The following is a 121896-nucleotide window of genomic DNA, read 5'->3' as shown; positions in this document are numbered from 1 at the left end:
GGTTTTTCACGCTCAACAGTTTCCCATGTGTATCAAGAATGGTCCACCACCCAAAAGATATCCAGCTGACTTAACACAACTGTTGGGAACCATTAAGAGTCAACATGGGCCAGCATCTCTGTGGAACGCTTTCAACACCTTGTAGTCCATGCCCCGACGAAATGAGGCTGTTCTGAGGGCAAAATGGGATGCAACTCAATATTAGGAAGGTGTGCATAATGTTTTGTACATTCAGTGTATAATACAGTGTACAGTACATAGCTTGTCAGTACATTTCAAATGTTATAATTATTTTTAGCTCTAAACATTTATTTAAATATTAGCCCTGTACAAATGTTCTTAGTTGTATTATATAGAAATATGGGGGTTTTGATGCGGTATGAATACTGTATGATGCATAAATTGTGTCATGAACTTGGGAAATACCTGATAATAATGATAATATATAATTTGAACTATGGGAACTGTGTCAGTTTTTTTCTCCAGTTGTGAATCACTCAATTTACAGTACAATTCACACCTTGTAATCGACGCAACCCTTTGATGCATTGAATATGCAGGCACTTACAAAAACATTTCAATACAGCAATTGTGGTTTGTGTGGAGGTGGTTAAAGACTGTTACTGCGATCAGGTGTAGGTGAGCAGGCAGAGGGTCAAAGTTAGACGCAAGGTTGTGGTTTGGGTGGAGGTGGTTAAGACTGTTACTGCGATCAGGTGTAGGTGAGCAGGCAGAGGGTCAAAGTTAGACGCAAGGTTGTGGTTTGTGCGGAGGTGGTTAAGACTGTTACTGAGATCAGGTGGAGGTGAGCAGGCAGAGGGTCAAAGTTGAAGACGGTCAAAGCAGTGATTCATTCTATTTTGCTCAGTTAACAAGATCATCCTTTATTTTTTTGAATAAATGGCTGAAAAATAAAAAGTCTAAAACAAATGATGGACATGTATGTCGGTGCAGTCTTGAACAGTGAACGGTGATCTTCTTTTTGACTTGAGGTTCTCAGGATATTGGAAGACATCAAAGCATCAGCACACAGAGGAGGAGTGGAGATGGCTAAGGGAGTCAAATAGAGACAAAACTTAGATTTCAACAAAATGAAGAAAAAAATACTTGAAGATACAGCATTTATTTAAGATTCACGTCTAGCAAAAAAAATATAAAATCAAAGAAAGGATTTAGAGACTCACCTTTCAAAAGTCTCCAGAGAAGCAATGGTTCTGCTGAGAAGTTATTTCAGCTTGAGATGAGACCGAGCTGTTTCATGGTGATTTGGGGCATCTTTCACTTCAAGTGAGTTTGTCCAGGTTATATTATGTTGGGATTGCCATCCTTAGAATGCTCTCTCCATAAGGTGCTTGACTGTATAAAGACTGCATAGTTTTAACTGATTGGTAGTCCATTGTATATTACAAGAAGGGGATAGGTAGAATCCAAACATTAGCAAAGTATTAGCGGCACTGTAGCCGAGATGAGAAAAGATCTTGAAGCTTGATTTTTGTTTAAGAATTTCTTCCAGTGTTATAATAAGTAATTGTCCCGTGACTCCTTATTCTACTCTGCAGATTGGATGCTTTCCTTTCTATATATTTGTAATGACAGACATCCGTTTAACAGCTTTTACATCTAATTTGTTTTTGCCATACAAAGGTATACTTTATAATAGATATTGTTCTTTCTTTGATGGAATTTAACAGAAATATATATATAAAAAAATCAAAATTACATTTTTACTCAAATGTCTGAAAATGTAACTATAGAAGTATAATGAATTAGAACTAATAACAAGCTGGCTTAAAAATGAAAAAAAATATGTCAATATGTCTAACACTGAAAACGTTATTATCAATATAATTGTAGTTGCTAAAAATACAGCTCTTCTGTATGTAAGCATATAAATAATGGCAACATTGCCAGACTACACAAAACAAAAGAGAGCAACCAAAAATGTACTTCAAAAAGATTTAACTGAATAAACTATGGACAAAATGTAAAGCCAGCAAAAAGATGTATAATATACTGCAGAAAAGCCCCATAATAATGACATGCAGAGCAGAATAAAGGTAGTCTATTTTTCTAAGAAGAATTAGGCAACTGGTGAGTAATTGGGTTGTATTATGGTGAATATTCTCTCTTCAGAACTGCAGTTCCTGCCCATTGCTGATGATGTCAGGGCCTGTGCTAGCTCATCCATGCAAAGTCCGCTTTGTAATCCTGCATTATATCTGCGCCCATAGCTCGTCGAGCTGAAGGAGGAGGGGGAAAAGTTAGTGGAGAAACCAGAGCCTGTGGCATCAAAGCTCCCTCGTCTGGAGCCTGACCTGGAGCCAGTTCTTGAGTCGGGCCGGGAACCGGATGCTGACCCAGAACCGCTAACACTGTAGGGACTGTAAAGGCCTTTACTTGATTGAGAAGAGGCTTCCAACAGACGCAGACCAGAACCCTCCTCAATCATGCTTCTATCCATGGCATCCTTGTATGAGATCTTAAGCTTTGTCTTTGGACAGGTGAGATATTTGGAGTATCCACTGACATCTCGTAGCTTTTGTGCAGTACGTGCATCTAGGGTGCCCTTGTTGACTGCAACGTCTAGTGGAACTCTGCCAGTGACCTCTGGTTCGATCAAACCACCAGTTAGATATTGTACTTCCAGGAATCTCTGACCCGCCTCATAGTACAACCACCCTTTTTTTAATGCTTGTGCAGCAGACATTTTCTTTTTGGTTCTGGGATCCTCAAATCCATTGAAGGCCTTCTGTGCCAGGTTGATTCGGTCAACCATGATCTTATCCACAAGTCCCATGTTCATTGCATCTGAAACTGAGAACTTCTCTCCAGTGTTTGGATCAATGATGCCACCAACGCAAGCCTGAGCCTCCAGCAATCTTTGACCTGTGATATTGTCCACAAGATTTCTGTGCATGGCTTCTGTGACAGACACCTTTTCCAATGTGTCAGTATCCAGTATTCCAGCCACAGGCACGGTTTCTTCTGTTGGGTCATTCCATATTGTTGCTGGGGGTTTGATAGAGGGAGCTGGGCTACTGGAGTAAGATGATGTGGACCCGAAAGAGGATGACCTGGATCTGGTGCCAGTTATGTTTCCGGACAACATGTCTGCAAACTCTGTGATGGACAGAGTTCCAGCACGGTATTGATCCAGAGCAGACTGGTCAATGAGGCCCTTTGTGATTGCATCATCAATGTCATACTGTCGGCCAGACCTCCTATCAATGATCATGGACTTCACAACACCATCAGATGAGGTTATAGTAATCTCCTCCCACTCACACTCTTGCTCTGCAAGCTCCATGTAGGTCTGTTGATCTATAAGTCCTTTGCGATATGCCTCATATACAGACATCTCTTTGCCTGTCTCTGGGTCAACAATGACTACCCTGCGTTTACGCACAGACGATTTAGAGGATGTCTTCCTCTCACGTTTCTTTTCTTTCAACAGCAAAAGTGCTAGTCCAGTTTCCGGGTCAATCATACATCGCTCCATCAGTTGCAGGTAAGTGAGGTTCTCCTCAGTGTTAGGGTCAAAGAAGCCTTTAGTGTCATCAGATGGGTCTGTAAGAATGCCATTCATCTCCTCATCAAACAGGCCACGTGTGTAGGCCATCTCGACTGGCAAGCGGTGACTCTCTTCTGGGTCAATGATCCCACCAGTGGCAATTTGGGCTTCCAATAGGCGAATGCCATGGTCTTTCAGAATGAGACCCTTTTTCATGGCCTGGAATAGAGAGATGATCTTGCCAGAGTACGGATCCCTGTAGCCTGTAACGGCACGCTCAGCAGAGATGAGCTTGTCTTTGAACTCTGGACCAACAACTCCCATTTTAACAGCTTCACCAACATTCAGCTTCAGGTTCTTTATTGGGTCAATTATATATCCTGTTGCTGCTTGAGCCTCAAGAAGTTCAAAGGCTGTCCCGGGTCTTATCATGTTCTTTTTCATTGCTTGGTAGATGGACAGACGGTCTTTGCTGGATTCTACATATACTCCGGCAATGCAGCTTGTACCCTCAAGGTACTTCTTCACTTCTCTGCTGACCTCCTCTACTGAGATAAGGCCTTCAGTGAGATCATTGTATGTCTTTTGGTCAATAATCTGTGAACGAAGCAGCTCATCTAAGGTGATTTGCTTTCTGAGACCCTTGAAAAGCAGCCTTCTGTCGGCCAGTGAAAGTAATCGCAGACCACTCTCTTTATCAGCTTTGCATCTCTTCAGCAGCTGGGCATAGGTCTGTCTCTCCTCTGTGGTTGGATCAACATAACCTTGTACATCACTGTTTGGATCAGTGATCCTGTCATGCGTTTCCTTATTGATGTATCCGCGTTGCATGGCAACATCTGTGGGAAGGTGAAAGTAGTATTCTGGATCCATAAGTCCCCCAGTGGAAGCCTGGGCTTCAAGGAGCCTCAGGGCATAGTCCTCAGGAACAAGGTCTTTTTTCATCGCTTGGAAGAGAGAGATTACTTTTCCACTGTAAGGATCCTTGTAGCCAGTGACTGCCCTCTCGGCAGAGAGAAGTTTGTCATGGATTTCAGGGCCGACTAGCCCTTTGCGCACAGCTTCGTCAACGGTTAGCAATTCTTCTTTCACAGGGTCAATGATGAATCCTGTTGCCGCTTGGGCCTCCAGGAGACTGATAGCAAAATCAGACTTAATGAGACCTCTCTTCATGGCCTGGTAAATACTAACCTTAGAGGGGGAGTCTGAGAGGATTCCAGCAATACTGCCTGTGCCAAACAAATACTGCTTTACAGATGGCATTTCCATTACCTCCCGGATAGTTTTCTTCTCTTGCTTCAACATGTTGTATGTTTGAAGGTCGATAATGCGAGAACTATAGAGCTCCTCAATAGTGACTCTTCGTCTGATCACATCACAGGACATGCTCTGCTCTCCTTTCAGTATCTCCCTTTGTTCAATGATTTCAATGACGATGATGATCATTCTCTCCTTTGTGATTTGCCCGAGGCGATACTGCTCCAGGAGCCTTAGCTTTTCCTCCTCAGGGAGAAGGTTTGACCCCATGACATCCCATAGGGTCATTACCTTCCCTGCATAGCTCTGATGAGGGATATCCACTTGAGTGTTAGTCAAGTCTGTCTGTGCCATTTCTTCAGTGTATACGTATGATTTTTCCACGGGACATTGAGCTTCAGCCTTTGATAGCGGCAGGAAGCACAGACCGGTATCTGCATCTCTTATGCATTTCTCTTGCAGTTGTTTGTAGGTGGAACTTTCATTATTGTTGGGATCAATGAAAGCTTTGATATCCCCTGAGGGGTCAGTGAAGGTATTAGCCATTTGCTTATTGAAATAGCCACGTTGGAAGGCCACATCATTTGGAACACAGTGGCTGCTGACTGGATCAATAATCCCTCCTGTGGCCACCTGAGCTTCCAACAGGGGAATAGCATGTTCTCGCAGCACAAGCTCCTTCTTCATGGCTTGGAAGAGGGAAATCGTGTTGCCCGTGTATGGATCTCTGTAGCCAGTCACTGCTTTCTCTGCTGACAGAAGTTTCTCGTGAACCTCAGGACCAACAACTCCTGCTTTCACAGCATCATCCACAGTGTACCTCTGGTTTTTGACAGGATCGATAATGAAACCAGTTGCTGCTTGTGCCATGAGCAACGAAAGACCTGTATTTTGTCTCAATATGTTCTTCTTCATTGCTTGATAAATGCTGACCCTTTCCTTTGATTCGCCCATATAGATGCCTACAATCTGTCCATCTGTTCCTTGCAAGTACTTTCTGACTGAGTCAATGTCACTGATTTCTTTGGGTTTCTTTTTACCCTGTTGGAGTTGATCATATGTATCTTTATCAATTATTTTGGATTCAAACAATGAGCTGGCAGTGACAGATGACCTAAGCCCTTCAAAGCTGGCCTGTTCCTTTTCCTGTTTCTTAGCCTCCTTTTCATCAACCACTGTGACAATGATTGTAATCATTCTTTCAATAGTCACTGTTCCAGTTCTGTACTGTCGAATCAACTCGATTCTTTGTTCCTCTGTAATATATTCAGAGTTTATGATCTCCCAAATAGTGACTTTCCTTCCTTTGAAAGGTTCATACGGCAGATCCATAGTTGCCTGGTTCAGGGCATCTTTGATCTGGACCTCAGTGTATTGATGTTCCTCTTTTGACTTATAAAGTCCCTCTTTTGACTTTTGAATTGCTTTCTCTGAGAGCGGAAGAAATGGAAAACCAGTCTCTTTGTCAGTGACACATTTTTTCATGAGTTGTACATAAGATGCATTCTCCCACATGTTAGGATCAAAGAAAACTTTAGTTTCATCAGTGTTGCTGCTCAAGGTCTTGTTTGTTTCATCGTTAAAATATCCACGTTTGCAGGCAACATCATGTGGGATGTGATAACTTTTAACTGGATCAATTATACCTCCAGTTGCAAGCTGAGCCTCTAGCAGACGGATACCCTGGTCTTTCTTAATGAGGTCTTTCAACATTGCCTCAAATAGGGATAGATTCTTTCCAGTGTAGGGATCTTTGTACCCATTAACAGCTCTCTCTGCAGACATAAGTATTTCATGCATCTCTGGGCCAACAAGACCTGATTTAACAGCCTCATCCACAGTGAGCTTCTGATTTTTGACAGGGTCAATTACAAATCCAGTCCCAGCTTGAGCTTCAAGAAGAGTCAATGCAGTCTCGGGAGAGAGCATCTGTTCCTTTACAGCTTGATAGAATGGTATTTTCTCATTTGTTGACTCAATGATCACTCCAGCAATGCTATGTGTACCCCTTAAGGCTTTCTTAACAGGCTCCATCTCAGAGATTTCTTTGACAGTTGTTTTACCATTATGCAATTTGTTGAACAGGTCTTTATTGAGGATCTTAGATTCTAGAAGTTCAGCTGCAGTGACAGGAATCCTCAGACCGTCAAACACAATTTCATTCCTCTTCTCTTTGTCTTCCACAACGCTAATTACAATTTTGATAATTTTTTCCACAGTAATTTTTCCGGTCTTGTACTGGCGAATCAGATCCTTCCTCTGTGCCTCTGTGAAATACTCTGAGTTAATGATTTCCCAAATGGTCACAGTCTTTCCTTGGAATCTTCCAAATGGTACAGAGATATTCGCTTTAGTGAGTACCTCTTTAGTTTCTTCAGTTGTGTAGGTCTTGTCACTTTGTGTAGCTTTCTCTGTGATTGGTAACATAAGTAGGCCTGTCTCTGCATCTGGGGTGCATTTCTCCAATAGTTGCTGATAAGTGAGGCTCTCCTGAGAGCTTGGGTCAATGAATAACTTTGAGTCATCAGTAGGGTTTGATAGAGTTTTGCTCATCTCAGCATCCAATTGGCCCTGCTTATAGGCTGTCTGGAGAGGCACACGGTGACTATTGACAGGGTCAATTATTCCACCAGTTGCAATCTGAGCATCCAGAAGTCTAACGGCCTGGTCTTGTTCAATCAGACCTTTTTTCATGGCCTCAAAGAGTGAGATTTTGTCTCCAGTGTAAGGATCTTTGTAACCAGTAGCTGCTTTTTCTGCAGAAAGCATTTTGTTATGGAGTTCTGGACCTATTAATTCCTCCTTTACAGCTTCATCCACAGTGAGCATTCTGTTTTTCACTGGATCGATGATGAACCCAGATGCTGCCTGAGCTTCAAGAAGCATTGTGGCAGCGCCAGGAGAAAGTTTATTCTCTTTCATGGCCTGATACACACTCATTTTTTGCTTGGCTGCAGTCAAGACTCCGCCAACACTATTCTTGCCTTTGAGACATGTTTTCACTTTCTCAGTCTTGCTCAGGTCTTTCACTGTGGTTTTGCCTTTTTTCAGCTTATCAAAGTCCTTCTTGTTCAGTATACCAATGTCATGGAGCCTGCTGGCAGGAACCTTCTCCCTAATCCCATCGAAAGAAAATGGTAATTCTTCGTTTTTCTTCTCACCATCAACTACTGCAGACCCATCGAATACTTTCTTTGTTGTTCCCACCATTGTCATTGCAATCAGCTGATCTTCAGGGACCTCATCTGTTTGCATCTCCATTTCTTTAGTGTGGGATTTTGCTGATGTTTTTAATGTAGAAAGTTGCTGCAGCTTCTCTCGGAGCTTTTCATTCTCCTCACCCAACAATTTCTCTTGTTCAAGCCTTTTCTTTTCAAGATCCTGCAACTCTTTCTGCTTGTTGCTCATTTCGTCCTCAGCATCCTTCTGCTTTTTAACAGCGGCATCCATTGTAGCGTGGAGTTTCTTCTTCTCCTGTTCCATCTGCTTCCTTTGACGATCCTGCTCATCTTTGAGATCTTTGGCCTTCTTAACCTCATCCTCAAACTGTTTCTCAAGCTTATTTTTCTCTTCTTCAATGAGCTTTTCTTTTTTCAACAACAATTGTTTTTCTGTCAGGAAAGTCTGCTCAAGAACGATCTTTTCCTTTTTAATTTGTTCCTGTTGGGCATTGGCCATCTAATTTGGAAAAGAAAAAAAGACACAATTAATACAACTCCAAACATATCTTCTTCACATGTTCTTAACATTCTATTACACTGATTATAACTGCTAAATAATATAATCAATATATGTATATATATAAATATAAATGGTATTGTATATACAGAATATAACTGTATTCTGTATTCTATGATTGGAAATTTATTTGAAATCGGTTTAATTTTGAAATGCAATTATAAACATTTGATAGAAAACATAATTGGATTTACAAAATGCAGCAACATTTGGTAATTCATGAGAAATTGCTGGACACTTAGTATTGTTGACAGTCTCTGCAATTCACATGAATAGTAACTTTGGACCTCCTTTATGTGTTAGTGTTTTTGAGAAGGTTATGGATATTTGCAAAGGGGTTTGCACTTTTTATTTCACAGGATTATTTCACATTCTGCAATACCTCTTTAGAATTGTTCTGTAGATCTGCAGCCTCTTTTTGTAATTTCTCATTTTCTTTCTGAAGGTCAGCTATGGCTTTGCGTAGGTCATCAGACTCTTTGCTGCTCTGTAATCTCTGCACCTCCAGTTTCTCTACAATTACTTTTTCTGAAGCATGTTGCTCTTTCTCTTGGAGACGAACCCTGATCTCATCTGCTTGTTTCTTGAATTTCTTGGCCTCCTCTTCTGCTTTAGACTGAGCATCACTAAGCTGTGTCACCCTAAGCTTCAGTTTTTCTGCCTCCACCGTAGCTTCATGCTGCCTCTTGCGCTCAGCCTCTAGGGATTTTTGGAAGCCCTCTGTCTCCTCCTCAAAACGTTGCTGCATCTGCTGCTTGTCCTCCAGCAGTTTTTGGGCCTGCTTCTGAGCCTTGTCCTTTTGTTTCTGGAGATTCTCTGCCTCAGCTTTCAGTTTAGCTGCTTCTTGGATAGCTTGCATTTTCTCCTTCAGCATTTTGTCAGCAAGAGCCCTCTGTTCTTCAAGCTCGGACTCTGTAATCTGTCTCTCTCGGGCTGCCTCCTGAGCTTCTAAGCTTAGCCTGGCAGCATCCTCCGCAAGCTTCTTCATGTTCTCAGCTTCCTCTTCCAGGAATTTCTGAGTATTATCTTTGTCTTTACTCATGAGACGCTGGTTTTCATTCTCAATTCTAAGCTTAAGTTTGACCAGCTCCTCCATCTGGACCTTGATCTTGAATAGCTCATCCTCCACTTGAGCTTTCTGCTTGACAGCATTGCTAACTTCATCTTTCTGGCGCTGAAGCTCTTCATCCAAAACAGATTTCTGCTTATCAGTCTCATCCAGTCGTAGTTTCACCTTTGTCAGCTCCTGCTCAACTTGTTTCTTCTGCTTCACTGTTTGTTCAGCTAGCTTTTTGTGCTTGGCCATCTCTGCATCTGCCTGCTGTTTCTGTTTCAGAGCAGCAGCCTCAGCTTCTGCTTGCTTTGCAGCCTCCTGCTCTGCTTCCATCCTCAGTCTCTCAGCATCCCCCTGAGCCTTGGCCTGTTTGGCAGCCTCAGCTTCAGCTGCTTTCTTCTGCTTCTCAGCATCCTCTGCTTTTTGACGGAGTAAAGCAGCCTCTTTCTCAGCTTTCTCTTTCGCCTTCTCAGCTTCTTGTACAAGATTCTTAGCCTTGTCAAACTCCTCTTTGAGCTTGCCCTGGAAAAGATTGTCCTCTTTCTGCTTGACCAGAACAGCCTGAGCTCTCTTTTCTGCAGCACTACATTTCTGTGCAGCCTCTTTGGCTAGACTAATCTGTTTCTCTGTTTCTTTGTCAGCATCCTCCTTTTGCTTGTTAGCATCAGCTGCAATCTTTTTAAGGCGCTCCACTTCTTTCTGAGCTGCCTGGCATTGACGCGCTGCCTCTTCCTCTGCTGCAGTGATCTTTTTTACTTTCTCTTCAGCTTGCTTCCTTTTGTTCTCCTCCTCTAAAGCATGCTTTCTGAGTTTCTCTGATTCTTCCTCCGCCTTGACTTTGTTCTTATGTGTCTCATCTGCAATGCCTTTAAGCTTGTTCAACTCCAACTCAAGATCCAACTTGCCTGTTGATGCCACCTCAAAGTTTAGTTTTAGTATGCGAATCTCCTCTTCGACCACCCTCCTCTGCTTAAGAGTTTCCTCTACAATCTTCTTCTGCCTCTCCAATTCAGAATCAGAAGTTTTCTTAAGCTGGGTGATCTTTTCATCAATGTCTTGCTTGTGCTGTTTTGCTTGGTCTTCCAGGACCTTTCTCTGATAAGCCTCATCTTCGGCTTTTCTCCTAAGTCGCTCATTTTCGGCCTCTTTATCCTTCAGGGCAATCTCAGCTTCAGTTTTCAGACAAGTTGCTTCATTAATGGCTGCCAGTTTTTCCTTGAGTATCTTCTCAGCCTCTCCTCTTTGCCGAGCTGCCTCATCCTCTGCTACCTGCCTCTGCTTCTTTGCGTCTTCAGCAATTGATCTCAGCTTAGTCGCCTCTTCAGCTAGTTGCCTCATTTTCGATGCCTCAGACTCAAGGAGATTTCTGCTTTTCTCTGTTGTAGACATGGTCTCCTTCTCAGCTTTGGACTTCATCTGAAGAAGAACTTCCATTTCACGTCTTACTTTGGCCAGTTCATCTTCTAGCTCTTTCCTTTGTTTTACAGCAGCATTCACCTCATTTTTCAGGCGCTGGAGCTCTTCATCCAATAGAGACCTCTGTTGCTTACCATGGTCAAAGTCAGCCCTTAGGCGAATTAGCTCTTGCTCTGCAGAGAGTTTCTGCTGGGCCATTCCCTCGGCCAATTCCCTCTGTTTCTCCAGCTCAGTCTCTGCCATTTCCTTTTGCTTAAGAGCAGCCTCTTCAGCCTTAGCCCTTTTCTTTGCCTCTCGCTGAGCGTTCTCTTTCTGCTTCTCTGCTTCCTCCTGAGCCTGGCTCTTCTTATGGGCATCTTCCTCAGCCTGGAGTCTCAAACGGAGTGCCTCGTTGGCTTTCTGCCTCCACTTCTCAAGTTCCTTCTCTGCTTCCTCCCTGGCTTTGTTGGCTTCCTCTTGTTGCTTCTTGAGGCGCTCTGCCTGTTCCTGCAACTGAATAACAGTGTCCTGTTCTTGTTTCAGTGATGCCTCGAGCTTTACTGCCTTCTCGTTAAAGGACATGCGTTTGGTTTGCAGCTCGGTGGCGGCACTCTTCTGTGCCACCTCCTCTGCAACCATGACCTGCCTCTGCTTCTCCTCCTCTGCCTGTTTCATGCGCCTCTCTGCCTCTTCAGCTTGCATCTTGAACTTCTGCACCTCATCCAGGGCCTTCTGCTTTTGCTTGGCAGCCTCTTGTTCTGCCTCCGCTTTGTGTTTCAGCTCCTCCTCCGCGTTGCGCTTTTTCTGAGTCTCTTCATTCACCTGCTTGCGAAGCTTCTCTGCCTCCTCCTGAGTAACTTTTCTCAGTCTCTCAGCCTCGACAGCCATGTCCCTGAGCTGCTGAACTTGGGCCTCAGCAGTGGCCTTCTGCTTTATGGTGGTCTCTAATTGGATTCTGATGATGTGGATCTCCTCTTCTATCTTGGTGTGACTGTACAGTGCCTCCTCAACCTGCTGGCTCTTGGATTGGATCTCTTGCTCTGACAGGTTCTTGAGTTCGTGCAGCTGCTGCTGTATGTTGTGCTTCTGTTTCTCAGAATCCACTTTCACAACCTCCCTCCTGCTGACCTCTTCTTTCATTTTCAACTTGAGCTCCTGGGCTTCTTGTTCCGCTTTAGCGATAGCTTTTGCGTGTGCCTCAGCTAACTGTCTTTGTTTGTCTAATTCAGCCTGCATCTCAGACAGCTTTTTTCTCTCCTCCTTCTTTAGTATTTCAGTAGCTTTCTGTATTAGTGGAAGCAAAAAGTAAAGGGAAAAACAATGTTAAGTATTATAGTGTTAGAATATAAATGTTTGAGTTGATTAAATTACTCAAAAAAAGTTAAATGTTTAAGTACATGTAGGTACACATACAGTGGGGTCCGAAATGATTGACACTCATTATAAAGAAGAGCAAAACTGACTTTAAAAAAGAAATAATTTTAAAAGTTCCAATGTTTTTGAACATACAATATAGCTCAGTATTTGAATGACGTATTTTATACAGTAATTTCTGCTCATCTTTATCAAGGGTGTCAATCATTTCGGATCCCATTTTGGAACAAAACGTCACTTCAAATGAAAAAACATTTGTTATCTCTGTTATCTAAACTTGAAAGGACAGAAGCTGAAAAATAATATAATTTGTAAAGAGTGTATTACCCATAGAGAATATGCTTAGTTTGAGTTAGGTTGGAAAATAAAGGGGCAAACAAAACTGGTCACTTGAAATAATCATTCTGAGGTGGTAGTTAGTCAGACTGCAGAGTATTAATCACCAGATCAGAGAGATCAATTTCAGAAGAAAAAAAGGCTGGGGTTGAATGGGGAGCCTGACGTTTGCTTCAGATTTGAGTGGATACTGTAGGAAAACTAACTTGCAAGTGTAATTTAAAGACTTATTCCACATCCATGAACCACAGTATAGGGAGAATGAGAGACAGATACTGTTAGTGACGTCTTAGGGATGTGCTGCAGCACCAGAATTTGAAATGACTCTTTTTTATTAGTCACCTTCCATACTGCGATGAGCTATACCAAAACTAATTCATTTCCTCATAGACCACATCAGCTAAAACATATTGAACCCTTTAATTAATACATTAAGAGAGTGTTTTATAGTAATTGTTGTTATCTCCTGGGTATTCAAGTCTGTTTGTGCCATCATGTCACTCCTTGACATGCCAAACATCTAAATAGTTGACATGGGCGCACAAACAGATCTCGGACCAGGCGATTGTTATTATGGTTGGTGGGTTTAATTCAAGTTGTCGGGAGCAGGGAGCTGCTGCCTGCCTTCAATGTGTCCCTCAATTACCTCCTCGTCCTCAAGGCGGCGCTGTGTCTCCGTGATAAACTTGATGTACTGGCTGGTCAGAGTCATTAGCTCACTGTAGCGGGTTCTCAGAGTCACATACTGAAAGACAATTTCAGATGTTTAGTAATCCCATTTAATTGTTATCAACTTTAAAGCTACTGTAGCTGTAAAAGCCTATTAAATAAATTCCCCATCGTGTCTATATGACCGACCTCTTGGATGATATTGTCAGATGCACACTCCATTTTGGTTTTCCTAAGGGGCGAAGCCAGGGGCTCCACCAGAGCTTTGTACGTCACCACCTGAAGCTCATAGTCCTGGGGAAAACACATGGACATAATAGAATCATTTTATTAATGCACCAAATCTCCATATGCATGATCTTGTTTTAAGGGATTTGCATACGCACCTTGACCGCATCAATATATGCCCTTGCGTGTTTTTGACACTCCTCAACCTTATCTTTGTTCTTCTCGATCTCTTCTAGGAGTTTCTACAATGATAAAAGATTGGAACACTGACTGTCATGATAATGTAACATTATATTCCATCATCGAGCAAAGAAGATTCATCTCCACTATTTGTAATGGAAGCCTCCTGCTACCTTGTCCTGGGTGCCTCACATTGGTGGTGGATGATGTGAGTTTCCCCTTTACTATGGAAAGCACTTTGAGCATCTAGGTAGAAAAGCACTATACAAATCCAATCAAATATTATTATTAGTCGTAGAGTACCTTCTCCTGTGCCAACTGTTGCATAAGGGCCTTGCTGTCGCCGATGGGCATGGCCTGGATCTTCTCCTGCCTTTGCTTGGCATCAACGAGCCATCTGATGAGCCAGTCATAGCTCTCGTGGTAGGCGCACATCTGCCTCCCCAGCAAGTCCAGTTCCTGTTGGCGCAGGTCTATCTGGGCAAACACGACCTGCCAGCGCTCCTCTAGCCCGGACACTAGTTGGCGGTAGTGTTCCAGCTCGGTGTTGTGCTCGCTGTGGACCAGCTTAATCCGCTCATTCACGGCCGCCGCCTTTTTCAGTTCCACCTGGAGATTGTCGAACGTCTTCTGGTCATCCTCTGCCTCGCCACGCATTGTCTACCAGAGTGAAAGAGGGAGAAAAAGAGAGAGAGAGAGAAAAAGAGAGAGGAAGAGCGAGAAAGAGAGAAGGAGAGAGAGAGAGATCGAGAAAGAAAGAGTGGGAGAGAGAGGAACATCACTACAAATGCATAGAAATCATTAAGTTACTGTCGGATAACCAGTCCATGTAAAAGCATTGTCTATTCACCAACGGATAGAATACAGTTCATTCTAACATAGACACTGTACCTTTAGCTGGGTGTGGTAGTTCTCCACCTCTTTTTCATCTGTTGGCATCTTGTTTACGTCTCGCAAACGGGCTTCATACTTTTTGAGGGTGTCCTCTGCTCCCTTTGTGCTGCGGATCACTATGTCGACGGTCTTCAGTCTGAACAAGGAATGGTGTATAGTGTTAGCTGTATATGTAACATGACTCAGATCTACTATTTAGATTGAAGATGTCACTTATTGGTCCTATGGTTTCGATATGCATGTCGTAACAATCAGAGTCAGGAGGAACTCACTTGTCCAGGTACACGGACGACAGGCTGTAGACGTGCTCCATCTTCTTCAGCGTAATATCCAGCTCAGAGCGCAGTACTGGGGTGGAGCCGGACTGCTGAGGAGATGCCAGCACCTCCTCTGTCTTCTCAGCCACATTGGTCAGGTCTTTCTTCAAGCCCTCCAACTCTGACTGGACTTTCTATGAGCAGAAAAGGGAATAATGGACCATAACTGGCTATTCCACCTGGGCATCCAAGCAGTCATGGAGTTGTTAACAAGCTAACCAGCAATGTACTGTAAAGTGAAATAGGGACACAAAGGTATTCTGAAACTTCTTACGATCAGAAACGAGCAGATGGAACATACTAAACAGCATGACTGATCTAAAAATGTTAGTTTGTCTCTTCTACTGTCTAACTTCATTTACTTGACAGACAAGAACTTTAAATAGCTTCCTGAACAATAACCCCATGTTAAATGCGACCTGGCTCTGTTTAAATAGCTTCCTAAACAATAACCCCATGTTGAATTTGGCCTGGGTCTGTTTCAAATAGCCATGTTATCTAATTTGGGCTCAAACTTCACTACAGATCTACCATTAACTCTGTTTGCTTTGGGATTGGATGTGTGATTTATAGCAACCATTTACCAGTGGCCTGGCTACCCCTGAGTCTAAATGACATAGATACTGATTTTTTTCTGTCTTGGTCGAGAAACAGCTACAACAGCAAATGTATCTTCCTCCATTGCCGTTAGACCCATAGTGAAGTGCCCTAAAACTCCCAAGGTGCCCCTATAATGTATTGTTGTATTGTCTTTGTGTTGTTCTTGTCTGTAACTGTTATGCACTGTGTCATCTATTTTGTGTGGGACCCCAGGAAGACTAGCTGCAGCATGTGCAACAGCTAATGGGGATCCTTATAAACTAAACAAAAAAAATGTCACTGAGGGGTGACGTCACTGCAGTACCTTCTGCTCAGCGGTCCTCTGGGCGCAAGCCTTGAGCGGTTCCTTGTCCACGGGCTGTCGCAGATGTGCGACGGTGCGAGTCTCACAGCCCTCCAGCTTCAGACACAGGTCCTTGATCTTGGTCAGGTAGCTTCGGCACTCAGATTCATCTTGCTCACCTGAACAGAACATAAAGAAGTTGAATTTACAGATCAATAGGACTAGAATTCTGGATCAGAAAATAGTGCTCTGTTCCCTGATTAATATTGAATGATACAAAGAGCATATAGCTATGTATTTGCTTAAAATTATTTGGCTACATGGGCTGCATCCCAAATGGTATCCTATTCCCTATACAGTGCATTACTTTTGACCAGGGCTCATAGGGATGTGGTCAAAAGTAACGCACTATGTAGGAAACAGGGTGCCATTTGGGATGCATCCACGGTTATGGTACAATAGCACAGTCAAAATAAAATAGAATAAAATATAAAATAGAATAAAATCACATTTGATTGGTTGCATACACATTTTTAGCAGATGTTATTGCTGGTGTAGTGAAATGCTTGTGTTCCTAGCTCCAACAATGCAGTAATAATCTAACAACACACAACAATGCACACAAATCTAAGGGTAAAATAATGGAATAAAAAAATAGAAATATTTGGACGAGCAATGTCAGAGTTTGGAGTATAAATATAGATATATATTTTTGTTGTGGCAGACGGCAGGGAGAGGTGAGGGGAGTGGTAATTGAGAGATATCTTGCAGGTAGCTTGCTCCATCCCCAAGCCTTATATGGACTTCCTGCCCCAACGAGGAAAAGCTGTGGGTCGTTAAGCCAGGGAGTGCTTGGGGATAAAGGAGGAAGCAGCCTGCACAAAGGGGGTAGAGGAGGTGAGAGACACGAGAGGTCCGAAGTGTGAGAGACACGAGAGGTCCGAAGAGTGAGAGACACGAGAGGTTTGAAGAATGAGAGACACGAAAGGTTTGAAGAATGAGAGACACGAAAGGTTTGAAGAATGAGAGACAAGAGAGGTACGAAGAGTGAGAGACAAGAAAGGTAAGAAGAGTGAGAGACAAGAGAGGTACGAAGAGTGAGAGACAAGAGAGGTACGAAGCGTGAGAGACAAGAGAGGTACGAAGAGTGAGAGGCACGAGAGGTCCGAAGAGTGAGAGGCACGAGAGGTCCGAAGAGTGAGAGGCACGAGAGGTCCGAAGAGTGAGAGGCACGAGAGGTCCGAAGAGTGAGAGGCACGAGAGGTCCGAAGAGTGAGAGGCACGAGAGGTCCGAAGAGTGAGAGACACGAGAGGTCCGAAGAGTGAGAGACACGAGAGGTCCGAAGAGTGAGAGACACGAGAGGTCCGAAGAGTGAGAGACACGAGAGGTCCGAAGAGTGAGAGACACGAGAGGTCCGAAGAGTGAGAGACACGAGAGGTCCGAAGAGTGAGAGACACGAGAGGTCCGAAGAGTGAGAGACAAGAGAGGTATGAAGGGTGAGAGACAAGAGAGGTACGGATATATATATAGCTGAAGAATATGTGGATAGTATATCTACAGCATTAGTTGAATAGAATGGACTGAATACAGTATACAGTGCCTTCGGAAAGTATTCAGACCCTTTGACTTTTTCCACATTTTGTGACGATTGTTATACCTCATAACGACAAAGCGAAAACAGTTTTTTTTTTAATTGTTGCAAATTTATGAAAAACAACACACAGAAAGACCTTATTTAGGTAAGTATTCAGACCCTTTACATTGAGTTCAGCTACATCCTGTTTCCATTGATCATCCTTGAGATTTTTCTACAACTTGGGAGTCCACCTGTGGTAAATTCAATTGATTGGACATGATTTGGAAAGGCACACACCCGTCTATATAAGGTCCCACAGTTGACAGTGCATGTCAGAGCAAAAACCAAGCCATGAGGTCAAAGGAATTGTCTGTAGAGCTCTGAGACAGGATTGCGTCAAGGCACTGATCTGGGTAATGGTTCCAAAAAACGTATGCAGCATTGAAGGTCCAAGAACACAGTGGCCTCCATCATTCTTAAATGGAAGAAGTTTGGAACCACCAAGATAATGCCTAGAGTTGGCCGCCCGGCCAAACTGAGCAATCGGGGGAGAAGGGCCTTGGTCAGGGAGGTGACCAAGAACCCGATGGTCACTCTGACAGAGCCCCAGAGTTCCTCTGTGGACATGGGAGAACCTTCCAGAAGGACAATCATCTCTGCAGCACTCCACCAATCAGGCCTTTATGGTAGAGTGGCCAGACGGAAGCCATTCCTCAGTAAAAGGCACATGAGAGCCCGCTTGGAGTTTGCGAAAAGACACCTAAAGACTCACAGACTATGAGAAACAAGATTCTCTGGTCTGATGAAACCCAGATTGAACTCTTTGGCCTGAATGTCAAATGTCACGTCTGGAGGAAACCTGGCACCATCCCTACGGTGAAGCATGGTGGTGGCAGCATTTGGCTGTGAGGATATTTTTCACCAGCAGGGACTGGGAGACTAGTCAGGATCAACGGAGCAATTTACAGAGATCCTTGATGAAAACCTGCTCCAGAGAGCTCGGTTCACCTTCAAACAAGACAATGACCCTAAGCACACAGCCAAGACAACACAGGAGTGGCTTTGGGACAAGTCTCAATGTCCGTGAGTGGCCCAGTCAGAGCCCGGACTTGAACCCGATAGAACAGCTCTGGAGAGACCTGAAAATAGCTTTGCAGCGACACTCCCCATCCAACCTGACAGAGCTTGAGAGGATCTGCAGAGAAGAATGGGAGAAACTCCCCAAATACTGGTGTGCCAAGCTTGTAGTGTCATTCCCAAGAAGACTCAAGGCTGTAATCGCTGCCAAAGGTGCTTCAAAAAAGTCTGAATACTTATGTAAAAGTAATATTGAAGTTTTTGATTTATTTACATCTTTTTAAACCTGTTTTGGTTGGTCATTATGGTGTATTGTGTGTAGATTGACGGGGGGAAATTATTTAATAAATTTTAGAATAAGGCTGTAACGTAACATAATGTGAAAAAAGTCAAGGGGTCTGAATACTTTCGGAATGCACTGTACATATGGAATGTGTAAAACAGCATGTAATCATGAAAGTGACCAGTGTTCCATGTTTCTATGTACAAAGTGCAGCAGCCTCTAAGGTGCAGGGATGATTAACCGGGTGGTAGTCGGCTAGTGCCAGTGAGTAAGTTCAGGGCAGGGTAATGGGTGGTAGCCCGCTAGTTCCAGTGAGTAAGTTCAGGGCAGGGTAATGGGTGGAAGCCGGCTTGTTCCAGTGAGTAAGTTCAGGGCAGGGTAATGGGTGGAAGCCGGCTTGTTCCAGTGAGTAAGTTCAGGGCAGGGTAATGGGTGGAAGCCGGCTTGTTCCAGTGAGTAAGTTCAGGGCAGGGTAATGGGTGGAAGCCGGCTTGTTCCAGTGAGTAAGTTCAGGGCAGGGTAATGGGTGGAAGCCGGCTTGTTCCAGTGAGTAAGTTCAGGGCAGGGTAATGGGTGGAAGCCGGCTTGTTCCAGTAAGTTCAGAGCAGGGTAATGGGTGGAAGCCGGCCTGTTCCAGTGAGTAAGTTCAGGGCAGGGTAATGGGTGTAAGCCGGCTAGTGCCAGTGAGTAAGTTCAGGGCAGGGCAGGGTAATGGGTGGTAGCCGGCTAGTGCCAGTGAGTAAGTTCAGGGCAGGGCAGGGTAATGGGTGGTAGCCGGTTAGTGCCAGTGAGTAAGTTCAGGGCAGGGTAATGGGTGGAAGCCGGCTAGTGCCCGTGAGTAAGTTCAGGGTAGGGTAATGGGTGGTAGCCGGCTAGTGCTAGTGAGTAAGTTCAGGGCAGGGTAATGGGTGGTAGCCGGCTAGTGCCAGTGAGTAAGTTCAGGGTAGGGTAATGGGTGGAAGCCGGGTAGTTCCAGTGAGTAAGTGTGTCAGTTCAGGGCAGGGTAATGGGTGGAAGCCGGGTAGTTCCAGTGAGTAAGTGTGTCAGTTCAGGGCAGGGTAATGGATGGTAGCCGGCTAGTGCCAGTGAGTAAGTTCAGGGCAGGGTAATGGGTGGTAGCTGGATAGTGCCAGTGAGTAAGTGTGTAAGTTCAGGGCAGGGTAATGGATGGTAGCCGGCTAGTGCCAGTGAGTAAGTTCAGGGCAGGGTAATGGGTGGTAGCCGGCTAGTGCCAGTGAGTAAGTTCAGGGCAGGGTAATGGGTGGTAGCCGGCTAGTTGTAGCTATTTAACAGTCTGATTTTGTTCTTGGTCATTTCGATCATGAATTCATTATTTATGCCCACATAAGTATTGTCATTTTCTGGAACTATATGTCTCATGAAATCCATATAATCACTCAAGCTTTTGCTCATCAACAAATAGTTTCAAAATCAAACTCAATCCACTGCCAGCTTCATGCAGGAGAAATGATTAAACAACATGATTATACAACACATGCAAACTCATGCGATTGGACAAGGTGGCTAATGCAATGAACAGAGAAGTTAGAGAAAATCTTGAATGATGGATAGGTTGAGTGAAGGTAATGGAGTGAAACGAATCAGAACTATCAGAGAAAAAGCTAAGCCAGTCAAGAAATGTGCTCAATCTGACACTGCAACTGGGACACCTTACCTCCAGAGGGTGACACATAGCCTGTAATGTGAATTTAACAGTTAACCACTATTTCTAGACAAATGGGCCTGTGATGAATTTCAACATTTACAACAACGAATATTGAAATCATGATGTTCATGAACGGAAAATGCGACGGCAACTCATAAGGTGTGCAGTGCAACAAAGTGTGAAATAAAATGTGCAACACTGATGTAATAAAAAATAAATAAACATGGTTTGATGCTACTTCGTGTACTATATAGACCCTCTACCTGCCCAGATGTCCAACACTCACCTTTCTCCAGAGAGTGCAGCAGTCCTTCGTAGTGCTGGCTAGCCTTGTTGTAGCTACTCTCCACCTGCATGCGGTCGTCTGCACCAAACAGCTGGGAGTCCTGGCTGTCTCTTAGGAACTCTTGGTAGTGGAGTTCCAGGTTCCTCAAAGCTAGCCTGTACTCCTCCACCCTCAGGGTCTTAAACTGTAGTGATGGGGAAGAAAGATAGGAAAGGTGAGTGTGGTTAGGAAGAGTGTTAGGTAAGGTAAGAATAAATCATTCTGTGGGCCTAATTCAATTCTACAACAAAGAATTGTTGTCTCCAAAAAGTATGTGTGCACATTCCAAATGGCATCCTATTCCCTGTGTAGTGCACTACCTTTGACCAGGCTGCACTACATATGGAATAGGGTTCCGTTTTGAGACACAGTCTGTGTGAAACTGAGCTCACCGCGGTGATGTTCCATGAGCTGATGAGGTGGATGTCTCTCGTCAGGTACTGCCAGGACATGAGGCTTTTCATGTCCACGTACAGCATCTGCCACAGGACCAGCAGGTTCTGGTGACTAGTGTCCAGACTGTGGGGGGAGGTTAGAGGTTAGTGAACCATACAGGTGCTGGGGTCAAACGCAAGAGCACAAAAAGATTTGGGACCAGGCTAATGTTGTTAATGGTAAGGCTAAATCAAAAGTTTTGTCCATTTTGTTTCATGGTAAGGCTGAATAAAAGGCTTTTGCCATGGTGTTTTATTGCAAGGAGATGATTGGTTGCCTCACCCTGAGACGCCGCTCACTGCGTCATTATTGGTGGGAGGAACCAGGAAACAGATGGAGGGCACGGTGGCCTTGCTGCCTTTGGGGTTCTGCACCTTCCACTTGTACGGCTGAGAATTGTCCAGCAGTACACACTCCTCCCCTCTGTGAACTGTGAGCTGGAAATAGGTACAAAATGGATGCCCACATTGTAATGTATTTGACCAGTTCTAATGACAAGCCTTCAAGCATGACTAATAAGATAGAGAGAAAAAACGAAAACATATACTACTGCTTTTCTACTTCTAAGTGTCTACGCTGAGTGTACAAAACATTAGGAACAACCTTCTGCCCTCGGAACAGCTTCAATTCGTCGGGGTATGGACTCTACAAGGTGTCGAAAGGATTCCATGTTGACTAAAATGCTTCCCGCAGTTGTGTCAAGTTGGCTGGATGTCCTTTGGGTGGTGGACCATTCTTGATACACACAGAAAACTGTTGAGCATGAAAAACACAACAGCATTGCAGTTCTTGACACGAACCGGTGCACCTGGCACCTACTACCATAACCAGTTCAAAGACACTTAAATATTCTTATCTTGCTTATTCACCCTTTGAATGGCACACATACACAATCCATGTTTCAATTGTCCCAAGGCTTACAAATATTGTTTTTTAACTGTCTCCTCCCCTTCATCTACACTGATTGAAGTGCATTTAACAAGTGACATCAATAAGGGATCACAGCTTTCACCTGTCACGTGGTCAGTCTGTATCATGGAAAGAGCAATGTTTTGTACACTCAGTGTATGTTTTAAATAAACACTATATTTCCACTGATTCTGATAGAATGTGCTTATAGACTGTAAAACCGGATAAGTCCTGGCTGCTCAAACATTTCTGAGGAAACCGATCACCTCAAGAAGTCAAGAAACTTAAATAGCTGAAATAAGCAGTACTACCTTCATATTAGTAATACAAATGCAGTTTTTTAAAGTAAGGTATACTTAAATTTAACAATCCCCACTAATCATTTCCCGTGTGCCTTGGCTCTTCAATTGAATTGTAGAGTTACCAACCATGACCGTATTTGTTAGTGACAGAGACATGGTTGATGAATTCATTAATTTTCAGTCAAGTGTCCTTCACCAAGTGAGTTCCTAGTCGAATATTATCACTATAATAAAACCATTACATATACGTAAGACCTTATACAGTAAGTAGGGTTGCAAAATTACAAACTTTCCCAAAATGAATTGTAAATAACATTATGCTGGCTTGCAAAGTGTTGTGTAATTCCTATTCCTGTTCCTATTCCGATCTAGCCAGCATTAGGCTATGCAAGAATTTACATTTGTATTCACCCGCATCACTTAGGAGACTACCTAAGCTTTTAAACTGGAACAATCATTTCAGTAACATATGTCATGATTGGATTCGCTTAGAAAAATGCTATTTATCTTTGTGTAGCATAACATTTAATCAATCAATCACTCAATGTAACTGCAACAACACTGATATAGTTGAAGTCGGGAAGTTTACATACACTTACAGTTGAAGTCGGAAGTTTACATACACCTTTTTTTTCACAATTCCTGACATTTAATCCGAGTAAAAATTCCCTGTTTTAGGATTAGCACTTTATTTTAACAATGTGAAATGTCAGAATAATAGTAGAGAATGATTTATTTCAGCTTTAATTTCATTCATCACATTCCCAGTGGGTCAGAAGTTTACATACAGTCAATTAGTATTTGGTAGCATCGCCTTTAAATTGTTCAACTTGGGTCAAGAGTTTCGGGTTGCCTTCCACAAGCTTCCCACAATAAGTTGGGTGAATTTTGTCCCATTCCTCCTGACAGAGCTAGTGTAACTGAGTCAGGTTTGTAGGCCTCCTTGCTCGCACACGCTTTTTCTTCAAAAAGTACGATCTTTGTTCCCATGTGCAGTTGCAAACCGTAGTCTGGATTTTTTTATGGCGGTTTTAGAGCATTGGCTTCTTCCTTGCTGAGCGGCCTGTCAAGGTTATGTCGATATAGGACTCGTTTTACTGTGGCTATAGATACTTTTGTACCTGTTTCCTCCAGCATCTTCACAAGGTCCGTTGCTGATGTTCTGGGTTTGATTTGCACTTTTCGCACCAAAGTACGTTCAGCTCTAGGAGACAGAACACATCTTTTGACCCGCTGGAATTGTGATACAGTGAATTATAAGTAATATAATCTGTCTGTAAACAATTGTTGGAAAAATGACTTGTGTCATGCACAAGAAGATGTCCTAACCAACTTTTTCAACCATTCCACACATTTCTTGTTAACAAACTATAGATTTGGCAAGTCAGTTAGGACATCTACTTTGTGCATGACACAAGTCATTATTCCAACAATTGTTTAAAAACAGACTATTTCACTTATAATGCACTGTATCAAAATTCCAGTGGGCCAGAAGTTTACATACAAGTTGACTGTGCCTTTAACAGCTTGGAAAATTCCAGAAAATGATGTCATGGCTTTAGAAGCTTCTGATAGGCTAATTGACATAATTTGAGTCAATTGGAGGTGTACCTGTGGATGTACACTGCTCAAAAAAATAAAGGGAACATGAAAATAACACATCCTAGATATGAATGAATGAAATATTCTTATTAAATACTTTTTTATTTACATAGTTGAATGTGCTGACAACAAAATCACACAAAAATTATGAATGAAAATCAAATTTATCAACCCATGGAGGTCTGGATTTGGAGTCAAAATTAAAGTGGAAACCACACTACAGGCTGATCCAACTTTGATGTAATGTCCTTAAAACAAGTCAAAATGAGGCTCAGTAGTGTGTGGCCTCCACGTGCCTGTATGACCTCCCTACAATGCTTGGGCATGCTCCTGATGAGGTGGCGGATGGTCTCCTGAGGGATCTCCTCCCAGACCTGGACTAAAGCATCCGCCAACTCCTGGACAGTCTGTGGTGCAACGTGGCGTTGGTGGATGGAGTGAGACATGATGTCACAGATGTGCTCAATTTGATTCAGGTCTGGGGAACGGGCGGGCCAGTCCATAGCATCAATGCCTTCCTCTTGCAGGAACTGCTGACACACTCCAGCCACATGAGGTCTAGCATTGTCTTGCATTAGGAGGAACCCAGGGCCAACCGCACCAGCATATGGTCTCACAAGGGGTCTGAGGATCTCATCTCGGTACCTAATGGCAGTCAGGCTACCTCTGGCGAGCACATGGAGGGCTGTGCGGCCCCCCAAAGAAATGCCACCCCACACCATGACTGACCCACTGCCAAACCGGTCATGCGGGAGGATGTTGCAGGTAGCAGAACGTTCTCCACGGCGTCTCCAGACTCTGTCACGTGCTCAGTGTGAACCTGCTTTTTTCTGTGAAGAGCACAGGGCGCCAGTGGCGAATTTGCCAATCTTGGTGTTCTCTGGCAAATGCCAAACGTCCTGCACGGTGTTGGGCTGTAAGCACAACCCCCACCGGTGGACGTCGGGCCCTCATACCACCCTCATGGAGTCTGTTTCTGACCGTTTGAGCAGACACATGCACATTTGTGGCCTGCTGGAGGTCATTTTGCAGGGCTCTGCCAGTGCTCCTCCTTGCACAAAGGCGGAGGTAGCAGTCCTGCTGCTGGGTTGTTGCCCTCCTACGGCCTCCTCCACGTCTCCTGATGTACTGGCCTGTCTCCTGGTAGCGCTTCCATGCTCTGGACACTACGCTGAAAAACCTTCTTGCCACAGCTCACATTGATGTGCCATCCTGGATGAACTGCACTACCTGAGCCACTTGTGTGGGTTGTAGACTTCGTCTCATGCTACCACTAGAGTGAAAGCACCGCCAGCATTCAAAAGTGACCAAAACATCAGCCAGGAAGCATAGGAACTGAGAAGTGGTCTGTGGTCCCCACCTGCAGAACCACTTCTTTATTGGGGGTGTCTTGCCTATAATTTCCACCCGTTGTCTATTCTATTTGCACAACAGCATGGGAAATTTATTGTCAATCAGTGTTGCTTCCTAAGTGGACAGTTTGATTTCACAGAAGTGTGATTGACTTGGAGTTACATTGTGTTGTTTAAGTGTTCCCTTTATTTTTTTGAGCAGTGTATTTCAAGGCCTACTTTCAAACTAGGCAGAGTTGCAAAGAAAAAGCCATATCTCAGACTGGCCAATAAAAACAAAAAGATTAAGATGGGAAAAAGAACACAGACACTTAACTTAGGAACTCTGCCTAGAAGGCCAGCATCCCGGGGTCGCTTCCTTGCTGTTGACATTGAGACTGGTGTTTTGCGGGTACTATTTAATGAAGCTGCCAGTTGAGGACTTGTGAGGCGTCTGTTTCTCAAACTAGACACTAATGTACTTGTCCTCTTGCTCAGTTGTGCACCGGGCCTCCCACTCCTCTTTCTATTCTGGTTATGCCAGTTTGCGCTGTTCTGTGAAGGGAGTAGTACACAGCGCTGTACCAGATCTTCAGTGTATTGGCAATTTCTTGCATGGAATAGCCTTCATTTCTCAGAACAAGAAGAGACTGACAAGTTTCAGAAGAAAGTTCTTTGTTTCTGGCCATTTTGAGCCTGTAATCAAATCCACAAATGCTGATGCTCCAGATACTCAACTAGTCTAAAGAAGGACAGTTTTATTGCTTCTTTAATCAGGACAACATTTTTCAGCTGTGCTAACATAATTGCAATTATTCTCATCAATTAGCCTTTTAAAATGATACATTTGGATTAGCTAACACAAAATGCCATTGGAACACAGGACTGATGGTTGCTGATAATGGGCATCTGTACGCCTATATAGATATTCCATTAACAATCAGCCGTTTCCAGCTACAATAGTCATTTACAATATTAACAATGTCTACACTGTATTTCTGATCAATTTGATGTTATTTTAATGGACAAAAAATGTGCATTTCTGTCAAAAACAAGGAGATTTCTAAGTGACCCCAAACTTTTGAACGGTAGTGTATATATATTTTTTTTAACCTGCAGTAGGGCATGCTGGGAAAATGTTAATTTGTTATCATAGCTTTAAAAAAACTGAGTTGGTGTGACTTCTCAATTAGTTTTGAGTCAGTACCACATAAACATTTTAAGTAATAACGACTTTTCATTGACTAAGTACAACTTACTAGATGTATTTGAGTTAGACTGTACTAAGTAGTAGCCTAAGAATGTTTGCTTCTCCACTGGAAAGCTGGTCACATGAACATTAATATCTCCTCACCTCCATCTGTTTGAAGTCGCAGACGGCCTGGACAGGCAATTTGCCCTTAACTGGTGTTGCTGGGTTACGTGGCTTCAGCTGGACAATGGTCTTGGCCCTCCGGTTCAGCCCATCCAAATGGGTCTTAAACTCTTTCAGTTGCTCCTTCTCATCCTATAGGAAATATCACATTGTATTTAATAAAAACAAACAATGACAGGTGCTGTTGCTATTGTAATGTCACTGAAGTAGAGTTGCTGAATTTCACTTCTTCTAGTAGAGTAAGTCAACCTACAGCCGCGTCCTGTAACAAGTCCTCAAGTCGTGTCACAGTGATGTTACGGTTGCATGTGTATTTTTTCTTCATTGTCTTCTGCATCTTTTTCATCGTCTCCTCTGCCTCTTTCACGTCGGAGAAAAACTACAATGGGTAGAAAAGGAGGAGCACAAGCCATTTTAAAGATAGGATGATGTATTTTAAGAAGTGTTTTTATGCTCATTGGACCATCTGAGGGGGATATATGAGTCGGCATACTTGGAAGTAGGCAGTGTTCTCTTTGAGGTGGGATTCGATGCAACAGCAGAGCTGCAGTATCCAGCTCCACTGGGTCTGCAGTGCTGCAGTGAAGGCCTTTGGTGTAGAGAGATAGAGATGGGTGTGAGACAACCATTGGCCTCTTTGAAAAAGCGCTTTAACAACCCACCGATCCTCATGTCCTCTGCTTTTTAGGCATGAAACACAAATCCCTGTTAAATAGATACTGTAATGCAGGGGTAGGCCACTAGATTTAGCCACAGGATGATTTTTGTCTGAGTATATGGTCAGGGGGCCAGAACATAATTTGAATAATTTGAACGCTGTAAATTAAACACAAGTAAGCCCAAAAAGAGATTGTATTTAAAGATAACATGCTAATTTCGTACCTTTAATACATTGAGACACAATCACAAATCTTTATTTTTATTCATGGGAATACTTGAACATAATTACTCAATTAATTTTAGCTGAATTCCTGGTGATATAAATGTATTTTTTTTCTGACCTCTACAGTAGTCTTGGCAGGGTGACCCTCCTTCAGTAGTTTGTCTCCTTGGACCTGGACACTGTTGACCCTCTTCTCCCTGTGCTCCAGCTCTTTCATCAACCCCTGAGATAAACCAAAGAAAACACAGGAGTTACGGCAAGAGGGGGGATATTACTAGATATGCAAGTGCATCCCTAATCATAATAAACAAATGACTAATTATTTTTTTCATTGGCAAGATTAGCAAACTAGGCATGACATGCCAGCAACAAACGCTGACACTACACCTCCTAGTATAACTGATCAAATTATGAAAGACAATCACTGTCATTTTGAATTCCGTTAAGTGAGTTTGGAAGATGTGAAAAAAGTATTGTTGTCTATAAACATTGACAAGCCACCGGGGTCTGACAACTTGAATGGAAAATTACTGAGGATAATAGTGGACGATATTGCTACACCTAGTTGCCATATCTTCAATCTAAGCCTACTAGAAGGTGTGTGCCCTCAGGTCTGGAGGGAAGCAATAGTTATTCCACTACTGAACAATAGCACAGCCCCCTTTATTGGCTCAAATAGCTAACCAATCCGCCTGATACCAACCCTAAGTAAACGTCTTGAAAAAATGGTGTTTGACCAGATACAATGCTATTTTACAGTAAACAAATTGACAACAGACTTTAAACACGCTTATAGGGAAGGACATTCAACAAGCACAGCACTTACACAAATGAGGGATGATTGGCTGAGAGAAATTGATGATAACAATATTGTGGGAGCTGTTTTGTTAGACTTCAGCACAGCTTTTGACATTATTGATCATTGCTCTTGCTGGAAAAATGTATGTGTTGTGGCTTTACACCCCTTTCAATATTGTGGATAAAGAGTTTCCTGCCTAACAGAACATAGAGGGTGATCTTTAATGGAATCCTCTCAAACATAATCTAGGTAGAATCAGGAATTCCCCAGGGTAGCTGTCTAGGCCCCTTGCTTTATAAATGTTTTTACTAATGACATGCCACTAGCTTTGGGTAAAACCAGTATGTTTATGTTGGCGGATGGCTCAACACTATACACGTCAGCTACTACAGCGAGTGAAATGACTGCAATACTTAACAAAGAGCTGCAGTTAGTTTCAGAATGGGTGGCAAGGAATAAATTAGTCCTAAATATTTCAAAACCTAAAAGCCTTGTATTTGGGACAAATCATTCACTAAACCCTAAACCTGAACTAAATTTTGTAATGAACAATGTGGAAATTGAGCAGGTTGAGGTTGAACTGTCATGGTCAAAACATGTTGATACAACAGTAGCTAAGATGGGGTGAAATCTGTCCTTAATAATATGTTACTCTGCCTTCTTAACAAAACTATTAACAAGGCAGGTTCTACAAGCCCTAGTTTTGTCGCACCTGGACTACTGTTCAGTCATGTGGTCAGGTGCCACAAAGAGCGATGTCAGAGAAATACATTTGGCTCAGAACAGGGCAGCACGGCTGGCCCTTAAATGTACACGGAGAGCTAACATTAATGATATGCGTGTAAATCTCTCATGGATCAAAGTGGAGGTGAGATTAACTTCATCACTACTTGGTTTGTAAGAAGTGTTGACATCCTGAATGTACTAAGGTGTCTGTTTAAACTACTAGCACACAGCTCGGACACCCATTCATACCCCACAAGACATGTCCCCAGAGGTCTGAGAGCGAGAGTTGCACCCCTTCTGAAAAAACCTACACTCGATCCCTCCGATGTTAACAACTACAGACCAGTATCCCTTCTTTCTTTTCTCTCCAAAACTCTTGAACGTGCCGTCCTTGGTCAGCTCTCCCGCTATCTCTCTCAGAATGACCTTCTTGATCCAAATCAGTCAGGTTTCAAGACTAGTCATTCAACTGAGACTGCTCTTCTCTGTATCACGGAGGCGCTCCGAACCGCTAAAGCTAACTCTCTCTCCTCTGCTCTCATCCTTCTAGACCTATCGGCTGCCTTCGATACTGTGAACCATCAGATCCTCCTCTCCACCCTCTCCGAGTTGGGCATCTCCGGCGCGGCCCACGCTTGGATTGCGTCCTACCTGACAGGTCGCTACTACCAGGTGGCGTGGCGAGAATCTGTCTCCTCACCACGCGCTCTCACCACTGGTGTCCCCCAGGGCTCTGTTCTAGGCCCTCTCCTATTCTCGCTATACACCAAGTCACTTGGCTCTGTCATAACCTCACATGGTCTCTCCTATCATTGCTATGCAGACGACACACAATTAATCTTCTCCTTTCCCCCTTCTGATGACCAGGTGGCGAATCGCATCTCTGCATGTCTGGCAGACATATCAGTGTGGATGACGGATCACCACCTCAAGCTGAACTTCGGCAAGACGGAGCTGCTCTTCCTCCCGGGGAAGGACTGCCCGTTCCATGATCTCGCCATCACGGTTGACAACTCCATTGTGTCCTCCTCCCAGAGCGCTAAGAACCTTGGCGTGATCCTGGACAACACCCTGTCGTTCTCAACTAACATCAAGGCGGTGGCCCGTTCCTGTAGGTTCATGCTCTACAACATCCGCAGAGTACGACCCTGCCTCACACAGGAAGCGACGCAGGTCCTAATCCAGGCACTTGTCATCTCCCGTCTGGATTACTGCAACTCGCTGTTGGCTGGGCTCCCTGCCTGTGCCATTAAACCCCTACAACTCATCCAGAACGCCGCAGCCCGTCTGGTGTTCAACCTTCCCAAGTTCTCTCACGTCACCCCGCTCTTCCGCTCTCTCCACTGGCTTCCAGTTGAAGCTCGCATCCGCTACAAGACCATGGTGCTTGCCTACGGAGCTGTGAGGGGAACGGCACCTCAGTACCTCCAGGCTCTGATCAGGCCCTACACCCAAATAAGGGCACTGCGTTCATCCACCTCTGGCCTGCTCGCCTCCCTACCACTGAGGAAGTACAGTTCCCGCTCAGCCCAGTCAAAACTGTTCGCTGCTCTGGCTCCCCAATGGTGGAACAAACTCCCTCACGACGCCAGGACAGCGGAGTCAATCACCACCTTCCGGAGACACCTGAAACCCCACCTCTTTAAGGAATACTTAGGATAGGATAAAGTAATCCTTCTCACCCCCTCCCCCCTTAAAATATTTAGATGCACTATTGTAAAGTGGCTGTTCCACTGGATGTCATAAGGTGAATGCACCAATTTGTAAGTCGCTCTGGATAAGAGCGTCTGCTAAATGACTTAAATGTAATGTAAATGTCTGTTTATACTACCGGCACACAGCTCAGACACCCATCCATACCCCACAAGACATGTCACCAGAGGTCTGTTTTACATGGAACTCTATTCCACATCAAGTAACTTACACTAGCAGTAGAATTAGATTGAAAAAACAAACAGATAAATACATACAGCAGGGACTGAAGAGACACACAGGAACAGACACACACATACGCTAGCACACACATTCTACACACACGTACATTATAATATAGTTGTATGGTGGTATTATACATATGTAGTGGAGTAATAATGTTATACATAATGTTATATGTAGCGTTTTCTCTTTTGATTGATGTGTTTTGACCCCAGGAAGAGTAGCTGCCTTGGAAGCAGCTAATGGGGACCCTTCATAAATACTTAAAAACTGTTTTTAACAGAATCTGATCAAAAGCTAATGAAAGATGGCATTTTACTGTTCTGTAAAGTGCAATAGCTTTTTACTTTACTCTACAAGGTACGGTACTATGCTTAACTCTTTTCATATTTAAATTAAGTTGAACTTTCCAGGTATGGTGAGGATTTTTTATTTTTTTAAATTTTATTTTACCTTTATTTTACTAGGCAAGTCAGTTAAGAACAAATTCTTATTTTCAATGACGGCCTAGGAACTGTGGGTTAACTGCCTGTTCAGGGGCAGAACGACAGATTTGTACCTTGTCAGCTCGGGGATTTGAACTTGCAACCTTCCGGTTACTAGTCCAATGCTCTAACCACTAGGCTACCCTGAGAACAGCCATACCGAGTAGTTGTCTTTCTTGGCTGTCATGTTGGTGTTGCGTTCGCTCCAGTCATAGTTAACCTCCTCCTCTTCCTTTTCATTCAGCCACATCAATTCCTTGGTGGCTGCAGTGACAAAGGCATGAAGCCCGTCCAGGCTGTGCAGACGAGCCTTGGAAGAACTCTGAGGAGAAAATAATATAAATGAGATTGGAGAAGACACATTAGATAAATGTCAGATAGTTGAAAAGTTGTAGTTGCACGTTAAGATCTTGAGTCCAGAACATACCAGAAGCTTGCCATAGTGCAACTCTAGCTTGGATAAGTTGTCTCTATAGGCACCTTTGCTGACAGGGGAGAGCTGACTCTGAAGGGGAATAGAAAAAGAGACTAAAGATTAGAGAAGAAGCAGGTTTAAAAAAGAAACAGCCAGACTACTTTGAGCATTAACCAAAGAGGATCAATGATGGTATGACTGAATCAGTCCAACTCCAATCCCATCCCAGGTAGTTTTTCCAAAGTACCTCGTCTGCATTTGCCCTGCCAATCTTAGCATGGAACTCCTCCACTGACTGGTGAAGGCCGCGGTGGCTGCCCAGCTGGGACTCCACGGTGGGCAGGTCCGAGCCCCATTCCCCCCGGTCCACCCGCCTCTGGTTCTCCTCCACCCAGGCCAGCAGGTCCTGGATGTAGCGCAGGGTCACCTCATCCAGCTCGGGACGCACCCTCATGGGTGCCTGCTGAAGGGTTTGCATCTGGGTGATGGTTACCCCGGACTTCAGGCGCAGATTGTACTCACTGCGCAGGTTCACCAGCCGCTCGTGGAGACGGTACACTCTGGAGGTAAAACAGGAGAAACAATGATGACTTGTTCAATCACAACAAACCAACTTGTCATAAATATGTAAAGACATAGTAATAATATAATAGTTACAATACAGTAAGAGGCTTAGGTGTCATCGCTTGATGCACAAGGCCTCACAATAACACAGTAATGCCCCGAGTGAATGACGTGGCGCTGAAATGGTTTTACTCCGTGGTTGTTCTGACCTGCGGTACATCTGTTCAGCTTGTAGGTGGCGTCCATCCTTCAGCAGCTGCACATCGTTGAAGAGGTACCGGATCATGCCCTCGGCCTTGTCCAGGTCTGTATCTATCTCTGCTGTGTGCTTAGCAGGCTTTCCTGAGTTCAGCAAACGGACATCCTAGAACATAGATTACAATATAAACACCATGACACCATGTGTTCCATCTTGAAAACAGCATCAGTAGGCATCAATCCATCAGCGTGGGAAAGCTTTTGAACATCAGAATCAGAATCCAATCTGCGGGGTATTAATTCACTGTATCATTGACTAGACTCAGTCTAGCATGGGCTTGTGGTTACAAATCTGTAGGGCCACAGACTGTACATTATACATATACATATATTATCTATATTGGCTAGTGACTGTCTGCCCCAGCAGGGTATGAGACTCACCATCTGTAGCAGGCCCTCAACCTGGTTGAGCTGCTCCTCACACACCCCAGACTCCATCTGGACCTTACTGACAATCCTCTGCAGCCGCTCCAGCCTGAGGGTCAAAGGTCAACACATCAGTTGAGACATGTTCCACAGTCTCTCATAACTCGGCTCTTAGGCTGAGGTATTGTCTAATGAGGTAACGATTTAACTCAATGATGGAACAGTAAATCATGACTGACAATACTCTACTGAAAGACAACAACGGCCCCTTGGCCAGATCCCCTGTGAAACAAGCATTTTGACCTCAATGGGACAACCTGGTTGAATAAAGATATAATATAAATAAATAATACAAATTTTAAAAATGATGTGGGTATGAATTCATTTCAATAGCTTCGATAAAATATCTGGAGAAAAAAAAAACATCCAACAATCTTCTCAGAAACGTTATGCAGGCATGGTAAAACACTCACTCCTTCTCGATCTTCTTCCGAAGTAAATACTCTAAACCATAGCTCTGACTGGCAAAGGCCATGATGGATTCACTGACAGCTTGTCCTCCCCAGTAGATATGATGACAGTCCACAGGATGTTGTAATGCGATAAGGTGTTAGGTGGTTGGCTGTTGCGTGACTCACAGACCACAGTAGCTTCTCCGACCGCTGCCCTGACTGCTTACTTCAAGACTGGAAGTCTTGTGATGAGAGACCAACCCTTACCAAAAACTACATACGCCCTGCTTGTGATTTGGAAAGGATCGTCTGATAATAACTTGCTTAGGACACAAATAATCACATTATTGAAAGGTTTTGAACTCTTTGCCATGGCAACGGCAGTGCATGGATCTTTCAGTGAGTCATAGTCGGGTTGTCTAGCTATCTTTATCTGACAATGTCTTCTCACATCTACCAAACTGGTTATAATACACATAGTTACAGCAACCACATAGTTACAGACGCCTTTGGGGTTTAAATGCTATTTTCTCCAATGTTTTATGTCTTGTTTAATTTATTACTTCTAGTAAACATTGAGTTTGCTTTAACAACTGAAACGCAACAGAAACACCATGTGACAGAGTCCCTAAATCCAGAATTTCTCTTGAGAACTGCATCTAACAAAAACACGTGCAACAGATTTCAGCCTCATCTCAAAGATGAAGGTATAATCTCAAACACCATAGGCCCTCCGACCACAGTTTTGTGTGTCTGTATAATGGCTGACCCACCTCTCAAATTCTGTCCTTAGAAGACGCTCTCTCTCCAATATGGCTACATGCAGACGACCCCACTCCTTCTCCACATCGATAGGGTGGTATCCAGGGGGCACCTTGACATGACCCACCTGAACTGCACCCTGCAAGGACAGACACAGACAGGCACAGTCAGGAAAACGTTAAAAAAAAGGTGCCAGCATCTATTTTATACAGTTAGTTGATTGAACTATTCACTCTGGGTGTTTCGGCTTCTCTTTTTAGAGGATTATTTCCGAACCTCAAATGACTTGTAGACATGTTTGGATCGATTCTTGTCAGCTTCCTTTGCCGGCAGCTCTGTCTCCTTGAACTTCAGAAACTGGCGCCAAAGAACCTGAATATTTAAAACGTTGCTGAATTAATTCAACATGACAACTGAACATAGTTCTTGCTTTATCACATCCCTCCGACAATTTTCAGAAATCAGAGACAAACAGTTAGAGTATTTCCTCATTAAGCGAGACATAAGGTATTATGGAGGCTAGTACCACTTCCATAACTGCTACTCCACAGTCGCCCCAATATGAAAAAAAAACATGTTTAATTCACTGTTACAACTGAACATAGCTTTTGTCATAAACAGCATAAAGTCTTTAAGACAATTATTATAGACAATTAAATAAACAGACAATTAAAAATATTCACTTACATGTATTAAGCAAAAGATTTCCCCAATAGGTGAGGAGACTTACCTCAATCTCCTCATAGCTGGTAGGGAACTTCCTCTCCTCAAACACGATGATGTGGTGTCTGATCCACTGCAGCAGCAGGGTCACCAGCTCATAGTACTCCTGCCAGCGCAGCTCCAGCTCCTGTGGGACACACAGGAGACAGGAGAAGGTTTATTAGAGAAAAGGTTAATGAAACTATATTGAACAAAAATATAAACGCAACATGTAAAGTGTTGGTACCAGAAGTTTTCCATATGCACAAAAAGCTAATTTCCCTCAAATGTTGTGGACAAATATGTTTACATCCCTGTTAGTGAGCATTTCTCTTTTGCCAAGATAATCCATCCACCTGACAGGTGTGGCATATCAAGAAGCTGATTAAACAGCATGATCATTACACCTTGTGCTGGAAACAATAAAAGGCCACTCTTTTGTCACACAGCACAATGCCAGAGATGTCTCTCGAGCCTGCAATTGGCATGCTAACTGCAGGAATGTCCACCTTGAGCTGTTGCCAGAGAGTTGAATGTCATTAGCTGGGCCTGGCTCCCAAGTGGGTGGGTTTATGCCCAACCATAGATTATGGCTTAATGAATTTATTTCAACTGACTGATTTCCTTCTAGTAACTGTAACTAACAAAAAATTATTGAAATTGTTACATGTTGCATTTATATTTTTTGTTCAGTATAAAACAAATCCGTGAGTCTCCATACCACTGCATTAAAAATCACTCCACTGGTCAAACATGGTGTTGGGTGAAGTTCCCTCTAGATGCTCATCTTGGTTCAGTTTTGCATTTCCCCCACTATTGGTTAATGTTAGAATTGGGGGAGGGGAAGCTGATCCTATACCTGTACATAAGGGAGAATTCCCTCTGGAGCGTCAAAGACATCTTAAAGTTTGGGAAGATGTGACCTCATAGGTGAGACCAGCAGGAAGCCCTTAGTGGTGATGACCTATACGGTTCCAAGAAGACAACACTCACATTGGCTTTCACCCCATCCTGGACGTCAGGTACACGGGGCATGACGTCATACAGGGAGGACACGTATGTGATGATGGACTTCTCGTCTGGGTGTGGCACATCCACATCTTAATAGAGGGGAGACAATGAACACCAGTTCAAAACTGATTTTAGAAAAAGATAAATGCAAGTATTCATACAAATACAGATACCTGAGAATAGTATTGACAGTCATGGAGAAAACAATACTGGCACGTTCCGTTACCTTCTGGGTCGAGCAGCCGAGTGACACCCAGGTCTCTCTCTGCCACACTGAAGGCCTGCTCCAGGTTCTCTACATGGGTCTGTCGGTACACCTTACTCATGTCAATCAGAGTAGGCCTGGGGACAGAGCATAGAGAAGACTGTTAAAACTATGAAACTGAATCTCAGACACTGTATTTTTTTATAGAATATAGTGCAAATGGATGTATTATATTCATCTTTGCAACCCCAAAACATTTAGGTAAAACCATTAAATAAGAGTTCCTTTTCTAAAATCCTTTTTTTTGGCAAATGGTCTGAAAACATGATTACAAATTGACCACAAGAAGTCCAAACAGATATAATATTTGACTAAAACATAACCATTTCAAACATGGCTTACATTAGTATATGATCACGCGTCTCTCTATGATGCGTGAGAACACAGATTTCCCAAATTAAAATCACTCGATTTCCTGGTGTTTGTAGTGTTTTATGTCCAACAATGATGAAGAACAAAATAAGTTGGGGAAATCTGCTGAAAGGAATTTTAATCATGATGGAATGACTGCATTAGATCCTGATCGACATGCCTCTCTCAGAGGAATGTGAATACAGACAGAAGGAGGGCAGGAAAAAACAAGAGCTCCTACCAACCAGTAATTTAGAAATTCCCCCACCGTTTCATGCCCAAAACATGCAAGTAATTCCATGTACACTGCCAATAAAGGTAATTGCAGTCAAATAACATGCAGATACAAGCTTTGACTGCTTGGAATGAGCACAGGGCATCTCATATTTGCCAAGGGATTTAGTCTGGCATGGTTAGACAAAATACAGGGGTTTTGTCAACAAATTAGAAAAAGGCATAAATTGCATAAATTGTTATATTCCCTATTAGAAAGGAACTAATGTCTAGAAGTAGAAAAAAAGGAAACGGCTATCAAAGTTAATCCCAACCACCACCTTAATGAAAAAAAAATCACATAAACCCTCCATACCCTTGCACAACTCTTTGCACATTGTAGTCTCCATGGCCAGTGGGCTGGTGCTCCATATCAGAGTGTCTGTAGGAGTGTCTGTCCCTGCTCAGGTGCACGATGCAAAGTTCTGACCCTGCCTCCTGCTCCCTGTTCTGGGAGCCTCGGCTGGAGGAGTACTTCCCCGGGCTCTGGGACCCCTGACCCGAGTCAAAGGAGCTGCTCTCAGCTGGGATGTCCTCACACAGCATGACCACCCGGTCCTCCAGGTCACTGACGGAACCCTGGGTGCTGCTGGAGGTGCTGTTCAACCGTCTCTTGGAGGAGCGGAACTTCTTCTTCAGACTGTGCATCATGGTGAGGGTGTGTGGTTGTCCTCAACTGCAACAGTGTCCAAACAGTGTTCAAATGCTCCCCTTGCAGTTTTTCCTTACAGTCTTACAAATCCATCCGCGTATAAGACTGTGACAGATGTTTTCAAGATTTTACAAGGTTTATGATGCATTCTCACCCTCCAGATACGAGTAAATATACATTCATACTGTAGCGGCAGTCACTCCCCCAAAACACAACTATCGTTCAAGCTTTCCAGTCCTTGTTCAGTTCAGAGTCTCATGTATCCACATTGCCTTTGATTAAGCATCCCCTTTCCACAGCTAGATAATGTGCAAGCCTTGAGCGTTGACGGTCATAGAATTGAGGTATTACTTTCTCATGCTTTTCCCAAATTCAATTTGTTGTGTGTGAGCCCAGACTACTTTGTTGATTTGTCGTTCTGCAGTGTGTTTCTGTCTTGCTCTTCGTCTGTGTGGAGTTTGTATGGCAGACACACCTAAGATACCTGGGCGTACCTGAGCTGTGCTGCTATCTGCTGACACTTCAAAGCACAGCCCTGTGGGCATCTTATTTTCAAATTCATGGGACATAAATGAAAAAAAACTAAATACTACCTCAAAGCTGCCTCGCCACCACCTGTGCCTTTCTCCTGAGTCGTGTGTGTGTGTATGTGTGAGCCTACAGGGTGTGTGTTTATACAGCATGTGCAAACATGAAAAGTCTGTTGTCAAAATTCTACCCTGACCTCTTATGGTAGTTGATACAGTGCCTTGCGAAAGTATTCGGCCCCCTTGAACTTTGCGACCCTTTGCCACATTTATTGGATATTTATTGGATATTTCTAACTTTTTTAACAAATCAAAAACTGAAAAATTGGGCGTGCAAAATTATCCAGCCCCCTTAAGTTAATACTTTGTAGCGCCACCTTTTTCTGCGATTACAGCTGTAAGTCGCTTGGGGTATGTCTCTATCAGTTTTGCACATTGAGAGACTGAAATTTTATCCCATTCCTCCCTGCAAAACAGCTCGAGCTCAGTGAGGTTGGATGGAGAGCATTTGTGAACAGCAGTTTTCAGTGCTTTCCACAGATTCTCGATTGGATTCAGGTCTGGACTTTGACTTGGCCATTCTAACACCTGGATATGTTTATTTTTGAACCATTCGATTGTAGATTTTGCTTTATGTTTTGGATCATTGTCTTGTTGGAAGACAAATCTCCATCCCAGTCTCAGGTCTTTTGCAGACTCCATCAGGTTTTCCTCTAGAATGGTCCTGTATTTGGCTCCATCCATCTTCCCATCAATTTTAACCATCCTCCCTGTCCCTGCTGAAGAAAAGCAGGCCCAAACCATGATGCTGCCACCACCATGTTTGACAGTGGGGATGGTGTGTTCAGGGTGATGAGCTTTGTTTCTTGTACGCCAAACATAACGTTTTGCATTGTTGCCAAAAAGTTCAATTTTGGTTTCATCTGACCAGAGCACCTTCTTCCACAGGTTTGGTGTGTCTCCCAGGTGGCTTGTGGCAAACTTTAAACGACACTTTTTATGGATATCTTTAAGAAATGGCTTTCTTCTTGCCACTCTTCCATAAAGGCCAGATTTGTGCAATATACGACTGATTGTTGTCCTATGGACAGAGTCTCCCACCTCAGCTGTAGATCTCTGCAGTTCATCCAGAGTGATCATGGGCCTCTTGGCTGCATCTCTGATCAGTCTTCTCCTTGTATGAGCTGAAAGTTTAGAGGGACGGCCAGGTCTTGGTAGATTTGCAGTGGTCTGATACTCCTTCCATTTCAATATTATCGCTTGCACATTTTTTTGTATCCAAATCCGGCTTTAAACTTCTTCACAACAGTATCTCGGACCTGCCTGGTGTGTTCCTTGTTCTTCATGATGCTCTCTGCGCTTTTAACGGACCTCTGAGACTATCACAGTGCAGGTGCATTTATACGGAGACTTGATTACACACAGGTGGATTGTATTTATCATCATTAGTCATTTTGGTCAACATTGGATCATTCAGAGATCCTCACTGAACTTCTGGAGAGAGTTTGCTGCACTGAAAGTAAAGGGGCTGAATAATTTTGCACGGCCAATTTTTCAGTTTTTGATTTGTTAAAAAGTTTGAAATATCCAATAAATGTCGTTCCACTTCATGATTGTGTCCCACTTGTTGTTGATTCTTCACAAAAAATACAGTTTTATATCTTTATGTTTGAAGCCTGAAATGTGGCAAAAGGTCGCAAAGTTCAAGGGGGCCGAATACTTTCGCAAGGCACTGTATGTCTATAGGCGTTTAGCTAACTCTTTCAGTGTTGAGTGACTGTTACTGATATGTGACCTGTTGGAGTTGGCCCTGCCTCTATGGATGACCGAGGAAGATCTTCCACCCAGAACCGTCAACAGGCTAACTGAAATGGTTTTGTTGTTTTAAGAGTCTGAGATTCTTGCTGTAATAAAAAGCGCTATACAAATTCAATCTATTATTATCATTATTATATTATTAAGAACACCTTCCTAATATTGAGTTGCACCCCCTTTTGCCCTCAGAACAGCCTCAATTAATCGGGCCATGGACTCTACAAGGTGTCGAAAGCATTCCACAGGGATGCTGGCCCATGTTGACTCCAATGCTCCCCACAGTTGTGTCAAGTTGGCTGGATGTCCATTGGGTGGTGGACCATTCTTGATACACACGGGAAACTGTTGAGTATGAAAACCCAACAGCATTGCAGTTCTTGACACGAACCGGTGTGCCTGGCACCTACTACCATACCCTCCCCGTTCAAAGGCACTTCAATCTTTCGTCTTGCCCAACCACCCTCTGAACAGCACACATACACAATCCATGTTCCAAGTGTCTCAAGGCTTAAAATTCCTTCTTTAACCTGTCTCTTCCCCTTCATCTACACTGATTGAAGTGGATTTAACAAGTGACATCAATAAGGGGGTAATTCACCTGGATTCACCTGGTCAGTCTATATCAGGGAAAGAGCAGGTGTTCATAATGTTTTGTACACTCAGTGTATTATTGCTATGTGCTTGAATGCTTACCTGGACATGCGGGAATGCTACAGCAAATAAAATGTTTTCACCAGTGAAACTGCTTCCAAATAAAATCATGAGAAGTACTTGTCATGTTTGACTGAATTTGATTGACGACTGAATGCATAACTATCTATCTGAAGAGGTCAGCCTTTCTGCAGCGTGACAGTGAATATGAAATTCACATTTCTGTCTTTGTATGTACAGTAACACATGTCAAATGTAACATGTAGGTGGAGCCTTACGAGGAGCACAGGGGTTCATTATGTCCCAAGGACATATATTATAGCAGGTCCAGGCAATCGCATGTATTCACAAAGTGGTTAGGCTTAAAAAAATGTGTTCTTGGATGTCCATGTATCCCCCTGGCACAACTTCCCCCCCTGTGACACCCAGGAGGTCCTCAAGTCCCAGTCAGATCACCTCAATCCTTCAAGGCTGCATCTCACCTGTGTTTGTGTATGACGGCGTTGAAGAGCTTGCCGTCCCTCCAGCTGGTGGTGAAGTTGTCGCAGCGCATCCCCTGGTATCCCTCCACCATGCGCTGGGACCACAGCAGCAGCTTCTCCTTGGCCGTCATGTCGTCTGACTGGCCATTCACCTGGATGTCGGAGATCTGGGGGCGGGGGGTATTGGTGAGGCAGGCTATAAAGTGTTCTTTAATCATGGTCCTGAGGATCCATAGGGTATACAGGCTTTTGTTTCATTCTAGTAGTACTAACACATCTTTATTTTTTTGTTGTTGAACCTTTATTTAACTAGGCAAGTCAGTCAAATTCGTATTTAAAATGACAACCTACCCCGGACAAACCTTAACTTGGACGGTGCTGGGCCAATTGTGCACCGCCTTATGGGACTCCCAATCACGGCGGCTGTGATACAGCCTGGAACTGATTTAACTAATTTGACGATTAGTTAATTATTTGAATCAGGTGTGTTAGAACTGGGCTTAAACAAAAGCTTGCACACCTTATAGGTCCCCAGGACTGAATAACAGTGTTATAGATGGTTCAAGGTGTGGTGGGTTGGAAAAAAGGCTGGAAAAAGGGGTTATGGGCTGTGTATAAAGGGAACATAATGGAAGAGAACTCTGCGTGCTTTGGTATAAACATAATGCATGGATTTCAAAGGCAGGGAAACCTTTTTCTAATAAGCAACTTGACTTGATCCAGGCTTAAGATGACTCACATTTTCAACCTCAAAAACCAACAGTCAGATGCAAAATTATTCTAAAATCCATTGCAGTTTGCTGCTGTGAAAACACCCCAAACAGCTTTATGTTCCTGGTTGCAGAATCCAAGTTGTGAGAGTAAAAACATCCATGGGGCACAGAATTGAATAAGGTGCAGTGAATTCCTGCAGCGAAGATAAAGCTATTAGTCACAGGTACAGCCTCGAGAATCTCTCAGCAGTCTATTTCCTTCTGGAGAGCGAGATGATAACTACTGCATCTACAGGAAGCTTCAACAATACTGAGGTAACTTAAGATAAATGGTGAAGCTGTGTTTACTTTAGTGTTTTGCTGCTGTTACTCGATGCTCAATACTATGTGTGCATTGCATACTGTGTTTGTTCAATGCATTGTTAAATAATGAATTTATTGCCTCCCCTCTCAACCACCAAAAATAAAACAACCAAATAAAAAATGGATGATCCATGGAGTAGTGGTTACTTTTAGTCATAAAAAGGGCACTTTATAGAGCCTTATTGGAACAAGAAAGATTGCTTTATGACCAATGTGACTTTCAATGTTTGGCCGGTGGTGGAACACTGTCAGTGGTTCTAATATCCCTTTCAGGCTTTTTTGAAGGAAAGGGTGGAGAGAGGAAAAATGTAGGCTTTACCATCCCTCTCCCTTCTTCTCTGTAGTGGGGGAACCACACTTCTATGTAGGTACTCATGATGTGACTCACACACACCACATGGAAACATCAATTTGCCTTTATGAGAATCTAGAGATTCCTGCTTCCTTCCACTTCATCAAGGCATCCAACCGTAAACAATAGGATAATCATGTTGTGCCTGTGGGCCTAAGTAGTGAACTACATAGGGAATAGGGTGCCATTTGGGACAGAGTCAGATTCCTCTCATCAAAAAAAAAGTATAGCCAATGGTGGGACTCATTGAAATGCTTATATCCGCTACCTGCCACACCCCAACTCTCTTTCTTGCCTCCCCACGGGAAACACTGAGTCACCCTGGAGTGGACGGAATTCCACATGATGGTAATCCCAGTATAACCAGTATATCCATTATAGAATCAAAGAATCTCCTTGCCCTTCTTTTTCCATATTTCAAAATACTCTCAACTGCTAAACAAATAACCAAATACTCCCAAGCATCTCCCATTTGGGGAGAAATCATTTCCATCCTTTATTGAGTTATATTGAGGATGGAAACGTCACATGGTATGAGAGTTTCAATATGTTTTTACGATGTTTAGTCTGAAATTCTTCAGACATATGGGAATAATGAGTAGCTGAGTTATGTATAGACAGCGGGTGCCAAATGCCAAAAGAGGCAGATTATTTTGAATAATTTAACTGGACCCATATCTGCTCTATCAACAGAAGCGGTGGGCTTGGAGTTGATTAGTTGGCCCAGAAAAGTCATAATGTACTATTGTAGCTTTCCCTACTACTGCAGGCAAGGATCAGAAATGATCCTTCCAGGTGAAATATACACTACATGGTCAAAAGTATGTGGACACCCCTTCAAATTAGTGGATTCCGCTATGTAAGCCACACTTGTTGCTGACTGGTGTATAGAATCGAGCACACATTAATGCAATCTCCATAGACAAACATTGACAGTAGAATAGCCTTACTGAAGAGCTCAGTGACTTTCAACGTGGCAATGTAATAGGATGCCACCTTTCCAAAAAGATAGTTCATCCAATTTCTGCCCTGCTAGAGCTGCCCAGGTCAACTGTAAGTGCTGCTATTGTGAAATGGAAATGTCTAGGAGTAACAACGGCTCAGCTGCGAAGTGGTAGGCCAAACAAGCTCACAGAATGGGACCGCCGAGTGCTGTAGCGCGTAGCACGCAAACATTGTCTGTCCTTGGTTGCAACACACACTACTGAGTTCCAAATAGCCTCAGGAAGCAGTGTCAGCACAAGAACTGTTCGTCAGGAGCTTTATGAAATAGGTTTCCATGGCCGAGCAGCCGCACACAAGCCTAAGATCACCATGCACAATGCCAAGTGACGGCTGGAGTGGTGTAAAGCTCCCGCCATTGGACTCTGGAGCAGTGGAAATACCTTGTCTGAAGTGATGAATCACGCTTCACCATCTGGCAGTCTTACGGACTGATATGGGTTTGGCGGATGCCAGGAGAACGCTGCCTGCCCGAATGCAGTGCAAACTGTAAAGTTTGGTGGAGGAGGAATAATGGTCTGGGGCTGTTTTTCATGATTCAGGCTGGGCCCCTTAGTTCCATTGAAGGGAAATATTAACACTACAGTATACAGCGCATTCGGAAAGTATTCAGACCCCTTGACTTTTTCCACATTTTGTTAAGTTACAGCCTTATTCTAAAACAGATTCAATTGTTTTCCCCCTCATCAATCTACACACAATACCCCATAATGACAAAGCAAAAACAGGTTTTTAGACATTTTTGCAAATTTAAAAGACATTTTAAAATGAAATACCTTACATAAGTATTCAGAGGACTCTGAATACTTTCCGAATGCACAATACAATGACATTCAAGACGATTCTGTGCTTCCAACTTTGTGGAAACAGTTTGGAGAAGCCCCTTTACTGTTTCAGCATGACAATGCCCCTGTGCACAAAGCAAGGTTCAAACAGAAAAGGTTTGACGAGTTTGACGTGGAAGAACTTGACTGGCCTGCACTGAGCCTCGACCACAACTCCATTGAACATCTTTGGGATGAATTTTCTATTTACATAACATTGCAAAAATCAAAAACGTTCTGTCCAATGATGCAGAAAAATGTATCCATGCTTTTGTCACCTCTAAACTCAGCAAAAAATAAATGTCTTCTCCACTGTCAACTGCGTTTATATTCAGGAAACTTAACATAAATATTTGTATGAACATAACAACATTCAAACTCTGAGACATAAACTGAACAAGTTCCACAAACATGTGACTAACAGAAATGGAATAATGTGCCCCTGAACAAAGGGGGGGGGGGTCAAAATCAAAAGTTACAGTCAGTCATCTGGTGTGGCCACCAGCTGCATTAAGTACTGCAGTGCATCTCCTCCTCATGGACTGCACCAGATTTGCCAGTTCTTGCTGTGATATGTGTTACCCCACACTTCCACTCTGTGTTACCCCACTCTTCCACCAAGGCACCTGCAAGTTCCAGGATATTTCTGGGGGAATGGCCCTAGCCCTCACCCTCCGATCCAACAGGTCCCAGACGTGCTCAATGGGATTGAGATCCGGGCTCTTCGCTGGCCATGGCAGAACACTGACATTCCTGTCTTGCAGGAAATCACGCACAGAACAAGCAGTACTGCTGGTGGCATTGTCATGCTGGAGTGTTATGTCAGGATGAGCCTGGAGGAAGGGTACCCACATGAGGGAGGAGGATGTCTTCCCTGCAACGCACAGTATTGAGATTCCCAGCAATGACAACAAGCTCAGTCTGATGATGCTGTGACACACCGCCCCAGAACATGACGGACCCTACACCTCCAAATTGATCCTGCTCCAGAGTACAAGCCTCGGTGTAATGCTCATTCCTTCGACAATAAAAGCGAATCCGACCATCACCCCTGGTGAGACAAAACCACGACTCATCAGTGAAGAGCACGTTTTGCCAGTCCTGTCTGGTCCAGCGACGGTAGGTTTGTGCCCATAGGCGACATTGTTGCCGGTGATGTCTGGTGAGGACCTGCCTTTACAACAGGCCTACAAGCCCTCAGTCCGGCCTCTCTCAGCCTATTGCGGACAGTCTGAGCACTGATGGAGGGATTGTGCATTCCTGGTGTACCTCGGGCAGTTGTTGTTGCCATCCTGTACCTGTCCTGCAGGTGTGATGTTCGGATGTGCCGATCCTGTGCAGGTGTTGTTACACGTGGTCTGCCACTGTGAGGATGAACAGCTGTCCGTCCTGTCTGCCTGTAGCGCTGTCTGTAGCGCTGTCTTATTGCCCTGGCCACATATGCAGTCCTCATGCCTCCTTGCAGCATTCCTAAGGCACATTCACGCAGATGAGCAGGGACCCTGGGCATCTTTCTTCTGATGTTTTCAGAGTCAGTAGAAAGTCCTCTTTATTGTCCTAAGTTTTCATAACAGTGACCTTAATTGCCTACTGTCTGTAAGCTGTTGGTGTATTAATGACCATTCCACAGGTGCATGTTCATTCATTGTTTATGATTCATTGAACAAGCATGGGAAACAGTGTTTAAACCCTCTACAATGAAGATCTGTGAAGTTATATGGATTTTTAAGAATTATCTTTGAAAGAAAGGGTCCTGACAAAGGGACGTTTCTATTTTTGCTGAATTTAGTTTAGACTTCTGCAATGCTCTACTTTCCGGCTACCTGGAAAAAGCACTTAATAAACTTCAGTTAGTGCTAAACATGGCTGCTAGAATCTTGGCTAGAATCCACAAATTTGATCATTTTGCTCCAGTGCTAGCCTCTCTACACTGGCTTCCTGGTTAGACTAGGGCTGATTTCAAGGTTTTACTGATAACCTACAAAGCATTACATGGGCTTGCTCCTACCCATCTTTCCGATTTGGTCCCGAAGTAGATACCTACATGTACACGGCCTCCTTACCTACACGGCCTCCTTATTGTCCCTAGAATTTCTAAGCAAACAGCTGGAGGCAGGGCTTTCTCCTTATAGAACTCAATTTTTATGGAATGTTCTGCCTGAGAGACCTTTAAGTCTTTATTGAAGACTCATCTCTTCAGTAAGTCCTATGATTGAGTGTATTCTGGCCCAGGGGTGTGAAGGTGAATGGAAAGGCACTGGAGTAACGCACCACCCTTGCTGTCTCTGCCTGGCCGGTTCCCCTCTCTCCACTGGGATTCTCTGCCTCTAACCCTATTACGGGGGCTGAGTCACTGTCCTACTAGTGCTCTTCCATGCTGTCCCTACGAGGGATGCGTCACTTGAGTGGGTTTAGTCCCTGACGTGATCTTCCTGTCCGGATTTGCGCCTCCCTCGGGTTTGTGCCGTGGGGGAGATCTTCGTGGGCTATACTCAACCTTGTCTCAGGGTAGTAAGTTGGTGGTTGAAGATATCCCTCTAGTGGTGTGGGGGCTGTGCTTGGCAAAGTGGGTGGGGTTATATCCTGCCTGTTGGCCCTGTCCGGGGGTATAGTCGGACGGGGCCACAGTGTCTCCCGACCCCTCCTGTTTCAGACTCCAGTAACTATGCTGCAATAGTTTGTGTCGGGGGGCATGGCTCGGTATGTTATATCTGGAGTAGTTCTCCTGTCTTATCCGGTGTCCTGTGTGCATTTAAGTATGCTCCCTCTAATTCTCTCTCTCTCTCTCTCTTTCTCTTCTCTCGGAGGACCTGAGCCCTAGGATCATGCCTCAGGACTACCTGGCCTGATGACTCCTTGCTGTCCCCAGTCCACCTGGTCGTGCTGCTGCTCCAGTTTCAACTGTTCTGCCTGTGGCTAGGGAACCCTGACCTGTTCACGGGACGTGCTACCTTGTCCCGGACCTGCTTTTTTCGACTCTCTCGCTCTACCGCACCTGCTGTCTCTAACTCTGAATGATCGGCTATGAAAAGCCAACTGGCATTTACTCCTGAGGTGCGCTGACTGCGAGCCAGGCCTAATCGCCCAACATCAGTGCCTGACCTCAGTGCCCGACCTCAGTAATGCTCTTGTGGCTGAATGGAAGCAAGTCCGCGCAGCAATGTTCCAACATCTAGTGGAAAGTCTTCCCATAAGAGTGGAGGCTATTATAGCAGCAAAAGGGGACCAACTCATTATTAATGCCCATGATATTGGAATGAGATGTTCGACGAGCAGGTGTCCACATACTTTGTAGTACTTTGTTACACCATGTTGTGTAACAAACTGGTTATAGGATGTTTTACCTAGATCGCCTCACCCTGGCCTAGACCTATCATTTGAATAATAATAAATATATTGGTTTGTTTTATATTATGAGTGAAGCATGACATACCTGGAAGTGAAGGATGATGGTCCATATCAGGCCGAGGGTCAGCTTGGGGTTTCCATCAGCGATGTCATCATTTCTGATGTTGACCAGTTTGACCTGTCACAAATGGGACACAAGTGTGTACAACTATCTTATGGCCCTCTAGATGAATTTATATCTAAATGGTTAGCTAATGAATTATAAGGCAGAGGTGTGGACTCGAGTCAGACTCGAGTCACAAATATGATGACTTGCAACTCGACTTTGACTTTAACACCAATGACTCGTGACTTGACTTGAATTTGAGACTTATGACTCGACCTGACTTCATACCCTCCCCAGGCCCAAATATAAAAAATTATGCTATTTAAAAACATGTGCAGCGCATAAACTCTTAATTTAACGGATTACAGTTTGAATCGGACAGCAGCCAATCACATTATGCCAGCTGAGAAAATGTTGTGCGTTGCAGTGCAGAGGAACGTCGGCGGGTGAATTCAGGTGGAGCCCTTGGATAGATGATCCCCAATATAAAGACGATGCTGTATCAACAAAAAACGGATTGCACCTTGCAAAACATGCGGGAAGAAAATTACAGACGGAGGCGCAACAATTTCCAACTTTGTTCGGCATTTGAAGCTGCACAAAGAACGGTAAGTCGTGGCTAATATAGATGACAGCTATATATGTTATTACTTTACTAGTGTATCATGTAGACTAACGTAACGTTAAAACAATGAGCTTCCACACAGTCAGTCAGTGCGGGAACGTGATCATTGCACCCGAGATTGCGCTACAACTGGCTAGGCAGTTGGTAGCCTAAATCCTGTCTGATGTTACTGCTGTTCCTAAAACCATTGACATACGTTAGCCTACTGTAACCACACAGAGTGTGTGTGTTAAGATTGGGCGATTATGTACAAGCCTACATCGCCCGATTGCGCCCCATAGCGATCCTCGATAGTTGATCCCTATTGGGGGAGGGGGGGGGGGTCTTTCCCATGGCTACCCATGTATTTCCATGGAAATATAATGTTTATTTGGAAAGTAATAAATATAGAGATATTTTTAAAAGCATTCATGATTTGTGTAAATGTAATATACTAACTATTACTCTTGTTAAAAATATGAAATGGTATTACATTTGGTGAAGAGCACATTATGACTTGTTTAGGACTCGAAACTCAAAGTTTAGGACTTGAGACTCAACGGTCTTGACATGAGCCTTGACTCAGACTTGCCTGTCTTGACTTGGGACTTGACTTAGAACTTGAGGGCTAAAACTTGAGACTTACTTGTGACTTGTAAAACAATGACTTGGTCCCACCTCTGTTATAAGGTATTGGGACTGTTAGATTACATTATAAGAATCAGTTCAAGTGAGAAGTTTTTTTAAACTTAAAAAACATAGATATATTGATCCATTTAATCATCACACTGTACCTGTCTGTGTTTGAGGAAGTCCAGTGCGATCTGTACATTCTGCAGTTTGTGGAAGCGCATGCGCCCCTTCTCCCTGGGCTGTGAGATGTGAGAAGAAATTTAACTTTAGAGGGAGATGAAAACACACATTCAGTACCAATAGGACAGGGAAGAGCAGGCCCCATGACTGGAGACAAGGTATTTCTGACTGAGAAAACATTTTATATGGATGACAAGCAGCAGTCTTGGTCCTATATACAGTATATTATTTTTTGTTGTTGTAGAGAAATGATACCTAAATGACATGATCACACTTTGATCTACAACACAATCCACTCTTACCAAGCAGATACCTGGAGCCAAGCAGCAGTGATTAGAGTCTTTATGATTCTCAATCTCGAGAGATAATGGTCAAGTGTTCAGGAGACATATCTGGTCAACCATTACATGCACAGGTGCAGCAAGTCACAAGCTCTCATCCAATCACAAGCTCATCTACCATACAGGTCGATCTCTTATTGGCTTGGTTTACAGTAAGTTGGGTCAAATGACCGGATGCCTGCATCTCTTTCTGAGACCTCAGACTAATATGCTAAGACTTGGATGGAACTAGCAGACACAGATGGAACTAGCAGACTGGCCATGAAATGATCTAGTGCTGAAACTGAAGGAAATATCCCAGCTTTATTCGTCATGTTTCTAATAAGTAACTAAAGATGACTGAATGCCTTCTAAAGCACCTACTCCAGTCATAGGTTATCAACACACAATGACTAGGCACTACCAGTAATTTACCACACAATATCCCCAAATCCATGGGAAAACACAAAAACGATCATCTTACATCTGCATTCCCTACTTAATGACCCAAATGGCACCCTATTCCCTATATAGTGTACTACTTATGAACATGGCCCATAGGGTTCTGGTTAAAAATAGTGCATTATGTAGGGAACAGGGTGCAATTTGGGACACATCCCAAGTCTCTGAACGCTCTTCAACAGATGGAGTAGGACGACGACGTTGCGGACACAGAGACAAGGAGGTGACATCAACATGCACAACCCGGCAGCCACCTGGGGGAGTGACAGATGCCACGCCCGAGGAGGCGCTATACAGTCCAGGCCCACTCACCAACCGCGAGTTCCTGACAACGTCACGCTCCCTCGGCTATCACAGCAAGACCATAGCAAGAGAAGAGGCAGAAGCAAAGGGGGCAAAGGTCAGGGCAAGAAAGGAATTAGAAAAGGAAAAACAGGGGTCAAACAAGTGCGAAAAGGTTAGAGAAGCAAATTATGAAATTTGTGTTAAATTAATGCTATGAGATATTACTTATACCAAAAACAACTTCAAATCAGTGCCATGGATAGGTTAAGTCAAATTGTGAGGCATTCTTAAGCATGTACTGTATTGTTTGTGGACCACCTACTGTATCCCAGCAAGTTTCAACACATGCAAGAAGGTGGTGAAAACAAATCCTATCCAGCCCAGGTTGTGTATTACATCAAGTATAGGAAAGACTACAAAAGATCTAATGCATCATCATGACTAATTAAAATATTATAGTATAATGGACTGAAAAGCAACTGATGTGAGTAGGATGGGGGAAAGGGACAGAAGGAAATGAGAGGTTGGGAAAGAAGGTTGTAGCAGAAACAGAGGTCCTCCTTCCAGCCAGAGGGCAAAGGTTACAGGGACTCACCAGTGTCTCTCCAGAGAGCACTTCCAGCAGGGAGATGAGGTTGTGTCCATCTCGGAGGTCCTCGTACAGGTCAGTGATATGCCGCTGAGCCTGGGGAGGGGAAAAGTCAAGAGAGACAGAGACTATTCACAGAGAGACACAGTGGATTCATTATGGTTCAATGCACTTGAAGGGTTTCTCTGTTATCTATAAGCTGATCAGCTGTGAGGATGAGGAATGAATACTGCTTACGTACTGTAAATACTCGTGATCTAACAAGACCGGTGCATAGAAAAGCTCTGTTCGTGAAGAAACAACACTATTCTTGACAATATAATCAGCGATTAGGAATCAAACTGAGAGCCCTGCAATTTTCCATAATAACTAATAACCAAGACGTTTGCTATTTCTAAGTCATTCAGGCTAAAGACACTCCAGCAATCACTATTTCGGCAGACTGGAGTCCCCATTGTATTTGAAACTAAAGAAACCTCTAGTAATGTAACAGTATCTCTGTCTGTATCAGTTAGTATCGCTTGATTGTATTCACACTATACTACTCACACACACCCAGTTTGTCTGAGAATCTGAAGATGCATTGCTTAGGTCAGTGGTTGCCAACTTCTTTGGTTACTGTACCACTAAGTGATATTTGCTCTGCCTGGAGTACCCTTAAAGTACCCCCTCATGTGCATTTTACATGTTCTATGTTCTCATGAGGCTTCTCAAGTATCCCCTGTGTATAGGCCAAGTACCCCTAGGGGTCCTAGTACCCCTGGTTGGGAACCACTGCCTTAGATGAGTGACCTGAATAGTTTACTTTAAACATTTTGATTTACAGATTGATTGATTTGGGGCGGCAGGTAACCTAGTAGTTAGAGCATTGGACTAGTAACCAAAAGGTTCCAAGATCGAATCACTGAGCTGACAAGGTAAAATCCTGTCCTTCTCCCCCTGAACAAGGCAGTTAAACCCACTGTTCCTAGGCCGTCATTGTAAGTCTTAACTGACTTGCCTAGTTAAATAAAGGTAAAAATAAAACTACTTGTTTATCTTCTTATCCTAATTTGATATAAACTAATAGCTATGCAACTTATAAAAAGTGTCACACGACCTCCTGCTGTAGCAATTACAGTGACTTTGTCCAAAGTCAAACGTTTCAATGTTTTGGAGAGTTAATTTGATAATAGGGTATCTTTCATATGCCTCCTCATAAAATAGCACTTAGGCCTAAGCAATTGCCAGATTGGTTTGATGGGACATGCTCTGGTCAGCCACTTTACTCTGCAGAGAGGCTGAAGCAGCGATTACATTAGGAAGTTAAGAGAGGAGGGAAAGAGACACAGACAGGACAGAAGGTTAGAGATTTAGGTGCCCGGCTAGAACATCTAAGGAGAGGAGCAGCAAAAAGAAACCCATGCAGAAAAGAATGCACGTCCACTCCGCACTCTGAACAGGCTCACAGACCGTCTGCACCTACCTCTGCTCTCCAGTGCTGATGGAAGGATGGAAAGACAGGATGAGAAACGGAGGAGAGGAAAGTAGAATGAGCAAAAAGGTGGACGTTCATTTGACTGACAAGTTGGAGAGATGTTAAAAAAAGACAGGCTGTTTGGGTAAAACACAGTATTGCTGAATGCTTTTGTTTTCGTATCATGCCAATCATATGTAAAATAGTTTGTCAGAGTAAGATGTATGCACTGAACTTTAATCTAGATTTCACCATAGTGAAAAAGACCATAAGAAGAGTGCGATGTCCCATTTGACTTTGCATGAACAACAGCCCTCAGGAGTGTCTGACAGGCAATGATCCACAACTAGACCTGTGTATCTCCCTCCCAGTTATTCCCATGGTCCTTTTCTGAACAAGGCCCAAACAGCCCGGGGGCAGCCAAAGCCCTGAACCACACAGATCCACTACATATACATGAGAGGGATTTCCTTTACAATGGAGTACCGACTCAGGACAACCGTCCCCGTGCCAGAGGATATCTACGCCCCTATCGCATGAATCGCACAGACATTTCACGCAGAGTTTGACACACTTGAGTTCACAGGTGAAAAACAAAAAGAAGAAGAAGGAAATAGAGATTCCTTACTTTGACTTCTCTGGTTCAGCAATGACATGCAGTACAGCAGACTGCTGGGATGGTTTAGTTAGTTGGTTGATTCCACATTGTTTCACATATGTGAAGTCTCACATTTTCTGTTCACTGACACTTACACAGTCCCTATAAACAGTATATTCCACCCTCTTCTGAGGAGGGTGGGATAGCAGCAGCAACTGTCCATCCATACTGTACGAGGCCCATAGAGTCCCTTGCTAGGGATCTCAGCATTTACTGAGAGTAACATAAACATCTCTCCAAGAGAAACTAATTGAAAACTCTAATGTGTCCCACTAGCCAGAAACCCTCAGGGGTCCATCACTATCCACCCTGGTGCTCTGCCCACTGCAGGGCTACGTCCCAAATACCACCCTATTCTCTATATTGTGCACTACTTTTGAGCTGTGCCCTATGGGTCCTGGTCCAAAGTAGCGCACTATATAGGGAACAGGGTGCCATTTGGGACGCACATAACAGCCCCAGAAGCTAGACTGTCTGTGGGCCAGATGTGTGCGGAACATGACCCATGCCCAAAACTCCAGCCCGCCTCGCTCTCCTTCATAGAGCTAAAGCGAGACCAGATGCTTGTGACTCATTCCCACACATAGCACAGAAATAGCATGCGTGTACGTACTGCCATTGCGCTGAGAACTAAATCAAAACTGGTACGAAAATATGTTTTTAGCACAAGTAGGGTGTTTGTTTTCCACGCAGCTCCACATCTTATTTGGGAGACGATGTGAGTCACAATGGAAATTTATGGTGCATATCCATATTTTCCAGTAAAAAGTACAGTGGTTTCCCAAGTCTTTTTTATGTAAACCAAGCTTCTGTTTGAGGAATGCCTGATGATTCATACTATTAATACAGGGCCACAGGCCTGTGTTTTCCTCTTCTTGCCATAGACACTACAACAACAGGCAACCAAAAATATGTTTTTGTGACTGCCACTATAGAAATATGACAGTGGCGTGCATGGGAACCATTGTACAGGCTCTCTAGGACATCTCAGGCCATCCGAGGTCCTTTCACTTATCAACAGTTATCGTTAAGTAGACCCCTAATAGTCTGCACTTAACAAACTGCTCAAGCAGTGATAATTGTAGTAACGGATGGATGCAGTAATTTGGCCATTGGCATCGTTATACCGTCTCATTATGGTACCGTCTACATCAAAAGTAGATTCAGAGATGGACGGTTGGACAGAAGGTCAAATATTTGACCAAATTTGCTTCTAATCAACCTAATGGTCAACATTTGTTTTTTTCCTATCTTGCCGTTTTCAAAGTCGCTATCATGTGAACAGCTGTGGGCTTTGAGTGAACCAAGATGAGTCAGAAAACATGCTGTACTTGCAGCAATGAAATAAAAAAACTATTTCCTGCTCATATGATCAATTGATGCATTTTCAAAAGCTTTTGTTCAACAGTTTGCCAAGAGGCAGAGAGCATGCATTAGCAAGAGGCTTTGCACCGCGTGCCCTCCAGTCAGTCAGAGTAGCGACTCATAACAGAAACATTAATCTGTGGCCACTGACAGAAAACAAGGCCCTCTGGCTACGTTCCAAATGGCACCCTATTACCTATATAGTGCTCTACTTTTGACTAGGGCATTCGGAAAGTATTCAGACACCCTGACTTTTTCCACATTTTGTTACGTTACAGTCTTATTCTAAAATTGATTCAATTATGTATTTTCTCATCAATCTACACACAACACCACATAATGATGACATTAAAACAGCTATTTTAGAAATGTTTGCAAATGTATTAAAAATAAACAGAAGTACCTTATTCAGACCCTTTGCAATGAGACTCAAAATTTAGCTCAGGTACATCCTGTTTCCATTGATCATCCTTGAGATGTTTCTAAAACTTGATTGGAGTCCACCTGTGGTAAATTCAATTGACCCTGATGAAGACAGCTTGGCTGTCGAAACGTTGGTATTACATTTTTGCGTCTGAGCTCCAAGAGTGTGCGGCTTTCTTTTATTTTCTAAATTCAATTGATTGGACTTAATTTGGAAAAGCACACACCTGTCCATATAAGATCCCACAGTTGACAGTGCATGTCAGAGCAAAAACCAAGCCATGATCTGGTGAAGGGTACCAAAACGTATCTGCAGCATCGAAGGTCCCCAAGAACACAGTGGCCTCCATCATTCTTAAATGGAAGAAGTTTAAAACACCAAGACTCACCCTTGACCTGGGGGAGAAGGGCCTTGGTCAGGGAGATGACCAAGAACCCGGTGGTCACTCTGACGGAGCTCCAGAGTTCCTCTGTGGAGATGGGAGAACCTACCAGAAGGACAACCATCTCTGTAGCACTCCACCAATCAGGCCTTTCTGGTAGAGTGGCCAGACAGAAGCCACTCCTCAGTAAAAGGCATGACAGCCCACTTGAAGTTTGCCAACCGGCACCTAAAGGACTCAGACTATGAGAAACAAAATTCTTTGGTCTCATGAAACCAAGATTGAACTCTTTGGCCTGAATGCCAAGCATCACGTCTGGAGGAAACCTGGTACCATCCCTATGGTGAAGCATGGTGGTGGCAGCATCATGCTGTGGGGATGTTTTTCAGTGGCAGGGACTGGGAGACTTGTCAGGATCAAGGGAAAGATGAACAGAGCAAAGTACAGAGCAAAGTACAGAGAGTTCCTTGATGAATACCTGTTCCAGAGCGCTCAGGAATTCAGACTGGGGCAAAGGTTCTCCTTCCAACAGGACAATGACCGTAAGCACACAGCCAAGACAACGCAGGAGTAGCTTCAGGACAAGACTCAATGTCCTTGAGTGGCCCACCCAGAGCCCGGACTTGAACCCAATTGAACACCTCTGGAGAGACCTGAAAATAGCTGTGCAGCGAAGCTCCCCATCCAACCTGACAGAGCTTGAGAGGATCTGCAGAGAAGAATGGGAGACTCCCCAAATACAGGTGTGCCCTGTCAAAGGTGCTTCAACAAATGGTCTGAATACTTATGTACAGTACCAGTCAAAAGTTTGGACACACACACATTTTTCTTAATTTTTTAAAAATGTCTACATTGTAGAATAATAGTGAAGACATCAAAACTATGAAATAACACATATGGAAACCTGTAGTAACCAAAAATGTGTTGATGACAGCTTTGCACACTCTCTTTGCACACTCTCTGGCATTCTCTTAACCAGCTTCATGAGGTAGTCACCTGGATTGCATTTCAATTAGCAGGTGTGCCTTGTTAAAAAAAGGAATTTATTTCCTTCTTAATGCGTTTGAGCCAATCAGTTGGATTGTGACAAGGTAGGGGTGGCATAGAGAAGATAGCACTATTTGGTAAAAGACCAAGTCCATATTATGGCAAGAACAGCTCACTTAAGCAAAGAGAAATGACAATCCATCATTACTTTAAGACATGAAGGTCAGTCAGTCAGACAATTTCAAGAACTTTGAAAGTTTCTTCAAGTGCAGTCGCAAAAACCATCAAGCGCTGTGATGAAACTGTCTCTCATGAGAAACGCCACAGGAAAGGAAGACCCAGAGTTACCTCTGCTGCAGAGGATAAGTTCATTAGAGTTGCCAGCCTCAGAAATTGCTGATCCAGTAAATGCTTCACAGAGTTCAAGTAACAGACAAATCTCAGCATGAACTATTCAGAGGAGACTGTGTGAATCAGGCCTTCATTGTCAAATTGCTGCAAAGAAATCACTGCTAAAGGACACCAATAACAAGAAGAGACTTGCTTGGCCAAGACACACGAGCAGGTGGAAATCTGTCCTTTGGCCTGATGAGTCCAACTTTGATATTTGTGTACCACCTGCCGTGCCTTTGTGAGACACAGAGTAGGAGAATGGATGATCTCCGCATGTGTGGTTCCCTCTGTGAAGCATGAAGGAGCAGCTGTGATGGTGTGGGGGTGCTTTGCTGGTGACACTGTCTGTAATTTATTTAGAATTCAAGGCACACTTAACCAGCATGGCTACCACAGCATTCTGCAGCGATACGCCATCCCATCTGGTTTGCGCTTAGTGGGACTATCATTTGTTTTCCAACAGGACAATGACCAAAAAGACACCTCCAGGCTGTGTAAGGGCTATTTGAGGAGAGTGATGGAGTGCTGCATCAGATGACCTGGCCTCTACAATCATCTGACCTAAACCAAATTAAGATGGTTTGGGATGATTTGGACCGCAGAGTGAAGGAAAAGGAACCAACAAGTGCTGAGCATATGTGGGAACTCCTTCAAGACTGTTTGAAAAGCATTCCAGATGACTACCTCATGATTTGCTGCTTCAGTGCAGTGTCTTCAGATATTTTTTGTCAGATGTTACTATGGAATACTGAAGTATAATTACAAGCATTTCATAAGTGTCAAAGGCTTTTATTGACAATTACATGAAGTTGATGCAAAGAGTCAATATTTGCAGTGTTGACCCTTCTTTTTCAAGACTTCTGCAATCTGCCCTGGCATGCTGTCAATTAACTTCTGGGCCACATCTTGACTGATGGCAGCCCATTCTTGCATAATCAATGCTTGGAGTTTGTCAGAATATGTGCGTTATTGTTTGTCCACCCGCCTCTTAAGGATTGACCACATGTTTTCAACGGGATTAAGGTCTGGGGAGTTTTCTGGCCATGGACCCAAAATATCGATGTTTTGTTCCCCAAGCCACTTAGTTATCACTTTTGCCAAATGGCAAGGTGCTCCGTCATGCTGGAAAAGGCACTGTTCATCATTGTTCCTGGATGGCTGGGAGAAGTTGCTCTCGGAGGATGTGTTGGTACCATTCTTTACTCATGGCTGTGTTCTTAGGCAAAATTGTGAGTGAGCCCACTCCCTTGGCTGAGATGCAACCCCACACATGAATGGTCTCAGGATGCTTTATTGTTGGCATGAAACAGGACTACTGGTAGCGCTCACCTTGTCTTCTCCGGACAAGCTTTTTTCCAGATGCCCCAAACATTCGGGAAGGGGAGTCATCAGAGAAAATTACTTTACCCCAGTCCTCAGCAGTCCAATCCCTGTACCTTTTGCAGAATATCAGTCTGTTTCTGATGTTTTTCCTGGAGAGAAGTGGCTTCTTTGCTGTCCTTCTTGACACCAGGCCATTCTCCAAAAGTCTTTGCCTCACTGTGCGTGCAGATGCACTCACACCTGCCTGTTGCCATTCCCAAGCAAGCTCTGAACTGGTGGTGTCCCGATCCTGCAGCTGAATCAACTTTAGGAGACGTCCTGGCGCTTGCTGGACTTTCTTGGGCGCCCTGAAGCCTTCTTCACAACATTTGAACCGCTCTCCTTGAAGTTCTTGATGATCCGATAAATGGTTGATTTAGGTGTAATCTTACTGGCAGCAATATCCTTGCCTGTGAAGCCCTTTTTGTGCAAAGCAATGATGACGGTACGTGATTCCTTGCAGGTAACCATGGTTGACAGAGGAAGAACAATGATTCCAAGCACCCTCATTTTGAAACTTCCAGTCTGTTATTCGAACTCAATCAGCATGACAGAGTGATCTCCAGCCTTGTCCTCGTCAACACTCACACCTGTGTTAACGAGAGAATCACTGACCTGATGTCAGCTTGCAATTCATCTGATCACTCTCCATAGCATTGTGGAGTATATGCAAATTGCCATCATACAAACTGCGGTAGCAGACTTTGTGAAAATGTATATCAGTGTCATTCTCGAAACTTTTGGCCACGACTGTACATGATTCCATATGTGTTATTTCATAGTTTTGATTTCTTCACTATTATTCTACATTGTAGAAAATAGTAAAAATAAAGAAAAACTCTTGAATGAGTGGGTGTGTCCAAACTTTTAACTGGTATTGTAAGTGTGATATTTCAGTTTTTTTTATTTATTAATTAGCAAAAAAAAAAAAATCACAAACCTGTTTTTGCTTTGTTATTGTGGGGTATTGTGTGTAGGTTGATGAGGGGGAAAAACAATTTAATAAATTTTAGAATAAGGCTCTAACATAACAAAATGCACTGTATAGGGAATAGGGGGCCAGTTGGGATGCACACACTATCTTTACCATGTAATGAGTAAACCTTCTCTCATATTTTAGCATCATATCCTATTCCAGTTGAGAATGTTATTCATCTATCCAGATCAGAGCCACATAACACAATCACTTAGTTGCAAGTGATTTCCTCAATGAGCCTCTAAACTGGTATGTTGTCCTGTGTATCACATATGTATGTGCACTGCAATGTTATAACTCCCTTGTAGCTGCTTTCCTACAAAACTGCTGAATTAATTATTAAAATACACGGATGAGATGACCACATTGAATATCAATGAGCTGAATCTAGTTGTACATGTTTTTTGGGGGAACACCCCATTACAGCTTTGGTTATTGTCAAGTTTAGAGTAGATGTGGGATGTGAGGTGTTATATGTCCTCATCTTACCTTCATCAAGTGCTTGTTGACCCATTTTGTGAAGGTCTTCTTCTGTACCCGGTCCCGTTCATCTATGGGACAGAGAGAAAGTGATGGTCAATATCAACAGCATGCAGAGACTCAACTTCAAATAAGAGACCAAGAGTTATATAGCTACAGAATTCTGTCGTCTGTGAGGTAATGTCTATGGGGGAATCACAAAAAGTGTGGATAGTTCATACAGTTAAGTGGGGTGGTATGCTCACATTCATAACACATTTGTCCCAAGTGCTGGATCAGAGAGGACAATAATGTAGAACAAAAAATGTATAACATAAGATGGGTGAGGGGGAGTGCTTTACAGTGTTACCATTTGTTGCTCAACTGGGAAGAGCATCCCCCCTGAGTAATACCGTTCTCAGGTCTGTGTTTGATTCCACCGTGTGATTAACTCTAGGAGACTGTCAACGCATGTCTGATTATGGGCAAGAGTGAAAACTGTCCTGCTATCACTATCCACATCTACCAGCAGCAGACAAGAGTAGTATCAGTACCTTCCGGCGCCGACAGAGATTGCTGCCTCGCTTCACGTTCCTGGGAAACTATGCAGTTTTTTGTTCTTTCACGTGTCATTTTTTACATTGTTACCCCAGGTAATCTTAGGTTTCATTACATACAGTCGGGAAGAACTACTGAATATAAGAGCAATGTCCACTCTCGATCAGTACGACCAGGAATATGACTTTCCTGAAGCGGATCCTGTGTTCTGCCTTCCACCCAGGACAACGGAATGGATCCCAGCCTGCGACCCAAAACGAAGACGTCGTAAAAGAGGGAAACGTAGCGGTCTTCTGGTCAGGCTCCGGAGACGGGCACATCGCGCACCACTCCCTAGCATACTACTCGCCAATGTCCAGTCTCTTGACAACAAGGTTGATGAAATTAACAATGAGAAAGAACAGAACAATGTCAGGGACTGGTGAGTCACGGGGCAGGGAAACAGAGGAGAGGATGTGCCCCACCAATGCCAAATCCCTTTACTGGTACTGCCTGTGAGTCACACATGCATATGGCGTCTTTGAAAAACTGCACCAACACAGAAGTGGCATCGTGAGGCACCACACACAAGCTTTCCTGTCGTGCCAATGCAGCATCCCCATGGTAGGCAGCCAAGTCAAATCCCCCTCAGTTATGTTTTTAACAGTAAGGCTACATCCAATTGGCACTCTATTCCCTATATAGTGCACTACTTTTGACCAGGACCCATAGGAATCGGGTCAACGGTAGTGCACTATACAGGGAATTTGCGACACAGACTAAGAGTTCCACTGCTGTGACACCGACTATGATCTACAGAAGCAAAGGTCAAGGTGTAACTGAAAAAAAAAAAAAAAATCCAGTTCAAAAAATAGCAATGGGAACTTAAATCCATTTATCCTGATTGTGTGTTCTTGGTTGAAAAGCTCATATACAGTCTGGAACACTTTACTCCGAGACATGGCTATAGCCTTTCCTAGTCTGAGAAACTGAAACAAGGCTTAAAGTTAAGGGTTAGCCTTTCCTAGTCTGAGATACTGAAACAAGGGTTAAAGTTAAGGGTTAGCCTTTCCTAGTCTGAGAAACTGAAACAAGGGTTATTAGGGTTAGCCTTTCCTTGTCTGAGAAACAGACTGAGGTTAGATTAATTGGGAAGGGATCCGATCTCCTTCAAAACCTTCATAGTCTACTCCTACTGCCATAGTAATAAATAGTGCTCTCAAAAACAGCCAGACTATTTTCATTGGTCTATTCTCTCAGCAAACATGTATTTAGCAGTGGTGGAAAAAGTATACAATTGTCATACTTGAGTGAAAGTAAAGATACCTTAATAGAAAATGACTCAAGTAAAAGTGAAAGTCACCCAGTAAAATACTACTTGAATAAAAGTCTACAAGTATTTGGTTTTAAATATACTTAAGTATCAATAGTAAATGTAATTGCTAAAATATACTTAAGTATCAAAAGTAAAAGTATAAATAATTTCTAATTGCTTATATTAAGCAAACCAGACGGCATTATTGTATATAAATGTTTTATTTACAGATAGCCAGGGGCACATTCCATCACATAATTTACAAATTAAGTGTGTGTGTTTAATTAATCTGCCAGATCAGAGGCAGTATGGATGACCAGATATGTTCTCTCTAAGTGCGTAAATTGGACCATTTTCCTGTCCCGCTAAGCATTGAAAATGTAACGTGTAGTTTTGGGTGTCAGTGAAAATGTATGAAAAAAGTACATTGTTTTCTTTGGGAATGTAGTGAAGTAAAAGTAAAAATAGTCAAAAATATAAATAGTAAAGATACCACAAAAAAAAATATATATATATTTACTTAAGTACTTTACACCACTGGTATTTAGTTATGGTCCACAACCTTATGTTTTAATTGGCTTGTCCTAAAGTAATGTGCTAAAGTAAACTTGAGTGACACTTTAATAAACCAATAAGGCTGGACAAAGCCAGTGACACATAAAGGGGTGTGACATAACATGGCAGTGCTGTGACAGTAATGGACAATGCCTCTGTTTGTATATTTTACTTACATGAAACAAACTAACTTGGACTAGTTGTTTATAATTACATAGATATAAACTGTCATATCTGCCGATAGTTGGGTAATCGCAGGTAATCCTACGCAATACAATCTAACAAGCGAAAGCTAAATATTTCAACACAGTCACATAATTTGAGGAAATCACTCGGGAAAAAACATCAGTTACTCAATCAAATAAAAGCTCAATAAAGTGAAGCATTTCTACCAGATGAAACCAAGCAAAGATCTGTCTTTCTTTTTGATAAAAATGAAAACGCCAACTGGACTAGTCAAAACTATTAGACACCATGATAATTCTACCTTTCCTTCCATCGGTGGCCTTGAGCATCCCCTGGTAGTAGTATCCGTCAGTGAAGACCCTGTCACTTCCCACACTATCACTGGAGTAGGTTCTGTAAACCGGCTGCATTGACATCCCACTGTCAGGTAGGTGCAGTTAACTCAGAGAAGTAACAGTAACAAATACTGTTTGTAAGGTTACTCTGTCTAGTCTCTGAGACTTCTGCTTCTCTTTACTGCTCAAAACGCTGCTTCATAAAGAGCGTGTAGTCAAGTGGGTGTGTTCTAGCTCAAGACTGTCCCTGCACATGCCTTCTCTCCCCTTTATCCCTCTCTCTTTCCCCTCTCTGTTCTCACTCTCTTGAGACTTTTTTTCCCTCTTGCTTTTGCAAAATGCATGCCTGCAGGCTACAATGTCAGGGCCTGTCATTCACTGCTCTGTGTTGTGTGTACTGAAAGGGAACATCCCATATCCTTCCAGCCCAGCCCACCCTGGCCAAACCTCTGCCTAGCTGGGCACCTCCCTGAGGGAACAGATAAGGAGGCTTACAGCTAGACAGATTTACTAGAGAAAAATACAGAACCACAGGTTTCCCCCCTGGAAGAAATGTTTTTTTGTTAAAAGCGCCGTAGAAATAATTGTGAAGGTTTCGTATCCATACACAGTTTTCATGAAAATACTGATGCGCTTCACCTGCTAGACAGTGTATTCTGCTTAATCCTATTCCAACGACTTGACAAACTTTCACAGGACAGCCAAAAGAGCATTTGATTTTCTAAGTTTGCAAACAGGAGCTGAAAAACAGCAAACAGTCAACGGAAGAAAAACAATCCTAGATGAGTGGACATTCCCCTATTCTTACTCATGGAGGAAAGGTTTAGGAATGAATGCTATTCAATGACTACAGCTCAGCGTTCAACACAACAGTACCCTCAAAGCTCATCACTAAGCTGACGATCCTGGGAGTAAACACCTCACCTCACCAACTAACTAGAATGTTCCAAACACACCAAGGCAGTCGTGAAGAGGGCACGACAAAGCCTTTTCCCCCTCAGGAAACTGAAAATATTTGGCATGGGTCCTCAGATCCTCAAAAAGGTTCTACAGCTGCAACATCGAGAGCATAAGTCTGGTTGCATCACTACCTGGTATGGCAATTGCTTGGCCTCCGACCGCAAGGAACTACATAGAGTAGTGTGTACCGCCCAGTACATCACTGGGGCTAAGCTGTCTGCCATCCAGGACCTCTACACCAGGCAGTGTCAGAAGAAGGCCCCAAAAATTGTCAAAGACCCCAGCCACCCCAGTCATAGACTGTTCTCTCTACTACCACATGGCAAGCGGTAGCGGAGTGCCAAGTCTAGGATGAAAAGGCTTCTCAACAGTTTTTACACCCAAGCCATAAGACTCCTCAACATGTAATCAAATGGCTACCAGGACTATTTGCATTGTGTCTCCCCCCAACCCCTCTTTTATGCTACTGCTACTCTCTGTTCATCATACTGTATATGCATAGTCACTAACCATATCTACATGTACATACTACCCCAATCAGCCTGACTAACCGGTGTCTGTATGTAGCCTCACTACTTTTATAGCCTCGCTACTACTATTTTTCACTGTCTTTTTACTGTTGTTTTATTTCTTCACTTACCTATTGTTCACCGAACACCTTTTTCACACCATTGGTTAGAGCCTGTAAGTAAGCATTTCACTGTAAGGTGAACTACACCTGTTGTATTCGGCGCATGTGACAAATAAACTTTGATTTGGCCATACAACCATATAGTAACAGTCCACTAGAATCTGTTATAGCCACTCAGGGCTCCATGCGTTCTGGCCAGTGGTAAGTGTGTGGTGAGAGAGAGGAAGAGTGTACATGCAACTAAAACTACCACAGCCCACGCTGAATGAAAGGCCTGTATTATAGCAGACCAGACCAGCGTATAGTACAAGGCAATGGAAATAAGTCATCAGGCAATACATCAAATGGCACAATCACAAGGGAACCCTTAATTATGAACGGTCTGTTTCCATCAGTACAGAATTAGAGGGAAACCTCCATCAAGAAAGGTTTTCATCAAGGAGTCAGTACACAGTGGAGGGTCGACTCGGAGCAGACTCCAAGTCTGTGTCCCAAATACCACCCTATTCCTCATATAAGGAAGCCAGTGTCTGAATTTAATGGAGGACATAAAAACAATAGTGTTTTGGTGCTGTGAGTGTGCCTCACTAGATAAAAACATCCCATATGTCCATAACTAACACATTTATATATCTGGTGAAAGTTGAAACTGGACATGGACTTCACTCAGAAGACAGTTATGATGATTTGGAGGGGTCAAGGCCATAGCACAAGTCCAGGCAGACATGCTAGCGGGCGGCAGAAAGCCCCCTTCTCCCTTCACAGGTCTCCACAGGTGTGTTGCATAGCACCCGAATACCTCTTACACCTTCAACACTCTAGACCATATATATTTCTCTTTCAAAGGGGACATTCATGATCATGAAGAAGAGCAGAGAATACTTTGGATGCCTGCTTAAGACACTGGCTTGTTTGGGCTTGAGTAGTGGGAAGTGATGACACTGCTCTTCTGCCAAGTCCTGTATCTCCGCAGGGCAGGTAAATATAGAAAGCATGAAAAGAGCATATACCGTTGAAGTCGGAAGTTTACATCCACTTAGGTTGGAGTCATTCAAATTTGTTTTTCAAACACTTCACAAGTTTCTTGTTAACAAACTATAGTTTTGGCAAGTCGGTTAGGACATCTACTTTGTGCACGACACAAGTAATTATTTCACTTATAATTCACTGTATCACAATTCCAGTGGGTCAGAAGTGTACATACACTAAGTTGACTGCCTTTAAACAGTTTGGAAAATTCCAGAATATGATGTCATGGATTTAGAATCTTCTGATAGGCTAATTGACATCATTTGAGTCAATTGGAGGTGTACCTGTGGATGTATTTCAAGGCCAACCTTCAAACTCAGTGCCTCTTTGCTTGACATCATGGGAAAAACAAAATAAATCAGCCAAGACTTCAGACATAAAAATTGTAGACGTCCACAAGTCTGGTTCATCCTTGGGAGAAATTTCCAAAACGCCTGAAGGTACCACGTTCATCTGTACAAACAATAGTATGCAAGAATAAGCACCATGGGACCAAGCATTCGTTATACCGTTCAGGAAGGAGACACATTCTGTCACCTAGAGATGAACGTACTTTGGTGCGAAAAGTGCAAATCAATCCCAGAACAACAGCAAAGGTCCTTGTGAAGATGCTGGAGGAAACAGGTACAAATGTATCTATATCCACAGTAAAACGAGTCCTACACCGCTCAGCAAGGAAGAAGCCACTGCTCCAAAACCGCCATAAAAAAAAACAGACTAGAGTTTGCAACTGCACATGGGGACAAAGATCGTACTTTTTGGAGAAATGTCCTTTGGTCGGATGAAACAAAAATAGAACTGTTTGGCCATAATGACCATCGTTATATTTGGAGGAAAAAGGGGGAGGCTTGCAAGCCGAAGAACACCATCCCAACTGTGAAGCATGGGGGTGGCAGATTCATGTTTGTGGGGGTGCTTTGCTGGAGTTCACAAAATAGATGGCATCATGAGGTAGGAAAATTATGTGGATATATTGAAGCAACATCACAAGACATCAGTCAGGAACTTAAAGCTTGGTCGCAAATGGGTCTTCCAAATGGACAAAGTCAAGGTATTAGAGTGGCCATCACAAAGCCCTGACCTCAATCCCATAGAAAATGTGTGGGTAGAACTGAAAAAGCGTTTGCGAGCTAGGCCTACAAACCTGACTCGGTCACACCAGCTCTGTCAGGGGGAATGGGCCAAAATTCATCCAACTTATTGTGGAAAGCTTGTGGAAGGCTACCTGAAACATTTGACCCAAGTTAAACAATTTAAAGGCAATGCTACCAAATACGAATTGAGTGTATATAAACTTCTGACCACTGAGAATGTGATGAAAGAAATTAAAGCTGAAATAAATCATTATCTCTACTATTATTTTGACATTTCACATTGTTAAAATAAAGTGGTGATCCTAACTAACCTATGACAGGGAATTTTTACTCTGATTAAATATCAGGAATCGTGAAAAACTGAGTTGAAATGTATTTGGCTAAGGTGTACAGTGGGGCAAAAAAGTATTTAGTTTGCCACCAATTGTGAAAGTTCTCCCACTTAAAAAGATGAGGCCTGTAATTTTCATCATAGGTACACTTCAACTATGACAGACAAAATGAGAAAAAAAACTCCAGAAAATCACATTGTAGGATTTGTAATGAATTTATTTGCAAATTATGGTGGAAAGTAAGTATTTGGTCAATAACAAAAGTTTGTCAATACTTTGTTACATACCCTTTGTTGGCAATGACAGAGGTCAAACGTTTTCTGTAAGTCTTCACAAGATTTTCACACACTGTTGCTGGTATTTTGGCCCATTCCTCCATGCAGATCTCCTCTTTAGCAGTGATGTTTTGGGGCTGTTGCTGGGCAACACGGACTTTCAACTCCCTCCAAATATTTTCTATGGGGTTGAGATCTGGAGACTGGCTAGGCCACTCCAGGACCTTGAAATGCTTCTTACAAAGCTACTCTTTCGTTGCCCAGGCGGTGTGTTTGGGATCATTGTCATGCTGAAAGACCCAGCCACGTTTCATCTTCAATGCCCTTGCTGATGGAAGGAGGTTTCCACTCAAAATCTCACGATACATGACCCCATTCATTCTTTCCTTTACACGGATCAGTCGTCCTGGTCCCTTTGCAGAAAAACAGCCCCAAAGCATGATGTTTCCACCCCCATGCTTCACAGTAGGTATGGTGTTCTTTGGATGCAATTCAGCATTCTTTGTCCTCCAAACACGACGAGTTGAGTTTTTACTAAAAAGTTATATTTTGGTTTCATTTGACCATATGACATTCTCCCAATCCTCTTCTGGGTCATCCACATGCTCTCTAGCAAACTTCAGACGGGCCTGGACATGTACTGGCTTAAGCAGGGGGACACGTCTGGCACTGCAGGATTTGAGTCCCTGGCGGCGTAGTGTGTTACTGATGGTAGGCTTTGTTACTTTGTTCACCGTTCTTGTGATCATTTTGACCCCACGGGGTGAGATCTTGCGTGGAGCCCCAGATCGAGGGAGATTATCAGTGGTCTTGTATGTCTTCCATTTCCTAATAATTGCTCCCACAGTTGATTTCTTCAAACCAAGCTGCTTACCTATTGCAGATTCAGTCTTCCCAGCCTGGTGCAGGTCTACAATTTTGTTTCTGGTGTCCGTTGACAGCTCTTTGGTCTTGGCCATAGTGGAGTTTGGAGTGTGACTGTTTGAGGTTGTGGACAGGTGTCTTTTATACTGATAACAAGTTCAAACAGGTGCCATTAATACAGGTAACGAGTGGAGGACAGAGGAGCCTCTTAAAGAAGAAGTTACAGGTATGTGAGAGCCAGAAATCTTGCTTGTTTGTAGGTGACCAAATACTTATTTTCCACCATAATTTGCAAATTAATTCATTACAAATCCTACAATGTGATTTTCTGGATTTTTTTTTCTCTCATTTTGTCTGTCATAGTTGAAGTGTACCTGTGATGAAAATTACAGGCCTCTCATCTTTTTAAGTAGGAGAACTTGCACAATTGGTGGCTGACTAAATACTTTTTTACCCAACTGTATGTAAACTTCCGACTTCAACTGTATACACATTTACATTTACATTTAAGTCATTTAGCAGACGCTCTTATCCAGAGCGACTTACAAATTGGTGCATTCACCTTATGACATCCAGTGGAACAGCCACTTTACAATAGTGCATCTAAATCTTTTAAGAGGGGGGGGGGGGGGTGAGAAGGATTACTTTATCCTATCCTAGGTATTCCTTAAAGAGGTGGGGTTTCAGGTGTCTCCGGAAGGTGGTGATTGACTCCGCTGTCCTGGCGTCGTGAGCAAGTTTGTTCCACCATTGGGGGGGCCAGAGCAGCGAACAGTTTTGACTGGGCTGAGCGGGAACTGTACTTCCTCAGTGGTAGGGAGGCGAGCAGGCCAGAGGTGGATGAACGCAGTGCCCTTGTATGGGTGTAGGGCCTGATCAGAGCCTGGAGGTACTGAGGTGCCGTTCCCCAGTGGAGAGAGCGGACACCTAAGCCAAATACATTTAAACTCAGTTTTTCACAATTCCTGACATTTAATCCTAGTAAAAATTCCCTGTCTTAGGTCAGTTAGGATCACCTGTATTTATATATATGAGAATTCAAAAAGGAAATGTAACTATTGAATATGAACAGACACACCCTCCCCTGCATGCAGATACAATGCCAAAACATGAGAGATGTGATAGCAGTTTTATTATGACTGCTTAGGCGGGATGAGATGCCTGACGCTCGATAGTACATTCCTGCTCAGGGTGTAGGTGTGCGGTACCCACCCTCCCTACAGATGGGGAGCCTCCTTTCCATGATAACACACCAATGGCTCCATCTCAACTCCACCAAATCTCTCTGCATGCGATGGCCATCAATAATGAGGATGGGAATTTTAAGAAAACCCCAAGAGATAATATGGCTCACACACAGCTGGTTCTGATTTATGATGTAGGAATGCTATGAATCTTGGGGAGCTCCCTAAACAAGGCCAAGGTATTGAAGCCCGTGGGCAGAAAATACTAGCTAGTAAAATTCACTACTGTCATTGTTATTGCTGCAGCACAGTCTCTTGGCTACGCAATATTTGAGTTGGAATTGAATCTTGGAGCATATATGTGCCCCTGGTGTATCATGAGAAAAAAAAAACTCCAGTACCCAAACTATATTCTCATCTCGTATATTATACATGCGTTATGTATCCAAAACTACCACACAATCTTGTGACTCAAAAAAGCCACATGTGACATTGATCGGCCCACACACAAACATTTAAAAAAAACATTGTTGTTGTATGCTGTATGCAAAAATCTGATGTGCTGCATATTTTATTTATTCATGTTTAATTTTAATCATGTGTAAAAACTGCACACTTCCTAAATGCATCCTTCTCCAAATATACTGCAAGGAACAGATCTCAAATACCAGTATATTAGTATGGAAGACCATTAGTTTGGAAGAGGTCTATTGAGGACGGTCATTTTTAATGACTGTTTTATGAGGTCGTTTTGTTGGAAAATGTTGTTGCCCATTTTCCCCGAGTAGGATAGAATACTGCACCTGAAACAGACTATTCCTTTTAAGGATACTATGGTTGGTGCATGTGCTTTTGTGTCTCTTAATGTGTTTAAAAAATATATATATGTGGTGATTGTTGTTGCATGTCCTGTCATTGATGATGCACGCTGTGTTAAAGCAATTTCCCAAATTGAGATTAATAAAGTAATACTCTCTACTCTACGCTCTCATATTTCAAGAATGATGAGGCCAAATTGTATCCCAGGCATAAGTGAGTGGAATTAGCTGTCTCCCTCTTCTGTTGAAAACAAGGCACTACAGAAACATGCCCTGTTGATCAGAAATTTTTATTGACAGAATGAAGAATTTCAACAACAAAAAAAATCATCAAGCTAATCAGGGTTAATTAAACTTGAACTAAATTCCCCCTCAACTTTATTTCAAAACTTTTTATTGAGTCGTCCAAAGACAGTTTATCCTTACACCATAAAGAAACCTTTGATGTCTAGCTGTAACCTGTTCCTCTGCAGTGTCTAGTCTACCACCTAATCAGCATTATGACTACTAACATCCTAGGTCAACATTTAGTACTAACATCCTAGGTCAACATTTAGTAGAGTTCTGGCAAATGTTATTCGACAGTCATGCAAGACTGTGGAAAAATGAAATGTGAGAGCTGTTTCCAGGACAACAGAACAAAACACACAGGAACCGGGAGCCCCTTAACTAGATTTATAGATGTGTGGTTTTGTCCAAAAACCTCTGGAACACCAGAAAGCCTGAGTCTGATAGAGCCTGAGTCCGTGGGGAAAGGGGGGGGGGGGGTTACGCAAGAGAAGGTTACTTAAAGGCAAAAACAAAAGTAGGTTGGATGGGTGGGCATATAGCGCGTATGTCTAGCATCCCAAAGGCTGCGTGTTCGAAACACATTCCGGACATATTTTTCAACTTTGCAACTACTTACTACTTTGCAACTACTTATCATGTTAGCTAACCCTTCCCCTGACACCTAGCTTAGCTAATGTTAGCCACCGTCTCATATATTTAGCAAATATTGTACGGATTGCAATTCATAACATATCATACGAATTGTAATTTGTAACATATCATACGAAATGGATGATGGACATCCACAAACTACTACATACCACACGAAATGTAACATACCATACTAATTGGAGTGTCTCAGACTGACATGTACTATGTTACCTCTACCCCAGAGTCCAGGTTGTACTGTTATGCATTGGTCGACTTGCACGGGAATCATATAATCAACATACTATTTCAGACACACTAGTGAAAGTCACATACCATGAACAACACACACTGTAGGTCTAGATAAGAGGTTGACTGGTTTTTCACAAAAATAATAAAGCGCTTTGTCATATAGTAACACCGCAATTATATCAATACACTCTATATAACTTGTATTTTAATATTACTGCAGATATTACTAATAAGTTACTTATAAGGTTATTCTGAGAAGTCTCATTTTACAGTTGTTTTACCCTGAGCCAACAGTCCTTTACAGTCTTGTTTACTAATGATGGCATGGAATAGGTTAACGTTATCTGCCCGAACCAACGCTTCCCTGCCAGATCTCCTCCTCTCCAGTCCAGTAGTGCTGTATTGACGGAGTGTTGGACACTGCTTACCTGCGCAACACATTCTGCTGTACAAATGGGACCCCACTTCTCCACAGCTCATTTCATTGATGTAATTTGCACGTCCAAAAATAATATCCTGTTCGAAACCGCCATACCGAAAAGACACAGCGGCGGTACGAGTATCTTGAGCGTTCGCCATACCAAAACGGAGCACCCAGAAAGTTGTGTCGCGCGCGCACTCTGCTTTTGTCGAAAGAAGTGCCCGTGGAACTACGCGGCGTTCGAAACAAACGGTTTCTTTATTTTCTATCTCTTCAACATACAATAAAAAAACAAGGGGCTGTCGTATTAAGTTTACAATGAGTCAAATCTTCACGTTCTCAAGCCCAGCCCACATTATTTTGTTTAGGAAATTACCCAGTGAGCGCAGTCTCCCCGTAGCTTCATTCTACACGCGCCCGCCTCTGCGGGACAATGCGTTCTTAATCGGTGCTATTGAAATGCGATACTAAAGGCCATCCCCAATATAACAATCTGTCTGGACTGTTTCACATTAAACTGTTTCAGCCCGACACGCGATGTCTCTTTTACTAGCTGCTAGAGATTGTTTCATTTCAACTTTGACATAAATGATCCCTGAAGGAATGGTGTCAATAGCACTAGTCACCAATGCGCATATGATGTTGTCACAGGTGAGATGCTTGTTAAACATCTCACATTTTCATTGGTAATTTCATATATATTAGACACTATTTATATATTAGACACTATATTCATATATTTTGGCACTATTTCTCAACCCTTCCCAACCTTTTCGGTTACTGTACCGTACCACTAAATGCATTTTGCTCAGCATTTTGCCTGTGCATTTTACCAGTAGGCCTATGGTCTCACAAGTCTTCTCAAGTACCGTCTGTGGATAGGCCAAGGTCCTAATACCCCTGGTTGGGAGCCACTGTGCTAAATTAGTCAAATGTACTACATCTATTTTTTACATACAGTAAAAGTCAAAAGTTTGGACATACCTATTCATTCCAGGGTTTTTCTTTAGGTTGTAGGATAATAGTGAAAACGTCACAACTTTGAAATAACACACAATGAACCATCCAGTAACCAAAAAAAGGGTTAAACAAATCTAAATATATTTTCCATTCTTTCAAAGTAGCCACCCCTTGATGACAGCTTTGCACACTCTTGGCATTCTTTCAACCAGGTTCGTTCATGTACGGTATATTACTCTCCACCGGTTGTCATCATGTTGACAAGGGCATTGTTTGACAGATAATAGAAGGTGTGATGATGTGTTCATTTCTTCCTCGCTGTGTTGGTTAAGGAAAACAGCAATGCATCATTTATTTTCCAGTGTCTTTTAATGATGTTAAAAATAAGACAAACAAAAGGGGGTACATTTCCTGTGAGAAGAAGCCATTCGTTCAAAAACCATTTTAAAAATGGATAAAACCCACTAGGAGTCAGTTCATTTTCCAAACCTTATTATGCTTACTCAATGCAATCGGTGTAATATTGCCATAACCGACTGAAACATTGGGTGTAGTTGTTGGTTGGTTTTAGACTCAGCAGCTAAATCAGCCAGGATTAGATCATGGTTGCTAGACTGAGCATTGCACAAAATGTTGAATAAATTGGCTCTTTTTCCTTTTTTAGATTTTCGTCATCCATGTCATTCAACTATTTTATAGCATTTTTAACTAATAAATGAACTAACAGAGAATATGAAAAAGAAAGAAAAAGATGATCACAAAATGCATATTTAGGGTTCATGTACTTTTTGAGCCATAAAGAATGTTTGGCTGCATTCAATTATGAAAATATTTGACTGAACCGCTTACACATAGAGAGAGAAGGATGTAAAGAATGTATTAGAACCCGCCCCTTTCAGGTCACCTAATGCCCTAATGTACCTATGGACAATCTGATAGGATCAAGATATCGTGTGCTATAAAATAGAATTCAAACTTTAATAGAAAACTACAAAGTATGTTTAAGGCGATAAGATTATACGTTTCACATTTCAAAACATTCCTAATGACTAGTCACATAATGTAGGCACTTATTGTCAATGCTGACTATAAATCTATTAATCCATGTATTTGGCATACTCCTTTTTCATCTTTCTAAACTTTAAGGGCCGTTTTGTTGGAAGCTGTGAGTCAGGCGCTTCGCAGAGGTAGTTGATGGCATTTCGCTGAAAAGAGCGAGACAGTTTTGCTCTATGAGGGTTGTGGCAGGCCGGATCTTCATCCTATGAAACACAATTAGACAGTGCTCAGAGAGGCGGTGCCACCCGGAAATGGAACATTGCCATCCCATCAGCAAGGACATGCGGAAAATGAGCGAGGTTGAGGACATGCCAAGATGCTGGAGAAGGACAAAGATGTAGGCACATCTTTGCGCACACATGTGCATATGAAACTCTGGAATTGGAGTACTGTGTATTCGGTGGAGTATTTAGTATTGGTTGAATCTTGAATATTGGTGGAGTACATTGTATTGGTAGAATTGTGTGTATTTATCGAGACCTAAATCGCATTAGATATTGCCAGGGTGTGTCATTTGTTACATTAGATCAGGTGTGTCGCATTGATTTTACACCGTCGCATTGATTTTTGCATTCAGTCTTTAACGAGGTCCAGAAGGTCGTACTGGAAATTGGTTATATTTCCTTGCTGTCAAAATGTGCAAAACATGTTTCTCTATCCATCATTTTTGGATTTTTCGATGCTCCCTGACTGTCTAGGGATTATTAGCAAGCTAGACAGTCAAGAAACTGTTTGAATGTAGGATCATTGACTGTGCACTGTGATTATTAGCGAGCTAGACCATCAAGAAACTTTATGAGTATAGGTCCATTATAATTTCTACACAGTTTCAATTTGGTTCTAGTCATTTTAACATATATTGAGTTTTTACTCAAACCACCCGTAGGACGTATGTTTGACACCCCTGGATTAGATGAAGATTCAATGAAGAACTGCTTATAAGAACTGATCAAGAACTGATGAAAAGTACAATACCAAAGTAATCAAGGATAAAGGTGCAGTAAAAGAATAACATCTGAGAAAAGAACACAACAGGAAGTGTTTCTCATCTCAATGGAACTCGTAAACAAAGACAGTCTACCGCTTTGGCTGCATGAACAGACTGCTTTATTACCCACTATTACTATTAGGAGAAGCCATTGCCAAGATCAACTCAAAGCCAACGCCAAAGCTCTTCAATGTGGCCAAAGATTGATACATAAATACTGTTTTCTTGGTCTGTGCAAGGTACAGTAAAAGCTGTACAAATACACACATTCAATCAGCAGTGACGCTAAGATCTTGCACTGTGGCTGTGCTAATGGTTCTTTGATTATTAAAGCACACACTGGGTGTTTCTAAATTGCACCCTATTCCCTATATGGCTGTGCACTATGTAGGGATAGGGTGCCATTTGGGACACAGCCAACTGAATAGCACACATGCCTACAGACCCACTCTGGGGAACTTCCAGTCTGTTATGGTGGTATCCAGGACACACACACACACACACACACACACACACACACACACACACACACACACACACACACACACACACACACACACACACACACACACACACACACACACACACACACACACACACACACACGGGATTGAGTAAGGCACTATCAACCAACCTCTGCTGTGTGTGTGTGTGTGTGTGTGAGTTGGCCAGTTTTTATTTTAACTGTTTGGGGGGGGGGGGGGGGGGGGGGGTAAACGCCCTTCGCCACTCACCTCCCCTATAACTGAACTATGTCAAAGGCACCCTTGTCAATCAAAGCACTGCCTTATAGAAGTGCCAGGGCGGCCATGGTTGTCCCTCCACCGTCATCCAAAATGTGACCAATATACAGTTGAAGTCGGAAGTTTACATACACCGTAGCCAAATACATTTAAACTCAGTTTTTCACAATTCCTGACATTTAATCCTAGTAAAAATTCCCTGTCTTAGGTAAGTTAGAATCACCACTTTATTTTAAGAATGTGAAATGTCAGAATAATAGTAGAGTGATTTATTTCAGCTTTTATTTCTTTCATCACATTCCCAGTGGGTCAGAAGTTTACATACACTCAATTAGTATTTGGTACCATTGTCCTTCAAACGTTGGGGGATATTTAGCCCATTCCTCCTGACAGCGCTAGTGTAACTGAGTCAGGTTTGTAGGCCTCCTTGCTCGCACACGCTTTTTCAGTTCTGCCCACAAACTTTCTATAGGGTTGAGGTCAGGGCTTTGTGATGGCCACTCCAATACCTTGACTTTGTTGTCCTTAAGCCATTTTGCCACAACTTTGGAAGTATGCTTAGTATGCTCAATTTGGAAGATCCATTTGCGACCAAGCTTTAACTGATGTCTTGAGATGTTGCTTCAATATATCCACATCATTTCCCTCCCTCATGATGCCCTCTATTTTGTGAACTGCACCAGTCCCTCCTGCAGCAAAGCACCCCCACAACATGATGCTGCCACCCCCATGCTTCACTGTTGGGATGGTGTTCTTTGGCTTGCAAGCCTCTCCCTTTTTCCTCCAAACATAACGATGGTCATGATGGCCAAGCAGTTATGTTTTTGGTTTCATCAGACCAGAGGACATTTCTCAAAAAAGTACGATCTTTGTCCCCATGTGCAGTTGCAAACCATAGTCTGACTTTTTTTATGGCGGTTTTGGAGCAGTGGCTTCTTCCTTGCTGAGCACCCTTTCAGATTATGTCAGTATAGGACTCGTTTAACTGTGGATTTAGATACTTTTGTACCCGTTTCCTCCAGTAACTTCACAAGGACCTTTGCTGTTGTTCTGGGATAGATTTGCGCTTTTCACACCAAAGTGCGTTGATCTCTAGGAGACAGAACGCGCCTCCTTTCTGAGCGGTATAACGGCTGCGTGGTCCCATGGTGTTTATACTTGCATACTATTGTTTGTACAGATAGTATGCTTGGCTGATTTCTTCAGATTTTCCCATGATGTCGAGCAAAGAGCCACTGAGTTTGAAGGTAGGACTTGAAATACATCCACAGGTACACCTCCAATTGAATCAAATTATGTCAATTAGCCGTTCAGAAGCTTCTAAAGCTATGACATCATTTTCTGGAATTTTCCAAGCTGGTTAAAGGCACAGTCAACTACTAAGTATGTAAACTTCTGACCCACTGGAATTGTGATACAGTGAATTATGATAAAGTGATATAATCGGTCTGTAAACAATTGATGGAGAAATGACTTAGGACATCTACTTTGTGCATGATGACACAACTGACTCATTTTTCAACCTCTCCACACATTTATTGATAACAAACTATAGTTTTGGCATCAAGAGATGTGTGGAGAGGTTGAAAACGAGCATGTAAACTTCTGACTTCAACCGTAAGTATTTATTTTGAATGTGTAATATGTTCATCAAACACAGAAGCCATCCAATAATCTGCTAAAAGAAGTCCAATATGGTATGACAACAGTGAAAACAGTAGCATTAATTATTACTAAGGTAGCATTAGCAATGAAACCACAAATGTAATAGACTTCTGCCCTTCCCTATGAATTGTCTGCAGTGCAGTGCTGAAAGTTGACCAGGCCGAATGCAAAGCAGCTAAATATTAACACGCAGAGATAGAGATAACCCACAGTCTTTTTGTGCAAAGAAATGTTTGCCTGACATTTCACAGTCAAGCCAACATATTATCAGTTAGCATGTCTAGTTGTGGATTCAATAGAATAACGTGTGAACTTAATACGATTTGGGTCATACAGTAAGGATATTACTTAACAAAACAAGTAGGGCTCACTTGAAAAAAGGGATGTCAATGTCAATGTGACTTCCCTGGTTAAATAAAGTACAACGCTGTAGAAATCCCTTATCTAAATAGGTGGGTCCTCTAGTGACTTCCTGTGAGACTCGTCAATCTGGACAGAGTCGCTTAGGGTCAAGAGTCATTACCAGCCAAGGTACGGTACCTGGCCAAGGTTCAGGAAAACAACAAATTAGACCCCAAAATGTAATTTAAAGAAGATTGTGTATCAGATAAAGAGCTACTCAGACTGGTGCCGATTTGAGCATCCTCTTATGGCTAGCTGGCTGCATTACAACTTTACTTTATTGTCTCAACGATTAAGTGTACGGGTGTTTCTCATTTCACAAGTGCAGGTAATTATCCCCTCTCTCGCACGCGTGACATCTGCAGCCTTAAACTCAGGCATCCTGTAATTTGCCTAAGGGTGTGGTTGTCCCACTGTTCTGCAGAGGAAAGCCTGACAGGCTCACTGTGACAAGCTGTGTCAACAATACATTACATTTGAAAGGGGTGTCTGTGCCACAGGTATAGGGACGTAGCAAGCTAAACTTTACGAGGTTAACTGAGCCAAATCGTGTGTGTGATATTTCTTCAGAGACCAGAAGGCCTGATACTAGCCCATGTCTATAACCATTAACATTGTGAACATTCCATATAGGACCAAAGTGACGGCATGTTGAACATGTTCATAAACAAAAGGAGTCGTTCGAAAACAAAAATCACAATTCAGGACTTTTGCAATCACCTTGTATGCAAGTCTATACTGCAATCGCCTTGTATGCAAGTCTATACTACACAAGACCATTCAAATGTACCATGTAATAGATGAAACGTTATTATTTGATCAAACTCTCTATCCCATATCACACCACAACACATAAATGTTCCACTCTCACAAATAGAACAAATGATCTTCACGTGAAACAAAATGATCATATCTGTCTAGAGGTTATTTTTCAATGATAGGGAATCATTTATTTCTCCTTAGTGCATGTACCTTCATAACAACTTCAGATAAGTGAGACAAGACTGAGGCGGAACTACAAGTCGTGAATCCAACTGTGAAGCAACGTCAGTCAACAAAATACCACAGCATCATATTACAGCCGGCATTTACAGGGTTAACACCACCAACTTTACAGTCAGGAAATTTGAGATGAGAGGGAGAAGAAGAGGGGGAGCAGCATGCACCACAAAAGCACAGAGAGTAGAGAGGGAAGAGAGAGCAGACCATTTAAGACAAATGGTGACGACTAGAGACCTTCTGATCTCTATTCATGTGCCCCAAGGACATATTTACTGAAGTACAGTAAGCCTCATAACAAGTTTTTTTTTTCTCCAGCTGGTCTTACCTTCTCTTAACTGCCTCCTACGTTGCCTCCACTGCCAAACAGCGATCAAAGTGACAATATGTCCTACAACCACCAGGGTTGGGAACACGCTTCCAGGGGGCCTTTCCGGCATCAGGCCTGGGACCGAGTGGGGTCTCGCAAGATCCAGAGACAGCTGGGAGAGCCCGGGTGAAAGGTGAGGGTGTGTGGAGGAAGGGGGGGGCCAGCCAGGGGTGTGGTGCCGCCGTCCTGGACTTCAAACCAAAGAGGAAGCCAACATGCTTGCAACTTACGAGAGAGCAGAGCGAAAGAGCACCGCTCCCACCTTTTTTTCTCCTTCTGACTCAGACTGCTGGCAAAAGTGGCCGAGCTCCCACCCACTCTCTCTTGCTCGTTCCCTCGCTCCCTTCCTTCCACAATCACTCTGCTTCTCGTTCGTCCACTCAGACCTGCATGATTTTGCTTCTTTACTTAGCCAGGTACATTTAAGTCTATTGATTGTAGCCTTCAGGTAACACAGTAAAGATTACATAGATTGACATTAGTAAAATATGTCTAGTCAGATCTATCTCTCTTCAACTTCTCTGTTTACAATAGCCTTAGTTGGATGTGGTGTGGCCAAAGCCACATTCCTGCTTCATGTGTGAGAGCAACTATTAGCATACCGTAAATACCATACTATATAGGCAAACACAATAATGATAATAATGTTTTTAAACCTAAATAGCTTACCTTATAGCTTACTTTTGCACTATGCAACATTTTAACTTCCATTCATTATGTTTTATCTATTTTTTTATATTTTATTTGACCTTTATTTAACTAGGCAAGTCAGTTAAGAACAAATTCTTATTTTCAATGATGGCTTAGGAACAGTGGGTTAATTGCCTGTTTAGGGGCAGAAAGACAGATGTGTACCTTGTCAGCTCGGGGATTCGAACTTGTAACCTTTCGGTTACTAGTCCAACGCTCTAACCACTACTAGTCCAACGCTCTAACCACTATGTTGTGTTTACTATGTATGGTTCTTTCTTGTCTTTCTTGTAAAAGAGATGTACATTTCAACGTGACTTCTGATTAAATAAAGGATGAATAAAAAAATAAAACACCATCTCTGAAGGTAGTGTGGGAGACATCTCATAAAGTGAGATGTTGATCTAGATCTCTCTTTACTTACACAAGTATCTCTCCTGGACCTAGTTTCTGTCGTCAAAGTAGTGTGGTGTAAAGTGATCTCCTATTTTCTGTTGCTACTCCAACTGGTTTGCTCCATGGGAAGGCTCACAAACCTTTAGCAGTAAGCTACTCATTAATTTCCATCCTCCCCGTGAGTCATACAAACCAAGGATCTCACTATTTTTCTCCAATGGTTTATGTTCCTAGTTACATTTTTTCCCCTTCATTTTCCTAGAAGCTATGTCTTAACTCCATATTCATGTCCATAGGCTTTCCAGAAGTCTAAAGAACTGGGTCTTGTTTCTTGACCACTAAGAAATAAAAATCCCCCAACCTCCAAATACCAACTCACTGTTTAAGCCTTCTGCCTGTCAATCCAAACACCTACCCTATTCTTTCTGGACAAAGAACGTCATTAAAGACCTGAAGGTGAAATATCTTAGAGAAAACCCCGGAGTGGGAATGTTCCTTAAAACACAGATCCTGTTTTCATGGCTGTCTCTTTGTGAAGGTGCTCCCTTTGCAGAGCCACACAATGCATAAGTCCTTGACATTGGAATGTATCCCCCATCACAAAACAAACTATGACTTGTAAACCGTTCCAGAGGCACAAAACACACAAATAAAACCCGCAGACACACTTCACATGACACGCCCCAAAATACAACATCAAAAGTTTCATTCTGTGGGCAGAATAAGTGAGAGTATTGTAGCCTAAAACCACTGGAAGCAAACTGAACGGCATACAGTATGCTCTAGCCAAATTAGCAAGCCTTCCGGTCGGTTACGCCTCTGTCAAAGGTGCGAAGCCTGGAACCAGGCTAGTTTCCCAGTAACGATAAGCAACACACAGACACACTTTTATCAACCTACCATGTAATTATCTTCATCTATAGAAGATACCGCAAGAGGGATATTTAGCCTAAGAGGAGATATTCAGGATGTCAAAGACAGACCTGGTCTGAAGAGACAGAGGTGGTTTCTCTCGTATCTCTGTCTGATAACTCTATTATGAGGGGTGTCCCTTTCATGCTAATTTGAGGGTTGTCTATTTTACCCCTGCTGGTAAATGTCAACCAAAACCATAGTGACCAAAACTATTGTCAAGGGGATATGGAATAGGCCTACACATTTAAGTTAAAAGTGGACACTGAATGGGCAATATGGTCATGATGACAAGCTAGGAACCTGACAGAAGAAAATATTCTTCTGGCTTCGTGATGTCACATCAACACTCCCAACGACATAGGTGGAGTCTGCCCCAATGTTTACCACATTTAAACCACGTAGACAAGAGTGACTCATAAGAAATACATCTCAACAACAGGCCTCAACTACAGTGTCGTGAAAAAGTATTTGACCCCTTTCCAATGATTTTATTTATTTTAATTGTGTGTGGGGGGGGGGGGGGGGGGTAGAGCAGATTTAATATTGCAGACAGATTGTGGTTTCCATCGATGTATATATTACAGCCTCTAAAATATATATATATATATATATATTTATTGTCCCTCACCAATCTACACACAATACCCCATAATGGCAAAGCAAAAACAGGTTTGTATGAACTTCAGCAAATGTGTAAAATAAAATAGACATATTCAGAGACCCTTTACTCAGTAATTTGTTGAAGAACCTTTGGCAGTAATTACAGCCTTGAGTCTTATTGGGTATTGACACTACAAGCTTGGCACACCTGTATTTGGGGAGTTTCTCCCATTCTTCTCTGCAGATTTTCTCAAGCTCTGTCAGGTTGGATGGGGAGTGTCGCTGCACAGCTATTTTAAGGTCTCTAGAGATGTTCGATCAGGTTCAAGTCCGGGCTCTGGTTGGGCACTTGTCCCAAAGACACTCCTGCATTGTCTTGGCTGTGTGCTTAGGGTCGTTGTCTTGATGGAATGTGACTTCACCACAGTCTGAGGTACTGAGTGCCCTGGGGAAGGTTTTCATCAAGAAAAGAATACTTTGCTCCGTTCATCTTTCCCTCGATCCTGACTAGTCTCCCAGTCCCTGCTGTTGAAAAGCATACCCACAGCATGATGCTGCCACCACCATGTAGGGATGGTGACAGGTTTTCTCCAGGCTTGTCTCTTGGCATTCAGGCCAAATAGTTCAATCTTGATTAAATCAAACCAGAGAATCCTGTTTCTCATGGTCTGAGAGTCTTTTAGGTGCCTATTGGCAAACTGCAAGTGGGCTGTCATGTGCCTCCACACAATGGCTTGGTTTTTGCTCTGACATGCACTGTCAACTGTTAACCTTATACAATGGTTCCTCCTTTAAAAGTTGTGTCATACTGCGGCACACCCTGCATGCTGCTGCAGCATTCTGTGGCACGTTATCTATTTGTCAGCCATTTCTTCTGTTACTGCAAGTTATTGCTAGTTTAACCACCAGAGGGCATCTTTTGAGAAGCATTTGATAGTATTCCATATTGGCATTACCAGAGAATTTAAAACCTTTTTTGTAATAACATAGTATATGGGATTGATTTTAAGAACTTTGGCTTAATTAATTTGATTAATATTATGGTGTTTCCATTTTTTTTTAAAAGGTCAGTTTGTAAATTCAGACTGTTTCACTCTCGGAGCGCACACTGGACGTTCGGGCCGAGGAGTAGGGTTGATTTAGCTTTACAGCGGCAGTCAAGCTAATATTTGCTAGCTACTTACAGACACAAATGAGACCACTCTGACCATTTTACTCACCCTAGCAGAGCTGGTAAGGCAGTTTTCGTGTTAACCAGAGCTTTGGTAACTGTAAATGTGGTGCTGGAAACAATTTAATTGTTGTCATGTGTAGGCTGGACACATGACATTTTTAACAACGTTCTTTTCAGATAAAAATGAGTTCATTGCATCCGTCGTGGAGCCCAGTTTCATAATATGACCATATTTCCCAGCTGCTTGCTGTTGTTTTGAAGTCATTGCAAAAAAAAACAGGCCTGATTTTGTGCATTTTTCACCCTGCCAGCTCCTTTTAGTTCAATTGAGCACCGTGGCACCAACTCGCCTTCTGAATGTTCTATTCCCAGCTTATTGTTCAATGTCACAATGCTTGCTTCGCCATTACATTTACATTTAAGTCATTTACATTTACATTACATTTAAGTCATTTAGCAGACGCTCTTATCCAGAGCGACATACAAATTGGTGCATTCACCTTATGACATCCAGTGGAACAGCCACTTTACAATAGTGCATCTAAATATTTTAAGGGGGGGGTGAGAAGGATTACTTATACCTGACGGGGACTGACTTCTACAGCTACAACTGACTTCTACAGCTACAACCCAACCTGACCGGGACTGACTTCTACAGCTACAACCCAACCTGACAGGGACTGACTTCTAGTTACAACCCAACCCAACCTGACCAGGACTTACTTCTACAGCTACAACTCAACCTGACAGGGACTGACTTCTAGTTACAACCCAACCTGACAGGGACTGACTTCTACAGTTACAACCAGACAGGGACTGACTTCTACAGTTACAACCCAACCCGACCAGGACTGACTTCTACAGCTACAACCCAACCAGACAGGGACTGACATCTACAGCTACAACCCGACCGGGACTGACATCTACAGCTACAACCCGACCGGGACTGACTTCTACAGCTGTTGGCAATGAGACCTGCTCACGTTGTTTTATAGTTAAAATGTAAACAACAAAATGTAAACAACAAAAGGGGAACCACTACTTTAAGGTCTCAGAGCGAGTGATGTCACTGATTGAAACATGTTGTTGTGAGTTTATTTTCCTGCAAAAGTGAATACAAATGAGCTATAGTGAAGACATTGTCAGCTACTGTATATGATATGGTCATTAATTGAACTGGCTAGCTAGCTAACTTAACATAAGCTAGCTAGCTAAAAAGCTAGAAATAAACCAAAACATTGTTTAGAAAGTTGCTTATAGTTGCCTGGTTTGAGAGAGCGAGTGATGTCACATATACTTAATACATGTCTTTTTTTAAATACACCAGTTATGCTATTTTGGACCACCAGGCTGCTGATGTCATGCAGCCTGTCGTTTTTGTGTTCATACTTTTTCATAACGGCAAGTTTGATGACGGACAACAATAAAATGTTCATTCTAACGGCGACAACTGTCGATAGACGTATTATAAACCAGCCTTTGGTCTTGAAATCTTTGGTTTAGTACATGTGAATCCTTAAAGAGATGGGTGGGGCTAAGGCTTAAGAGGGGGTGAACGATGCTGAATGGGTGTAGACAAAGAAGAGCTTTCCAGTTTGTGTACCAAACATTGAAGGGCCATTTTCTCAAAAGTGGGGTAACAAGTTTAGCAACTTTCAAAGCAGAATTACTTTCCCATTGTTCCTCTTGCAGTTTATGATATACAATTTTCTAGCTCCGAGTTTCTACTTTTATCCAACGAAAAAAAAACACAATTTGAAATGTTGCTACATAAGACCGAATTGAGCCGGTCGGTCACATATAGGGAATAGAGTACAATTTTGGATGCAGTCACTGGCTCGCTTACAGTGACGGCTAGCAATTAACCATACTGCCCCTGCATAGGAGTGCGACAGGCGGCATCCCAAATGGCACTCTATTCCCTATATAGTGTACTACTTTTGACCAGAGCCCTATGGCAGTGCTGGAAAAAGTACCCAACTGTCATTCTTGAGTAAAAGTAAATATACTTTAAAAGAAAATTAGTAAAATAAAAATAAAGGCCCCCAGTAAAAGTCTAAAAGTATTTAGTATTACTTAATTGTCAAAAGTAAAAGCATAAATAATTTCAAGTTCCTTATATTAAACCAGACGGCACCATATTCTTGTTTAGAGAATGTACGGAAAGCCAGGGGCACACGCCAACATTCAGACATAATTTACAAACTAAATGTGTTTAGTGACTCCGCCAGACTAGAGGCAGTATGGGATGACCAAGGATGTTTGGTTGATAAGTGCGCGAATTTGACTATTTTCCTATCCTGCTAAGCATTAAAAGTAGTTTTGGGTGTCAAGGAAAATGTACGAAGTAAAAAGTACAATATTTTCAAAAGGAATGTAGTGAAGTAAAAGTAGCCAAAAATATAAATGGAAAAGTAATGTACAGATACCCCAAAAAACTACTTAATACTTTAAAGTATTTTTTACTTAAGTTCTTTACACCACTGCCCTACTGGCCCTGGTCAAAAGTAATGCAGTAAATAGACCTTTTCACAGACCTTTTTCTCAAAAGTATCTCTGGTGCTAAAGGTCCCAAAGCTTTAGCGCATGTGCAGATCACGTTCTGCCCATGTGTTTATTCTCTACTTTACATACAGTCTGCTCTACTCTTAGGGAACAGGCTACTCTGGCGAATGGTGATTGTTTAATAAAGTTAGATCAAAGCTGAATCAATTTCTGCAAGATCACGTAATGATAGTAGGCTATTGTGCATAACAGAACCGAATATAATAGCATAGTATAACATTACTGTAACCCTAACCCTTATTCTAAACCTAACCCTAACCGTAACCTTAGCAAGCAGTTGCTTATCAGCAGATAGTTGGTTGGTAGTATGATGATCTCTAGAGCCTTTTGTGTACCTATTCAGGATACATCACCATGAAGAGAATGACATTCATATGTATGTATAGTACAGATCAGGGACCCATGGTGTCATTCTGTTACAATCATCCTGATACCGGGTCCAATCCAATTCACTTACAGTAGTTCAATAACCGAAATAGATTATTTTCTTCAAACTCAAGGTGTCAGCTGACAGTACATTCTTTCCGAAGACATCATTAAAACTTCATTTGGAGTAGACATTTAACAGAGTTTTTGGAACTGAGGGACATTTTACTGCCGTTCTGTTACCAAACCTGACATCTGCGTTTTTCTTCGAGTAAATGCTTTTTTAATGAAATTGTTAAAGGTAGTGCATATGCACAGAGTTGTATGGTTCATTTAACTTTGCAGTTCATGGTTTTTGTTTGGCATACTTTTAAAGTGAAGAAATGTCAGAGGCTGTGTCATTCTGTTACCGTAGATTTGCCCAAATGCATATCCCCATTAAACTGATTGAGAAGAGAAGGGGACCACAAAAATGCGTGCGTAAGGTAGAGGTAAAGAAAGACATGTGCAGAACGTGATTGCGCAGAACCTTCAGGTAATTTAGTGCTAGAGATACTTTTGAGAAAAAAGGTCAGGGAAAAGTGGGATCCGCAGCCACTCTGGATAGAGAATAGGGTGCCATTTGGGACGCACACACTGCCCTTCATTGGGGAAAAAAACAGGACGGGGAGTAGCCACTCAGAGGAGTTCATCCTGCTCACACCCCCTGGATTTAGCCAGCTCTGGGGAACCTGATCCCTGGCAGAACCAGACTGCGTGAGTGGGAGGAGCCTGCCCGACAGCTCTTGGTCTTACCATAAAGTTTGTGCTACAACTCTGCTTCACAGTTATTACTTATTGTCAAGATAAAATCAGCAAATCCAAATAGATGGAACGTAGGCTGTGTCTCGTTGGCTGGCAATTTATAGACCACAAATCTCAACTTTCACTAGTGAAACAAGTTTACCACATAATCGCATCAAAAACAAATGGAATCTAGCTAAATACATAATATGACCAAAAGTATGTGGACAACTTGGGTTGTGCCGTGGCGGAGATCTTTATGGGCTATACTCGGCCTTGTCTCAGGATGGTAAGTAGGTGGTTGAAGATATCCCTCTAGTGGTGTGGGGGCTGTGCTTTGGCAAAGTGGGTGGGGTTATATCCTTCCTGTTTGGCCCTGTCCGGTTGTGTCAACGGATGGGGCCACAGTGTCTCCTGACCCCTCCTGTCTCAGCCTCCAGTATTTATGCTGCAGTAGTTTATGTGTCGGGGGCTAGGGTCCGTTTGTTATATCTGGAGTACTTCTCCTGTCCTATCCGGTGTCCTGTGTGAATTTAAGTATGCCCTCTCTAATTCTCTCTTTCTCTCGGGGGCCCTGAGCCCTAGGACCATGCCTCAGGACTACCGGGCATGATGATTCCTTGCTGTCCCCAGTCCACCTGGCCATGCTGCTGCTCCAGTTTCAACTGTTCTGCCTGTGATTGTTATTATTTGACCATGCTGGTTATTTATGAACATTTGAACATCTTGGCCATGTTCTGTTATAATCTCCACCCGGCACAGCGAGAAGAGGACTGGCCACCCCACATAGCCTGGTTCCTCTCTAGGTTTCTTCCTAGGTTTTGGCCTTTCTAGGGAGTTTTTCCTAGCCACCATGCTTCTACACCTGCATTGCTTGCTGTGGAGTTTTAGGCTGGGTTTCTGTACAGCACTGAGATATCAGCTGATGTACGAATGGCTATATAAATCAATTTGATTTGATTTGACCTGCTTGTCGAACATGTCATTCCAAAATCATTGGCATTAATTTGGAGTTGGCCCTTTGTTGCTGCTATAACAGCCTCCACTCTTCTGGGAAGGCTTTCCACTAGATGTTGGAACATTGTTGTGGGTACTTGCTTCCAATCAGCCACAAGAGCATTACTGAGGTCGGGCACTAATGTTGGGCGATTAGGTCAGGCTCGCAGTCAGCGTTCGATGGGGTTGAGGTCAAGGTTCTGTGCAGGCCAGTCAAGTTCTTCCACACCCATCTCGACAAACCATTGTTGCCACACAGTTGGGAGCACCGAATCGTCTACAATGTAATTGTATGCCTTAGCGTTAAGATTTCCCTTCACTGGAACTAAGGGGTCTAGCCGGAACCATGAAAAACAGCTCCAGACCATTATTCCTCCTCCACCAAACTTTACAGTTGGCACTATGCATTGGGGCAGATAACGTTCTCCTGGCATCCGCCAAACCCAGATTTGTCCGTCGGACTGCCAGACGGTGAAATGTGATTAATCACTCCAGGGAACACGTTTCCACTGCTCCAGAGTCCAATGGCGGTGAGCTTTATTCCATATAACGCTTGGCATTGTGCATTGTGATCTTAGGCTTGTGTGCGGCTGCTCAGCCATGGAAACACATTTCATGAAGCTCCCGACTAACACTTCTTGTGCTAACGTTGCTTCGTGAGGTAGTTTTGAACTTGGTAGTGAGTGTTGCAACCAAGGACAGACAATTTAAAGGTGCTTCAGCGGTCCCGTTCTGTGAACTTGTGAGGCCTACCAGTTTGCAGCTGAACAGTTGTTGCTCCTTGACGTTTCCTCTTCACAAAACAGCACTTACAGATGACCTGGGCAGCTCTAGCAGGGCAGACATTTGACGAACTGACTTGTTGGAAAGGTGGCATTCTATGACTGTGCCCCGTTGAAAGTCACTGAGCTCTTCTGTAAGGCCATTCTACTGGCAATGTTTGTCTATGGAGATTTTATGGTTGTGTGCTCAATATTACACACCTGTCAGCAAAGGGTATGGATGAAATAGCCAAATCCACAAATATGAAGGGGTGTCCACCTACTTTTGTATATATATTGTAGCTTAAATGTGTACCATATGCTACAGGTTTATCACAGAGAGATGTAATGCCACTACTGTTATGTGATACACTAGCAGCATTAGATCCCAGCTTTAGCAATGCAAACCTAATGCTGACACCTCTTGGTAAGAATACTGTACTGTACCTGTAGTTAAAACGTCCTACCTTGGCCCTGTTGAATCAGATCTTCCATGAAGGATCTACCATAATCAATCGTCATAATAGCTAATACAAAAATATATATATTCACAATACAACAACAGAGAGAAAATGATACCACTAGCTACTAGAGTCTATTCTCTGTGTGCATTTACTCTTTCTACACTCGTCTCCCTACTGTTAGAATTGAGTATCTCCAGCAGCAACAGCCTGAGCTGAAACAGGGAGTGGAGGTCAGATTAAAAGGTGGCTGCCACACGTTCCCATCGGAGCTCCATCGTGTAGGAGCTGAGGCTTCGCCCCATTTAGCAGGAAAAATGGCAGAAAAAGCAGTGTTCACTAAATGAACTCACATTTCCCAATATCTTTTTATTTTTACCTTTATTTATACAGGTTTTTTTCTGACTGAGATAATATCTCTTTTCCAAGAGAGACCTGGTCCAATACAATCTTGCTGAGTCATTCTTGCTGAGTCATTTATCAGCCTGCAGAGAATGGAAAGTTCTCAGGGGGGCTGAAACAGGCCATGTGGAGGAAGCATCCACAGGCCAGGACTGAAACAAACAAAAAACAGTCACCTTACTTTTCCCACTTAATAAACACAACTACTTGAGTAGTTGAGTAGTTAAACATGAGTGTACAATATGTCATGTTTTTCACTTGAATGTTTTGTTCTCTATTTATCAATGTAATATCCATGTATTTCAGTGTCTATGACAACTATGTGGGTATTATTACAACTTTATCCATACTGTACACAGATGGGGAGTAGAGCTGTTACCCAGCAGATGGCAGCAGCAAGTCCAGCGAGTTTTACAGCTCGTGGACGCTGGGTGTGAGCGTGGACGTGTCGTGTGTGGATGCATATTGATGCAGTTGCCCCATGCAATTGCCTTTTTTTGAGGCATCTATCTTCTGAACTACATTTGAACAACAATGCATTAATTGTCCTATAAATGCATTGTAACATTATAATTGTCACTACATGCAGGATTCACACACAGGATCATCGGGTTCAGGTGAGTGCCTCGTTTATTGTCTGGCAATAAAGCAAACAACGTAGGTGTAAAGCAAACAGCGTAGGTAATCAAGTTAGAAGTGACAATTCTCCAGCTCTGTATTTGCCTTAATCATAAAGAAAAAAAGGCGTTCAATTACACAATGCAATTGCATAGCTTTAATCTTGTGATTCTCTGCGCACGCTCATATTTATTCTGCCTCACGCGTGCCGCTTAGAGGAAACATTGCTCAACACCATCATCCCAGACACCCGGGACCCACTCCTATGTGCATACTGCCCAAAAAGATCTACAGATGATGCAATTTCTATTGCACATTGCCCTTTTCCACCTGGACAAAAGGAACAGCTATGTGAGAATGCTGTTCATTGACAACAGCTCAGCGTTCAACACCATAGTGCCCTACAAGCTCATCACTAAGCTCAGGACCCTGGGACTAAACACCTCCCTCTGCAACTGGATCCTAGACTTCCTGATGGCCCGCCCCCAGGTGGTGAGGGTAGTTAACAACACATCTGCCACGCTGACCCTCAACACGGGCGCCCTCCAGGGGAGCGTGCTTATTCTCTTCCTGCACTCCCTGATCACCCATGACTGCGTGGCCGCGCATGTCTCAAACAACATAATTAAGTTTGACGATGACACGATGGTGGCAGGCCTGATCACCAACGATGGTGCCAGGACAACAACCTCTCTCTCAATGTCAGCTAGACAAAGGAGCTGATCGTGGACTACAGGAAACCACATCGATGGGGCTGTAGTGGGGTGGGTTGAGAGCTTCAACTTCATCGGTGTCCACATCACTAAGGACCTATCATGGTCCAAACACACCAACACAGTCGTGAAGAGGGCACGACTGTAACGGCGTTCGTCTGTTGAATGAAGAGAGTCGGACCGAAATGCAGCGTGTAGGTTACTCATGACTTTAATGAACTGAATCGCGGTACATGAAATAACTGAAATACTAAATACAAAAACAACAGAACGGAACGTGAAACTAATTACAGCCTATCTGGTGAATACAACACTGAGACAGGAACAAACACCCACGAATTACAAAGCGAAAGTCAGGCTGGCTAAATACGGTTCCCAATCAGAGACAACGAAAAGCACCTGACTCTAATTGAGAATCGCCTCAGGCAGCCAAGCCTATACAACACCCCTAATTAGCCGCGATCCCAAATACTACAGACCCCAATACGAAAACAACATATAAACCCATGTCACACCCTGGCCTACCCAAACATATAACAAAAACACAAAATACAATGACCAAGGCGTGACAACGACAATGCCTCTTTCCCCCTCAGGAAGCTGAAAGGTTTTGGCATGGGCTCTCAGATCCTCAAAAAGTTTGACTGCTGCACCATTGAGAGCATCTTGACTGGCTTTATCATCGCTTGGTATGGAAACTGCTTGGCATCTTAGCTTCCGAACAGCTTCTACCCCCAATCCATAAGACTGCTGAAAAGTTCAGCAAATGGATACCTGGACAATTTGCATTGACCACCTTTTTTTTTTTTGCACTGGCTTTATGCACACTCACTGGACTCACACAAACACACACTTTCACACTCTTCACATACGCTGCTGCTACTCTGTTTATTATCGATCCTGGTTGCCTAGTCACTTTACCCCTACCTACATGTACATATTACCTCAACTACCAACACTGCTGTTACTATGTTTATTATCTATACTGGTTGCCTAGTCACTTTACCCCTACCTACATGTACATATTACCTACCCTACTACCAACACTGCTGCTACTCTGTTTATTATCTATACTGGTTGCCTAGTCACTTTACCCCTACCTACATGTACATATTACCTCAATTACCAACACTGCTGCTACTCTGTTTATTATCTATACTGGTTGCCTAGTCACTTTACCCCTACCTACATGTACATATTACCTCAATTACCAACACTGCTGCTACTCTGTTTATTATCTATACTGGTTGCCTAGTCACTTTACCCCTACCTACATGTACATATTACCTCAATTACCAACACTGCTGCTACTCTGTTTATTATCTATACTGGTTGCCTAGTCACTTTACCCCTACCTACATGTACATATTACCTACCCTACTACCAACACTGCTGCTACTCTGTTTATTATCTATACTGGTTGCCTAGTCACTTTACCCCTACCTACATGTACATATTACCTACCCTACTACCAACACTGCTGTTACTCTGTTTATTATCTATACTGGTTGCCTAGTCACTTTACCCCTACCTACATGTACATATTACCTCAATTACCAACACTGCTGCTACTCTGTTTATTATCTATACTGGTTGCCTAGTCACTTTACCCCTACCTACATGTACATATTACCAACACTGCTGTTACTCTGTTTATTATCTATCCTGATTGACTAGTCACTTTACCCCTACCTACATGTACATATTACCTCAATTACCAACACTGCTGCTACTCTGTTTATTATCTATACTGGTTGCCTAGTCACTTTACCCCTACCTACATGTACATATTACCTCAATTACCAACACTGCTGCTACTCTGTTTATTATCTATACTGGTTGCCTAGTCACTTTACCCCTACCTACATGTACATATTACCTCAATTACCAACACTGCTGCTACTCTGTTTATTATCTATACTGGTTGACTAGTCACTTTACCCCTACCTACATGTACATATTACCAACACTGCTGTTACTCTGTTTATTATCTATCCTGATTGACTAGTCACTTTACCCCTACCTACATGTACATATTACCAACACTGCTGTTACTCTGTTTATTATCTATCCTGATTGACTAGTCACTTTACCCCTACCTACATGTACATATTACCTCAATTACCCCAACTACCTCGTACCCTTGCACATTGGCTCGGTACTGGTATTTCTTGTATATAGCCGTGTTATTATTATTTTATTGCGCTACTATATCCTTTTTTCGCTTATTTGCACATTTTCCGTACTTTTTAACTCTGCATTATTGGGAAAGGGCTTGTAAGTAAGCATTTCACGTTAAATAGCACTGCAAATAGTACTGCTGGATTGAAAAGTCATAGTCAAATCAAAAATATAACACTTTTAGCAAAAAACATGTATCTTTAATTTACAATCTGTAGAAACTATGAGATTATAAAGGTTCAGAAATGTTATGAAACAGCACAGTTAAAAATATATCGGTAAATAGAAACGGGATGCTCTTCAGAAATAGATGGGAGGAAAGAAAAGCATTGAAAAATACATTGTGTCCGTAAAAAGTTTGGGGTCACTTAGAAATGTCCTTGCTGATGAAAGAACATTTAAAAAGATCTCCGTTAAAATGTCAAATTGATCAGAAATACAGTGCAGACATTGTTAATGTTGTAAATTACTATTGTAGCTGGAAATGGCTGATTTCTATGGAATATCTACATAGGCTTACAGAGGCCCATTATCAGCAACCATCACGCTTGTGTCCCAATGGCACATTGTGTTAGCTAAGGGCTAATTGACTATTAGAAAACCCTTTTGCAATTATGTTAGCACAGCTGAAAACTGTTGTCCTGATTAAAGAAGCAATAAAACTGTCCTTCTTTAGACTACTTGAGTATCTGGGGCATCAGCATTTGTGGGTTCGATTATAGTCTCAAAATAGCCGGAAACAATGACATTTCTTCTGAAACTTGTCAGTCTATTCTTGTTCTGAGAAATGAAGAATATTCATTGCGAGAAATTGCCAAGAAACTGAAGGTCTCATACAATGCTGTGTGCTACTTTCTTCACAGAACAGCACAAACTGCCTCTAACCAGAATAGAAAGAAGAGTGGGAGGCCCCGGTGCACAACTGAGCAAGAGGACAAGTACATAGGGGCATAGGCACGCACAGTACAGTACAGTGTCAGCCCTCAGCATACTGCTCCAATCCTTATTTGAACACAGCTGGCAACAAAAACAGCACCAAAGCCACACTGGCTAATTATCTAATGTAAGGATACTGAGCTCCGTGCAAACCCTTCATAGACTGTGTGGTTTTTACCTACTAGTCTGATAATAGTGTCTAATAAGTGGTGTTTTCAGTGGATCTTTTCAACTAGGAGTGAATGTTGTGGTGTGTGGTTTTATCCTTGTGTGTTTTAAATATGTATTTCTCCAGCATTTTGGCAGTCCTCTGTACAATGGCACATCATTTCACACAGTGAAAACAAATACACAAAAGATGATTCAAATCATGCAACAGGTCAGGCATATAACATTGAAAAATTAAATGCAACATATACACTACCGGTTAAAGGTTTTATAACACCTGCTCATTCAAGGGTTTTCCTTTATTTTGACTATTTCCTACATTGTAGAATAATAGTGAAGACATCAACACTATGAAGTAACACATATGGAATCATGTAGTAACCAAAAAAGTGTTAAACAAAAACCTAAATATATTTTATATTTGAGGTACTTCAAATAGCCACCCTTTGCCCCAATGACAACTTTGCACACTTGGCATTCTCTCAATGTGCTTCACCTGGAATGCTTTTACAACAGTATTGAAGGAATTCCCACATATGCTGAGAACTTGTTGGCTGCTTTTCCTTCACTCTGTGGTCCGACTCATCCCAAACCATCTCAATTTGGTTGAGGTCGGGTGATTGTGGAGGCCAGGTCATCTGAAACAGCACTCCATCACTCTCCTTATTGGTCAAATAGCCCTTACACAGTCTGGAGATGTGTTGGGTCATTGTCCTGTTGAAAAACAAATGATAGTCCTACTAAGCCCAAACCAGATGGGATGGCGTATCGCTGCAGAATGCTGTGGTAGTCATGCTGGTTATGTGTGCCTTGTATTCTAAATAAATCACAGACAGTGTCACCAGCAAAACCACCTCCACACCACACCTTCATGTCTTAAAGTAATGATGGACTGTTGTCTTACTTTGCTTATTTGAAGATGTTCTTGCCATACTATGAACTTGGTCTTTTACCAAATAGGGCTATCTTCTGTATACCACCCCAACCTTGTCACAACACAACTGATTGGCTCAGACACATTAAGAAGGAAATAAATCCACAAATTAACTTTTAACAAGGCACACCTGTTAATTGAAATGCATTCCATTTCATGACTACCTCATGAATCCTATAGAGAGAATGCCAAGAGTGTGCAAAGCTGTCATCAAGACAAAGGGTGGCTATTTGAAGAATCTCAAATATCAAATATATTTGGAACACTTTTTTGGTTACTACATGATTCCATTTGTTATTTCATAGTTTTGATGTCTTCACTATTATTCTACAATGTACAATGTAGAATAATAGTAAAAATAATGGAATACACTTGAATGAGTAGGCGTTCTAAAAATTTGACCGGTAGTGTAAGTGTTCTGAGAATTACATTTCATTTTACAAGAAGAAGTACATTTAGTTAAGTGCAAAGCAAGCAAGCCACAACCATGCAGTATCAGACTATTATATCATGCATCCTGCAAGTGACATATGATTTAGAGAGTCTGGTTATTGTTTCGCCTTATGGAAAATGACAAGTGCATTACTTGTATCATTATTGGATCTAATTAACCACAGATCACCCTCCCACACATTCACAAACAAACAGTACCCATAGAAACGTCTGTGATGTCACTGATGCAGGAAAAGACTGTAGTCGAAGAAGGGTTAATAACTAGAAAGAGCTCAAACCTTGTAGAGCATCAGGCCAGATCTTCTTCACCTCCTCCTCCTCCTCATCAGGTTCCTCTGTGAGAAAGGCCCAGTCATCCTGGGGAATGGAACTTTTCAGAGCGGCAACGGGGCACTCAGAGGGGATGACAGGGGCAGTACACTCAGCCCCAAAGAGAGGACTAGCCTCTTGCTCAAGTCCAAGCTGTGAGACGGTGCCTGCCATTCCAATGGAGGGGGCTTCCATGAAGGCCTCAGACTGGGAGATTTGGTTCTCAAACACTGTGGAATACACCGTGGAGCTTACTACCTGGGAGGTTACCTCAAGTGGCATCTCAGATCTGAAGGCTGCCATACCAGCGGGTATTTCTTGAGTGATGTGCTCTAGCACTGTCTGCTGATGGTACTCTGTGAGGTCTGTGAAGTCCTCTGTGACTGGGCGTAGAGGGGTGGGAAGGTCAGTGTCAGAGTCTGGCTCAGTGGTATCAGCTTTGGTCAATGGGACGGAGGCCTTAACCTCCGGTATGGCTTCTGTAATTGTAACTGGTTTACTTTTGGCCTCTACGGCGCCTTCTGTTGTTGTAGATGGCTCACTCTCAGCTTCAATGTTTTCTGTGGTTGTAGCTGGCTCACTCTCAGCTTCAATGTTTTCTGTGGTTGTAGCTGGCTCACTCTCAGCTTCAATGTTTTCTGTGGTTGTAGCTGGCTCACTCTCAGCTTCAACGTTTTCTGTGATTGTAGCTGGCTCACTCTCAGCTTCAACGATTTCTGTGATTGTAACTGGTTCACTCTCGGCTTCAGTAGCAACTGCAGCTGTGATTGGTTCAGGCTCAGAGGCCTCAGAATCAGAAGAAGCCTCAGACAAAGAGGCCTCAGGCTCCTCATGAGTGGATGGTTCCTCCTCAACTTCTTTGGGCTCTTCGAGTATCTCAATATCAGTATCATGTGGGAGGTCTTCGGGAGGAACTTCAGGGGCATCCCTGACAACCACCGCCTGAATGGCAGCGGCTTCTTCAACAACCACCATCTCCGTGGCAGTCACTTTCTCAACAACATCTTCGACCTCTTCAGTGGACTCTTGGATGGACTCTTCAGCAGACCCTTCAGTGGATTGTTTGGGCTCTTCTTCAAACTCTTCAAGAGGTGCGGTGGCCTTGAGGACCTCCTCCTTAATGGCCTCACCCACCTCAGGCTCTGGGGCCTTTTCAGCTGCTTCTTCTATCTCCTCCACAACTGGCTTTGGCTCCTCCTGATCCCACACATCTGAGAGCACCTCTGCCGCTTCCACAGCGGTGATCTCTTCCTTTTGTGGCTCAGCCTCTTCAACAGGCATGGGGGCCTCAAATGACACTTCCTCAACTGTCACCTCCTCCACGACTTTCTCCAATTCTAGGGCTGGGGCCTCTGGTTCCACTGCAGGGATGAATACTGGTTCAATGATCTCTGCAAAAGGCACGAGCACAGCAACTTCCTTGGTCTTCTCTTGCTTAATAGGAGCAGGGGCAGGAACTTCAGGCACAAATGGTTTGACATCTCCAGCTGGGGCAGGGGATCTGACAGGCCTAGCCTCCAGAGGAGGAGGATAAGCAGGGCCACGTGGAGCAAAGCCTCTCCTCTGGCCCTCTTCTGGCACACGCTGTTGCTCTCTGTGGAAACCTTGGCCTCTTCTGAAGAAAGTCTGGGTCTCAGCTCCAGGCTCCCCTACAGCTCCGCGTCCGTGGCCCTGGTAGGAGCCCCTAAACCTCATTGCGAGCCTCACACCCGAGGCCTCCTCCTCGCCGGGGAGTCCCCTCTTGTGGCGGTAGCCCTGGCGGTCTATCATGCCCTGCTGGCTCTCCTGTCCGACCCTGGGTTTGGGGGCGTAGAAAGGGGGGCCCTCCACGGTCTGGACCACTCCACGGCTGGCCCGACGCATCATGTTCAGGGTGGACGCGGGGCGACGCACGCGCTGCAGGGAGCAGGGCACGATCTCAGGTGGCAGACGCAAGTAGTCCCGCAGGTACACAATACCCTCGTTGGTGAGGTACCAGTAGGAATGCTTCCATGCAAAGGTCTCCCGCACAAAGCCTTTGGATTTGAGGGAGCCCATGGCCTTTATCACCTTCAGGTTAGCAACCCCCTGGATCTCAGGGTGCATGCACTGGGGACGCCTGTCCTTCTTGGCCACCATGACGCCATCCCGAAAGAGGAGCTCATAAATGGCCCTCAGATCTGCCAGGGGCATTACCATGCCAGCAACCATTTTGACTTCTTGGGTTTTCTTTTAAGGCCTAATTAACTTATTTTGTTTAATTCAGAGGAAACTGAATGCAGTCACTTCTGGTTATACAATAGCAGAACCGGCTGCCAAGTATTAAGACTTAAAATGTTTTAACAAAGTCCTACAGTCTTGTGTATTTCCTTATTTCTTCTAATGTGTTGGGGGAAAAATATATATATTTCAGTCCCACAGAACACAGGAAATGTTCCCTATGAATCAGTTTCCCTTGGAAGTAAAAAGGCACTGATCTACCGAAGTGCCTGAGTCAGTGTGGCACAAAAAGCAAGCCCACAACCCCTCCTACCTTCTCTCTGGTCGGTGGAGAAACAGCCTGGCCGAGGCGAGTAGGGAAGAAAAGGGGAAAAGCGAAGGGGGTGTGTGCACACGCGGGATGCAGAGAAAAAAGGAAGGAAGCTAAGCAGGCAAGCTAGCAAGAGAGCCAGGAGTGACACACCTCTGCCGCACCACAGCACATGTTGTTTGTACACTGTGTGCCTAAAGGGAACACCCCCACCAGAGCTCTGCCACTCCCCCTTTGGCTGCTGGAAGCCGAGATCTAGGCAGAGCTGGGCTGGCCTCCAACGCATGAACAAAAGAACACATAGGAGACACCCTGTCCTGTACAGTCCGCAACAGCCAGACATTCACTCATCTTAGTGCAAACCTCTACAGCCAATCCAGAGCACATCTCTTGCACTCAGTGACATTTAGGTGTAGCCTATACTTTGCACTCCCACCCCTGTAAGTAATACCCAAGTCAAACCATTTTCCCTGGGGCATATGGGGGGGAGTTACACAGTATTCCCCCCGTTTTCACTTAGTGTATTTTTTCTGAAGCTTACACACTCACATTTGAATATCCAAAGAGGGGGTGGGGGGGGGGGCAACCTACTGCTTAAAGAGAGAGAGAAAAAATGACATATTGACCGTCCAAACTCCAGGAGGTGTTTCACAAAACTGAGCAAGCATGTTGAACATACATGGAGCACATGTGTCTGCGCTCGCACATGCGAGTCTAGTAGGGGAACAGTATGTCCCTCAGAGCACTTTAATTAGGAGGAATTATTATTGGTTCTTTGCTCCGGCACGCTCTACTGAATTTTCAACACTGCAATCCTTGATAAACTGCTCCCTCTTTAAAGGCCCAAAGCAGCCGTTTTTAGATTGGTATAATTTAACAACTAAGTACCTTACTGTAATTGATTTTTATTAACATTGTCAAAAATAGCTTTTTAGAAAAATAATATTTATCAAGCAAGACTTCCACTTCCAGAACTGTCTGGAAGTGGTTTGTGTGGGAAGGTTAAAACTGAAAACTAGCTGTTATTGGCAGAGAGGTTTGGAACGCTTGTTGCTATTGGTCTATTAACTAATTTACCACATGTTGATGTCACCATGGAAAGCTGAAACTCCTGTCCATGAAAACCTTCTGATTGGAAGTTCCTGCGTAGATTGGATTTTCAACCAGCAACTATCAGGAAATAACACTGATCAAATGTTTTCATCGCCTGTTGGACAGCTGTTCTACAACACAGGCAAAACAGAGCTTTGACTGCATTGGGACTTTAAAACTGCTTAATCTTTCATTTATTTATCTTGTGTTCATAAAACACCATGATTGCAATTAGTGGTTCGTTTCTCATTACTAGCCAAAATGCTGAGCATGTTTTTGAAAGCCATTATTGTAAGTCTTAAAAGTTAAAAGTGTATTCAAAACCCTTAGGCTACTAGTGATTTAACAATAGGGAATTGTGCTGACTATGCGGTGCTCGTAGAAAGAATGATGTGTTGCACACTTTCACTAGTTCAAATAGCGCAAATCTAGTGAAATCAAACGGCTAACTACCGCTAACCATGTATAAACTGCTGTACTGAACAAGAATACCCTCTTTTTCCCCAATTGAGTCAGCAGCCAGGAACACCACATTTAATATCTAATGCATGTGAAGATCACATGTCAACTTGAACATGTATCCGTCTATGCATGTGCGCATGTGCAGTTCACTTTGTGGTTGCAGGGTATATGGAAGAGCTGGAGAGGGTCTGAGTGTTACCTGTTAAACTGGTCTAAATGGGGTCTCAGTGTGATGGTCATGGAATTTCGGATGAAGGTAATTGGCCAAATGACCGTGGTCACGATAATAACCATTCGAATAGCCCCCCAAAAGTTGTACTTAATTTTTTACACACACTTTCCCCTCTCCTCTGCTCCTGACCACATGTGCTACCTTAGGAGTACACCACATCAGTCACTGCCTTCATCAATAAGTGCATCGATGACGTCACCCACACAGTGACCATACGTACATACCACAACCAGAAGCCATGGATTACAGATAACATCCTCACCAAGCGAAAGGCTAGAGCTGCAGCTTTCAAGGAGTGGGACTCTAACCCGGAAGCTTATAAGAAATCCCGATATGCCCTCCGACAAACCATCAAACAAGCAAAGTGTTAATACAGGACTAAGATCGAATTGTACTACACCGGCTCCGATGCTCGTCGGATGTGGTAAGGCTTGCAAACCATTATAGACTACAAAGACACTGAAACATGCATGAAAGCACCAGCTGTTCCGGACAACTGTGTGATGACGCTCTCCGCAGCCGATGTGAGTAAGACCTTTAAAGGTCAACATTCAAAAGGCTGCAGGGCCAGACGTATGACCAGGACGTGTACCGCGAGCATGGACTGACCAACAGACAAGTGTCTTCACTGACATTTTCAACCTCTTCCTGTCTGAGTCTGTAATACCAACATGTTTTTTTATTTTTTTATTTCACCTTTATTTAACCAGGTAGGCTAGTTGAGAACAAGTTCTCATTTGCAACTGCGACCTGGTCAAGATAAAGCATAGCAGTGTGAACAGACAACAACACAGAGTTACACATGGAGTAAACAATTAACAAGTCAATAACACAGTAGAAAAAAAGAGAGTCTATATACATTGTGTGCAAAAGGCATGAGGAGGTAGGCGAATAATTACAATTTTGCAGATTAACACTGGAGTGATAAATGATCGGATGGTCATGTACAGGTAGAGATATTGGTGTGCAAAATAGCAGAAAAGTAAATCAATAAAAACAGTATGGGGATGAGGTTGGTAAAATTGGGTGGGCTATTTACCGATAGACTATGTACAGCTGCAGCGATCGGTTAGCTTCTCAGATAGCAGATGTTTGAAATTGGTGAGGGAGATAAGTCTCAAACTTCAGCGATTTTTGCAATTCGTTCCAGTCACAGGCAGCAGAGAACTGTTGTTGGCTTTAGGGATGATCAGTGAGATACACCTGCTGGAGCGCGTGATATGGGTGGGTGTTGCCATCGTGACCAGTGAACTGAGATAAGGCAGAGCTTTACCTAGCATGGACTTGTAGATGACCTGTTTTAAACAGACCACCATAGTCCCTGTGCCCAAGAACACTAAGGTAACGTGCCTAAATGACTACCGACCTGTAGCACTCACGTCTGTAGCCATGAAATGCTTTGAAAGGCTGGTCATGGTTCACAACACCATTATCCCAGAAACGCTAGACCCACTCCAATTTGCATGCCGCCCTAACAGATGCACAGACGATGCAATCTCTATTGCACTCCACACTGCCCTTTCCCACCTGGACAAAAGGAACACCTATGTGAGAATGCTATTCATTGACAACAGCTCAGCGTTCAACACCACAGTGCCCTCAAAGCTCATCACTAAGCTAAGGACCCTGGGACTACACACCTCCCTCTGAAACTGGATCCTGGACTTCCTGAAGGGCCGCCCCCAGGTGGTGAGGGTAGGTAACAACATATCTGCCCGCTGACCCATTTGGCATGGGTCCTCAGATCCTCAAAAGGTTCTACAGCTGCACCATTGAGAGCATCCTGAATGGTTGCATCATTGCCTGGTATGGCAACTGCTCGGCCTCCGACCGCAAGGCACTACAGAGGTTAGTGCGTACGGGCCCAGTTCATCACTTGGGCCAAGCTTCCTGCCATCCAGGACCTCGATACCAGGCGGTGTCAGAGGAAGGCCCTAAAAATTGTCAAAGATTCCAGCCACCCTAATCATAGACTGTTCTCTCTGCTACCGCATGGCAAGTGGTACCAGAGGGCAATTCCAGGTCCAAGAGGCTTCTTTAACAGCTTCTACCCCCAAGCCATAAGACTCCTGAACATCTAATCAAATGGCTACCCAGACTATTTGCATTGCCCTTCCCCCTCTTTTACACCACTGCTACTCCCTGTTATTATCTACGCATCTATGCATATTACCTCAATTATCTTGACTAACCGGTGCCCCCGCACATTGACTCTGTACTGATACCCTCTGTATACAGTCTCGCTATTGTTATTTTACTGCTGCTCTTTAACTACTTGTTACTTTTATTTCTTGTTATTGTTTTTTTTTTTAAACGGCATTATTGGTTAGGGGCTTGAAAGTAAGCATTTCACTGTAAGTTCTTCACCTGTTGTATTCGGCGCATGTGACTAATAACATTTGATTTGATATAATTTGACATAGAATGAATAGAACAGGCATCCCCATTCAAGTCCATGTTGGCATAATGTGTACTCATAGGAGCAAAGAAGGAAGTCAAATATGTCCCTATGGGCCCTGGTCCAAAGTAGTGCACTATACCGAAATAAGGTGCCATTAGGCACAGAACTTAACAGCAGTGGTAGTTGGGAGGCGGGGATGTACAATCACAATAATGCAACACCAGACTCCATTAACAATAGTGTCTCAGAGTTCATCTTCTGACAGGGGAGGGAGAGGCTATACAGTAAGCCAGTCATCTAAGCTATACGCTCTTGTCGGGGATGAACAAGACACACAGATCATTTGAATGGACAGTAAAGAAACACTCTGCTAAACAGGTGTCCACATAGTGCAACAACTGTAAAGTATCAAACATCTATAGGCAGTCATCCTGACAAAACACTTAACTACAGTATGAAACTATTAAAATACACTGCTTCATTATTCTAGCCATGACATGGAATGATGTAGCCTAATCAGTAAGATATGATGGAAATTCCTAAACTGTACACGATCACCTACAGTATATGTAAAGCACATCACACCTTTCATGAGTCATTGGATACATTCCACAGTACCTACATCTTCAACCCTGCATATCCATCTCCACACTTATTTTATCAACTCTTCTGCATCCCAAATGGCAACCTATTCCCTATGGGCCCTTATCAAAAGTAGTGCACCATGTAGGGAATAGGGTGTCATTTGGGACGTAGATCTATCACACTTGATTAGTTATCACTATACTATAGTACCTACACATCTCCCCATTATTTTATCAACTCTTGTCTCGCACAACACACCAGTCCCAAAAATGGTACTATGTTCCCTACAAAGTGCACTACTTTTGATCAGAGCCCTATGGGCCTTGGTCGAAATAGGGTGTCATTTCGGATGAACACAGCCCAGTGATGCAGATGCCTGATGCTAATGAACAACCACCAGGGATGGTGCTGCTGCCAGAGGGAGGATTTCACGCACTGATTACAAACAAAGGAGTCTCTAACAACCTATCGCAGTGGATCTCTTCACCGTGTTCATGATTCCCGGCTACAGCCAGACTGGTATGCAAGAGAGCTTGTGGCCAAGTTAGAACCATCACAGAACCATTGAGTGCTAAGATTTTCCTCTCTCAGGACAGGATGGAGAGACAGGACACCCTATTCAGCCTAGACTTGGACATGCACACAACTGCAGTAAATGTGCATTATTAAATCAGGTCTTTTGGATTGTATTACTTTTCATCAAAACAGTACAATATACTGTACAGCCCTACAGCAGGCATTGTACAGCCCTACAGCAGGCACTGGAGCAATGAGTTTTGAAAAATCATCTGAGAATCAACCAAAAGCTATGACTTTCTCCTATGTGGTCCACCAAAACCTTCGTAAACATGTTTGTTGCACTTTTCGACAGGAAATATAGCACATTTTCAGACCGCGTTGAAGACCGAATTCAGCCCCCGGGGGCAAAATGAGTTTGACACCACTGGCCTAATGGAGCAACGCCTGAGCAACGCCTGGACACACCCTTTTAGCCCTGTTGCTTCCATCCACCACCACCCAAAATAGCAATGTCAGCGGGGGATGAGGGGCACTTGGCAACCGTACTCAAAGGAGTATGGATGAAGTTTATACCACCGGTCACGGTGGGCCGCCACTGCTAAATAATTGCCGCCATGATAAAAAAATATGATTAAGAAAATAATACATTTTAAGTGAAGGTCAAATGTTTTCAGTGGAAACTTAAATGACTAAAACCAGACAAAGTATGTAGAAAAAAACAATGGAGCTTTATAAAGATCATCTTAGAGCACTAACAACCACCAAAATAAAAACTAACTGTAAAAAAAAAAAAATGGCATGGCATGGGGCCCAAATTATTTTATTATAACGTTTGAGTCACTCAGATAGCATTAGAAAACACAGGGAGCCATGTGTAGTTACAGTTCATACAGTGAGAGAGAAAAGTATTTGATCCCCTGCTGATTTTGTACGTTTGCCCACTGACAAATAAATTATCAGTATATCATTTTAATGGTAGAAACATTTCACAGAGGTGTAGCATGCCACTTAATGAGACATAGTAACAGTAGTACAGCTTGATTTAGTACCTATTCTAAAGGAGGACAGTGTCTGTGTCTCAATTGGCACTATATTCCCTATACAGTGCACTACCTTTGACCAGGGCCCTATGGGCTCTGGTCAAAAGTAGTGCACTAATTGCATACGATTGCATAACAATATCGCTAGGTAGCAACCCAAGTGGCACCCTATTCCCTAAAAAGGGCACTACTTTTGATGGGCCCATAGGGCTCTGGTCAAAAGTAGTGCCCTATGTAGGGAATAGGGTGCCATTTGGGATGAAGCCCTAGTCTCTCATTTACGCATGATCAGTGCAGACACAAGCCCTACCATGGTGAAGACGATGCAAAGGAAGGCTCACCATTACTCAATAAATGTAATGTAATGACAGTTTTAAATTAATAATGCACTTATCTTTGGGACTCTGCGAGAACCACAGACATTTGGAACACAGCTGGGATTTGAAATAGAAAATATCTGCCTCAAATGTTTAAAAGAGAAAGTTGGCATAGCTAACCGCTGAGCTGTTAGGTAAATGAGGAGTAACCAAGTTGGGTGAGAGAGGCAAAGGGCCCACTGAAGGAGATGATAGTAGCTGACAGATAATCGGGGAGTTCTAGAATAGTGGTGCCAGGAACCACATGCCATCTACATTCAACAGCCAAAACAGACCTAGCCTGGGGGGAACCAGTCCCTGAGAAACAGCACAGACACACAAAAGGGGCAGTGTCTTTTGGCTTTTAACACAATTGAAAAACATTAAGATTTTGTTGATTATAGACCATGTGACCTGGCCAGGAAAAAGAGAGTTATAACAGACACCTGGTCAGGAAAAACACCCATTTCAAATATGAATTACATACCAAAGACAGATGCGTATGGCACACTGTTCTTAACGCCTCTTGCAGACAGTATAAAACACATGTAAAAAATAAAATAAAATAAAAAGAGCACCAGGAGTTGGAACAGATTCAGGGAACAGAACCAAAAACAGACATTTTTCGGGGAACAGAATCAGAAGCGGGAACGAAAGTGATCATATAATGTTCCGGAACAGAAACATTATTTTATGGGAGTATGGGAACCGGTTAATAATGTTATTTTACAGTCTGGGCTTTTTTTTCAGTCCCACCAAAAACGTAAAACAAAGTGCCTATGCAAAGCCTTCAGTCTGTCACTCAGAAACGTATTCCAGTGTCTGCCTGCCAGCTGAAAATCTGTGCCAGTGTGTGTGTGTGTACGTGTGTAGGGTACCTGCCTCTCCCCCTCTGAAGCATAGCCTACTGAAGTTACAAGCGTGATTCAGAAATTAAGGAGAGTTTTTTAATTACAGAATAATAGAGACACGTTTTCAATGCTAGCTAAAGGATACTATAGATATCACATTTCACATTCGATGTATTAACTACTAAAGGTGTGTTTTTAATTATGGTGCCTCTGCACATACAAGCTTGTTAGCTAGCTAGCATGGGTCCAACATTAAGCCTGTTGGAAGTTCAAAGACAATTCAAAGTTCCTCCATAGAAGCTGCTCCGTAGGTATAATTCTGTGGGCCTAATTCAGATATTGCATGTCATAACAACATGCCCAGTGCTTCAAGCCAAGCCTCCCACTCCACCCTCTCTTGCTGTCTCTCCACCCGCAAAATTTCAAACGCATCTCGCATCCCTACACTTGTCTGGCCATCGCGCATGTAAACAACTATAGCTTGGTGAGTTATTGTTGAGCTAAATGTACAAAAAAAAATAATTTCAGAGGTTTAAAAAGGAACGATACAAACAGTTACTTTTTCTGGGATGGAAAAGGTTCAGAACTTTATTTTGCAGTTCAGAACAGTGGAACCGAACGAAAAAAGAAAGGTTCGGTTCAGAACATACTCCTGCAGAGTACTGACACCTGAGAAAGTCCTGAGAAAGTCCATAATCCTGCAGCTCTCACTCCCTTTTCCTCAGGGGTCACAAAACACTTCAACTGTGCGAACCTTAATGGAAAAGCCACAAAGTGATTTCTTTGCCTTTCGAAGGTCAATTGTGTCTGTGTTCCATTCAACATGAGTCACCCGTCATCCATGCCTCCCCTGAGAGAGCAGCGAATGTGGAAAGAAATATGGAGCCCAAGCAGGCACACTATGGACCCCCATTGCAGGGCTAAAACTATGCAGCAGGGGAATGATAAAATATTTGTTTTCCTATTTTCTGAGAGTTAGATGGTAGAATTGTGCCTTCCTCTGACTCAAAGTGCTTCTCTACTGCTATTCCACCAATTACAAGTCTGTATAGTGGAGTGGACAAAACCATCAGTAGAGTGTGGTGCAGTACAGTGTGGTGTACCAGTAGCCTACATGTCAACTCACACTGCCCTCTATTGGAGACAGGACCCTAGTTGGGACAAGACCCAAAGCACTCTGGGGCTCAGGTGACAACACAACACAACAAAGCACCCAACAAGTATAAAGGTCCTAGAATGTGTTCCAATTCCAAATGGCAGCCTATTCCCTATATAGTCCACTACTTTTGATGAGAGGGCTTTGGTCAAATGTAGTGCACTATATAGTTAATAGGGTAGAGGAGAGTGGGTTAGTTGAGCCAAAGGGGTAAGTTGAGCCACCCTTGTTTCTAGGAAATCATACACAAAATGCATAATTTTACCAAATATTTAGGAAGAGGTCATAATTTCATGGATTTTGTCAAGGAAGAAACCACATGGAATAAGAGGTAATCAAGTCAGGTACAGAAAAATATTTTTCACCAAATCAAAATAATTTATTGTGTTAGAGGTTTCACGATGCTTGTATCTAAACCAACGTAGATCATTTGAAGTATTGTTCTATACATCAGATGGGGTCTCTATAAGCTTCAATATGAGGTCCTAACAATGGCACCAATGGTGTGGTTTTATCAGCTCCTAACCAACGGTGCTATTTTGTGTGTTTCTTCACATTGTTGGTTAGTTATTTTGTAAATAATGTTGCTGCTACCATCTCTTATGACTGAAAAGAGCTTCTGGATATCAGAACAGCAATTACTCACTTCGAACTGGATTATTTTTTTCTTTAATGAGTCCTATACGAAGGATACACTGCTTCTCCGAGACCAGGCCCAAATCCCCGTCATTCTCACGAAGAAAAGACGGAAATACAAGAGGCGGAGATTGGGGTGCCTTGTTAGAATTCAACAGCAAGTGGATAACCTGCCTCTACCATCCATTCTATTGGCCAATGTGCAATCACTGGAAAATAAACTGGATGATCTCCGTTCGAGACGATCCTACCAACGGGACATTCAAAATTCTAATGTCTTGTTTCACAGAGTCGTGGCTGAATGACAACAGGGATAGTATACATTTAGCTATTTAAAAAAATATATTTAAAAAAAATCTACCAGCATGTCACATGTGCAACCAGAAAAAGAAAAAAAAACTCTAGACCACCTTTACTCCACAAACAGAGATGCGTACACCCTTAATTTAGTCAAATCTGACCATAATTCTATACTCCTGATTCCTGTTTACAAGCAAAGACTAAAGCCGGGAGTATCAGTGACTCGCTCAATACGGAAGTGGTCGGATGCTGAAAACTATTACGGACTACAAAGAGAAACCTCGCTTGGAGCTGCCCAGTGGTGCGAGCCTACCAGACGAGCTAAATCACTTTTATGCTCGCTTCGATGCAGATAACACTGAAGCATGCCTGAGAGCACCAGCTGTTCCGGACGACTGTGTGATCACGCTCTCGGTAGCCAATGTGAGCAAGACCTTTATACAGGTCAACATTCACAAGGCCACGCGGCCAGACGGGATTACCCAGTCGTGTACTGAGAGCATGCGCGGACCAACTGGCATATGTCAGTGACATTTTCAACCTCTCCCTGACTGAGTGTGTAATGTTTCAAGCAGACCACCATAGTCCCTGTGCCCAAGAAAGTGAAAGTAACCTGTCTAAATGATTACCGCCCTGTAGCACTCACGTCGGTAGCCATGAAGTGCTTTGAAAGGCTGGTCATGGCTCACATTAACACCATCATCTCGAAAAACCTAGACCCACTCCAATTCGCATACCGCCCCCAACAAATCCACAGATGACGCAATCTCAATTGCACTCCACACAGCCCTTTCCCACCTGGTCAAAAGGAACATCTATGTGAGAATGCTGTTCATTGACTACAGCTCAGTGTTCAACACCATAGTGCCCACAAAGCTCATCACTAAGCTAAGGACCCTGGGACTAAACACCTCCCTCTGCAACTGGACACTGGACTTCCTGACTGGCCTCCCCCAGGTGGTAAGGGTACACAACAACACATCTGCCACACTGATCTTCAGGAGTGCGTGCTTAGTCCCCTCCTGCACTCCCTGTTCATCAACGACTGCATGGCCAAGCACGACGCCAACACAATCATTAAGTTTGCTGACGACACAACAGTGGTAGGCCTGATCAACGACAACGATCAGCCTATAGGGAGGAGATCAGAGACCTGGCAGTATGGTGCCAGGACCTCAACCTCTCCCTCAACATGAGTAAGACAAAAGGAGCTGATTGTGGACTACAGGAAAATGAGGGCTGAACACACCCCCATCACCTACAAACTATCAAGGTTCAAACACACCAAGACAGCCCTCGTTGGAAGTCTGTGTTTCAGACATAAGGAAGTGGATGGCTGCAAACATTCTACTTTTAAACTCGGACAAAACATGCTTGTTCTAGGTCCCAAGAAACAAAGAGATCTGCCATTGAATCTGACAATTAATCTTGATGGTTGAACAGTCATCTCAAATAAAACTGTGAAGGACCTCGGCGTTACTCTGGACCCTGATCTCTCTTTTGACGAACATATCAAGGACAGCTTTTTCCATCTACGTAAAATTGCAAAAATCAGAAACCTTCTCTCCAAAAAATGATGCAGAAAAATGTATCAATGCCTTTGTCACTTCTAGGTTAGACTTCTGCAATGCTCTACTTTCCGGCTATCCGGATAAAGCACTAAATAAACTTCAGTTAGTGCTAAACACGGCTGCTAGAATCTTGACTAGAACCCAAAAATGTGATCATATTACTCCAGTGCTAGCCTCTACACTGGCTCTCTACACTGGTTTCAGGTTTTACTGATAACCTATAAAGCATTACATGGGCTTGCTCCTACCCATCTTTCTGATTTGGTCCTGCCGTACATACCTACACGTACGCTACGGTCACAAGACGCAGGCCTCCTAACTGTCAGCTAGCATTTCTAAGCAAACAGATGGAGGCAGGGCTTTCTCCTATAGAGCTCCATTTTTATGGAATGGTCTGCCTACCCATGTGAGAGAAGCAGATTCGGTCTCAACCTTTAAGTCTTTATTGAAGACTCACCTCTTCAGTAGGTCCTATGATTGAGTGTAGTCCGGCCCAGAAGTGTGAAGGTGAACGGAAAGGCACTGGAGCAACGAACTGCCCTTGCTGTCTCTGTCTGGCCAGTTCCCCTCTCTCCACTGGGATTCTCTGCCTCTCACCCTATTACAGGGGCTGAGTCACTGGCTTACTGGTGCTCTTCCATGCCGTCCCTAGGAGGGGTGCGTCACTTGAGTGGGTTGAGTCACTGACGTGATCTTCCTGGTCGGGGTTGGCGCCCCCCCTGGGCTGTGCCGTGGCGGAGATATTTGTGGGCTATACTTGGCCTTCTCTCAGGATAGTAAGTTGGTGGTTGAAGATATCCCCCTAGTGGTGTGGGGGCTGTGCTTTGGCAAAGTGGGTGGGGTTATATCCTGCCTGTTTGGCCCTGTCGGGGGTATCGGCGAATGGGGCCACAGTGTCTCCCGACCCCTCCTGTCTTAGCCTCCAGTATTTATGCTGCAGTAGTTTGTGTCGGGAGGCTAGGGTCAGTCTGTTATATCTGGAGTATTTCTCCTGTCTTATCTGGTGTCCTGTGTGAATTTAAGTATGCTCTCTCTCTCTTTCCCTCTTTCTCTTCTCTCTCGGAGGACCTGAGCCCTAGGATCATGCCTCAGAGTCCACATGGCCATGCTGCTGCTCCAGTTTCAACTGTTTTGCCTACGGGTATGGAACCCTGACCTGTTCACTGGACGTGCTACCTTGTCCCGGACCTGCTGTTTTCAACTCTCTAGAGACAGCAGAATGATCGGCTATGAAAAGCCAACTGACTTTACTCCTGAGGTGCTGACTTGCTGCACCCTCGACAACTACTGTGATTATTATTATTTGACCATGCTGGTCATTTATGAACATTTGAACATCTTGGCCATGTTCTGTTATAATCTCCACCCGGCACAGCCAGAAGAGGACTGGCCACCCCTCATAGCCTGGTTCCGCTCTAGGTTTCTTCCTAGGTTCTGGCCTTTCTAGGGAGTTTTTCCTAGCCACCGTGCTTCTACATCTGCATTGCTTGCTGTTTGGGGTTTAGGCTGGGTTTCTGTACAGCACTTTGAGATATCAGCTGATGGAAGGACTTTATAAATACATTTAATTTAATTTGATTTGTGAAGAGGGCACAACAACACCTTTTCCACAGCAAATTTCACATGAACAAGGAAAACATCTGGCCCTAACCATTTATACATAGAAGCCTCAAATGATTTATACATAGAAGCCCTTTCATAATTTATCCATAATGTAAATCACGTTTTAAATGTCATAAACAACACAAGACAGGGCTCATTTGAGTTCTCGGGCTAGGTCCCAAATGATCCCCTAAAGTATATAGCTGCACTACTTTTAACCAGGGCCATAGGGCTATGGTCAAAAGTACTGCACTACATAGGGAATAGGGTGCCATTTGGGACGTAACCATTGTGAATACAAAACAGGCCCTTGTATCCACTGGGAGTGGTATATCAGACTTAAGCACCACATCAAGCAGCGTGCCAGAGAGGCATTATGCCTTCTCTAGCAGATTTTAATTATGTATTACAACCTGGAGGACTCCAATGCATCTCATTCCATTTCAAACGACCAATCAAGCGCACAGAGACACTTCTTCACAAGCCTTTCGTCAAGTCAAAACTTAAAAGACAAATCAGAAGTCATTACTGGGATAGTCTTAACTGGATATGCCTTTTCAGATTAGGATTTAAAATATACAGTAGAATGCCAGTTTAATCTAACACAAACTAAAATGCAACTTTTTCAACTCAAAAGAAGGTTGTGAACCCATCCATAACGATTGAGCAACCTCAACACTGATGCAAGAGGCTTCACTGTCACAGAGTGTACTGCAGACCATGCCAGAGAATCCGTTTCCATCTGCTACCCATTGCCTCTCCTATGGATCCAATTTAAATGGGAGTAGAGCAACAAAGGCCTTTTGTTTGCATATACCAACTGACTCCCAGATGTAGCAAACAGAATCAATCTCAACCCCTGTCAAATATCTACTAGGTTGTGACGTGCACAAAACCCATATACACATAGAGGCAAATATAGTGACCAACAAAGCTACACATAATTTAATAATCATTCATAGTGTAGACTCTACTTGTATACAAGTTTGTATCCGATTGGCTGCATTGAACAAGCTTGACATTCAAACCAAATGCAACTTATTTTGTAGCATTCCAGCTCGCAGTTTAAAGAGAGCAATTTATGCCGCATGGTTGTATTCCAAGTCATTAAAACAAGCTTGGCATGTTGACATGTGGAGACTGAGCAGTGGGAAAAATGCTACGATGGATGTTCTTACAAACAACATAAGATGCACGCACACACACCAAACCGCTAATGGCCCAACCAACCCTCACACTTTAATAATGCCACTTTAATCATGTTTACATGCCTTGCATTACTCATCTCATATGTATATACTGTATTTTATACCATCTTGCCTATGCCGCTCGGTCATTACTCATCCATATATTTATTTGTATATATATTCGTATTCCATGTCTTTGCTTAGATTTGTGAGTATTAGGTATTTGTTGTGGAATTGTTTGATTTACTTGTTCGATATTACTGCACTGTCGGAACTAGGAGCACAGCATTTCGCTACACTCGCAATAACATCTGCTAAACATGTGTATGTGACCAATAACACTTGATTTGATAAGAATGAGTCAGGAATCAGTGCATTTAACCATAGAAAAAATCAAATTAATTAAAGTTTCAGTTTAACGAAAGGAACTTCTTCAGGAGAAAAGCTCAGGGCAGGAAATGTAGACAATTTGCAAGAAAGAAAAACCTTAATAAGCTTGCATGGCACAGATTTGAGAAGAGGGTTAGACAAGTCTCCAGAAAGACAAGGGAACAGATATCAACATTCCTAGCATAACCTAACTACTGAAAGTCAGATGAAAGCAGCACATTTTTGCCAAAATGGCTGACCAGACAGACCGACAGAAAATGGCGGCTTGTTGCCAGACCTGCCCTCTGGTCCCACAGGGCACGACAGAGTGGGAGAAACTGTATAATTCCTTCCTCTAACAGACACTGCTCACTCGGACATTGTTCACACATCTAGAGTGAGTCAACATCAAACCCTCAGCAGGGTGTGGTTAGTCAAAAATCCCCTGTTGTCGCCCTGGCAACATGACTCATCATCCTTACCCTCCGAAATATGAGTAAATAAATACAAGGCCTGGCCAGGGCAGTGTTCAGAAATAGTGTGGTTGTTATTGGTAACATAAAAAAATAGACACTGGACAATCACTTTTCCTGGAAGTGAGAGTGGCTCGAGAGCTCATCATGTGATGTGATCATAACATAAATATGAATAGCCATCTCTGTACTTTTATTGAGATAGATCAGATCATAAAAGCTGGAGGGTTGGTAGACTGGCAGTGCCAACAGGGTCTGGCACATACAGTCTGGATTAATGACGGTTATGAAAATAACAATTTTTTGACTTCTGCAATGTGATGTGCGTGCACCCTGAGCTGTGGTGGAGAGCATTTTCCTAAAAGCCTTGGTCTGTTGCTTCCTTGTGACTGAAGATAGCACAACATTAGCTATGCCTCTCAAAGTAGTCTTGGAAATCCCAGACCTATGCTGGAACATTGTTTACCTTGTGGGAGGCAACCCGTCTGTCTAGACTCTAGAGCAGGGATGGGCAACTTTGATATGGGTGGGGGCCACAAAATAACTGAACTTATCACGAGGGGACGCAGTGGCTCGTGGGTTTGCGTACCCCCCCACTTCGCGAGTAAAACATTTTAGTGGCCGCCTTCAAGAAGTCGAAGAAAAAACATTTAAGTTTTAAAGTTCAATTCCTGCAACTCCACACATTTTGCCATGGGGCAAAGAAGACTTGATTAGCAGTTTTAGAGCTAATTTCCTACAATTCTACACATTTTGCCATTGGGTGGAGGCAAATGTTGGCAGTTTTCAATATGATAACTGATGATAAATGGGTCCCACCCCGGTCGGTAATTTGACCGTGCTTACTACCAGTTTTGATAGCTGCCCACAAGACTAACTTACAAATTTAAAAAATGTTTGCTGACATTGGCTGACTGATTTCGAAATTGCACCTTGTGTATTGTATTATTGTAACTCTCAACAGTAAGTTGAGACCCTGACTGAGTTCCCCTAAAAATGAAGCAGACTTGAAGCACAACACCTTCAATCACAACATGACTGCGCTTGGCAAGAGTCCAACAGAGTCACGGTAACAGGCTGAGAAAAACTGTTCATTCATTGAGGTAGCTATGTAAAGTGGCCGTCTACTCTCTATCCTGTTGCTTTGTCACTTTACCCCAACCTATATGTACATAGCTACCTCAATTACATCGACTCGGTACTGGTGCTCCCTGTATATAACCATGCTGTTTTTACTCGTTATAGCTATTCCTTATTCACCGTGTATTTATTCCTCGTGTCACTATTTATATTTTTTTATTGCAAATTTTATCTTTAAACTCTACATTGTTGGAAATGACCCAAGTAAGCATTTCGCTGTTAGTCTTCACCTGTTGTTTACGAAGCAAGTGACAAATAATATTTGATTAGATTTGATTGATTTGAGACTGAAGAACCCATTCGTACATACAAATGAGGGAGTATAGTAGTTGTCAAGTTCTGCTGGCTTCCACTAAGCTTTTGTTTATCTATGGGACGGTCAATGTTGAACTTTTTTCACATAGTTAAACTTGGTACTCCATTTCTCCATGACTGTTCTGGGGCCTCCCACACCAACATCCTCTCTCTGCTCTCGCCGCTGGGAATGCAGCACCTAGTCATGACCCATTAAAGAAGATGGATATCATCACTTTTTGTGGTGGGATGGACACCATCACTCAGGAGCACCATCTGGCACACAACGCAAAGGACGTATGTTTTATCCACTCAGTCTGCATCCCAAATGGCACCTTATTCCCTATCAAGTGCCATGGGGGCCCTGGTCAAAAGTAATGAGCTATATAGGGAATAGGATGCCATTTGGGACAACCCCTCAGTCAGAGGATGTTTTGGAGCTGCCACTGCCCAGTCTTGGGGCGATACTTGGTGGGACTATGGTGCTCGAGACTGATGAATATGCTAACTAAACAACCAAGAGACAGTATTGCTGTCCAAAACAACAGTCCCTGACTTACAACCCACCTCACCAAAGCCATAGACATGTGATGTGGTCTTTTTCTTGGCTCTTCATTGATAGATGGCCATTAGCAGGGTCATATATAACACCTTTCCCTCCTTGTGAACCCAGCTTTTGACAGTGTGAGAGCCGACTCCTTTAAAAGACCCCTTTCAGTCTAAACCCCGCCTACCATACCCCATGGACCCACAACCCACCCCCTTCACTGTCTGAGTTGCATTTGCACAGTACTCCTAGACTTGACACCCCTATGAGAGAAATCCTGGATATCCGCGATGATCTGCCTTCCATAACATAGGAGAGGAGTGAGAAGGGCCTCATTGGTAGATTGCCCATTTTTTGTACTCTGAGTGAGGCGCCTCCCTGGGCAGTGGTCCATGTGGTAAATGCTTGGCAAACAAAGTGTTTTTTTTTTATAACAATCAGCTCATGCCAGGGGAGCATCAGGGCTGAGAATGGCACAGGGTTGAAGGCTATATAACTCAAAACTGGCAAGTTAAATGTTAATGTCAGTGGGAGAAAAACTCAAAACAAATGTGAGTTACTGCAACTAAGTGGAGGCAGAAGTGAAAAACAGCCTTATACAAGAGCAGATGGCACATCGAAAATACGCAGTAGAAGTCTTCAAATTGTCACTTTGTCTCATAGTGCCATTCTTCTGACCAGAGCCCTATGGTGTCATTTGGGATGCAGACAATGTTTCAAACCTTTCAGCTTCAAACTGACCCAGTGATCACCTGAATGGCTCACGAGTGTCAGCAGTGACTTGAGTTCCCCTGCACCCTTCACTCAGTATCACCCTATGTCATCTGGGATGCAGCCGTAAGGAGGCTGACAGTGCAATAAATACACAAATAAATAAAGAGGATGGAAGACACGCCATTGGTTTCTCAGAGTTGAAAACAAGACCAATCTGTGTGCACATATCAACCAGCGGGTAATAGAGTATATAATGCGTGTAAGGATCTTGAGAAATAGGTGGAATCATTCTGTCCGACCAGACCACATAAAGATCACTCCTCCCTGCCTCTGGGTGAGAGAGAATAACCTGACATACGTTCTTCATTTCTATATTAGAGAGACAGGCAGTTGTGGTAATCTTTCTCAAAGTACACTTATGCACTTCTGGCGACTTCATGTTTCGTTGCCACATACATTTCACTGCACCTATCCAGTGTGTTGTTTTACAGGGTCAGCCATAATAGTACGGCGCCCCCTGGAACATTGTCCGTTTCTCATTAAACACTTTGGGACGTGTGCATTTGCACAGTTTTAAACACTGCTGCACCCTCTCTCTGACCCCCATTCATTACCTTGTTCCATGTTGACCTTGCCACACCCAAAGTCATACAACAGCACTGGAACAGCAGCTTACCTGCAAATGAAAAAACAAGAGCACACACGTTGTTAGGCCTTGTTCACACTGCAGGCCTTTAACGCTCCAATCGGGTTGTTTTTCTTCTAATCGGTTTTGAATACTGCCTGTCCAAACGGCAAGTTACAAGTGACCAAATCAAATTTGTGTGTTCAGACAGCCATTACGGGGCGGCAGGGTAGCCATGCGGTTAGTGACTCAAATCCTAGAGAGGCCTCGGCTGGGGGGGGGGGTATCACATGGTGAGCTGTGTTGCAAACCAGAACGGTCTGCAGTAGCTTTAGTAACAGTGCCACCTTCTGGTTGGTTTAAGATCACGTTTGCTGAGAGGCATGGCAATCCGTTACAGTCTGTTTTGTGAGCTCCGGGGTAAAGTATCCCCTTTGTACTGGTCTAGGACCAGCGAATACAAAACTGACCCAAGGTCAGCATTAGGGGCAACTTCACCATACCCCCCTACTCCTTGACAAAATGCAGTGTGAGCAATGCGATTACATCCCAATGGGTCACGAATTAGAAGAAGGAGTGGATAATTGCGGAGGATGTGTTGGATTACGGAGTTACAGCAGACCTGGAGTTGATTAGATTAAGTAGTAATCACATCAGATAACACAGCTGGGACAGAGCCCAGGCCAACCCTTTAACCAACATGAGTGACAGGCTGTCTCACTGATAGACAGACACACTGACAGGGTTACTCAGATTGCCACTGAGGATTAATGACTCAAAATCGAGATTCTCAAAACACCTGTATGAGGAGTTTCAGATAATTATACTGATAATATACAGTAAGAGGCGAAAGCAACAAATTGCACAAATTGTCAGTTGAATTATGATGATAGCTATAAGATTGTGTCGCAAAATGGATACTGCCTTTGACAAATTTGGACTTGTTGGAACATTTAAACCTGTCTTCATCCCTAACATATCAATCAATTGGAACACATTAAAGTTATCCCATCATCTTAAATCGACTCTACAAAACACCATTTCAATCACGTTTTTAAAAGGGCTGCCGTTGATAGCCCTACACGATGCGTCGGTTCCTGAAATGGCACCCGCCACATCCCTCTTGCACAACCCTCACTGCCACCTGCCCAAGACCCATGATGCAGTTGGGCTATGTCCCACCAAGCAGATGTCATGCGAGATGCAAGTTCCTCTGTCTTAAAATAGATCCATGTCACTCTGCATTCAGGAATCCTGAGGAGGTGAATGGATATCTAGAGCAAGGATTCCACTCTCAGGAGCTAGTATAAACTACTGATAGAGGAGGTATTCTATTAGTATGTGTGATAAAAAATTGTGTACTACATGACCCGTCCATAGGTTTGACTTTTCGTTAGAGCAAATTTCAAAAAACTTTTGAGACTGTATGATTGGTCCTACCGATAATTATTTGAACACTTTATTACCACAGAGGAGAAGGACTGCCTATCAGTCAAAGTCAAGGGCCACCCAAATGGGGCTAGTAGGCGATAGCAGCAGAGAGTAGCTTAGACAGTGGTTCCTAACAGGAAAAATCAGGAGCCATAGGCCTATGTATCAAGCGTCTCAGAGTAGGAGTGATGATTTAGGATCAGTTTTGCATTTTAGATCACAATGAATGTGACTGCACAAACAGGTGGTACCTGATCTTAGATCAGCATTTCTACTATTAGACGCTTGATACATACTGTAAATCCCTGGAGACGAACAGGAAAGGAATCCTAACCGTGCATACAACATGATCACTGATCTAATTCCCTATGGGCTCAGATAACTACAGACGCTTTCTTTAATCTGACTGCAGCTACTGAAGTTGCTCACAGGCTGTGTGACTACTTGTCTGATTCAATTATAAAATCAGTAACTAACGTAAACAACATCCCACTGTTTAAACAGGCAAAAAGTTACTAAAAGAACACAGCAAGTAAGAAGTGATTTTTAACCAGAGACTGGATGACTGGGTGTGTTTGCATTGCCTTCTCTCTAGTCAGAGATGCTATTTGAATTCCAGCCTTTAGAAGAGGAGAAGAACATGTGTGACACGTTCAATGATTGGGACTGAAAACTCAAGATAAACTATGGCTGCTATTTACGGTTTCTTCCTTCTGATCCGACTGTGGCCGCCAACAGCAGAAATCTATTGATCTCTCATGTCCTCATCTCATTTTATGCTGGGAAAGCAGCCTTTATTGGCATCCAAAAAGTGCAGCGAGGGAGAAAAAAAAGAGACAACGCTGATAAAATACTGTCGCCGCATCCCAAATGGGACTCTAGTGCACTATGTAGGGAACACGTTTGACCAGAGCCCTATGGGTGCCATTTGGAATGCAACCTGTACCTGAGTGTAATATGCTGGTTCAAGCAGAGCGTGACCATGACTGTCTGCATGTTGCCAACAGGATTGCGGCTCATAACAAGAGCTAAAGTATGATTGTTTTTTCATACTTCTCAGGGCTTGACATGAACCTTTTTGTCCGAAAGCTTCTTAAATTGACATATTGGTATGATAGAGGCAAAGTTGAGTTCCAAACAGATGCCAAGAGGGTAAAACAATCCCATTTTAAAGAACCAATAACTAAATATTTCAGGAACAGAAAAGCAGCAGTTCTTTGAGTTCCAGTAAAGTGAATGTCTAACACAGAGGATGTCACAAATACCCCTCTCCAAAACAATGATGTAATGCTAATCATCATCATTTATAAGCTGCATCCCAAATGAACCCTATTCCCTACACAGTGCACTATTTTTGACTAGGGCCCTAGTAGTGCACTTCGTTGGGGCCCTGGTCAAAAGTAGTGCACTATGGAATAGGGTGCCATTTCGGAGGCTGGCCATTAGTACTGTATCTAACAAAGTTTTTTCCTGCGGGTAGGTGGGAGTAGTTATAATACAGATCTGGTGTCTGGGCCCCGGGCTGGATAGCCACTGCTCACAGAGTCAATGTCTGTGTTCCAAATGGCACCATATTCCTTATGCAGGGCACTACTTTTGACCAGGGCCATAGGCTATGGTCAAAAGTAGTGCACTATATAGGGAATAGGGTGCCATTTGGATCACAAACAATGCATAGGAATCCAGAGTGCCGAGAGGACTACAGCCCTATAGAATACTGTGGAGATGTCACATCCGGACCATAGAAAGCTTTTATTTTCTATGGTAGAGTAGGTCAGGGTGTGACTGGGGGGGTTGTTCTAGTTTATACAGTGCCTTGCGAAAGTATTCGGCCCCCTTGAACTTTGCGACCTTTTGTCACATTTCAGGATTCAAACAAAGATATAAAACTGTATTTTTTTGTGAAGAATCAACAACAAGTGGGACACAATCATGAAGTGGAACGACATTTATCGGATATTTCAAACTTTTTTAACAAATCAAAAACGGAGAAATTGGGCGTGCAAAATTATTCAGCGCCTTTACTTTCAGGGCAGCAAACTCTCTCCAGAAGTTCAGTGAGGATCTCTGAATGATCCAATGTTGACCTAAATGACTAATGATGATAAATACAATCCACCTGTGTGTAATCAAGTCTCCGTATAAATGCACCTGCACTGTGATAGTCTCAGAGGTCCGTTAAAAGCGCAGAGAGCATCATGAAGAACAAGGAACACACCAGGCAGGTCCGAGATACTGTTGTGAAGAAGTTTAAAGCCGGATTTGGATACAAAAAGATTTCCCAAGCTTTAAACATCCCAAGGAGCACTGTGCAAGCGATAATATTGAAATGGAAGGAGTATCAGACCACTGCAAATCTACCAAGACCTGGCCGTCCCTCTAAACTTTCAACTCATACAAGGAGAAGACTGATCAGAGATGCAGCCAAGAGGCCCATGATCACTCTGGATGAACTGCAGAGATCTACAGCTGAGGTGGGAGACTCTGTCCATAGGACAATAATCAGTCGTATATTGCACAAATCTGGCCTTTATGGAAGAGTGGCAAGAAGAAATTTCTTTAAAGATTTCTTCAAGATATCCATAAAAAGTGTCGTTTAAAGTTTTCCACAAGCCACCTGGGAGACATACCAAACATGTGGAAGAAGGTGCTCTGGTCAGATGAAACCAAAATTGAACTTTTTGGCAACAATGCAAAACGTTATGTTTGGCATAAAAGCAACACAGCTCATCACCCTGGACACAACATCCCCACTGTCAAACATGGTGGTGGCAGCATCATGGTTTGGGCCTGCTTTTCTTCAGCAGGGACAGGGAAGATGGTTAAAATGGATGGGAAGATGGATGGAGCCAAATACAGGACCATTCTGGAAGAAAACCTGATGGAGTCTGCAAAAGACCTGAGACTGGGACGGGGATTTGTCTTCCAACAAGACAATGATCCAAAACATAAAGCAAAATCTACAATGGAATGGTTAAAAAATAAACATATCCAGGTGTTAGAATGGCCAAGTCAAAGTCCAGACCTGAATCCAATCGAGAATCTGTGGAAAGAACTGAAAACTGCTGTTCAAATGCTCTCCATCCAACCTCACTGAGCTCGAGCTGTTTTGCAAGGAGGAATGGGAAAAATGTCAATCTCTCGATGTGCAAAACTGATAGAGACATACCCCAAGCGACTTACAGCTGTAATCGCAGCAAAAGGTGGCGCTACAAAGTATTAACTTAAGGGGGCTGAATAATTTTGGCAGCCATATTTAGGCAGCCATATTCTTTGAGTTTGTCGTGGGTGATTGTCCTTAGTGTCTTTGTTCCTGTCGCTGTGTTAGTTTGACAAGTATAGGCTGTTCCGGTTTTCGTTACGTTTATTGTTTTGTAGTGTTTGTGTTAATTCGTGTTTACGTTTGTTGATTAAACATGGATCACAATCTACACGCTGCGGTTTGGTCCGACTCTCCTTCACACCTAGAAAACCGTTACAGAATCACCCACCACAAACGGACCAAGCAGCGTATCAACAGGCAGGAGCCACAGGAGAGGCAACAGAGGCAGCAGCAGCAGGAGAAGCAGCAGCTGCAGTGGGAGAGGCTGCACCACCTGGAGAAATGGACATGGGAGGACGAACTGGACGGTAAAGGACCCTGGGCTCAGCCTGGAGAATATCGCCGCCCCAAGGAAGAACTGGAGGCTGTGAAAGCTGAGAGGCGCAGGTATGAGGAGGCAGCACGGCGTAGCGGATGGAAGCCCGAGAGTCAGCCCCAAAAATGTATTGGGGTGGGCTCACAGGGAGTAGGGCTACGCTAGGTAGGAGACCTGCGCTAACTTTCTGTGGTTACTGGGGGCTACAGAGACCGGGCAGGCACCGTGTTATGCAGTGGTGCGCACACTGTCCCCAGTGCGGGTGCATAGCCCGGTGCGGTATATATTCCAGCTCCGCGTATCGGCCGGGCTAGATTGAGCGTCGAGCCAAATGCCATGAAGCCGGCTCCACGCATCTGGTCCCCAGTGCGTCTCATTGGGCCGGCTTACATGGCACCAGCCTTGCGCTCGGTGTCTCCGGTTCGCCTGCATAGCCCAGTGCGGGCTATTCCACCTCGCCGCACTGGCAGGGCGACCGAGAGTATTCAACCAGGTAAGGTTGGGCAGGCTCGGTGCTCAAGAGCTCCAGTGCGCCTGCACGGTCCGGTCTATCCAGTACCACCTCCACACCCCAGCCCTCCGGTAGCAGCTCCCCGCACCAGGCTTCCTGTGCGTGTCTTCGGTTCAGTACCACCAGTGCCAGCACCACGCATCAGGCCTACAGTGCGCCTCGCCTCTCCTGCGCTGTCGGAGTCTCCCGCCTCTCCAGCGCTGTCGGAGTCTCCCGCCTGTTCAGCGCAGTCAGAGCTGTCAGTCTGCATGGAGCAGTCAGAGCTGTCAGTCTGCATGGAGCAGTCAGAGCTGTCAGTCTGCATGGAGCAGTCAGAGCTGTCAGTCTGCATGGAGCAGTCAGAGCTGTCAGTCTGCATGGAGCAGTCAGAGCTGTCAGTCTGCATGGAGCAGTCAGAGCTGTCAGTCTGCATGGAGCAGTCAGAGCTGTCAGTCTGCATGGAGCAGCCAGAGCTGTCAGTCTGCATGAAGCAGCCAGAGCTGTCAGTCTGCATGAAGCAGCCAGAGCTGTCAGTCTGCATGAAGCAGCCAGAGCTGTCAGTCTGCATGAAGCAGCCAGAGCTGTTAGTCTGCATGAAGCAGCCAGAGCTGCTAGTCTGTAAGAAGCCGCCAGAGCTGTCAGTCTGCAAGGAGCTGCCAGTCTGCAAGGAGCTGCCAGTCTGCAAGGAGCTGTTAGGATCCGCCAGTCAGCCAGACTCTTCCAGACTCTTCCAGTCAACCAGACTCTTCCAGATCTGCCAGTCAACCAGACTCTTCCAGATCTGCCAGTCAACCAGACTCTTCCAGATCTGCCAGTCAACCAGACTCTTCCAGATCTGCCAGTCGGCCAGACTCTTCCAGATCTGCCAGTCGGCCAGACTCTTCCAGATCTGCCAGTCGGCCAGACTCTTCCAGATCTGCCAGTCGGCCAGACTCTTCCAGATCTGCCAGTCGGCCAGACTCTTCCAGATCTGCCAGTCGGCCAGACTCTTCCAGATCTGCCAGTCGGCCAGACTCTTCCAGATCTGC

The 121896-nt window shown here is 43.3% G+C and overlaps 2 protein-coding genes across 7 annotated transcripts; both read right to left on the bottom strand.

Annotated features, from left to right (window-relative positions):
- Window positions 1-864: 864 nt before the first annotated feature.
- Window positions 865-78526, bottom strand: pleca (plectin a). 6 transcript variants are annotated; one of them, XM_046327175.1, is made up of 34 exons: window positions 78186-78526; window positions 59366-59427; window positions 50880-50969; window positions 49199-49276; window positions 47780-47872; window positions 41093-41259; window positions 36303-36418; window positions 36059-36165; window positions 35094-35213; window positions 34640-34735; window positions 34375-34502; window positions 33165-33258; window positions 32735-32889; window positions 32209-32521; window positions 31974-32051; window positions 31707-31868; window positions 27720-27824; window positions 27212-27307; window positions 26972-27097; window positions 26698-26850; window positions 21482-21636; window positions 21157-21283; window positions 20726-20909; window positions 20449-20469; window positions 15858-16015; window positions 14909-15087; window positions 14634-14772; window positions 14046-14402; window positions 13721-13804; window positions 13524-13628; window positions 13312-13410; window positions 8889-12239; window positions 1185-8446; window positions 865-1050 (listed from the first exon to the last, which is right to left on the bottom strand). In XM_046327175.1, exons 1-33 carry the CDS (start codon window positions 78295-78297, stop codon window positions 2081-2083), a joined length of 13776 nt encoding a protein of 4591 aa, XP_046183131.1. In that variant the 5' UTR covers window positions 78298-78526; the 3' UTR covers window positions 865-1050; window positions 1185-2080. The 6 variants fall into 6 exon arrangements, with proteins under 6 accessions (XP_046183131.1, XP_046183128.1, XP_046183130.1 ...); XM_046327172.1 differs by lacking the exon at window positions 78186-78526 and adding an exon at window positions 71049-71394; XM_046327174.1 differs by lacking the exon at window positions 78186-78526 and adding an exon at window positions 62230-62344.
- LOC124013052 (fibrous sheath CABYR-binding protein-like) lies at window positions 71801-97274 on the bottom strand. Its single transcript, XM_046327178.1, has 2 exons — window positions 94618-97274; window positions 71801-73263 (listed from the first exon to the last, which is right to left on the bottom strand). The coding sequence occupies exons 1-2, from the start codon at window positions 96836-96838 to the stop codon at window positions 73259-73261; spliced, it is 2226 nt and encodes a 741-aa protein (XP_046183134.1). The 5' UTR covers window positions 96839-97274; the 3' UTR covers window positions 71801-73258.
- Window positions 97275-121896: the final 24622 nt, after the last annotated feature.

This window comes from Oncorhynchus gorbuscha, linkage group LG24 (genome assembly GCF_021184085.1).
Source record: "Oncorhynchus gorbuscha isolate QuinsamMale2020 ecotype Even-year linkage group LG24, OgorEven_v1.0, whole genome shotgun sequence".
Lineage (NCBI taxonomy): Eukaryota > Metazoa > Chordata > Actinopteri > Salmoniformes > Salmonidae > Oncorhynchus > Oncorhynchus gorbuscha.
Note: the sequence above shows the minus strand (reverse complement) of the source record. Positions and strands in the feature narration are given on the sequence as shown.

Excerpts from the sequence above, each read along its gene's own strand:
- pleca (XM_046327172.1), bottom strand. The coding sequence starts at position 71,199 with ATGGCGAACGCTCAAGATACTCGTACCGCCGCTGTGTCTTTTCGGTAT. Across the intron at positions 36,166-36,302 it reads TCGGCTGCTCGACCCAGAAG|ATGTGGATGTGCCACACCCA; the intron begins GTAACGGAACGT and ends CCCTCTATTAAG. Across the intron at positions 13,805-14,045 it reads AACAGTTGGCACAGGAGAAG|AAACTCCTAGAAGAGATCGA; the intron begins GTACTCTACGAC and ends TTATCATTGTAG.
- LOC124013052 (XM_046327178.1), bottom strand. The coding sequence starts at position 96,838 with ATGGTTGCTGGCATGGTAATGCCCCTGGCAGATCTGAGGGCCATTTAT.